A 118,884-nucleotide genomic window follows, 5' to 3' on the forward strand; every position below is an offset into this window, starting at 1 on the left:
TGATGTCACTGAAAATTTAATTGGCTAGTTGCATATGAGTACATTGCGGGACCTAAGTTCTCGTGAAAAATAGAAATTCATATTCAAAATTTACGTGAATCTAGTTTTCTTTTTCTTCCTTCCTTCCTTTTTTTTTTTTTTTTTTTTTTTCTGGAAAGGGTAGTCTAATTTTAAATGACGAATTTGATTTCTTTTCTTGAGATACAAAATTAAATTATCTTTCCTGTTCAAGAACTCCAAACTTTCTATTCTAGCACGGAGTATAAAGAGCACTTCGTGCTTTCAAAGGAGAATCTTTTACTCTTTAGTTTTGAAAAACTTTCTCCACGGACTCCGTGACTTTCTCCTTCCCAGTACTTATTTTTTAATCGGGTCAAAAGACCAAAGCTTTGCAAAAGACTAACCAAGGAGGTTTAACTTGCACGAAATGAAATACGAATTGCTTGAACGTTTTAAATACGAAATTGAATTAAATTGAGTGGTGTTAATTCTCAAGATTAGTGGTTATTGTTTCATTTTATCTATATGAATACTTAATTCAATTAATAATCTGAATTTTTGATTAATTTCTTAATTCATTCGTTTTTTATGGCTTCATTGAATATTGAGAGAGTTTTTGTTGCGCATAAAGACCGAGAGAAAGTACTAAATATTTCATACTATAGTTTATTTAACTTTTAGAAATGTATGACGAATGCGCTCGGTATTGATATAATTCATGTTATGTGTTATTTGGTTTGCGATAATTTTTTTTTCTGTTATTGAGTAATTTTTTTTCAGTTTAATTAATTGTAGTGCTTATTTATTTTATTTTAGTTCAGTTATATTATGATGTAAAAGAAGCTATATTTTTTTCAGAATTTTTTTACGTAAGTCGTCTGAAAATTCTTCCGATATTGAAGCTATATCTTATTTGGTGAAAAGTATGCTTATTAGTTAAAGTTTTGGGGAAAAGTGCAGAATCGCCCACTGCTTGGCGCGTTTTTAAGAATTGCACATACTCGGTATCCATGTACACATCGACCTATTTTCACTTAAAAAAAAAATCCCAGAATTGTACAAAAATGGCATTGTGCAATCCCATGATCCATGTACACATCGACCTATTTTCACTTAAAAAGTCAAGGAAAATTGACAAAAATCCAATTTTTCTTACTCTTGTAAAAAGCGCCAAAACAAATTAGTGGGCGATTCTGCACTTTAGCCAAGTTTTGTTGCATCCCTCTTTTATTGAAGTGTAACTTAGAAGTAGTGAAATCTTTATATTAGAAAAACATTTCAGATGAGTCAGGTTCTTCTTCAGAAAGCAAGAATATTCTGTCTAACATTTTGTTTTATATTTTTCTTTTATATTTGTTTTATATTTTTTAAGAAAGACCCATATCATATTCCCTCAGAATCCACATAGCTTCTTTCTAAAATAAACAACAATCTATGGTTATTTTTTTTCAGTCATTAAATCAAAGTTGGTATGCTTTGCTTACATCTGTTATTTCGTAATTAGTTTTATTCATCAAACTGCTTTGTCTATGATTGTGAAAATAGAAACACAATAATGCACATATAGAATCATAATGTTAGAATTATTTTAGTTGCTTAGTACAGAGGTTCTCAAACTTTTAAAATTTTATGCCATGTGATTAAGAATAAATAATATATGTATCATCACATACTAATATAGATAGCAAAAGGATTCCATTTTATATTAATTTTGAACATTCATTTAATTTTTTTGTGTAAAAATTGCACAGCCAAAAGTAATGTAATGTATCATTAGTAATACATGTACCATAGATGGAGAAACATTGGCTTAGTGTAAAATAGCTTTATGTGTAAAAAATGAGGTAAAATCCTAGTATACGGCGCAGCCTTGGCACGACTTTGAAAATTATCGCCAACACCAAAAATGATCCAAAGGTCGGCTATATATATACTATACACACATAGTATATATACTATATACATAGTATATACTATGTTTAACTATATATTTTCTTTTAATGACCCGTTAACTACTCATCGTATATGTCCCGTTTTTACTGCTCATCATAAAGTAGCCAAATCCCGTGTACACCGGATACTAGGATTAAACCAAAAAGGATGCAGCATTTTGGGAATTAAGTATGTCGACGAGAAAGGTTACTAATGCATCTATCGTTATGTATTTTTTTTTTCAAATTTAGAAGTTAAGTGATAATTTTTTAATGTATACTATATATTAAATATTAATTTGCATATAAAAAGTGGGTAGATTTTCTGAAAAATATTCCAAAGGGCAAAATGTCTTGCATTTGGACTAGTTTCATACATTTAAAGCAAATGAACAATTTCTTCATGTATAGTAAAACTAAAAGTATATTTTTTTAAATTTAATATATCACTTATCATGCCTTATTTTATTATAATTTTTAGAGTTTTTATATATATATATATATATATATATATATATATAAAAGAAGGAACTAGCTTAAGGTAAAAGGTATCTGAATTAGGATATAAATACATGGAATGATTTAGCTTTCTTTCCATTTATACAATTTTAAAATAAATTGAAAAGCTTGATAAATAAAATCAAAAACTCAAACTTGATTTAAAAATGAGTCATTATTAATCTGAAATGGGAACTGAAACTTTCCTTAGAATTTGCTTTAATGGTGTAGCATTTTTACCGGGATAAAAAACATAGTTGTTATTTGAAAGATCAGCTTTAGCTTTTTAATAGCATATTGCTTGTTTATGAAGATAACCATAGTAGATCATTTCTTCAAACTCCCTAGTTTCTGAAATGTCTGTGTTAATTAATTTAATGAATAGTGTGACTTTTCAGAAAAGCTCGTGAAGGGTTTTATTAAAACAGCATTTGTTAGCCATGTGTAATCAATTATTCACCTTAATTACTCTGTAATTTCATAGCTTTTTATTTATTAGGATATTTAGATGAGTAAAAAAACAATGTTTTAAATAACAGAATAATACAGTACAAATTCCGAGATCCAGATGTCCAATGTCTTGAATGATCTAAAATCCGGACCTCAAAGCCACCACCAACTTTTTTTTTTTTAATAATTTACTCATGCATATTTAATTCCCTTCCCCATGCACAATAAAACATGTGGAGAGTTCCGATTTGTAATTTCACTTCAGAACTAAATAAAATACCTCATTATTGAAGAAATAATGATTTTAGCATAAATTTGTATGATCGAGAATTTGGCTTCAATCTATATCTGTTTGGTATACATCTCAAACCGAAACATTCTACATAGATATATCATTGATTTTACACCTACTAATATTTTATATCCCTGATGCCAACCTGGTGAATTATTATTTATTATGTTTTGCTTTTATCACTGCATGTTTATGAACACATGGCAACCTGAGTAATGACTCATGTAGTGATGCCAGACATTTGCCTTGGCGATGATTACGGATTTAAGTTAAATGTGCTAAGAAATGTTGGCGAGGGAAGAGTTAACAAAAATTTCTTCCCATATGCTAAAAATAGATTTTCATAATGATACTCATAGGCTAAAAGATTACACTTAGTGCTATTTGAATTAAGAATAACTGATTTGTTATTCACATAAACCCAGAATCAGCACCAGGGCTCATATGGCCGCACCGGGTGGCAGAATTTAGGGAAGACAAAGGAAGGTGCTTGATAGCAGAATTTAGGACCCACAGAAAATTTAGATGATATCTAGCACCAGCCCACAATAAGCCTTAAGTATATGTGGGTATTCAGGACTGAGATAAGCCTTAAGTATGTATAAGAAACAGATACAGTCAAAAGTCGTTAATTCGGACACCCATAATTCGGAATGATCTATAATCCGGACCTCAAAACTAAAAACTTTCTGCGCATGCGCCGCGTTGACACATGCGCATAGGCGTTTACGCATCCACGTAAGACCTTTTACGACTGCGCATATGAGTGTGCGCAAGTGCAGAATACGTTTTCGTGTGCGCATTTTATGTATAATAGACGTATAAGCTAAAATTATCTAATTATCTATTTCAGTTAATGTTGATGATAGCGTTGTTCCTTAATTTTGGAATTGGATCCGGCTTATTATTTTTTGAAGACTGTAAGAGCAATTTTATAAAAGTAAGCTTAAACTTTCAATTATATCAAATAGAATTTCCGATATATATTTGTTAATATGTAAAGGATCTAAAGCGAAAGTATGTTTTGAAATCCGAAATCTGTTTATCAATTTCATGCTGCTCGGCGGGAGAACGCCGCGGCGGGCGCGTAATGAATTGGAAGTTGATTTGTCAGCACTATCCTTATCTTCAGCGCAGATGTTTTTATTTTATTTGGCTTATAATTCCTTACCAAATGTAGTATTTCATCTCGATATGCTCAGTCTTTGATATGATTTAAAACAAGTTCCTCGTCATTATAATTCGCTTCCGATAGTGAAGAAAAGTAACGGAGGTTATTGAAAACGAAAACATTTCGATTGCCAAATTAGTCGGTGTTCTTGACAGAGCAATTATAGGACTTGAACAGCGGAACTTTGTAACTGAAGAAGAAATTATGTCTGTTTAATAGAATTAAAGAGAAAGTATTATCACATGAAACGAAGCAAAACTTAAACAACTTACATTGAAAGAAATGTTTAATAAAGTAAACAAATAAATATTAAGCTTTTTCTTTTTGCAAATTTTGATACCCTTTAGATCATAATTGTTCTTTATTTCATAAATTATGGTTTCATATTTTTAATTTTAGAATTTCTGCATGCCATCTTATGAGATTTAAACTGATGATCTATAATCCGGAAAAATCGATAATCCGGAATCGCCGAAGTCCCGACGAGTCCGGATTAACGACTTTTGACTGTATAAGTATCGTAAATAACTACAGTTATCCGAATCAATTGGGATGGGACCCTATTCAGATAATCAAAAATTTGGATAAATGGATTTTTTCTGAAGAAAGGGTCTGTGTACACTTTAATTAATTACTATATGTACTTTATGTTGAAAATAAGAGCGGAAAAACTATTTTAAAGAAAAAGAGGCTTTAATTAATTAAAACGAAAAGGGAACACTTTTATGTACGTGTTATATAGCATACTGTACAGTATTTACAAGTGCCGAGTCATTGCTTGCGGAACATCTCGGTCAAAGTAAGCTGTTTGACGGACACTGTGCCTGCACTTAAATGTCTTAGCCAGCCATTACTTGCTTTTAAGGATGAACATCCAAGCTCTTGAGTTAAGATCTTAGCTTTTTCATAAAAAATCGGACCCGAAATTGGGTTTCCTATAGAACAAAAACCACTTGAAAACAACATCTCCTAAATTTTTGTATATTGCTGCATTGATTTTCTTGAAGAACTTCCATTCTTGTTTTCAAACAGTGACACGAAGTTTAAAAGTGTAAGTGCTTTTTTTCAATGTCTGAAATCACTGATTGCCCAACACTACGTTTCCAAATTAATTTTTTTTCTTAAACTCTGAAAGCATTTCGGATAATCAGGGATTCGGATAGTCTGAGTTTGGATAATTGGAGTTGTGCTGTAAACTAATACAATTCAGGCTTAATTGTCTCAGAGCGTGATAGAAGAAAGATAAAAGTGGAACAACTTTTCTTTAGTCGCCAATCTCATCATACATAGCCAAATATGTATAGTAAACGAGAGTTAAATTTTATGATGATAGCCATGAATTTTAAGGGTTTTTGGATATAGCAAACCAAAGATGAAATTTTCGAATTAAAGAATTTTGTAAGGAAATGTTGAGAAATGGTAATAAATGAAGATGATATAAAAGAAGTTTTTCATTGTGATAACAATGCTCCTCAATCATTAATCAATTAATGGACGGCAAAATTTGTAGTATGGTTCTAGATCCAGAAAATACCACTACCGATAGTGAAGAAAGTGACAGAGTATAAATTAGATTGACAAGTTAGTCGGAATTCTTGACACAGCAATTACAGGACTTCAAAAGTGTAACTAAACAAGAAATTATGTCTGTCTACGTAATTAAAGAGAAAGTATTAGGACAAAAAATGAAGGAACTTAAATAACTTACATTGAAAGAAATGTGTAATAAAGTAAACAAATAAATATTAAGCTTTTTTTGTAAATTTTGATACCCTTTTATTGTAATTTTGAAGCATTTATGATTTTGATCATAAATGCTTCATTATTTCATAAATCACAATTTCATATTTTAAATTTTATGATTTCTACATGCCATCATACTAGATTTAAACTGAGGATCTAATATCCGGAAAAATCCCATATCTGGAATCGCGGAAGTCCGGATTTCGGACTTTGTACTGTATATATCAAATGACAGTATATCCCATTATCTGTTAAAACCAGTCATACCACTCAGAGTATTTAATGCACCCAGAAAACAAAAATATGGATAATGCCCCACCACAAAAAAGCCATGTATACTGTAATGTACGAATTCTCCAAAATAAATAAATTAATCAACAGTATGTAATACACTGTTTAAAAAGACATTTATTAATTAAATGGCATTCATTAAAATAATTATAAATATGTCATATATTTTTGTAACATTAAGCAAATCAGCAACTCTTAACAAGCATAACTAAACATTTTTAATGAATGTCTATGCAACAAACACTCAACTACCAAAGAAAAATTAGATACTCCAAAGATTTCTAATTGTATAGCAATATTTTTGAAAATATAACTTATCTCTGTATTTCTCTAAAATTGCAAGCTAAGAAATGAGGAGATTAAGGGTAACATAAATTTTGATAATTTAATATGGTATTTCTAATGTACAGGGTTATCCAAATTAAACTTCCCCAACTCAGAGGCCTGTGCAGAGTGTTGTATGGGTCATAATGTGATGAAATTTTAAAAACAGACACTTCAGATCATGCGCTCGAGATTTAGTACACAAAAAAAAATTAGTACAAGACATTGCCGATAGGTGGCGCTGTAACACTAGTAATGGGCATATCGCTGCAACGTGATTTGCAGAAATAAAGCTTCTGCGCAACGTATCCAAAAGACGAGCCCTACAAAAGTGGAAGACAGGCCTTGCACAGGCAGTTGTTTCCAGCTCGTTGATGCACAATGGCGACTTTGAAAGACAAAGCTCTGTTAGTGAAACTTTTCTGCCAGAATGACGAGAACTTCTGTGCTGCGATAACAGCATTCCGTCGGCTGAAGATCATACGCCGAGTACCAATGACACCACGCGCTCTACGAGACATGATGAAGAAGTTTGAAAGAATGGGACAGCTGGGAATTTTGCCAGGTAGAGGACGACAGGTTGTGGAATCTGCACGCTAAGAAGACGTTGCTTTGGCGGTCGTGGACCCCACTAGCCAATCAGCACATGGTGTTGTCAGTATGCCAACTGTTTCTCGTGCTGTTGATATGCCCTATACGACCGTCTGGCGTGTGATGTGTCGAATCCTCGGTTATTTTCCTTACAAAATCCATAGTCGTCATCAGCTATCCGATGGGGATCCCGTAGTTCGAGAAACATTTGCGTTGCAGTTCCTTTCCAGAATGGAAGTCGATACTGCTTGGCCGTGGAACATCCTTTGAATGGATGAGGCCCATTTTCACCTGAATGGTCAAGTGAATACGCACAACTGCCGCATTTGGGCAAGTGAAAACCCGCGCGCAATCCATCAAGTGCCCTTGAAACCTCCAAAGGTTATTGTATGGTGCGGTTTCACAGCAACATTCGTCATTGGGCCTTTTTTTTTTGAAGAGGTGACTCCACCAGGGTTCAAAACCTGCTCTGTCACAGGAAGACGGTACCAGGACATGTTGACAACGTTTGTGATCCCTGAACTGCAACAACGTGGCCGCCTCCAGGACACGATATTTATGCAGGATGGTGCACCTCCCCATATTCTTCGTGGCTTCTGGTGTTACAACAACATAAGATTACAACAACGATATTCAACAGGTGTTACGGGCAACTTTTACCGATGCATGTGTGATCAGCCGCTGTTTCCCTACAGCTTGGCCTTCCTGCTCGCCTGATCTCACGCCACGCGACTTTTGGTTATGGGGAATCTTAAAGGATCGGGTCTACCGAGAACACCCAGCAACCTTGGCACATCCTGAAAGACGCAATTATTCGACATGTTCGTGGAATTAATGTGGACTTACTGCGTTCCACTGTGGAACACACTGCTTTGCGAATGAAAAGAATTGTAGAGAACCACGGCACACATATAGAACATCTGTAGAATGTCTTGTTGATCTGCAGCGCCACCAATCGGCAACTTCTTGTACTATTTTTTTTTGTTTAATAAATCTCAAGCGCATGATCCGAAGTGTCTGTTTTTAAAATTTCATCACATTATGACCCATACAACTCTCTGCACAAGCCTCTGAGTTGGGGAAGTTTAATTTGGATAACCCTGTATTTTCCTAGAAAGGGAAGGAACACAAATAATCCATGTGAGGCTAGTTAGGAGTTCAATATTATTTACATTTGCCATCTTAATGAAGAATAAGTGATATGACTAGTTAATTTTTGCTTTGAATGAAATATTAATTATAACATTATTTTGTGTTTCCTGCAGCCAACGTCTGCTTAGCACTTTTCAAAAATCAGTGGTAATATAAGATAGAAGTTTGCATATGGCATATCAAAACTAATTTTGTGATAGTTATTATCAGCAGATTATTCAAATTTCCATCGTATTTAATTTAAAGAATTGTAACAAATTATATATATATACATATTTGCTTGATGTTCAGTATCATGTACATCTGTTCTTATCAGCTGGCTGTGAAAAAAAAGGAGGATAAGAATTGGACCTTTTGACTTTTTTTTTAAAATAGATTTAAAAAAAAAAACTTTTTTTTTGTTCTCTAACTAAGCTACCATGCATCAAAAGTTTTCAAAGTAATTAAATCTCTAATTAGATGCTATTAAGAAGTGTAATACATTTTTTACAGATACAATTAATATTATAATTAATAATTAGTGACAATATAAGTGATGCATAATTTTATTTATTAGCAGCATAAAAACAATAAATTATCTTGGTAGCTTTCTGGCATTAATCATTTAAATATAAACTTATATATTTACATATACCTATTTATTTAAAAAAACACTTTTGGTATATTTTTACATAAATACAAAATAAACAATTGAAGTAAATATCACCATAGGAATGATAATTATTCTGCTATCTCCTGTTAGTTTTAAAATAAGTTAATCACATTATAGTACCTGCATTGCTGCCATTTGCATTCAGTGCTTAAAATAAAAAAATTAAAAAAAAAAAAAAAAAGTTTGGCTGTTTCTTCTATGCTAACTCATTACTCAATTTGTTGTACTCAATTTCAAACATGTAAAACATTCTTTTAATCCTTGCTGTATTTATTGTTTCAGTGATATTCAGTTCTTTTCCTTTAATGCATTCTTTCACAAGAACTATTACTGCTGCTGAAATGCAATCACTGGCTCAACTTCCTCATTTTTTGATTTTCTCAGAAAATCTTTTTAATATTTTTACTGATTCCAATGTCTTCTCCGTTTTACTTACTAGTAGGTTTCAGCTTTATATTGTGACGATAAAATATATGCCAAGAAATGCACTAATCATAATGCTTCTTCATATCATGTTTTAATTAGTTTTATATATACATTATCAAGATTTTTAAACTGTTCTTAAGATCTTTCAGACGTTAACATCTTAAGCAATGTTACAGTTATCCTTTTGTATTTTATTCAAAGTGTTTGAAATTTACTTTAAATGAAATGAGATATTGTCTATGTTGCATTTTATTAATAACTTTTAACTGAATATTCTAGTCCATTGCATCTTGATTATCTTCACAGTTTGAAAATTGCTCGTTTATTTATAATGTTTTCAAAGGAGATACATACTGATTTCCAGTGCACTTCAGATGGTATATTTAAACCAGTTCTACTGTATTCATTAAATCTGGCTCAGAAAAGCTGGTGGTTTTAAAAATACAGTCAAAAGTCGTTAATTCGGACACCCGTAATCCGGAATGATCTATAATCCGGACCTCAAAGCTAAAATCTTTCTGCGCGTGCGCCGCATTGACGCATGCGCATAGGCGTTTTACTCGTGTGCGCAAGACATTTACGACTGCGCATATGCATCTGCGCAAGTGCAGAATACGTTTTCGCGTGCGCGTTTAATGTATGACGGACGGTATAAGCTAAAATTATCTAATTATCTATTTCAGTTAATGTTGATAATTGCGTTGTTCCTTAATCTTCAAATTGGATCCGGCTTATTATTTTTTGCAGACTGTAAGAGCAATTTTCTAAAAGTAAGCTTGAACTTTCGATTATGTCAAATAGAATTTCCGATGCTGGAGCTCCCAAAGGATCTAGAAAACGAAAGTATGTTTCGATGTCCATCAAACAAAAAACGAATTGCTACAAAAAATGAATAAAAGCATATCCTTTGTTTATCTAACCGTTCCGAAATCTGTTTATCAATTTCACGTTGCTCTGCGCGGGGGGGGGGGCACGTCGCGGCGCGCAATGAACTGGAAGTTGATCTGTCAACACTATCGTTATCTTCAGGGCAGATGTTTTTATTTTAGTCGGCTTATAATTCCTTACTAAATGTAGTATTTAATTTCGATGTACTCCGTCTTTGATATGATTTAAATCAAATTCCTCGTCATTATAAATATCACGAATACAAATGACATAGTTTTCTGGTTGCAATTTTCTAATTTCGGCTATGAGTAAGGTATGCTTTACGCATCCGCGCGTTAAAAGAAATGTTTAATAAAGTAAACAAATAAATATTAGGCTTCTTTTTTGGTAAATTTGGATACCCTTTAGATCATAATTGCTCATTATTTTATAAATTACGGTTTCATATTTTTAGTTTTATAATTTCTGCATGCCATCTTACCAGATTTAAACTGATGATCTATAATCCGGAAAAATCGATAATCCGGAATCGCCGAAGTCCCGACGAGTCCGGATTAAAGACTTTTGACTGTATTTCATAACTTGAATAACATGCTCAGAAACATTTGATATATTTAAATTAGCCAACAAATTAAATATATGTACTGAACAACCATAAGATATAACTTATGGTTGAATAACCATGCTCAGTAGCATTTGATATATTTAAATCTTTAGCCAATAAACTAAATATATGTACTGAACAAACATAAGATATAAGGTGAAAATTGTTTTTTATTTGATTCTTTTCTCACTTTTGCTATATTACTGTATTCTAAGTTACAGAACTGCAAACTTTTCATTCATATTTGTTTTTATTTTTTGTTATGACATCAACTACAAAGGAGAGTACATTTTCACTTACATGCAGTGTTAATGTTATATAAATAGTTTTCATTAAATATCTGAACAAACAAATCTACTAGACAAGTATATATGTATATTATTGGTACAGTGTAGATATTAAACCAACTATCTGGCATCATACAAGCATACCGTTTGATAATATATTTATTATTATATATTAATTGTAAAAATATATTTATGGGTGAGCCTTAGCATAAATTAGCGATTTTTGGTCGTACTTGGATACTGAGTTTGTGCAATTCTTTGACTTGTTATTTTGGCTTTGCGTAACGCTGATTTTTGCACCAAAAATCAATACAACAAAAAGTCAAAATAACAAGTCAAAGAATTGCACAAACTCGGTATCCATGTTCACATCGACCTATTTTCACTTAAAAAAACATCAAAGAATTGCACAAACTTGGCATTGCACACTCCTTTGACTTTCCATATACACATCGATCAATTTTCTCTTAAAAAGTCAAAGGAGCCGCCAACAAAAAATATATAATCTTGGTAAACTACATTTTAAATCAAACAACATGAAAAAGGAAATTTATCTTAGGACTACACAAAGGAAATATCTACTTACCTTATTTAAAAATTTCTCTGTCTTCAGTCAAACAAAATTCCTTAACAGCATCCAAAAACTTCCTAAAATGATCTGAACTAGAATCTGTATACTGGTGTCACCACGTAAATTCATAAAGATAAGAGTAAAAAATATCCTCTGTAGTGTCTTATCCTCCGACGTTCGACCATATGCATTTCCTTCCAACAAACATGAAACTTATAATGGCTACTAAGTAAACCTTCATTTACACACCAGTCAATTAATGCTCTCTTCTCCTTTCGTTCCAAATCATACAGAAACTTCAAATTAATCTTACCACATTCAGCCATTTAACCATCTAAACCACAAAACATAAACATACTTCCTAACCAACACACACCACAAGCCTTTACAAATCTTTTCCCATCATTCAAATTCACTGCAATCATGCAACCAATTTTATCATAATAGGGTTTCCATAACATTCAACTACTCAGGTTACCATAAATGAAACAACAACTTGGCAAAAAATTAAATGACAGGTTCACGATAAATGAAACAGCAACTTCGTGATAATACAAGGGGCACCCTTAAATCTACTCTAACCATTTGATCAATTCAAACATTATTGTTTTCCTCTATTATGCCTCATAGATATTGTTTAATAGTTTACCATGTTAAGTCACTTTTAGATGGAGTCTTATTTGCAAGTCGCAACATCTCTGTTAATTTTATATGAAATTTTCTTTATTACAAAATAATGCATTTGTAACATAAAAAATTTACGTGCTTGGTGGTCTATTTTAGATTTCTGGAAGTATGTTTTTACAGTATATCACTTGTATCATGTACTGTGTTTTTTGAATTAGTGCACTGATTATCAGATTTCTCACATTGTACTAACAAGGCTCATAAAAAATTTTAAACAAATATACTTTTTAAAAAGCTTGTGAATTTTTATGTTCTGTAATTAAAATATCTTTAAAAGCATTACAGATTGTCCTAAGCTTTAATTTTAATGCGTGCACCATTATTTAAATGATTTTTTTAAGAAGAGAGGGAACTATTCATTTTAATCATGATTTTTTTTTAAAAAAATCTGCTGATTATAATTTGACACCTTGTCTATCACTCCGAAGACTTCTCATTGATATTGTAAGATTTTTCATCATTTAAGTGGAAATGGTTACAGGGGTTGGACAAAAATATGGAAGCACCTTTAAAAAAACATGTTTCTTTGCTTAATATTGTGTAGGAAACCTGTTGGCATCCAAAACAGCTTGCAGTCTTCTCGGAATGGATAAATACAGTTCCTGTATGTTTGCCAAGGGAATATTATACCATTCTTCCTGCAAAACGGTGGCAAGTTCAGATAACGAGAACGCACTTTCCGTTCCAATGTAGACCACAAAGGTTTGATAATATTCAGGTCTGGTGACTGTGGTGGCCAGGGGAGATGGGACAACTCATCCTCGTGCTCAGAAAACCAGTCCTGTACAATGTGAGCTGTGTGAACAGGGGCTTTGTCGTCTTGGAAGACACCATCATCATCTGGGAACAAAGTTTGTATCATGGGATGAACTTGATCGGCCAAAATGTTCACATAAGTCTTGGCAGTCATGTGCCCTGACACAGTTATCATGGGGCTAGCAGAGAACCACGATATGGCTGCCCAAACCATAACAGAACCCCCGCCATGTTTCACTCTTGGCAACAAGCAGTCTGTATTATAGGCTTGAGATGGCGTTCTCCAGACGTAAACTCGGCCAGAAGTGGGAAACAATGTGAAAGAAGACTCGTCAGATCATATTACTCGCTTCCACTGCTCTATAGTCCAGGCTTTATGACTTAAACACCACCTTTTCCTGTTACGGGCATTAGCATCACTGATGAGTGGCTTCTCAATTGCAGCACGGCCAGCAATTCCCTGTTTATGAAGCTCCCTTCTAATTGTTTTGGTACTCACAGGGTTTGGTAACACAACATTCATTTCAGCAGTAACTTTTGCAGCTGTGGTCTTCTTATTTTTCGTCATAATTGCCCTTAATGATCGTCTGTCACGATCATTCAGGACACACTTTCGTCCGTGCTGTGATTTAGCAGATTATGTTTTTCCGCTTTTCAAATGTGCGGAATAAATCTTCGATACAGTACCTCTTGAAACACTAAACACCTTGGCTACCTTGCTTACGGAAGCACCTACCATACGTGCTCCAACAATTTGCCCACGTTCGAAGTCTGTTAACTCTGACATAATGCAATGACAACCTCACATAACAGTACTCCAACAACAACTGAACTGTTTAGCACATTTACGAATTTGTATAGGTGGCGTCAGTAGTCAAAAATACCAGCGCCACCTACATATTTCATTAAAATCAATCTTTCTTTTCAAACATGCATTTCACAAGGTGTTTCCATATTTTTGTCCATCCACTGTATTTGATATGGAATAACTATATTAGGTTTTTACTTAAATCTCACATATAACACAACTGTTTGAAAGAAAACTTCTGAGTTTTAGAAAATGTCAAATAGTATATATTTTTAATTAGGTTTCCTTAGTAATGGAAAAGTTAAATAAATAAAATAAGGCACATCCTTGATAAAATGACCACCACACTTGTCATAAACAGCAAACTTAATCACCCAATTTATAATGTTTAAATTTCAAATGTCACTAATGTAATTAAAGCATTGTTGCTGCTTTAACAAGAAATTACCAAAGATAATTATTATTTGATTTTTTATGTTCAAGTATAATAAATTATGTAAAGAGATTTATTGATTTTAAATATATATTAGAAATATATATGTTAACAACAAACAGTTGTCTTTTACTTGCATGTTAGAACAATATTCTAGGCTTGTTAACTTGTTTATTTAATTATGACAAAACACATGAGGACAATCTACCTAGGATAGGGCTAGCAAGTTTCTGCCAAAGTGGTTAAAACCACAGGTTATACTTAGTTAAAAATAGCATGACAGAAAGTAATAAGTGGCAGTAATGGACAAACTCACAAAATAACTAATAGTAGTATAGGAAATAATACAGAGAAATATATTTTTAGATTAAAAACGTTTAGCCATAATTTATGTTTGCATATAAATGATGATGTTGTTTTGAGAATGATGCAGATAGATGTTGAAGCATATGTAGTAGATCTAGAATAATGAAGAAACTTTGAAGTCATAAAGATTTTTCAAATTCTGACCAAACAAACATTAAAACAAATGTAAATCTTCACACATACTCCCAAGTCAGTTTAAAAAATCAGTCATTCTACCTATTGCTAAATGTGCTAGGTTTTATGCTTTCCCCAAAGTCCATAAAATTGGAATTCCTTTTGGACCTATATTTCCTTGCTCAGGATTTATCATATTCTTTGGCCAAATATTTAGTTTCTAACAATATTCACATGGTAAAAAAAAACTTTTGAAATCATCAATAAACTTAGATATTTCTCCCCTGTGTTCCGTTATGGTTTCTTTTGATGTTAAAACACTGTTTACTAATGTTCCAGTTAAAAGAGCACTAAAATGCATTGAAACTAAGAGAATTCCATTTCATACATACTAAAATGGAAAAAACTTAATTTCTCTTAGTAAAGTCTCTTTGAAATACCCACTTCGTTTCCTAAAAGGAATATTATTGCCAAACTGAATGATTAGCTGTGGGTAATCCTCTCGTTCCTATATTTGCTGACATTTTCAGACACTATTTTGAGGTCAAGTTATTTCAAAAACTACTTTTTTGTCTCTGGATTCGCTATGTAGACAACACTTTCACACTTTTTGATGGTAGTAAAGAACATTAACCCCATAAATGCGATTGATCTAGCCATCCAGTTCACTTTTAAAACTGAATCTGACAATACCCTCCCTTGGTATTTTTATATATAATCGGTAATGAATCTTATTTCAGCACTATTATTTACCATAAATCCTTTTCTGTTTGCCTCCCTATGCTAAGTCATGTCACTTGACTAAGCAATAAATGGTCCCCTTGTTGTTTACCGTTTACTTTTCATACTCTCAAAGTTTATTCTTCAGAACCTTTGAGGGCTAATAAACTCCATTATTTAAAATCAGTTGCAATTCACGGAGGATTTTCTCCTGTGCTCATTGATAAAGCCTTTAAAATTTTTTCATATTGCTATCGGGGAAAGCATTTTGCTATAAAAATATCATTAATAACCTTATTATGCTTCCATTTTATTCTTTTGTAAGTTACAAAACTGATTGTATTCTCCAGAAGTTTAGTTTTCAAATAATTTTCTCACCCACCAATAAAATTAAGATTCTTAAAGATTCCACTAATTCTTGGAGAATTTATAGCATATCTTCTCAATGTGGTTTTGCATATATCAGCCGGACTAAAAGAACACCAAAGTTTTGCATCAAAGAACATGAATCTTTATGTCCAAAAAGACGAAATTAAGAAGTCTTCAATAGTTAATCATAGTTGGAAATTTAATCATAGTTTTGACTTTGGGCTGCAAAAATTATCCAAAATGCTTCCATTGGTGAACTTTATTTTCTTGAAGCTTTTTGCTTTCATAAATCATAAAGATTTATCTTGTTTGGTTAATGACTTTAATTCCAATCCAGTCTTTCCTAATGCTTTTAAAAATCTATTACTTTAATTTTTTAAATTTTCTTTACTATTTCTGCCAACAGGTGGTGATATCTTCTCGGTTGCATTACTCCGATTGGTATAAATACAACCATAGTTTTCTTTTCATTACAGTTTTCTTGTCTGCTGATGAATAGGGACTTTACTTGTTTACGAGGGACGAGTCTTAACTAAAATCTATGTCAAATACAGTCAAAAGTCTTTAATCCGGACTCGTCGGGACTTCGACGATTCCGGATTATCGATTTTTCCGGATTATAGATCATAAGTTTAAATCTGGTAAGATGGCATGCAGAAATTATAAAATTAAAAATATGAAACTGTAATTTATAAAATAATGACCAATTGTTATCTCTTTATTATCATTTATCAAATTTGTATCAAAATTCACAAAAAAAGAAGCTTAATATTTATTTGTTTACTTTATTAAACATTTCTTTCAACGCGCGCATGCGTAAAGCATACCCTACGCATAGCCGAAATTAGAAAATTGCAACCAGAAAACTATTTGATTTGTATTCGTGATATTTATAATGACGAGAAATTTGATTTAAATCATATCAAAGACGGAGTACATCGAGATTAAATACTACATTTAATAAGGAATTATAAGCCGAATAAAATAAAAACATCTGCCCTGAAGATAACGATAGTGCTGACAGATCAACTTCCAGTTCATAGCGCGCCGCGAAGTCTCTCCCCCCTGCGCAGAGCAGCGTGAAATTGATAAACAGATGTCGGAACGGTTAGATAAACAAAGGATATGCCTTTATCCATTTTTTATAGCAATTCGGGGTTTTTTTTTCGGGGGAGCTCCAGCATCCTAAATTCTATTTGACATCATCGAAAGTTCAAGCTTACTTTTATAAAATTGCTCTTACAGTCTGCAAAAAATAATAAGCCGGATCCAATTCGAAGATTAAGGAACAACGCAATCATCAACATTAACTGAAATAGATAATTAGATAATTTTAGCTTATACCGTTCGTTTTACATTAAACGCGCACGCGAAAACGTATTCTGCGCTTGCGCAGTCGTAAATGTCTTGCGCGCACGCCTAAAACGCCTATGCGCATGCGTCAATGCGGAAAGATTTTAGCTTTTGAGGTCCGGATTATAGATCATTCCGGATTATGGGTGTCCGAATTAACGACTTTTGACTGTACAAGGTTGCTGCTTTGTTAATTTTATGTTTTATTTTGGCTTGTATCTCTTCTGTCTTGGAAATTAACTGCATTTACACTTGTTTTGTTTATTAGAGTTATGTTTTTATTAAAGTAATATAGTATTAGAATATATCTTATTTTTATGGATTTAAGTTAATTTAAAAGGTTAGTAATTATTACTAATTAATAAAACATTTTAAATATTTTTTATTTTTATTTATTTATTTATTATTATTTTTTTTAATTTCTGCTGATAGTTACCATTTTCTGTTGGTTTTGATTGATTATAACCAGTTTCTATCACTGATGGAGGATTTTCCAAAGGAAACTGTCCATGCAGACAGCATGTCTGCTATATTTCATATCTGAGTCAAATTACCAACATTCACCTTTTTTATCTGTTACAGTGGTGGTTTCTACCTTGTGTAACATGAATATGATTCACTTTCTCTTAGAAGGGTCTCTACAAAGGCATCCCTTCTTTATGCAAAGCCCCCATAAGCTTTGCTGTACAGAAATAACCTAACTTATCCCTACAGTATTTTAGGAGTAAAAAAAAAAAAAAAAATTAATACCATTACAAGCAGTTGTGTTTTATTATTTAACAGCTAAATTAAAATTTTATATCAATTTAATGTATATTAATTGTTTTGTAATCTTTTCCATTTAATATGATTAGTGTAATTAGCATGATGCTATATTTTTATCTCTTATATGTGTTCGACAATTACAAACTCTATCATTAATGATACAAATATAATTCCTTCTGTTATTTTCTTAAATGATACTGCAGATGGTATCTTAGTCATAATTTCATTCTCAGATTCACTTGAAAATGTATAACTTTAAATTTGATGTTAAGCTAAAAGTTTTATATCAGTTATATTTTTTCAAATTAAACATTTTATATATTTACAACTTGATTTTTTTTTTAATCTTAATCTTTTGAAAATTATATGATACTACATGATAATTTTCTGTGATAAAAAAGTGTTTACAAGATTATTTATATTATATATTTTATTCCTCAACATGGGTTATTCTTTAATTTTGTATGTTTTTATATTTAGGAAGAACAGAAGAAAACTTTTAGAAGGAAAGCACTTCTTATATTAATTCACAGTTATTTGGAAGAATTCGGGTGAATGATTAACATTATTTTTAATGATAATTTTATTTTGCTATATTTTTAACTTGCTATTTTTCATGTCATAAAATTTGAAGTTATTCTTGTCACAGAATTTGGAGTTATTTTCAGTTGTAAAATTTATCAACTAGCTAAGTAAGAAAATTTACTAGCTATAAAAAAAAACTAGCTGTAATTATTGAATTGGTGTGATTGAAATATGTCTCTTTCAAATGCTATGTGGATGGAATCAAAAATATTAATCAGAGCTAATCTCCTTTGACGTTATACATTTTGGCAAGGAATCCAGCAGTGACTGGACTTCATGGCAAAAGAAGGTAAGATTCTGTGAAATGAAGAAGTTATCAACTGCATGCTATACCTCTTCGTCATCAGCAATTATTATTATTATTATTATTATTATTATTATTATTATTGTAGCAACAGGATTTGTATAGTCTTTAGAATCTTTAGGTATTTTGGTCTTAATTTCAATAAAAATTTGCATAGGAAACAGGAAATGTGATATGAAGTGAAGTAGGGAAAAGGTGGTGTTATAACTTTTTAAAGCTAAACAGGGGGAAAAATAATAATAAGGTGTTTGGTTTTATGACTGGTGCATTAGATAGCCATGAGTTACTGCAGTAACAAAATGCATTCTTGGTGAACAATGCCTTGAAGTTCCAGGAAAATGCTAAGTGGGAGCTGCAGTGATGCAAGTTAGTCTCCTGGTGCAGTCCATCTGCTAGATTCCTTTGCTCTCAAAGTAATGTACTAGCCGAATATGATGAGCATCATCGTTCATTAGGAGGAAGTTGCCATTTGTCTATTTCTTTTAGAATTCATTGCTAAATAATGGTCCTAAATGGCTAATCTGTTGTGGTGCTTTTTGGTCCTGACCTATTTGTCTGCATATGTCAACAGTGTCTTAAACCATTACCAGATTCTTAACATGACACTTTTGGCTGCTCTTAAATCCATGTAAACCTATGTCAGTGTCTGTTCCATTCTCCCAGTTGCACACTGCTGCTTGCATTCTGTTAGATGCCTTCTCAATGATATATTTAACCTTTTACATAGGAAAATTCTACCCTACTACTCATACAGTCTTTGAAATTTAGAATATGAAGCACCCTTTGCATTTCTTTTCATGTCTGCATGGGTTTGGGTACAAAATTTTTGTATATTTCAGTGTTGTGAAGATTGACTTCTAACACTGATCTTGATCTATCTATCAATCAACCGTCATTAGCCTTCACTTAATTCAATTAGCCCAAGCACCTTTTTACAGTTGTTCAGGGTTCGTAGCGGTCCTTATAAGTGCGTATAAGTCCTTATATTTGAAAATAAAATATAAATGCCCTTATAGGTGCTTATTCTTTAATGCCCTTATTTTTTTGTTTTTAGTGCTTATTTTTTGCGTTTAGTGCTTTTTTTAAAACGAACGCGCTATTTTTCCCCGTACCAAAGCCGAAACTAAATAAACAACTTTTCTTCCTAACAAAGAATGTCAGATGGTGAATCATACTCCTGGAAATAGCTTTTCCCTCTTTCTCTGCATGAACATAACCTTTGGTGTGCGCAGAGAGTACAGACAGGTGTCCGTCGTTCAGTTGGTCAAAGAATTGCGAAAGCAGTAGAAAATTCCGGTATATTTGGCATTCTTTTCCTCCTGCCTAAATACTACACACGTTTGAATTTCTATCAAGATCTTAAGATCTTAATAATTTGCATTCTCGTTCTGCTTGGTCAGTTCATATTTGTGTTTATTATGATGGTTATGCTTATATTATGAGCATATGTATGAATGTTTATAATAACATAGTTGCAGTAACTGCTGAAGTATAGTAAACTTCCAAAAATGGTTGTGTTTTAACACAGATTAGCTTTCTAAGGAATAATAGTCGGAATGGCTTAAATAAAGGGAAAATAATCGAATAGTCAAAATAATTTCATTTTTTTGGCCAATACATTATACAGTACGAAGGTTGGGAGGTTCTGCTCTTTCTCCGCAAAATCTCGAATATTGAAACTGTTACAGTTCGCTGCAAAACAAGCAACGGACTCTCTCTCTCTCTCTCTCTTTTTTTTTTTTTTTTTTTTTTTGGTCACTTTCCAATCTGGATTGAATAGGACTAAAAGTTTTGCAGTCTACCAACCCAAGCGAAGAATGATTCTATTCCGGAAATTTAACGCAGTCTGTTGAAAATTAGAATGAAAAACACCCCAGATTGGTAAGTCTCTTTCTTTTCCTTTAGACGCTGAACACTGGTAGTTCGAATCCCGTGAACGGGCTGGCTGCATGGGCGTTTTCGTGGTTTTCCCCATGTTTAACGTGTATACGAGCCAGTTTCCCTTAGAAAGCCCTCCACGAAGGCATCCCTCCCTTCAGGCAGATAGCCCTCGTGTGCTTTGCCATAACTGAATAATCCAATCCAATCCTTTCGTTTCCTTTATTTAGTTTTTTATTCTCCCAATACCGGCAGCTGTTGAATCCGATTGCGTAATATCATGTAGGGAAGAATTACGGCACACGTATTGCGCAATAACGTTTGCAATATTTTGCAGAGATAATTAATTTTGATGTTCGGTTCCGAGATTTGTTTATGAACACGTAAAAGAGTTTTATTGTGCTTGCAAAGCAGAATATTTTTATGTTTCATTGGTTTGTTTTTATATGATACACATATCGAATTGTCAAATGCATTTATTTAATGGAAAAATCTAAAGAACGGCTAGTCTATCCCCCCGTCCGCTTCTCTTTTTCAAGTTACGCTCGACTGTCCGAATATTCGCCAGTTTTCAAGTATGCGGGTAGTTAAGCTTTTACTGTTAAAGGATGACTGCATGAAGCAAATTTCTGTCTTCTGATTTCAGAAATGTTCCTCTTTTTACTTAAATTACTTTGCTTGCAATATCTGTTAAGGGAAAACTGATATACGATGAAAATTTAGAAAATGTTCAGAATTTAGATTTAAATTAGTTTAATATCAATATGAGTGAAAAAATAAATTGTATTTATTATTAAGTTCCAAGCGAATAGAATAAATATGCCTTATTATTATTTATTTTCTCTATCTTGAACTGAAATTCCATCATTAAATCTTGTAATATAGTTTAGTTCTGCATAGTTTTTTTTTTCTCTCATTGTAAACTAGTTCTGTAAATTGAACTGTTATTTAAAATTAAAAAAAAAAAAAGTAATTATTTTCTATGGTTGAGGTAATGCTTATTCTCTCTTAATAAATACTGCATTTCTCATATTTTAAATTACGAGTCTAATTTTTAAGGTTATGCAGTTGTGTATAATGTAATTAGACAGGTGCTTATTTTGTTTCTTAAAATGTGCTTGAAAAGTGCTTATAGGTGCTTATTTTTTTAACTAAAATGTGACTATGAACCCTGTTGTTCCTTTAATTTATCCTACTTGCATATTAGTGTGAAATGTAAATGTTTCAAAAAGTTATGTTTGTAATTTAATGTTAACTACTTGAAAACTTTTAGAGAGAGGGTTTTATAGTCAAACTTGTTTCTTGTATGTTAAATATTAGACTATGTTTAATAATAATGATGCATAGCACATACTTCTGTTTTATTCTAAAAGTAATATTGCAAAAGAAGGCAGTTGCATAGATAATTGCATTAATTTATTCAGTTCTATTTACTGACAGGTTTTTAAATTTTATCATTGATGGTCCTTAAAGGTCTTTAACAGTCCTTATTTTCATTTCAAGAAATGTGTACAAACCCTGGTTAAAAAGTAGTCTAGATGGGAGAACAGATGGTAATCAGTTGAAAATCAGTTTCTGGAATATGACAGGTGGTTGTGCCTTTAATACTGCTATTCTCTGAGAGTCTTTTGTACAATGTGTAAGTAAATATTATTATAGGAAATTATTGTATCCTTCAATGCATGCTCTTGCAAAATAAACCGTAACTCTTCCAGTTAGCACTTAGAATATCTGTAGTTCAAATCCCAGTGAAGACATAGTTTTTCAGGTTTCTTGATTTTAAAAATCTTAATAGCTTTATAACCTGAGGAAGCTGTGTTTTGTGATTGTGCTGTCCTGCAAAGTAAAGTGCTCACTTTGACTATTCTTGGATGCCTGAAGATAAAGTGACATTCAGCTCAGCACTGTAATGAATCACTTTAACACTAGGTTATCATAAAAGCAATGACATCTTTTGTGAGTGAGGAGAACAAAGCATCAATTTGAGTTGATTTCTTTATTGTTGTTCAGGGTCTACTCACTTTGCTGATTGTACTTGTCATTGCTGCAGCCAATTTTCATCAAATGTGGCACTTCAGTGTAGAATTGGAGCTGTAATGATATGTTGACGGCATTATGATAGCCAAACAAATCATTTTTGTTACTTTACAAAGTGACAAATGAGTTGGTGGCCTTTCATGGGGCGATAATTTTCATGATAATCTGAAGGTACTGAAAGGTGTGCCTTGTCATTATTTTGAACTCATGTGCCAAACCTTTTCACTTTATCAGTGACATGTAGATACTGAACAATAGTATTGTGATTATACCAAACTCGTTTGCATTAACATCAACATTTCACTATTGATCAGCTTTAGTAGTATTTATTCTTTAGCATTTCATCTGAAAGTGGTATTGGTCAGTGTCCAGATATCTCATTTTCCAAAGTTGTATCAGTCTTATTTTTTAATGCGTCTCATTGGAAATCCATCAGCTGAAATATAAATCAGTAAGTTTAATTGGATTTGTAGGTAATATTTTTTAATTCTAAAACAAATATTTTGCTCTGTTATTTATTATTTTTTTTCTAACTATGCAATATGAATTTTGCTTCTTTTTATAATTTTATCCCCTTTTTCTTTTTTTTTAAGCTTTATGTTGTTCAAAGATGTTTGATTTGTTTTCTTGCTGCTGATTTCAGCAATATGGTAAGTTTAGCTTTTTAGGAAGAAAACCTTTACTTATTCAATTTTCTTCCCCCTTCCCCCATAATTTGTTTTCTGAAGCTTTACTCTCAGTATAAATAAGTTTGCCATGTTTTAAAATATATAATTTTCTAAATGTGAACTGATCTGATGCAGTACAACAGCGGTGCCCAACCTTGTGGTGCTCGCCAGCCTGATTAGGATGAACAAAAAATATTTTAAAAATAACCATTCATTTGTATTTCTTAATTGTTAAAATACACTAAGTATTTATTGTCATAAAAGTTATCTTGGAAGATGTTATAAAATAATTGATTGCTGACTGATGAATTTGATAGCGAACATGAAATCTTATTGCTTCATTCCGATGTTAGATGGCTCAACAGGGGAAAAGTACTTCAACAATTTATAAAACTTCTTTCGCCAGTACAGCAGTTTTTGAAATCCGGAAATGAAAGTTATAAAGAATTGGTCGATAATAATTGGTTATCCGATTTGTATTTTCTCACGGATATAACAGCTAAACTGAACAAACTGAATGAAGATCTCTAGGGAAAAGAAAAAACCCTTTTTCAATTGACTGGGATTGTAATTGCTTTTCAGATAAAGTTAAATTTGTGGCTAAATCAGATGAAAGAAAAAAATTTCACCCATTTTCAGAATTTATCAAGCCATATTAATAACCACAAGGCAATTGAAACAGAGAAATATTCGGGAAACTTAAATGAACTGAAAAATAATTTTGAACTCCGCTTCTCTGATTTCCATAAAGTTCAAACAATATTATTATTCATCTCAAACCCATTTGCTGAAATTAATATTTCAGAAGTACCACATAAGATTGGAAATATGTTTAACAAAAATGTTGATGTTTTGGAAATGTGTTTGCGATAGGCCAAAATGTGCTAATGAGAGGCCAAAGGTTGGGCACCACTGCTGTGTAATTTTAAGTTCTAAATTTTCATGTATCATGTTTATATGTTTATAAATGTTATCTTTCAGTATATATATATATATATATATATATATATATATATATATGTAATTGAAAAGCTAATAAGTAAAGTGTGGTAAGACTTATTTGGTCTTAAAAATTTTGCGCAAAATGCTGCAAAAATATGAAATAATAGGAAGAAATATTGTAGAGAGCTCACTAAAAAGTTACCAGGAACTGTGGCTCCAAGAAATAGTTCAATGCAGTATTTTTTTAAAAATATTAACATGGAAGTAATTTTTAAAAATATTAACATGGAAAAAACAGCCTACATGTGATATAAAATACAGAACATAAAACTGTTAAAATCAATTGTTGGAAACATGTGAATGCACAAAGAAAAAGAGCAAAACCTATCGATGTGATATGTGAAAAGTTAAACTTGTTCCGTCGATCAGTTTTTTTTTATTTGTGTTAACTTTTCACATACCACATCGATAGGTTTTGCTCTTTTTTTTTGTGCATTCACATGTTTCCAACAATTGATTTTAACAGTTTTATGTTCTGTATTTTATATCGCTTGTAGGCTGTTTTTTTCATGTTAATATTTTTAAAAATTACTTCCATGTTAATATTTTTAAAAAAATACTGCATTGAACTATTTCTTGGAGCCACAGCTCCTGGTAACCTTTTTAGCGAGCTCTCTACAATATTTCTTCCTATTATATATATATATATGTATATAGTTATGCTTTATGCTTCTTCTTGAAAAACAAATATAGATACACATTTACACTGATTGCATGTAGTAGAACTTTAAAAAACTTTAAGAATTGAGTCTGATTAGTAATAATAAAATATCATAATATTCATAGATATGTAATTTAAATTTCACTATGTTTATTAGGTTTACTCAAGCTGCAGATGCCTTGAGATGTGAAATAAATTTTCCTATCCAAGATTATACGGTCTGTGATAATATTCATTTGGAATCTGTTTTGCAGGATTTTGAGTCGTATTATTTCTTGAAGTACCAAAAAGTGCCTTTAATTGTGAAAAAGTGCCTGAAGGTAATATATATATACACATATGGGTACTATTCCGTTTTGAGGACCTTAAAAATCGCCAAACTATTGTTGATGCCAGTGCTGCAAAAATAATTGCGGCAACCCTAACGCAAGAAAGGAAGTGTAATAGTAAATAACTATCTAAAGATCATTGTTTTAATTTATATGAAAATTTAATTTTCTCTGAAAAATTCTGTAGGACACTTTTCGTCACGGGCAATTCCCAAATTATTAAATCCATAGGATATCAAAAAAGGATTTAAAAATTAAACTAATATTTCAGTGGCGTCTTTCAAAATGTAGAAACTATCTAAACTTACTCATTTGAAAACAAACGTGTATGCTAGATTTGGCGTGTGTTAAATTGGCATGTTTACTAGATTTGGCACTTTCGCACATACATTTTCGCTGCAATTTTTTACGGTCCTCAAAACGGAATAGTATCCACATATGTGTTTTTGTATGTGTAAAGTTCTGTAAATATTTGATAGTTGTATAATTGTTTTGCACATTTTTATGTTATGTATTGTTTATATTTATTTGTCTGTTACATTTTAGGCAATAGTTAGTGTATATATAATTTTCATATTACAAAGATTGCAATTTCCAAGCATCAATAAAAACTCAAAAATGAAAATCTTTGTATTTGTTCCAAAAGAGTACGAAATACAAATTACTGTTTTTTGAGCCTTTGCTGTCATGAGATAAATTGCAATAATATTAAAAAGGTGTTATTTGCTTTGAAATAAGGCATTCCAACTCACTATTAAATCTCCAAGAATTGGATTGGATTACGGCAAAGAATGCAATGACCATCTGCTTATGGGGATGGATGCTTTTGTAGAAGCTTTTAAGAAAAAACTGCTGGTATTTACATTCCTGATGGAAAAATCCATGAAGTCTTCTATGTAGTTAGCCCATTCTCCATGATTTGTTTGACTTGATTTGATTCTGGAAATCTTGTTTTGCTGTTAGTAATTTTATTCTGCTCTATTTAAAAATTATATTCTCACTTTAGTATGCTTGCTGTTCATTGCTTTAAATATGCACCAGTAAAATAAATGAGCCGGCTTTATTTAATGTGTAGTCTTAGATTATGTTATCAATATTCAAACTTAATTACATGTTCTATAAATTTAAGATATTCACAGTTTGTGGAAATTTCATCTGTAGAATAAGTTGTGCATTTATGTTCAAACTAAGAGTAAAATAAAAATATTTAAATTTTCTTCTGTATGAGTTGTTCATGATATAGTAATAACTTGCTGTCTTGTAGAATCTGCAGGATTTTAGCTTGTTTCCAGTTGTAATAGCAACCCTATTGAAACTATTATTATATTCTTAGCACAAACAGCGAAGCTTTGTCAACACAAATAGTTTCTAAAGTACCAAGCTGTAGTGCAAATGAACATTGTTACATTTGCTATTCTTATATTCACTTGGTGTTTTTTGAATCTAGACTAAAGACGGGATGATTATCTTCCTGCATTATTCACCATGAGAAGATAAACAGATTTAGACGGCAATCAGAAACCTTCGTATTGCAAGATAATCCATCTTCCCATCTGCCAATATAGCTCATTAATGCCCAAGTGGTAAAATCGCCAACACTGGTAGTTCCACCCTGGTTTCAAATCCATTCAAACGGGCTGGCTGCATGGTCATTTTTTTAGTTGTTTCCATGTGTAACATGCATACAAGCTGGTTTGCCTTAAAAAGGTCCAAGAAGGCATTGCTCCCCTTAGGTAAATGGCCCTAATGTGCTTTGCCATAATCAACTACATCAAACCCACTTGTCAATAACTGCTTTGTAGAAGCATTCTATTCTGAAAATAAATATGTGGTACTTAGTCATTCAGTATGTTCTCTAGATTTCTCTCCCTATCATTATTTTCACTTCACAAAATTCAGTTTCAAAGAAAAGTATTTCCTGACATGAAAGAGATAGAAGGAATGCGACATTCTACCCTTAAAGCTGTGTTGAAACAGACTTCTATAAGTCTTCTTTAATTACCTGTCACTTTGTATTAAGTAGTTGCATTGAGGCAACTTCCTGTCCTGCCACGTTTCTTCCCATCTGCAACTCTGCAATGTTTCTGTTTTTTTACTGTGATTACTTTATTGCCATGCTGTGAATATATAATAAAATTCAATTACTTGAACATCAGTTAATCAAAATTTTTGATGGAATGATTGTCGAAATTAGAAATTTGAAATAAATTAATGTGAATATTGGAACATACTATAAGAAATTGATACTGAGTCAGAAGTGATTTTTTCAATATTTGTTTTTTGAAAGGTGTGTTCCTTCAGTTTTGGCTTGTTGAAACTTGACTGTATCTAGATTGATTTTTTGCTTTTTTCCATAAAAACAAAATTTCTTATATACATTATACCTATATTGTATATGTAGCATGTAGTTTCAAACTAAGGAAATATGAAACTATGTTTAATAGTTTGACAGTTTTGATCATATCTCATCTTTCAGTAAAAATATATCAAAAATAAATTTTATATCAACCTTCTTACAAGAAATTGATGGTTCAGTAAAACTGTCGAAACTAGTCCTGTGAAAATTTGAAAATATAACGTTGTTTTTTGTTGTTTGACTTGTAAATTATTACAGATAATTTTGAAAAGTATGCTCTTTAATATGTCATTTACTCTCAAGAATTGTTCAAATTATGTGGGTTTTGCACCCAACACTAATATTGGATTATTAAGTGGGACAGGATTCTATTCAGCAAAAATGTTTGGAAGCTGCTTTATTCCTGCATCATTTGATATAAATTATTCAGTAGGTGCAAAATCAATGTTGTTTTGGTTTGAGATGTATGCCAAGCAAAAAGACAGCTACAGCACTAAATTATAAATTATATAGATTTTTGCCAATAAATGAATGTTTTTCAATATAGAAGTATTTTTTTAGTGTCGAAGTAAAATCAAGAATATAGAATCTCCACATATTTTATTATTATGAAGCAATATCTAATTCATAAGGTAAAGCATACAAAAAATTATTAAAAAATTTTTAATTAAAAAAAGTTGTTAGTGATTCGGAGGTCTGGATTTTGGACTTTGTACTGTAAAACTTAAGCATAAATGCCACAATTTTAGCATATTTAATTTCAAAACTATCGACAGTTGTGGTCTGCTGCGTAATCTCATATGGGATTGGTGTGGATGTATTTTTCTTCTTTAAATGATTAGCTCTGGTCATGTTTCATTATTTTCCCCCCTGATCTTATAAGTGAACATTACAATGTTTAAACACAATAGTTGTCTTTAAGTATTGTCATGTTTGTTATTTAAGTGTGTTGTTTAAATCCAAACCCTCCTGTACAGACTTCTTTATTTCCTCAACTATTTTCATTTTATAGTGATAAAAATTTATGGTCACTAAATTCACCTATGAATTTTAAAAACAAAACAAAAGAAAACACACTACAGTTTGTGACATGAATGGATCAGGTAGAGTTAGTAACGTGCATGGAGGAGGGATATGGGCAATAAACATATGTAGAGGGAGGAGATATTCCAAACAGCAAGCAGAAAGTTGCTAGACTGTGAGGTATCGCACAAATCAAATAAATTATCTTTAATTATTTTCACCAATTTTCATTAAAAAATATTTTCCATTTAATTGTTAATACTGGTAAATTTTGAATTTATTGCAACTATTTTGTAAGTATGAAAATTATGTATCGCTAGTACTAATTTTAAAGTGTATTTTTATATAATTGAATTTGTGACTGTGTACTGTTTTTGTAAGTGTTTATTTTTGTTTAGAATTGTAGATTTTGTGATTAGAAATTCCACATTGTTTAAATTATGAAAATAGTTCAACTAGGCAGATACTGTTCTAATGGTCCTTGGTGACTTTCTGGAAAACACTTTTTCAAAGCCATAAAAGCGATTTTTCGAGAAGGTACAAAAAATACAGTTGAGTTATCTCAAAGTTTAGTTTAAAGAGTTAGCTGAATGAATTGAATTTTAGAGTTTACTCCATGAATAATATCAGTAATCTCTGATATTTCTTGTGTGTTTACCTCTACATTCTCTTTAAATTATTTACATCGGTTACTTTTGCAATAAATTATCAATTTCTTTGTGCTCCTCAAGAATAATTATTTGAGGGTAATCTTCACAAACCCATACCTTCAAATAATATTCTATATTTAGTCTCAGATTTCTCTCTCTCTCTCGCATATTTTTTGAGCATATGTTTGAGGATTTGATGACAGCAACAAGCAAATTATGTAGAGATAACAAAATACTATATCAGATTGAAGGAAATGTTAAGCAACTTTATTTTATTTATTTATTTAAAGTTTTCCCATCAGTTTCAGCAAAAATTTTGATTTTTTTTCATTCATGTCTGCTGAGAAGTATAAGTTAGGTGAATTTATGTGCTTATACTTAAATTATATACATAAGTGCATGCATCTTTTTGTTTAATTTCTGAAGCCATAATGAAGATTTTACTTACTATAATTTTTGCTCAAAGGGACTCTAAAACATAAGATGCTGTATTTACAAAACTGGTGCTCAGATGAGCAACTGGTATTTCGCCATGAATGGCTGAAGTTATTTTCATAAAATTCTCCATTATTTTGATAAACTCTATTGTTGCAAATAAATGTCTAAAGAAAATATACCCATGTGCAAAACTAAAAGAATTTGCACATTATGTCGAATTTCTAAAAACTAATGGACAGATTTGAATGAAATTGTGTATGAATATACATTTATAATAGAGAAAGACCATTCAAAGTCAGTTCAAAAGTACAGGGATCTCCAAAATCCTCAACCTGTTATCAAACTGAAATGAGTCTAGTATGGGGCATGCTTCTCTGTCACAGCCATATAGCTAACACAACGTGGTGGCATATTGGATAAGAGCTATTGAGGAGTCCCTGTAGCAGTCAGTCCCACTGCTGCAGCAAGCAGTTTATTTTTGTTAACTACAGGATGATTCTACTACAGGATGATTCTCAGAGAGGGAGGGAAAGATAAAATTGCCTTCCCAAGACTGCACCAGACATGCTGTATAGGTTTAAGGTCAGGAGATCTGGCTGTCCAATCCATATGTTTAATATCCTCATTTCCTCTGTAATTAATTGCCATGTTCAGTCAGCTGAACCATATGTGGACAAGCATTGTCATCCATAAACAGGAACTCAGGACCGACTCTGAGAAGTTGAACATAGGGCTGTAAGATTTCGTGTCTATACCTGACAGCAATCAAGTAGCCTTTCTGAAATGCATGCAAGGATGTGCGGCTGTCTAATGTAAAGCCTACCCAAACCACTACATCTCCACCACCATAATGATCCTTTTTCTTGAAGAGAGAGGAATGGTATCATTCTTAAAAAGGGAGGGATGATATCTCTAAATCTCAACTCATCTGTAAAAAGTATGGTGCTTTGCTGAAGTCTGGTCCAAAAATCGTCTGCACCATGCTAAATGCACCTTCTAGTGTGTGGCATTGAGTGGAACACAAACAGCAGGTCTTCTGGCATACATCCCTCTCATGAAGCCTTTGGGCAACTGTAGACCATGAAACTGATAGCATGTAGCTCATGGGATCCAGTGATAGCATACAGCTTATGAGAAAGCTGCAGAGCTGTGCCACTATGCTGAAAGTGCTAAATAACAATCCTCATTTTTCATTGTGGATCTTAGTCGATCTTTTCCAGATCTTCTGGGTGTTACATTAAGCTCTATAGTTACCTGCACTTGTGATTGGCCAGTCTTTAATCTTCCAGCAGTTCTTAAACTCATTTCGTCATCTATACTTTCGTGACCAGCGACATCTCCTCTATTTGTGCACGTGAGCCCCCAAAGAAAAATGAAGAAATAAATTTGTTAATAAATAAAATATAATAACATTAAATACATATCTAGATTTTTGTCAGTTTTCAGGAGGGATCTTCTCCTCCCCTTTTTAAATACGCTAATCAATAGCTAACGTACTGTATTGTAGATGACTAAATGCAGAGCACTTGGTTTCTCCTTGATCGCATCTGCGATCGTAGAAATGTCCTTGAAGAAGTCCTATTGTTGTAGGGACAGAAGCAGGCAAAGGAACAGGAAGGGAAAGTTACCACTGATACCATTCCATTTGCACATCTTAATTTTGCGGGACTCACGCCTTTTGCAGTTATCCCATCCTAATTCTCCCTTGGTTTGCTGTATTAGACTAATTAATTGTTTTTCCATTTTCTTATTGTTATAATTTTTTTATGTATATTTTTTACAAATTTATGTGAACAGTTAAGATGGCGCTTAGTAAAGTCAGTGCTTTGAAACTAAAGCAATAACTATTTTCAATGATTTTTTTAATATATTTAATGGAAAGGAAAACTGAAATAGAATTACTCAGGTCAACACCTTTGCTAAACCATATCCAGGGGATGAAATATAAGACTATAGACTTCAAAAGGGAATTCAGATCCACTTTATATGAAAAATGTTCCGGGATTTGGGAATGCAAAATAACTAACAGGTTGTTTTGTTTTCCATGTTTCCTGTGTACAAAACAGAATGGTGATTCAAGTTGTGTAAGTTAAGGTGTTGCTGATTTATCGTATCTAATTCAGAAAATAAAAAACATGAGTACTCACAATCTTGCATCTAATTCAGAAATTTAAAAAAAAAGCATGAATACTCACAATCACATTTAAACTCCATCTTATATTTTAATTTGCCAGGAAAAGTGGTTATTCGCCAACAACTTAGCAGTTAATTTTCAAACAATCTAAAGAAAGAAAGGAAGATAATGGACATAGTGAGAGAGGAATCATATGAAACTTCAAGAGAAAAGAAGAGACAAAATATTCATATTGCAAAGTCATTAGGTTTTTTGAAGCAGGAGACATGAAAAATGAGCAATGCCCTTGCCGGGACTGGAACCTGTGCTTTTTGAATACACACCGAGTGTGTTATTGTTTCACCTTGAAGGCATGAAGAAAGGAGAGAGAAAATACTTTATATACTCCATCTTTTAAAGAGTGACTGGGAATAAGGGGACCCAGTCGCCACATCCTGGTGGTAAAGAATCATTATCCACCATCTTTTTGTTCGGGCGTCACTGTAGAGTCACTAGGTTTTGTTTTTTGAAGCGAGAGACATAAAAAATTAGCAATGCTCTCGCCGGGGCTCGAAACTGGACCCTTCGAATACGTGCCAAGTGTGCTGCTGTTACACAACGAAGGTATGCAGAAAGGAATGAAAAAATACATTATAATATAAATTTTGCTTTTTTCCTCACTACTTTGCTGTTTCTCTCACTGAAGTTACGAAATTCCAGGAGTACGAGAAAACATTTCCAACTCAGATGGTTGACGAAGCAGCTGATGTTTATTTTATGTTTACAGAAGGCTTGTATGAAAAGTGAACTAGAAGTAATTTACAGAAGATCAAATTTCAGAAATATGACTAGTGCCATTCGTTTTCTACAATTTATTATAGAAAGCAACTTACAGTCTACGTTTTCGGAAACCTAGTAACTGTTGCTAATTATTTTAACTATTCCAGTGACCACTCCTCATGCTGAGAGATGCCTCTCAACTCTTAAAGATATTTTTAAGAAGCACAAGAGCAAGGACAAATTAAGAGTTCTAGCCATGCTCTCAATTGAAAAAAATAGTAATATGTATCTGTAAGTGCTCCATCTGGCCTCATAATCTCTTTTCTAACTTAGTTTTTGATTTCTGCCCCATCTTCTGCATTCAGTTTTTCATTGAATTTCACGTTACAAGTTTCTATAAATCTATGTTCTTCTGGTAGCCACATTCTATAAGATCTAGTTTCCTTTGCATATCCTATCATGATTCCTTCTTTTCATCTCCTTTGTAATTTATCTCTGTTTTGTTTTGGTAGGCCATCATAGGCTTTACTACCAAATACCTTAAAATAAACAACACTGGGTTTTCTGTTGAGGAACATTTCATAAGGAGTTCGGTTACTCGTATGACACACACTGTTCCATGTATGCACGAAATATCAAAGAGCTTCTGCCTACCATGCTTTTCCCATTTTATTATCATTAAACATAGCTTTAACTGCGTGTAATGACACAGTTAAATCGTTCACATGCACCATTCTCTTCTGGTGTTTTTGTATGTTCAACGCTAATTTTGCTAAGTACCTTTCGTACTTAGCCAAAAGTAAGTAAGTAAATTGCTTGTTACAGAATTCACCACCATTATCAGTCCGTTTACTAATTAATTTTTTATTTACCAATTTTTCCATTTGCCTATGATAGTTACTATTAAGTTAATGACTGATTCATTTTTATTTTTCATACAATATACTGTTACTGATCTACTACAGTACAAAGTCTTTAATCCATACTCGTCGGGACTTCGGCGAATCCGGATTAGATTTTTTCCGAACTATAAATCATCAATTTAAATCTGGTAAGATGGCATGCAGAAATTATACAATTAAAAATATGAAACCGTAATTTATGAAATAAAGAGCAATTATGATCTAAAGGGTATCAAAATTTACAAAAAAAAAAAAAAAAAGCTTAATATTTATTTGTTTACTTTATTAAACATTTCTTTCAACGTGCGCATGCGTAAAGCATACATTACGCATAGTCGAAATTGGGGGGGGAGTGTGCTTCCGATTGTGCTGCCTGCCAGTGGAGTTTCAGTTTAAATTAAAACTTGGGGAGGAGAGCAAAGTCCCTCTATTAATTACAATTTTTTAAAAATTTGTTACAAGCTCTCCCTCCGGCTCTAGGGTTGTCCTGACAAAGAACAATGGTAAGCAGTAAGTTTTCTGGGAAGTTCGGTTCTACAGAGAAGTTAAAGAAGTTGTGGAGTTCAGTCAAGGGCAAAGTCCTAAGGCAAGGAATGATATACTAATTGAATATCTGGTCCCACTGAGGTTTGAAATTTCACCTGGTGAGTTAGCAGATGAACTGGATACATATGAAAATGTGTAAAATACCTGAAAGAATTTCATAATTGGTGAGCAATGAATTATAAAACGTAGGCACTGTCTTCATGTGGCACATAAAATTAGATGCTTTTTTGTTTGGTGGATTTACTCATAGAGTGCTAGGAAAACCAAACTCAATCCCTAGGTTTAAACTGGTATCCATGTGTGTGACTTTTCTCAGCATACTGCTTTTGATAATCGTGCTTCTTTTCAACCAGTTCCTTTGATTTATAACCATTGCACTCATCACAGCTTTTTATGCTTAATATTCAATGTAGGGAGTTCCTTCATCCTTCTGTCGGAAAACAGTCTTGCATTTCAGTTAAATGCTTTTCTTCTTCTTCTTTATACAAGAAGCAAAAATTGACTTGATCACTGGTATATGTATTTTGAACATGTTTAAGACTGGCCTCATCAGCAAAATCTTAAGTAGTTTGTTATGAAAGAACCAATTATGCTCTTTAAAGTTTAGAACAGTCTCAGCTTTTTGAAGAAATCTACTCTTGAGATTGTATGGTTACCTTTAGCCTCTGGCAAAACAACTTAGTTTTGTAAACTTCTTCCTACCTCAGTATTTACAGTGGTATTAACTTCTGCGTTAGACCGATGTCCATTTGCAAGAATCATCACATCTATCTTATCAAAGTTTGGCATAAAATTTAACCTGCAATGGAATGGCTTGCTCCTTTGTGACTACATGCACTTCCCAAATTCCATTTATATTTAGTCGAGACAGCAGCTTGAGTTGTAGAAATTCAGCTGAATATTTCTGAAATCAGACAGATTCTTATTCTCAGCAGGGTTGTTGCACTTAAGCCACATTAGCATAGTAAAACAGGATTACTGCATTCATAACATGTTAACGTCAAAGATTCTTGTTTTGTCTCTGATTCTAGGGTTGGATTTCTGGATGGATTAAAAGGCTTTTTCATGAGATTAAGCTTCGAGATTACTTCCATTCCAAAGACTTCTGTGGAGCTGGTAAAATTCTTCTTTCCGGTATTTTGCATATTTTCATATGCATCCATCCCAATCAATCCAGTTATCAATAAAATGATCTTTGTATTCTGGTGGAGCTCGCTTTTTAATCTGATCAGCAATAATAACGTCTTTCAAGTTATTGAAAGTGTTCACTCCTAATTTTGAAAGCCATCCTTCAGAAAAGCTACTGATTTCAAAGCAGAAGTCTCACCAAGTATTATCAGGGTTCTTCTTATGGTGGCAAAACAATTATCTAAATTTATCAGTACTAAATTTAAACCTTTTCAGTAACATATCTTTACCATGTCGTTAATTTTGCGATTCCTATTCTGATTCTCTTATGATTAATTTTGCAACATCAGTGGGAATACCCAAATAAATACACTACCCATTTGGTTTCAGTTGTTTTTTAAAAGTGTGTCTTTCAAGTAATTTTAAATAAAGGCTCATATCATCATTTTTGGAATTGAAACAAGGGATCAATTTATTAAATTCTGATTTCAGAAGGTTAACTTTCAGCGAAGAAGTAGATTTCTCAGGAGAAGTTTGTTTCTGAGCTTCTAAGTTTAATTTAAGTGTTTCGTGTTTAAAAATTCTTTCTTTCTTTTTTTTTAGATTAGATTGTTTGTGTTAGCCTCTTTGTTTATGCTATCATCTATTAAAGTTGTTTAGAGAGTTAACAAACTTTTCCTCATAACTTTTAGAATTATTTCTTCAATTTCTGAAATTTTAAAATCTGGGTCTAAGACTACACCTAACTTCTCAGCTAAAATTCAAAGATCTTGCTTTTTACCTTTAGCCAAGAAGGACATTGTTTACTCTTAGGTAGCTATTCTAAATTACAGTACTCTTTGATCATGTGAAATTTCAAAAACAATACACAAATTTAATGTGTGCACATATCGCAATTAATTTAGCATTAAGAATATTAAAATTATTTCACAAACTAAATTAAAGCTGACCACATTTCAGAAGCTCGTATTTCAAGAATTAATATTCAGTGGAAAAAATTCCATTCACTAAACACAAAATGGCTCTTTACCTTATACTTATTCTAAACACTTAAACACTATAAATTTTTTCAGTATTTACCTTAAAACCAACCACATTTCAGAAGCTTATATTTCAAGAATTAATATTCAGTGGAAAACATTTCATTCTCAACACTAAAACACAATATGTTTCTTCAGTATTTTGCCTTAAATAATTCTTAAATAATGCATACATCATTCTTCTTTTCCATGAGGTACATTCTTGTGACCATATGTTTTTTCTGTTAAATACATGTGTCTCTTCTTTAGAGGTTATGCACTTAGAGATAACTAACTGTAAGTTTATACTATATATGTGTGTATGATATCAAGTAAATAAAGCAGTGTTTTGTGTACATATATTAACATATTAAATGTGTGTGCATATTAAGTTATTAATAGTATAAGGGGTAATTCAATAATAAATCCATTCTGGATATTTTTTTTAAACTCTTAAGTATAGTAAATAGATACAGAGAAAATACATATCTTCAAAGTATAAACATATTTGCTTTTATTTCAAATAATTAGTTCCTTCTTTATGCATTTTAGAATGTTTTAGAGTAATTTTATGTTTTCCTTTTTTTAAACTTCTGGGATAAATGTTTGGTTATTTTCATTATTTTGTTTGATATTTTATTCATAGTTGCAATTAGCTGTAATGCTGGTGTTTTGTAATTCATTATTTTCTTTGAAATCATCATTGTAGTTACTAATGTTATTAGTATCCTTTTTTAAGCCCACTATTTAAAATATACAGACAAAAGTCTTTAATCCTCACTCGTCGGAACTTCCGCGATTCCGGATTATCTGTTTTTCCGGATTACAGATCATCAGTTTAAATCTGGTAAGATGGCATGCAGAAATTATAAAATTAAAAATATGAAACCATAATTTATGAAATAAAGAGCAATTATGATCTAAACTTTATCAAAATATACAAAAAAGCGCCTAATATTTATTTGTTTACTTTATTAAACATTTCTTTCAACACACGCATGCGTAAAGCATACATTACACATAGTCGAAATTAGAATATTGCAACTAGAAAACTATTTGACGTGTATTCGTGATATTTATAATGACGAGGAATTTTATTTAAATCATATCAAAGACAGAGTACATAGAGATGAAAAGCTATATTTAGTAAGGAATTATAAGCCGAATAAAATAAAAACATCTACCCTGAAGATAAGGATAGTGCTGACAGATGAATTTCCAGTTCATTGCGCGCCGCCACCGTCCCCCCCCCCCAGAGTAGTGTGAAATTTATAAACAGATTTCGGAATGGTTAGAGAAACAAAGGATATGCCTTTATCCATTTTTTGCAGCAATTCCACTTTTTGTTTGATGGACATCAAAACATGCTTTCGTTTTGTAGATCCTTTGGCAGCTCCAGAATCAGAAACTCTTTTTGACATAATCGAAAGTTCAAGCTCACTTTTATAAAATTGCTCTAACAGTCTGCAAAAAATAATAAGCCAGATCCAATTAGAAGATTAAGGAACAACGCAATCTGCAACATTAACTGAAATAGATAATTTTAGCTTAGCTTATACCATCCGTTATACATTAAATGTGCATGCATAAATGTATTATGCACATGCATAAAATTATGCGTTCACGCATGGGCAGAAAGGTTGTAGCTTTGAGGTCCGGATTAAAGACTTTTGACTGTATGTAAATATAGTTCAGAAAACTGGCTAAATTGCTATGCCAATCCATTGCACTACATTCAGCATGTTTACTGTTTTTTAGATCCTGCTCAATCACATGCAAAAGAGCTCAAGAAATAAATCTTAGATTTTATTTATTTATTTATTTGTATGCAACCTTGCACACTTTGAATATACAGTCAAAAGTCATTAATCTGGACTCGTCGGGACTTCGGCAATTCCGGATTATAGATCATCAGTTTAAATCTGGTAAGATGGCAATGCAGAAATTATAAAATTAAAAATATGAAACCATAATTTATGAAATAAAGAACAATTATGATCTAAAGGGTATCAAAATTTACAAAAAAAAGCTTAATATTTATTTGTTTACTTTATTAAACATTTCTTTCAATGTAAGTTATTTAAGTTGCTTCGTTTTATGTGATAATACTTTCTCTTTAATTCTATAAACAGACATAATTTCTTCTTCAGTTACAATGTTCCGCTGTTCAAGTACTATAATTGCTGTGTCGAGAATACGGACTAATTTTAATTTGTCAATCGAAATTTTTTCGTTTTCAATAACCTCTGTGTCACTTTCTTCACTATAGGAAGCAAATTATAATGACGAGGAATTTGATTTAAATCATATCAAAGACAGAGTACATCGAGAGAAATACTACATTTAGTAAGGAATTATAAGCCAAATAAAATAAAAACATCTGCCCTGAAGATAAGGATAGTGATGACAGATCAACTTCCAATTCATTGCGCGCCGCGGCGTTCTCCCCTTCCGCCGCAGAGCAGCGTGAAATTGATAAACGGATTTCGGAATGGTTAGAGAAACGAAGGATGTGCCTTTATCCATTTTTTGCAGCAATGCCACTTTTTGTTTAATGGACTTCAAAACATACTTTCGCTTTGTAGATCCTTTACGTATTAGTAAATATATATCGGAAATTCTATTTGACATAATCGAAAGTTCAAGCTTACTTTTATAAAATTGCTCTAACAGTCTGCAAAAAATAATAAGCCAGATCCAATTAGAAGATTAAGGAACAACGCAATCTGTAACATTAACTGAAATAGATAATTTTAGCTTAGCTTATACCATCCGTTATACATTAAACGTGCATGCGTAAATGTATTAGGCACATGCATAAAATTATGCGTTCACGCATGGGCAGAAAGGTTGTAGCTTTGAGGTCCGGATTATGGACGTCCGAATTAAAGACTTTTGACTGTATGTAAATATAGTTCAGAAAACTGGCTAAATTACTATGCCAATCCTTTGCACTACATTCAGTATGTTTACTGTTTTTTAGATCCTGCTCAATCACATGCAGAAGAGCTCAAGAAATAAATCTTAGATTTTATTCATTTATTTATTTGTATGCAAACTTGCACACTTTGAATATACAGTCAAAAGTCATTAATCCGGACTCGTCGGGACTTCGGCGATTCTGGATTATAGATCATCAGTTTAAATCTGGTAAGATGGCATGCAGAAATTATAAAATTAAAAATATGAAACAGTAATTTATGAAATAAAGAACAATTATGATCTAAAGGGTATCAAAATTTACAAAAAAAAAAAGCTTAATATTTATTTGTTTACTTTATTAAACATTTCTTTCAATGTAAGTTGTTTAAGTTGCTTCGTTTTATGTGATAATACTTTCTCTTTAATTCTATAAACAGACATAATTTCTTCTTCAGTTACAATGTTCCGCTGTTCAAGTCCTATAATTGCTGTGTCGAGAATACGGACTAATTTTAATTTGTCAATCGAAATTTTTTCGTTTTCAATAACGTCTGTGTCACTTTCTTCACTATAGGAAGCGAATTATAATTACGAGGAATTTGATTTAAATCATATCAAAGACAGAGTACATCGAGATGAAATACTACATTTAGTAAGGAATTATAAGCCAAATAAAATAAAAACATCTGCCCTGAAGATAAGGATAGTGATGACAGATCAACTTCCAATTCATTGCGCGCCGTGGCGTTCTCCCCTTCCGCTGCAGAGCAGCGTGAAATTGATAAACAGATTTCGGAATGGTTAGAGAAACGAAGGATGCGCCTTTATCCATTTTTTGCAGCAATTCCACTTTTTGTTTAATGGACTTCAAAACATACTTTCGCTTTGTAGATCCTTTACGTATTAGTAAATATATATCAGAAATTCTATTTGACATAATTGAAAGTTCAAGCTTAATTTTAAAAAATTGCTCTAACAGTCTGCAAAAAATAATAAGCCGGATCCAATTCGAAGATTAAGGAACAACGCAATCTGCAACATTAACTGAATTAGATAATTTTAGCTTAGCTTATACCGTCTGTTATACATTAAACACGCATGCGTAAACGTATTATGGGCATGCGCACACGCATATTTGCAGCTGTGAAAGTCTTACGCGCATGCGTCAATGAGACGCATGCGCAGAACGTTTGTAGCTTTGAGGTCCGGATTATAGATCATTCCGGATTATGGGTGTCCGAATTAATGACTTTTGACTGTATCGAAGCAGGAAAAAATGTGCAATGCTGTTGCTGGGATTGGGGACTCCCAAAAATATGTTGAGCGTCTTCCAGTTACACCATGGAGGCATGCGGAAAAGAGGGAGAAAATATGTTATACACTCCCCCGTTTTAAAGGACACTGCACATGAGGGAACTCAATCACCAAATCCTGATGGTGAGGCACTATCATCCACCTTCTTTAGTTCAATTGCCACTTGTAGAGACCTTTTAGAATTTTGTGAAGCCAAGAAATTAAGGAAGTTTGCAATGCCTTCACTGGGATTTGAGCTCTGGACCTCCCAAATACGCATCAACTCCGCTTCCAGTTATATCTCAAAGGCAAGCGGAAAGGCGGAAGAAAATATCTGATACCATGTGCTTGATTTTTATTGCTAATGTTTCTGTCTGACAAGGTTTCTTGTGTATGTTAGAATTTAGTACCTTCTAAAAATGATGGCCTATGGTATTCTGCAATAATGCTTTTATTGTTTAGAAAATTAAATTGTCCACATTTTGTATAGTTTTGTGCAGATTTATAGTTTTATATAGTTTTCATAACTTCATTGCTTTTCCTTTGTTATCATAACTCCATTTATTTTTGATTAAGTTTCTGTATGAAACTGGTGAAGACTGGTTTCTTTTTCCTTCTATCATTGAAATTTTCTATGGCTGTTTGCTGAAGGATTTTTATAAATCCTCTTATTTGCAACATTCAGCTTGAAAATTTCTTTAGTTTCTTTCTAAGGAATAGAACTCAAATCATTGTAATGTTTTAAATTCAGGTGTAATATTACTTATTCTTAATTTATTTATTTTGTATTATTATTTTATGTTTCAGATAAGAAAAAGCAGGCCCAAAATGGAAAAGGAAAACATCAAAGGTAGCAATATTTATAATGTGCATTATGTATTATTTCTACCTTTACTTAAAAAAGGTAATTTTTTTGTTTTTCAACATTAGATTAAATCAGTGATTATGCCTAAACACTGGGGTTAATCAAAGACTAATTCGAAAGATCTTAATACAGTAAATATTAAAAATAACCTGCCAGGGGATGTTCTATAACAGGGGTTGCCAAGCTCCTTGATAGTCTAAGCCATTTTTCAAAATTTGAAATTTTTCGCAAGCCGCAGTTAAATACGTATTTAAAAGGTATGTAATAAAGGTATTAAAAAAATTTTTTTACAGAAATTATATTTATTAAAAACATGTAAATAAAAGTACAAAATATGTGTATTTCGGTAATTCTTTGAGATGCTGGTTAGTTAATACTGATCGATGTTTAAATTTTGCGAATTTTAAAGTGGAATAAAATGATTCACATAAGTTCGTTGTTCTGAATATTGAAATAATTCGACAAGCAGCCTTCAGGATATTTCGATTCTGGTACAAATTTCCAAAATTCAGTAATTGGTGTTGATTTATAGTTTAATTGTAGAGCTTGATCTTCCTGCATCTGTATTAATTCTAATTTTCCAGATGTGTTTTGGGTCGTAATTATCTTGGAAATGGAAAACTCACCTTGAATTATGTTAATTTCAAATGGATTCAGAAAAAAATTAAGAGGCGATGGACGGAAATGAAATTTGTTACAATGTTGCACTTAATCTTTCATATTTGTTGTCTGTAATTTAAAAGACATTTTGTAACACATATGGAGCAATAATAATTTTTTTAAATATAATAACACAAAAATGAAAAGGGAACTGGGTACATTTATCGAGAGCCACAAATAATCCTTCAAAGAGCTAGGTTTGCCATCCCTGTTCTGTAAGGTGTTAAATTAATATACTGCTTTAAACACAATAAGGATAGCATACACAGTATTTTTGCCTAAATTTCATTATGTAGATTTAAATCTGTAAAATTATTTATTTTTTAACTATCCCTTTCATCTCTTGTCAAATGTACTGCACTGCTTGTTTCTGTAGTATATTTATTGATTTCTAATTCTGTTAAAAATAATTGTGCATTGAAATAAAGGGAAAATGTTATTGTTCTAAATTTCGGTTTAAGTAAAATAAATAGGCATGTTTTATATACTATCTATTATTTCTTAAAATGATAACTGATATCATTATCATTGATAAAGTACAAATTGGTCAGAAAGATTATTTCTGAACACTCTGTTTCATAGGCATATTTAGCATTTTCTCTATTTTATTTATATCTCTGTCTTATTTTTATTTTTCGACTTCAAATCTAATTTTATAATATATAATAGTAGTCTTGAGTGAAACAGGTATGTGAATCATTTAAATAAATTACTCAAAGATGAACTTAATTTAAATTAATTATATGTAGTTTAGAGGTAATTAAAATGAATGTTAATAAAAGGAAATGTATTAATTTTTTTCTTTCAATTGTATTTAATGCAGTTTTGTTTCTCAAAAAAAAAAAAAAAAAAAGATACTGAAGTTATGCTTTAGTAGTGTTTCACAGATTAGTATAGTTTACAATCTTTTCTGAATAATTATGTCACTCTTTTTCTGTCTCTCCCTCTTCTGCTACTGAAAAATACAGAAGGTGACAAAAATGTAATACCTACACATTAATTTTTATGATTTTTCAGATTTGATTATATGTCCAATTTTCAGTACTACTGTCCTAGATCTAAATTGTCTCAAAGCTGTAAAATATCCTGTTGACCATCCAAAATGCAACACGAAGAAAAACGAGAAATATGAATTTTTTTTTCATATTTCTTGTTTTATATCTTTTTTTTCCACCAAATTTGATTTGAAATAAAGCCTTCTTTGAGGTGAGGAACATGGGAAAATCAGTAATGAGTGTTGCTTCCACATTTGTTGTTAATAGTCTCTGCTACATGATGTGGCTTTGGATGTGTTGTTGGCGAATTGCAGCCCATTCAGCCTTCACAGAGCAAAAGTTCATCTGGAGTACCCATGGATGTGGCATGCTGGGCTAAGCATTCTGCAGTCATTGACCAGATGTGTTTGTTGGGCAATATATCTGGAAAATAGGTTGGCCAGAGTAACAATGTATTATGGTGGATTAAGAAGAAAACTCTAAGAAGGATTATTTGCTCATTGTTCTGTTGAAATGTGGCCACAGGCAAGCCCTTAAAGAGTACAGAATGCAAAATCTCAGAGATATAGCATTGGCTGATAAGTATGCCAATAATGTGTACTAGGGGGATGTGGGAGTGGAATCCAATATCACCCCACACCATAACACTAGGTGCAGGACCAGTATGATGATGCATAACACAACAATCAAGCAGCCTTTTTTCATGGTGTCTTCAAACTGTGTTCTGACTGTCATGGTTTTGCAGGCAGAAGCATGATTCATCCAAAAACAGTGTCATGCCATATGGATATCTGTCTGCGCTGTACAGTGCACCATTACAAACACATGCATCTGTTTTAAGGTAAGCAAAGCAGTGGACACCTAGCAGACAGTCCATTGTACTGTAAACAACGTCAAATTGTTTGTGCTGGCATTGCTTATTAGGTTACAGACTGCATTCATTGTGATATGGGTTGAGGATGTGGCAGTATGTTCCATAAGTGCCATGTCCACAATATTCCTGTCTTCCCATGGAGTGGTGTGATGAGGTATTTGCAATTGATTGTGTCTACCAGTCATTCCCTTCTCCATGCACCGACTCCATATTCCCATAACTATTACTTGCCTCTGTCCGACATGATGACCTATTTCCTGGAAGAATAATCTGCAATCTCTGTATGCAACAATTATGCCTTGTTTGAACTTAGAAGCTTGCTCAAGTTGTGCTTGTGTTTTTCTTAAAGGCATACCGAAACTGCACACAAAAAACAAATCTCATGAGAGAGCAACTCATGTTATTTAAAATGGCAATCTTTCCTCCCTTTATATATGAGTTGTAAGGAGCGCTGCAGCATTCATGATATGCGCTAAAATTGTAATCATTTGTGTATACCAGAACAGTATACACGTGATACAAGTTTCATGTTGTTTGGATGCTTCCTTCGTGGCATTGCATTTTCGATGGCCAGCAGTTTATTATTGAAATTAAGAAGAGAAGAGCACTTTTATTTTTCTGAAAGCTTGCTTCTTTGAAAATTGGTTGAATTAAATCTTGAACATTTGAGTCAAGTATAAAAGATTTAGTTAAATGAATCTTTATCAGCCGATATTAATTAGTCTTTTTTACTAGTTAAATGAGTAACATTTATTTTAGTTATACCTTTTTTTGCTGTCATTAGCAATTACTATTCTAAGTTTATTAACTAACTTCATAATTAATGCCTATAATGCAGCTTCTTTTTTTTTTTTTTTTTTTTTTACCTTTCCTAGATCCATTCCTAGCAAAAACAGAATCTCTTAAATTCAGTTTAGTGGCCCCATGTTGGTTGCCACATAAAATTTGTGACATTTTAAAACTAAATTGAAAGTAATAAATTTGTCTACCCTTTCCTTGTAGAACATGCACTATTTCTAGGTTAAATGTTATACTGGTATTTTTTTCTTCTAAAGAATACTAATCCAGTGATGAGTATAGCATTTAATGTCAGCAATTTTTGGCATATATTACATGAAGAATTAAAAACATTACTAGATACTATTGCGTTTTACAATATTTAGTTCTTGGGAATGAAACTTTGAAAGGCACAATGCAGCATACAAAGGCTTTTTGCTTTTCAAGTGATCTGCTCAGAGTAAAAAAAAAATGTGCAGTTCTCTCGCAGTTATGTTGTAGAATCATTAGGTTATTTTTATGCAGAAGACTTAAAAAATGAGCAATGCCCTCGCTGAGACTCGAACCTCAATTCTCGAATATGTGCGGAGTGTGCTACAGTTACACCATGAAGGCATGCAGAAAGGAGGAAGGAAATACCTTATATACTACCCCTTTTAAAGGGTGACTGGGGATTAGGGGACACAATCACCAAATCCTGGTGGGGAAGAATTGTCATCCAGCACCTTTTAATTCGGGCGCCACTGTAGAGTCATTAGGTTATTTTTATGCTGGAGACTTGAAAAATGAGTATTGCCCTCACCGAGCCTCGAGCTTGGACTTCTTGAATACATGCCGACCGTGCTACCATTACACCACGAAGGCATGCAGAAAGAAGGCAGAAAATACCTTATAATGTCACAGTATATCTGGTGGTAAGGTCTCTTAAATCATGAAGTGTGCAATGTTATGACGGGGTATATGATCTTTGTTGATGATAGATTGCCTCAAACTTCACAAATGCATTATGTTTGCCAATCTCAACTATCAGAAGTGTATTCCCCATTTTAAATACCCTGACTTGGGAGTTGCAAAATATTACGTATCACAACGTGTTTTTTTTTTTTTTTTTTTTTTTACATGCTTGCCTATCCTTGAAAATTTTATTGTGATTATCATCAACTTTCTCTTTCTTGTGAATTCAAAAATGCATGTTCTAGATTTTCACTTTCAATTTTCTGTGCAGCAATCAGTACTATATTACACATACCATATAGGAAAATTATAATCATTGACATCATTTTAATAAGAATCATATGTCAAACTTTTTTCCCATTTTTATCACAAAAATAAAATTACATCCTAAAATTTTACTGTCCAAAAAACTTTCATACTCTGTTTATATTTCTTGGTCGTATAATTAGATTTTTTTAACATTTCCATAATATTAACTTATTGTGGACATGTATCATTTTATATTTGTCTGCTTGATTGAAGTAGTATATTTAACTTTTTTGTAGATTTAAGAAAGATCAGAAGAATTTGTTCACTTTTCGAAAGCATATAGGAGTAGTGGCAGAAAATAAACTAACTGATGCTATGCAAGTCTTTCCATTTTGTGCTTCTGTAGAACATGAGGTATTAAAGAGCAATGTTTTTTTTAAATTTATATATAAAATTGATATGTGTGTGTTTTCTTAATGAATAATTAAAAAATGACTCTTCATGCAAGCTTATGTAAAGTTTTAAGTGTTAAAGCAGTTACTTTTCTAATTTCTTTTGCAAATGCATTATAAAGCTTTGTTTTTTCTTGTATGTATCACGTTAGATGCTGCAAGTTATCTATTTCAATTATTTTGAATGTACTGAGGTATAAAATACAATGGTTTTCTGACAGATAATTTAGATATGAATATCTCATTTTGGATGCATTATTTATATTTAAAATTACCCCCCCCCTCCAAAAAAAACTTTAGATTGGCATATAATGTGAACAAAACATTCTGTTCGTTTCAAGGGGGATCAGTCATAGAACCCTCTCCTTCAGGGGGAAAAAAAATCCCTCCTATGACAAATAGTTCTTGCCACAATCAGTCAACCAGTTTCCATTGTTTTTCATACAGCAGAAAATATAATGTTTCCTTTGATGTTGTATGCTAAGATCATCAACATACCATGTGAACTCTCAGGTTTTCCAGTATGTAGTTTTTTAATTTCTGCTGTAGCCTACATTTCCCTTGTAATCTATCCTTCCTCTCTTCCTTCTGCAGTTTTTACTTCCAACATCTGCTTCCTTTTCTTTAGCAGTTGCTGATCTTCCTGCAGCCTTTCTTCTATGACATAAGATTCTCAATGAAACTTTCTTCATGTTTTGTATGTTCATAATTATTTTCTTTAAGGAGCATACCATTTTGATACGAGCTCTGATATCTTCTATGGCACTAAAACTCGTGTGAGATCTATTCTAAACAGTTTCTATAATATCTTTTGTTTGGAGGGAGTATGTGTATCTGATATAATTTAGATGTTGTTGACATGTAGATGCATAAATATAGTAGCAGTAATTAAGGCCAACTGAACATTTCTTTTATAATTTTTATGCAGCCATAAATAAACTGGTGCAAAAAGCATGCCTGTTCCTGAAGAATTGCATCAGTATCTTTTAGACTTTTAAACAGATTTTAATACAGATCGAGAAGCAGGTGTTAGCACGTTGACAGCAACAAAGTGATAAAGACAGTGCGACCTAAGATGAACACCTAACTCAGAATGATTAAGTTCCAATTTAGTTTTATTTTGATTAATTAATATTAAATTTCATATCCAGAATTTAAAATTATTATTGGCTGAAGCATTGTATAAGCATCTGTATCATTAGTATATGCAAGAATCATATAACATGGATTAATTTTAAAATGATGCAGTTTAGAGTGATTTATTATAAGCAGTTACTGTTTGTAGGATGGAAAGAAGAAATAACAAAATTAAAATAAGAGTTAATGGACTATTGAAAATTAAAGTTAAAATTTTGATTTATATATTTTTTTATCTTACATATCCCCACCCTTCAAAGAGGGGGAGGAAAGCTTTGCAGATAAACAACTGAAACTCATATATTAAGAATTTTTTCTTTAACACAAAATCGTTATGTATTAAACATAATCATATAAATACATTTATATTTAAAATATTTCTTTTATATTTTTGGAATGTCATTTGCTTTAACATGTTTCTCTTCATTATTCCTGAAATTTATGTATTATCATTATTTCCTAGTGTGTAACAAAATTTTATTCATGGAAAGTTTAAATACTGTTGACCTAATGCCAAACACTCATCGAAAGTAATTTTTGCTTCCTCATTATCAGACTTAGTATCTGAATTTTCATCAACTGAGTTTCATGCATATGAAATAATTCCGTTATCAGTCAATTGCTGTGTAATAGAAGCCTGAACTTCAAAAGTCATCCTAATTCTAAAAATAAATAATAATATAATAATAAATTCTAATAATAAATAAAGAAATTCTAAAATATTTTCTTCTTTTAAAAGTTCAGGCAAATTGGTAATTCCATTATTTGGCAAACAAGTGCAATTCTAGTGATTTTGCTTATAATACAGGGTAAGTCAAAATGAAAATAGCGGTTACAAACAACTATAACTATTTAATAGAAAAGAGTTTATCGATAAAAGTAACACAGAATGTAGACAGAACTACAAAATATGATAAAAATTAATTTACTAAAGAAATAATAATTATTATAATAAACACATTTGTAACGTGCTTGTTTCGGTGACTGAAGAAATGCTTCAGAATGTATGGCGTGAAATGGACTACCACCTAAATGTTGTCCATGTGACCAAAGAAAGTCACATAGAACATCTATGACGTATGTATGCAAAATTTTGAAGTTCCCTCTACATGTGTTAATCTTAGCGGTAATTAAGTCAATTAGGATACAATCACACCACTCACCCGAAAATATAGAAAATCAAGAGTTCAATTCCTCAATTCTAATGAGAATGCACTAGCGAAGTAAAGCACTGCGGTTTTATATAATTTCTGAGTAAGCTGTTCGTACGACTTGAACTAATTCTTGCATTTAAACTTGTATTCCAAATTCAGATTTAACTTGAAATTAATGTAGATAATTACTGAGAGAGTTAGCTTCTTGTAACGTAGTTTACGTGAGATGAGATCACTTGGGGTCACGTGATATAAACCGGCGAATCAGGATGCTGAACCATGAAAGCATAGTAAATTCTTAAATTAATGTCTTTATTTATTCTCTTTTTACAAAATTTTAAACGATATTAAAATGTTTATACCTTCAAAATAAAAAATTCTTAGAACCATTCAAATGTTAATTTGTTAACATTTTTTATGTGTATATTGTATGTTGTTGGCAATAAAGTTTGCTTGGCAAGATTTGCGCCGGCGAAACGGAAAAGTACCAATAGTACTTTACCTACCACCTATGTATTTCTCTCGCCTTCTTAGCATGCCTTCATAGTGTAGTGGTTTGCACGCAGGGCGCGTGTTCCAGAGGTCGATGGTTTGACTCCCGGCAAGCGTGTTGCTCATTTTTCATCTCTCCTGCTTCCAAAATACCTAATGACTCTACAATGGCGCCCGAACTAAATAAAGTGGTGGATGAGGATTCTCCATTACTCCTTCGTAGTGTAGTGGTTTGCCCGCTGAGCGCGTATTCCAGAGGTCCGTGGTTCGATTTCCGGCGAGGGCGTTGCTCATTTTTCGTCACTCCCGTTTCCAAAATACCTAATGTCTCTATACATTGTTCTCCTGAAACTCTATAAAAGATAAATTCGTTTTCAATAAATAGTTATAGCCATTTATAGTCGTTATATTCATTTTGACTTGCCCTGTAATTTCTTCTTATTCCTTTTAGTATCATGAATAGTTCTACTGCTGATTGCAAATGTATAAGTTAATCATTTCATTGATGATCTATTTTGCAGTTTCTGAATGATCTTAATTTTCTTCCAGAATCGCTTTGTTCAGAACTACCAGTAAATTTACCCTGCAGTTGTTTACAAGCCACTTTCAAGATATTAAGGAATAAAATAATTCAATAGCTACTAAATCATAAAAGTGCATTCTCTTATTGATGTAAAGTTTCCCTAAAATTAATCCCTGCACTACTTCTTCAGTATGTTCAATGCATATGCATTTTAAGTAATTAAGAAAATCCCTAAAATTGAAATTTTGGATTTGGTTTTCGCCTGTTTGTCTGCGAAGAAAATCTCGTCAATTGCTCTTTTTAAGTATCTGTTTTTATTTGCATTGCACTGATTATAAAGAAACAGTTCTGATAAGGCTTAACACTGCATTATTATTATTTATAATAATAATAACAAGTTTAAAGATTAAAAAAAAGAAGGAACAAATAAATTCTTTATGCATATTTACCATAGAAGTTCAAATTTAATTTTAAAAGACAGCATAATATGCATCCAAAAGTAGAATTGTTTCCTAAGCAAAAGATTAAAGGAAATTCATTACCTCATCATTGTGCAATAATAACAGTAACAATAAAAAGTGTCACTGTGCATTAATTTTAATGCAATATACATTTGTTAAAAAATTCATTTGCATATATGTATGACTAAAACTGCAGATAAATTTTCACCCAGTGTTGAATTTGCAAATTGAAATCTTGGTTGTTTACAATATAAAATGTGCAGGTTACAGGCATTTTACTGGAATTCTATTGTATGCTGAGTTTTTTTGGTTCACTTGACTGTTATTCATTTTCAGATAATTAAATCCTGGAAGACTGATAACAATTTGCTGCATAATCACATGTATTTAATACTTCTGTTTTTAATGTATAAAAGAAAATTCTCTTTCAAAATACTTCAAAATATCTTTGCAGTCTTATCTATCTTTATAAATCTTTGCTAAAACTGTTACCTTTTGACTGTTTCAAGTAAAATATTTATATTATACTACCTTTACTTTTATTCATAAAATATAAATATTTCAATTTAATCTGCTTTAGTGTCAATTGAAATAAAAATTAATATAGTTTTGATACAATGTTATCATGAAACAAGTTCTTTGGCTCCTGGTCTTATAGCTAAAATGGCACTAGAATTTATGCATTAACTTAATACAGAATTAATTAACCAATGAAGTACAGATCTTATTTTGTGTCATTAAGATTTACAACAATTTAAATAACTAATAATAATGCTTTACTATTTCAAATATACATTTATAAAAGAAATCTTTTTTTTAACTATATATATATATATATGCAGCTTAAGTGTTTGTCGCCGATAGTTTATAGTTGCTTGCGTAACTGTAAATTGTTTTATTCTCCGTGCAGCGCAGCGTGGGATGAATATTATGAGAAAGCTAAGCCAGAAAAATTTAAAATACAAGAGCACATGCATTCAACATTTAATAAATAAATTTAAGATCTATATATAATAGAATTTGAAAATATGCAACCGGCAATGATGAAAAAACAAATAAAATGAAATAAATAAATATCTTTATTATATGCGGCTTAAGTGTCTGTTTGTCACCGATAGTTTATGGGTTGCTTACGTAATTGTATTAGCCAGTGGGGTGAAGTTGCCATGGCACAGGGTTGCCGTTTCAGTTGAGACGTAGACAATTTCCTGTAAAACTTGCCTTTGCTATGACCGTCAATAAGTGCCAAACGCTTAAGCGTGTTAGCATTTTTTTACCTGAACCTGCATTTGGACACGGCCAAATTTATGTTGCCTATTCAAGAGTTCGTGAAAGAACAGACGTAAAATTAAAAATAATGGATGGTCCTCTGCAAAGCGAGCTTAAAAATGATGGAAAGATCTACACAAGAAATGCTATGTACAAAGAGATCTTTGATATGTGAATTAACATTTTATGATTTAAATCACCTTTATTTATTGAGCTAGTGGTGGCTATTAAGAAATGTACCGCCAGTGGTTTCCTTCATTGCACTCTACTTTAAGCAATTAAGCAAGTAGAAGGGGAAATCCAGTGGGGCAGTAAACAAAGGGATGTCCTCGCCGCCTGCCTTGGGTAATTCAGTTTGAATTAGCAGACACCTTTGCACAAATCATTTTAATTACAATTTATAATATCTAGAACAGCGGTCATTTCGTATGACCACCGGGCTTTCTAGTATTATATAATTTGGCTGTTTAGTTGTTCATGCTATATAATGCTAAACTCTTAAAAAATTAATTACGATGTAAAAAAAAAGTTTTTATATGCTATGAAATTTTAATTAATATTTTAGTTTTTTAACCTTTTATTTTTGTTATTTATATTAAAATTTTGTATTTTTAATATTTTGATCTACAAATTGAATATTGCCCATATATACCACATATGTATAGTGTTACATTTGTAAAAATTGCAATTATATTTGTGCATTTTAAAAGTAATTAAATTTGTTGTGCATCTAATTATCAATTTATTATTTTTATTCACAGAACTTCTGTAGTGATGTAGTGACTGAAGCTGATTCACAAATTTTAGAACCTCTAGTAGCATTTGAAAATTTTTCTGACGAATGGAAGTCCATGGCAAATCTTATAATGCAGGTGCTTTGCTTTTCAAAATGTTTTGCAGAAATTTATAAAATGATTTTCCTTTTTGAATTGCTTGTAATTATTTTGACCATTTTTAATACTTTCATACTACAGGGTTCGTAGCGGTCCTTATAAGTGCTCATAAGTCCTTATATTTGAAAATAAAATTAAAAGTCCTTATAGGTACTTACTTTTTCTTTAAAGCCCTTATTTTTTTGTTTTTAGTGCTTATTTTTTGCTTTTAGTGCTTTTTTTTAATGAACGTGCTATTTTTCCCCTTTCCAAAGCCGAAACTAAATAAACAACTTTTCTTCCTAATATGAAATGTCAGATGGTGAATCATACTCCCAGCCCAGAAATAGCTTTTCCCCCTTTCTCTGCATTAACATAACCTTTCGTGTGCACGAAGAGTACAGACAGGTGCCTGTCGTTCTATTGTCAAAGAATTGCGAAAGCAGTAGAAAATTCCGGTACATTCAGCATTCTTTTCCTCTCAGCCAAATACTACACACGTTTGAATTTTTATCAAGATATTAATAATTTGCATTCTTGTTCCACTTGGTCAGTTCATATTCGTGTTTATTATGATCATTATGCTTATAATATGAACATATGTATGAATGTTTATAATAACATAGTTGCAGTAACTGCTGAAGTAAAGTAAACTTCCAAAAAAGGTTGTGTTTTGACACAGATTAGCTTTCTAAGGAATAATATTCAGAATGGATTGAATAAAGGGAAAGTAATCGAATAGTCAAAATAATTTAATTTTTTTTTTTTTTTTTTTTTTTTTTTTGTCAATACATAGATTGGGAGGTTCTCCCCTTTCTCCACAAAATCTCGAATATTGAAACTGTTACACTCGAATGTTGAAATCGAATGTTGAATGATGAATCTCGAATGTTGAAACTGTTGTTGCTTGTTTTGCAGCAAACTGTTACAGTTCGCTGCAAAACAAGCAACAGACTTTTTTTTTTTTTTGGTCACATTCCAATCTGGATTGAATAGGACTAAAAGTTCTGCAGTCTACCAACCCAAGCGAAGAATGATTATTCCGGAAATGTAACGCCGTCTGTTGAAAATTAGAATGAAAAACACCCCAGTTATTTAGTTCTTTATTCTCCCAATACCGGCAGCTGTTGATTCCGATTGCATAATATCACATAGGGAAGAATTACGGCACACGTATTGCGCAATAACATTTGCGATATTTTGCAGAGATAATTAATTTTTATGTTCTGTCCCAGATTTGTTTATGAAAACTTAAAATAGTTTTACTGTGCTTGCTAAGCACAATATTTTTCAGTTCCATTGGTTTATTTTTATATGATGCACATATCGAAATGTCAAAAGTATTTATTTAGCGGAAAAATCTAAAGAGCGGCTACTGTGAACCCCCCTCCTCTTTTTCAAGTTATGCTCGACTGTCCGAATATTCGCCACTTTCCAAGTATGCGGGTTAGTTAAGCTTTTACTGTTAAAGGATGACTGCATGAAGCAAATTTCTGTCTTCTGATTTCAGAAATGTTCCTCTTTTTTACTAAAATTACTTTGCTTGCAATATCTGTTAAGGGAAAACTGATATACAATGAAAATTTAGAAAATGTTCAGAACTTAGATTTAAATTATTTAAATATATGAGTAGGAAAATAAATTGTATTTATTATTAGGTTCCAAGCGAACACAATAAATATGCCTTATTAATATTTATTTTCTCTATTTTGAACTGAAATTTCATCATTAAATCTTGTGATATAGTTTACTTCTGCGTAGTTTTTTTTTTTTTTTTTTTCCCTCTCAGTGTAAACTAGTTCTGTAAATTGAACTGTTATTTAAAATTTAAAAAAAAAGTAATTATTTTCCATGGTTGAGGTAATGCTTATTCTCTCTTAATAAATACTGCATTTCTCATATTTTAAATTACAAGTGTAATTTTTAAGGTTATGCAGTTGTGTATAATGTGCAGACAGGTGCTTATTTTTTTTTCTTAAAATGTGCTTGAAAAATGCTTATAGGTGCTTATTTGTTTTAACTAAAATGTGGCTATGAACCCTGTACTAGCTATAGCGCCTTCATTTCTAAAGTAATATGAATAAAAGAATTTTTAGTTTCCTAGTACATTCATGAACAAATCTTGTACATTAATTTTAATCATAATACACAGTTCAGTCATTAATTTCCAGGACTGATGTAACTGTATGAAAACCATAAATCATCAGAACACAGTATTGCTTCTTTTTAAAACATCGTTTATCTGTGCATGTCAAATGAAGTTGGCACCAATCGGGAACAAGTGGTTATCTTTGAAACGCGTTAAAATGCAGCAGTGAAATTTTTGTTCTCAAAGTTGATATGAACAAGAGAATTAATATTAAATTGTGCTTCAGATTGGGCAAAACTGCCATAGAAATCCATGGAATGTTGAAACAAATGTACAGAGAGAATGCAATATCCCATTCACACACATTTGGATGATTATCTGTTTTGGGGATAGCCACAAAAGTGTCAAAGATGAAATGCACACTTGGATGACTGCATTCCATGCGCATGCCATAAACAGAGAAAGCTCATGAGCTTATGACTTCAGATCGCCAATTAACTGTTCAAATATTCACCAATGAACTAAACATTTCCAAAGATGTGGTTCGGTATATTTTGACAAAAGACCTAGGAAAACATAAGGTTTGTTCCAGATTTGTTCCTCGCTGTTGATCGTAGGAATAAAAGCAATTCAGAATGGACTTGTGGTGAAATCATCGACAACGCTGATGCTGCCTCCGTGTTCCTTGATTTGATAGTAACAAGTGACAAATTTTGGTGCTACCAGTATGACCCTGAAAGCGAACAACATAGCTCCAAATAGCAGCTTCGAAGGTCACCATAACCGAAAAAAATTTGATTCCAAAAGTCCAAAAATCACAATAATGTAATTGCTGTGTTTGATTACAAAGGACTAATTCACCTTAAATTTGTTTCCCCTGACGACTGGACAGTGGGCAGTTTTATGCAGAAATTCTTGCCAGACTTCAACAAAGAGTTTGCAGAATAAGGCCTCATTTTCAACAGAATTTGAATTGGCAGCTTTTGCATAAGAATGCTCGGCCTCTCATTGCATTACCTGTGAAGTATTTTTGTCCCAATATGAGGTGTCATGCATTCAATATGACATTCCACATCCTCCATACACTCTGCAGTTAGCACTGGAGACTTTTTCTTATTTCCAAAATTGAAAAACTTGCTGATGGGAACAAGATTTGAGTAAGTTGAAGCGATCAAGAAAATAGTTGTAGAGTCACTATATTATTTTGAAGCTGGAGTTATGAAAAATGTGCAATGCTGTCACCGGGACCCAAACCTGGACCTCTCAAATATGCACTGGGTGTGCTACCATTACAGCACGAAGGCATGCTTAGTTAGTTATTAGATCAGTCCTAGAAATTAATGGCCACACCTTGTAGTATTGCCAACACTCGGGAACAATTCGTAGCACAATTTCTGTGGAACTTAATTTTTGAGCTGTTTTAGAGTTAAAATAGGCATGCTGATTTCAAAACTGTAGTTAGTTTCTTTCTACCATGCCAAGTTTTTTTTCTCTACAACTTATATGAATGTGACCATTCTCCATGGCATCGAGCTTGAATCGTAGGAAGTACTGTTGCTTTCCTGTTGGCTGACATAAACCCTCCAATTGGTGCTGGGTGAATGATGCCATAGGAGACCAGCAACAGGTGCATACTTGTCTAGACTAGTTCAGTATGCCTGAGATACTGTAGTGAGACGTTGTGTGAAAATTGGTGATCGAGGTAAATCATGGGCCCCTCACAAATTGTGCGAGCAGTGTTTTGATATTTAATAGATGCGGATAAAGGGAACACATTCTAAATTTCTGTTTGTTATATTTATGATTTGGCGAGAGCCCTGAGATCACACAAATGATTGTTACTTTTGTATAATAAAAATGTTAGGATGTAACAAAAAAAAAATTTTTTTAAATGGAGTATCCTCTTTTACCATCAGCTATACATGCAGTGCCAGTTTTTAAAGAATTACCCTCTTTGGAAGCACAGGAATATTATTCTGGTGAATATCGAATAGACCCCCAATGATGAAGATTTTTAAACTGAAGAGGATTTCATTCATAAGGGATTTGACCAGTATGAATTGAATGATTTGGCCTGAGATTTGGGACTATCCAAAAAAGCTTTAGAGCTGTTAGCATCAAGACTGCATGAGAAAAATTTGCTCAAAAGGGAGCTAAGCTATCCTATTTTCAATCACGAGAAAGTGCATTTTTGCAATACTTTCTCTAAATGATGATGGATTTGGGCATTGCCATAATGTACATGATTTTGAAGAGTTGGAAATTACAGCATGTGATGCCACTCAATGGTGATTATTCATTAATAGCTTAAAGCAGATCTTTAAATGTGTCCTCCTCCACAATGAAAATTTATTTTATGCTCTCTCAACAGGCCAGTTTGTGTGAAGAGTATGAAGACGTAATTGTTGATTATTTGAAGTATCACATAGACCATCTGTGTTGACCTTAAAATGGTCTGCTTTCGCCTTAGCCAGCAACATGGATATACCAAGCATTCCTATAATATGTGGGACAGCAGAATTTGTGAGAAACATTGGGTGCAGGCGTACTAGCTGCCAAGATCTGACATGAAATATGGTAACTCAAACATTCTACATCAGCAACTTGTTGAGTGAAAGAACATTATACCTCTGTAGTATAAAACTGGGTCTTATGAAGCAATTGGTTAAAGCTTTGCTAATTGGAGGATACTATTTCAAGTATTGCATTTTAACATTTCCTATCCTGCCATTTGAAAAGGTAAAGGCTGGTGTGTTTGATAATCCATAGATATTTTACAGCTACTTAAAGATGAACATTTCATCAGAACAATGATAGAATTTCAAAGGAATTCTTGGTTGGCATTCAAAAATATTGTCAAAGATTTTCTTTGAAATACACAAGCGCAGAATTACAGCGAAATTGTCCAGCAACTTTTGGAGAGCTTCAGAATGCTTCTTTGCAACATGATTAACAAATTGCATTTTTTATATAGCCATCTTGCTAACGCCCTGAAAAATCTTTGTGCAGTCAGGGATGAGTGGTTCACTAAGATTTGAAGGTCATAGAGACACGTTACGAAGGTGGATGGGATGTGCACCTTGCACACAAAAGAATGGGACAGTTCGATATCTCCCGTTTGATTGGACCAATTGTCTAAATTTAACTTGTGTTTTCCATGTTCGAAAGTATGACTTAGGATATAGGATATATATTAGATTTATATATAGCATTATTCTAATATAGGGCTTTTTCTGAAATAACATACCATTTGTTTTTCATATTTCGATTCTACGACTCAAATTATACCTAGATGTTAAATTTTGTAATTTTTGGTGAAAAATTTATGGAGAAATTAAAAAATTTATCTTGGCACATTTTTTTCAGTTTGCGCCAAGTATAATTCACTCGGCAAACTTCTTCATTTATAGCAACCTATTTTCCTTTCCTTTTTTACATTGTACAGAAGTGGCAAAAAGGTCTTGAATAAAAAACGCTAATTTTTTGCATGTATGCTTAGAAATACATCTACTTTTTTAAGATGATGGTAAAAATTGTATAGCTTATAATTCAAAACTTTTTCAAAAATTTATAAAAAAATTATTTCAAAATACAAATTTTAAGAATAAATCATAAAAAATGAGCACTTTTATTTGGAATGAACCTAAATTTTGAAATGTGAAAGGAAGAATCTAACAAATTCAATTAACATAGATGAACTAAAATTTTGAGAGCTAATTTTTTTTAAATTACTCGTGGTACTTTGGTGTAATTTGAATCGCAGAATTGAAATATAGAAAAAAAAAAAAAAAAAAAAGGTACGTTATTTCAGAAAAATTCCAATTTTGTGTCATAATACGTATCTTAGAAAAATGCTACGTATAAATGTAATATATATCGTAAGTCATGGTTTCAAGACAAGAAAAACGCAAGTTAGATTCTGACAATCAATCCAGTAGAATGAGAGATACAAAACTTTACCCTTTTTTGTGTGCAAGGTGTACATTTGATGGCTGACTGTTATCGTAACATCAACTGAGAATGTCCAGTGAATAAACACCCTAGAAAAAGCCATAAGCAAACATTTTTATCTGAACATATATGTTTACCATTATTATTTGTATGAGCAAAATTTAACTTGCAGTAGCTATGTTATAGCCTTTGTACGAATAAAACTGTCCTTTGTAAACAGTACATTTGTTAAATTTTCTCTTTATTTTCCATTATATGCATATTTTGTATGACTTTTAAGACTAATAGGGGGTTTCCTGTAATTTAAAAATTTGACATGATAGACCAAAAACTAAGGCTATTTTTGGAAGCCAAAGGTTTGTCAAAAACAAGTACAAGTTCTTAGGCAGTGAAACTGCTCTGTCTCAGTGCAATGTGAGAGTTAAACGTGTTATACATACCTTGGATGTTCTTAATGAAAATTGGGTTAGGTTAGATTACTTGAATATGGCAAAGCCACTAAGGATATTTACCTACGTGGAGGATGCCTTCGTGGAATACTTCCTAAGACAGCAGACTCATATTCACATTATATTGGTGAAAAACCAAGTATGCAACTAGCCCATTCACTTAGGTTTGAACCCAAACTAGGTCGAACTACTAGAATTGAGTAGTCTTACCCACTTAGCCACTGATGGTTACATGAAAATTTGGGCCTGGTCTCCCCTTTCTCATGAGCATAACGTGTAGTGTTTTAGGTCAACGATTCTAATTTTTTTTTTTCCTTTTGTGTGCCCCTTAAAATGAGATGGACGGTAATTATAGAGTACCTTTAACCTTTCCCTTAAGAACTTATAACTCCTTGACCTTCATTAAGTATTCTCATGGTATATGTAGCAGTGCTTTTATTTTAATACAGTCAAAAGTCGTTAATTCGGACACCCATAATCCAGAATGATCTATAATCTGGAACTCAAAGCTACAAACTTTCTGCGCATGTGTCGGGTTGACGCATGGACACAAGCGCATAGGCGTTTAGGCGTGCACATAAGACCTTTACGGCTGCGAATATGCGTGTGCGCATGTGCATAACACGTTTACACTTGTGCGTTTAATGTATAACGGACGGTATAAGCTAAGCTAAAATTATCTAATTCTGTTAATGTTGCAGATTGTGTTGTTCTTTAATCTTCGAATTGGATCCGTCTTATTATTTTTTGCAGACTGTTAGAGCAATTTTATAAAAGTTAGCTTGAACTTTCAATTATGTCAAATAGAATTTCCGATATATATTTGCTAACATGTAAAGAATCTGCAACGCGAAAGTATGTTTCGAAGTCCATTAAGCAGAAAGTGGAATTGCTGCAAAAAATGGATAAAAGTATATCCTTTGATTATCTAATCATTCCGAAATATGTTTATCAATTTCACGCTGCTCTGCGGGGGAGGGAAACAACATGGCGCGCAATGAATTGGAAGTTGATCTGTCAGCACTATCCTTATCTTCAAGGCAGATGTTTTTATTTTATTTGGCTTATAATTCCTTACTAAATGTAGTATTTCATCTTGATGTACTCCGTCTTTGATGTGATATAAATCAAGTTCCTCGTCATTATAATTCGCTTCCAATTGTGAAGAACAGCAATTATAGGACTTGAACAGCGAAACTTTGTAACTAAACAAGAAATTATGTCTGTTTAATAGAATTAAAGAGAAAGTATTATCACATGAAACAAAGCAACTTACATTGAAAGAAATGTTTAATAAAGTAAACAAATAAATATTAAGCTTTTACTTTTTGTAAATTTTGATACCCTTTAGATCATAATTGTTCTTTATTTCATAAATTACGGTTTCATATTTTTAATTTTAGAATTTCTGCATGCCATCTTACCAGATTTAAACTGATGATAGATAATCCGGAATCGCCGAAGTCCCGACGAGTCCGGATTAACGACTTTTGACTGTACTGTAAAATTTATAATCTGCAGTAAGTAAAGTCAGAAAAGTATATGTTTCTCTTATCGTAGAATGTTAAATTTGAGGCTGCTGTAAAGGCATTTTCATTGATATGATCTGGCGAGTAATGATTGAACAATTCTCGGAGGCATTTTAATTAAATTCTTATGTTGTCTTTGTAAACTGAAGTTAATTTTTCTGACAAGAATTTGTAAAGTGGCTCGAAAATTGTGGTGTAATTTATTTTCAATGCGTGATTCTCAGAAGTCAAAACTTTTATACCGTACTGAGCATAGAATCAGTTTCTTCAGCCACTTTAAGAACTATTATGAAATTGTTCAGTGAACCTAAGCACAGTTTATTTACTTCTGCAAAAATATTGTATAATGCAAGTCCTTGAAGCCATTCATTCATCATTGTGCATTATTTTCTGCCATTACTGATAATTGTTTCCCGTACCCCTGGCTATGCTGCTATGTACCGTCAGGGGTATATGCACAACAAGTTGCGAGCTGCTGTTCTAGGTGATGAAATGGCTAAAGAGCCCATACATATTGGCCAAAATACATTAAGTTCCATGTGTCTGGCTAAAAATCAAAACAATATATATTTTTGTTAGTACCTATTTAAGTAATTAATTCTTATTTTTCAATACCAATCATAAGATTGTACTTTTTACCGTTTATGTAGTTTTAAAATTATACTAAGCAGCTATTTTTTAGCATTTTTATAAAATTTATTTTAAAATCTTACTGTAGTTTAAATTCAAAGTAATGCAATGTATTGAAACTAAATTTTAGTCTAAGATTTTTATAATTTAGATTTGTCTACATCAGTGGTTTTCAGCATTTTTTGTCTTATACTCCTCTTAACCATTACTAGATGGTCTCCACCCCTCCTTTTCAAAACCTAAAAAATACATATACATTTATTTAAATTTGTATTATTTTTAATGTATTTTATAAATTAAACAAGAAAAGTGTAAAAAATGTTGATAAATATTAAAACTTGAATAAAAGTAGTAGTTTTTAATATATATGTGATGTACCAGCTTTTGTCCGGAATAAATAGATTGGTGAAGAATCATAGATGTAGTTGTAGCTTAAATTATCAGACGATAAGTTTAAAAAACAGGATCCATTTATTATTATTCAGGAGAAATAGCAATTACAAAAATCTGATCTCCAGAGTAAATAAAAAAGAATTACTAATAACTTTTTGTATGAAGTTTACTGCATCTTTACATTAAAGAAAAAGGACCCCAATATTCCTTTGCGAATCCTTTATAGCCTCTAGAAAGGCGGAGCTTCCAAGAAATGACGTCAGCCTCATCAGCCATTCCAGTTCGCTTTAAATATTTCCAGAACATTCTATATAACTGTATGTGTAGAAAAGGCGGGAAAAACAACTTGACTACGGGGCTGTGGATTTAATTCCACGTACTTTCAAATAAGAGACCGTCGCCATTAAAAATGAAAAGAACATACAGTTAGAACTTTAAGTGTATTCTTGACTATGGAATTTTATTATTACATTTATATATATATTCATAAACTAAAACTAATAAATAATAAGTAAATAAATAAATAAAATAAGTAAATAAAAGTCTCCAGTAAATAAAAGCATAATAAGTAAATAAAAGCTTACCACATTCCCTCTGAAACTATGAAATCCTTCCCGAGGGAGGAATTTCCCCTTAGTTGAGAAACTGTGGTCTACATGTTTCCAAAGTTATCATTATTTCTGTTTTATTCTTGAAAAGAAAAAATAATGAAAATTTGGCAAAAATGGTATTTTTAATGTATTCAGAGTACAGTAGAAAGTCCAAAATATAAATTAAACAAGAAAAAGTATAGAAAATGTTGATAAATACTAAAACTTGAATAAAAGTAGTTTTTTATATTCATAAACTAAAACTAAATACATAATAAGTAAATAAATAAAAGGCTGAAACTATGAAATCCCTTCCCAAGAAGGAATCCTCATTAGTTGAGAAGCTCTGGTCTACATGTTTCCAAAGGCATCATTATTTTTGTTTTAATCTTGAAAAGAAACGTAATAAAAATTAGACAAAATTGGATTTTTTTTTAAAAAATTTATTCAGAGTACAGTAGAAAGTCCAAAATTTTCATCCAGTATCCAGACCTTTAAACCATTAGAACTTTTTTAATTATTTTTTCACCTTACAAAGTCTATGAATGGAGAGTATAATACTCAGAAAAGACAAATATGCAATTTTTCTCCTAACTAACTGAAATTCCTGCCTGTCACCTGCAAACACCTGCTAGCTGGAGAAACTAACCTGCTAGCTGCAAACACTGTGGCCAGTGACAATACATTGATTGACGTTCACTGTGACCACACTTTCAGATTTTGAATGCTCATGAAGGGGTAGTATATTTTGATCAGACCTAAACATAAGTAAAGATGTAAGACATTACTGGTTTACTTTTGTTGGAACAGCAGCAGCGAAGAACAAAAGAATTAGACTCCAAAAAACTTAAATAAACATACCAAACTGCATTCTTCCTTTCTGGTTTGATCTAGTTTATTAATTTTGCAAGCTATTATTATTACAATTATCTTATAAAAAATTAAAATTAAAATTTTTGTATTAAAAATTTTTCAATTCTAGAGCTGCAGCAGGATCTGCAAAATGAAAGCATCTTTTGATGTCAATCAAGCAAAAAGTGGAATTGCTAAAAAAATAGTTAAAAGGATATCTGTCTCATAATTATATGATGAGTGTAGCACAGCAAATTCAGTGGTATTTGACAGAAAAAAAAATGTTTTAAATCTGTGGATTTTGACTCATAATAATAAATAATGGGAAAATAATTCATTGTGCTAAAAATGACGATTATGATAAAGTGATTGAATGAATGAGACTGCATGGCAGAGAGGTCATGCCACTGAAGGAATCAATGCTAATGCCTCAAACCAAAGTGTTTTGTGAGGAAATAAGCTTAAAAACCTTGTGCACATATTTGTCAGGTTGGTTAACCAAATTTAAAAATCACTTTTGCATGAAATACTTAAAAATTTCAGGTTAAAAAGCTTCAGCTGATAGTTTTCGGATAAATTCTTCAAACTCATTAACAATGAAGAGTTAGATCTAGAGCAATTTATAATGCTGATAAAACTAGTCTTTTCTGGCAATATTTATCCCAAAGTATCTTGAGGACTTCAGCAGGAAAAACCCTACTTGATCTCAAGGATTCCAAAGCAAGATCATCATCCATCATGTTATCATCAACTGATCAGCATCCGTCATTCCGTCATCTTATCATTCAACTAAAAAACATGAAAGACAAACATTAGTTAATTATTGGTTTGAAAAATCATTTCATACTGAAAGCTTGGCAACACTAGAAAATATTGTAAAATTTGTCATAATTATGGGCAATTTTGAGCTCACACTCAAGTTTTGTAAATGATAATGCCATGTTCTTATTCTTTACTCTGATCTGTACATCCATTATTCAGCTAATGGATATAAGATTCTATGCCATCTGAAATGCAGATATGAAGACTCTTTCTTAAAAATTTATGAACAGTTGCAAAATGATTCGAGAATTCTTTTTAATATTTTAACATAAAATCTTTTGTGTGAAGCATTGCATAGTAATGGGAAGACATTCTGCAGATATCTTTTAAAATGATCAGTATAATTTATTGCCAGTTAGCATATTTCATGATGATTATGATGATGATAGCCATGAATTTGAAGATTTTAGGATTTCACAAATAAAAGGCAAAATTTTTTATTGGTAGAATTTGTGAAAAGATGCAAAGAAATAATAATAAAAAAATAAGATAATGTAACATTAGTTTTCCATTGCAATGACAATGCTGTAATCATGAATCAACTAACTTACAGCTGAAGTAATTGTTTTTATATTGTGCTTTATAAATCCAGAAAATATTCCTAACAATCAGAGACAGCAATAGACAATTTGCTGCCCACAGCAATTTCTGCTCTTCCTAAATTCTGCCAGCCTGTATCTCTTTAGATTGTAAAAAATGTTCTGCTCCTAAATTCGGCCATGGATTACACTGGCTCTGGCGCTGATGGAAAGTGATGAAGAGGTTGTTAAAAATGAAAAGATTTCGATTGACCACTTAAATGGGAATTCTTGACGCAGCAGTTACAGACATTGAACACTGGAACTTTTTAACTGAGTAAAAAATTATATCTACTTCTAAAAATTATATCTTCTAAATTAAGGAGAAAGTGTTAGCACATACTTACAGAAAAAAATGAAACAGCTTATATATAAACAATTGTTTAATAAAACAAATAAATAAATATTGAGGGGTGAGGGTAAATTTTAATTTCCCTAAGGTTATAAATGCTTCTTTATTTCATACACAACTATTTAATCTTTTTTATTTTATATTTTCTATATATCATCTTACTAAATTTAAACTGGTAATCTAAAATGCAGAATCATTGAAGTCCTGATGATTCTAGATCTCAGACTTTGTATTGTATTTATAGAAGTTTAGTAATTAGTTTGGAATATATGATAGCTTAGTATAAATAATTATATTTATCACACAACCTTCTCGAAATTGTATCCATCATTATGTTGCTGAAGTCCCAATTTTAATGATGTGAAAAGTTTGTATATAAAAAGTTTGTTTGACCTTTTTCATTTTGTATTAGGATATAAAATGCCAGAATTATTCTGCTAATTGGCACGATATCATTGGCCATGAAAGGGCTAAAGAACTGTTAAAGGAAGCCATTGTTTATCCTGTGAAAGTAAGATGATTTTTTATAAAATAAGCATCTTCTTTCAGTTTGTTTATAATGTATAATTTTATAGCTTGCTGTTGTTATATGAAACCTCCTCTGCTTGCAGTATGGTCAACTTTTTACATCAGTCATGTCAACTTGGAAAGGGATTTTGCTGTATGGGCCACCTGGTATGTTTACTCCATGTGTAACGTGAATACAAGTCAGTTTTTCTTAAAAAGGTCCTGTCCAGTGTTCCCTCTAATTTTTGATTATTGATGTACAATTTTATTTTGATCTGTGCAACTTTTTTTATCACAAGAAATGTGTGTATGGCTTTTATTTTTTCTCCCACTTTAATATTTAAATTAATTTTATTTTAATAACATTCATTATTTTCAAAAACATGCATATTTTAAAAACTGTTTATTAATTATAAAAATTAATGCATTAATATGCATGTAAACATAAAAATTATTTGCTGAAATAAAGTTTAACTATAGTAATAATGTTCAGATTTATTAAAAATAAATAAATAAATACTGCATTTATATAAGTATACATGAGATCTTTTCTCTTCTATCTTTAAAATTTAACCATTAACCATATATCTGATCCAAATTAATATTGTTTCCACTACTTAAATATGATTTTGCATAAACATAAAATGATCTTTCAAATGATTCCTTTTTGTTTATTTTTTATTAATTCACTAAACTGAAAACTTATTCACAATTACTACTAGATAACAATATTGATTAATTTTAAGTTTGGAAAATGATTCAGCTAATCTTTGGAATATGGTAACAGGTAGTTTCGCGACATTTTGGTAAGGCGATAAAGGTTACTAGCTAGGACTTTAGCAGTGTACATGGATAAAGTCAAGAGTGTGCACAATGCCATTTTTGTTCAATTCTGGGATGTTTTTGTAAGTGAAAATAGGTCGACGTGTACATGGATACTGTGTGTATGCAATTCTTAAAAACGCGATAAGCAGTGGGCGATTCTACACTTTCTCCCAATTTCGAACCTAATCTTTGTCATGATTAAGCACTTTTGTTCCATGGAAAAAAAAAAAAAAAACTAGCAGGTTGCTGTAGCAGGGTTGGTCGCCAAAAAATCGCCAAGTTACCATAATCCGAAGATTCACCAATGATTCATTGTGTAATGAAAACATTACCATACCGAAAAAAATTTATAATCAGTTTTAATTTTTTTGGACGCATGTAAGTGTATCAGTGGTTCTAAGTGGTTTTATCATTGGATTCTAAGTGGATTCTAAAAGGCATGTATCTTAAGGGAAAAAAGTCATTACATTATATCTGTTAATGTGTTACTATATTTTATGCATAATTTTTCATCTAGTTCTGTGCCATTATTGAAATCATATGCACTTAACGCTGTCTAATCAAACTGCTCATTCCTACACTTCACGGCATTACTCCAACTAATGTTGTTGTGATTAATATATTGTTTCTTAAATTCATTAATTTTACCATGAACAAACTGATGTGCATAAAGTGATCTGCACTATTGAAAAATTTTGCACAATGTTGCAAGTTTTTCAAAAATATCATTCATAACATGCAAATATATTTGAAATATAGTAATTTCCCATTTCTGTAAATAGTATTTTGAAACAGGATTACTTGCTTCATCTTTAAAATATTTAATTAATGTTTCCTAACTTTTAATTACTACATTCAGTACAAAATGTCTAGGTAACCATCTAACTTCATTTAATGATTTAAATGTAATAGTATCACTTTCTAAAGCAATAGCAAAATCTTTGAATCTCACTTTTTTGCAGATTTAAGAAATATGATATGTATAATTCTCATCAACTTTCAGTATCTTTCATTAATTTAATTTCTTTTGAAACATAGCAAATACCAAAATCTTCGAGATGTGCAACACAGTGTTGTCAAACAAAATATGGTGTTTTTTTTTTTAGTACTGCTGTTACCCCATTTATCTGACCTAGCAAAGCAGCTGTCCCATCAGAAGTAAACATAACTATGTTTTGTAAATAATAATAATAATAATAATTATTATTATTATTATTTATTTATTTATTTTATTTTATTTTATTTTATTTTTTTTTTTGTGTGTGTGTGTGTGTGTAAAATTCTTTTATTGCAGAAGCAACTGAAAAAAGATTCAATCATAAGATTTTAATTGAATTATTCCAGCAAAAGTAATTTTATACTGGTTATTATGTTGGCATCTAAATTTTAAGTGTAATATTAAACATTTGGTGGTAGAAATGACAGCACTTTTGTCAACAATTAATGTGGAAGATTATATTCCTTGAGTTCTTTTAAAGATGTGAAAGCACAGTCCTTTGCCATTTTTCTGGGAAATTTAGCGTATTTTGCCATATGATCATTTACATCCTGGAGAGCAAAATGTTCATTTTGATTGCTAGTAATGCATTATCAATTAATATTTTCACTTTTTCTCTCATAGTCTTGTTAGGGCCCTATTCCTCAAAAGCCAGTGCACCTCTGTATGTAAAACAAATTGCTTTTGTTTACTGCCCATTTCTCTGCATACAAACTATGGTTTTGTACAGACTGAAAAATACTTCAGTTGCTTCTGCTCCCTTGAACAAAGAAATTCTTTTGTTCAAGGGAGGCACCTTTATAAAATTTATTATTTTAACTCCATTATCTAAGACAGACTTAAAAATCAATTGCATGTTTTTCCGTACAAGCATATCTCTGTGAATCATACAGTGAACCCATGTTACATTGACAGATACTTTTTTAACTCAGACCAGAAGTCTGCTGTATTTTCCTACTATGGCAAGTGCTTCAGCACTGCACATCCCCACACAGTTTTCCCAAAAAGCATTGTTTCCTGTGACATAAAAATTTACCAGTTTAAAGATTTCTTCTTCCATAGTCCTTTCTAGTTCCTTGGGGAGTGTTCAGTGACTTCGTTTTTGTACTTATATTTTGCAAAACAAATTAATTGTGCAGCATTTTGGCAGTCAGTGGATTCATCCAACTAAAAACTGAAAAACTTACTTTTTTGTATTCCAAACTTATTATAAATTCACTTTCTACTTTATCTACCATTTGTGTATTATGTGACCATTTTTTGTGTCCAGAGAATGGTATTTGATATATCTGTTGCTTTTCCTTTTAACCAAACATAATGCCTATTGTATCCTTGATTGTTGGAACAATTAACTCCTCAGCAATTGCAAATGGTTTGCTAGTTTTAGCTATACAATAGCTCACTGTATAAAAAATATTTTTTTTTTGTTTTGTTTTTTGTTAATACTGTAAAAGTAGTTATAAAGTTTTGATTATATCTCAAATGGCATATTTTTTCCTGAAAAATTCAGTGGTTTTATCATTGGATTCTAAGTGGTGTCTAGATGCTTCTGTAGTTTATTTGCAGACTCATTTAATAGTACTGACAGAATGCATCCAGCCCTTGGTTTATCATCTTCAGTCTGTACAAAATCATAGTTTATAAACTCGTTGTCAAATTTATGAACTCATTTATTTGCTTTTACTTCTTTATATCTCTTCTCTTCTTTTTACTCTGTAGAGGCAGAAGCCTCTAAAAGTATTTGGTCAGTATTCAAAGTTAAAGCAACTGAAATCAAAGTGTTTTTCTTCATGGTCTGTTCTCCCCCCCCCCAATTATCCTAACAATTTTTGAGTAAACGTAAAATTTTTAATTTAAAAGTGGTCCATTTAACACAACTGCTAAGTTAAATATAAATTTTACACCAAAATAATAATTAAACTCACAAATGGGCTAAATTGATGATAAGCAGAATTTGCGATCTTATCTTCACGTGCATCTTCTTGGGGAAAAGTGATGTTACTGTCTGTCTACCAGGAGAATTGTTCTTGCCATTATATCTGGTGCTAATTGGTGGTAGTCACTTTAGAAATTGGGCTAATATATTTCAAGTGGGTATGAGCCAAATGAATGTTTTATCATTATTTTGTTTTTGCAGAACATTGGCTAGATAGAGAAAGCCAGTTTGTTGTTAAATCTGTTAAGATAGCAAACTGAAAAGCAATTCTCCAAGACACCCCTATAAAATGTATTAAACTTGATTTCTACAGAACAGACAGTATGTGATGATGTCCGAGGCATATCTGGATGCATTTCAGAACAACATTTTTAAAGATAGAGGTCTCTTTAAATTTGTTGTTCTAAAAACAGAATAATCTGTTTGGAATTTAATAAAACTTCACAATTTTAAAAATAAAATTTTTTTCTCAAAAAGTTTATCAATGATGTATTTATAGTCAATTAAATTTATTTGCAATTTTTTCATCTACTATGCAGCTCCAATGCAATTTTTCATGACCCCTATTGTGGAAACAGTTTGAATACCACAGTTCTAAACTATGTTTATCTAAGTTAAATATGAAGAAGATTATATTTTTTCTTCATTGATTGTTAAGTTAAACATTTTTAGTGAAATATTTTTAGGTTCTGGTAAAACTATTCTTGCACATGCTGCTGCATCAGAATCCAGAGCAGTGTTTTTAAAAGTATCTGCATCTACATTGTTAAGTAAATGGAGGGGAGAATCTGAGAAATTAGTAAAGGTATATCAATAAATCAATTTATTGTTATTATAAAATTCAGTTTAATAAAAAAAAGTAAAAAAAAAAATTCTGTTTAATTTTTTATTGTGTCTTTAAAATGTGATATGCATGTATTATATCTGTTTTTCAGTTACGGGGGATATATATATAAATTTCTCTGCCAGTTATTAAAATTAATGCTTGCAAATTATTAGCTGTTAATATTACAAGTTTATATTAATATTTCAGGCTTTACTACTCCAGTTCTAATATATTTCTTAGTTTTGATATTTTTTAGTTGGTTACTCTTAATCCATACCTACTACAAGGAAATTTTACCTTATACCATTTTTTCAAGTATATAAATTAATTTTGAATTATTTCCTATAGGAGGTAACTATAAAAGTGGGCGTACTTGAACTAAGATATCATTAACTAATGTTACATTTATATGCAAGTAAAATGATTGCAGCTAGGGATGTATCAAGATAAATAGAGATGTTTTGCAATGGGGGTTTCTAGCAATTCTTTCTCCCTTTGCCTCAACTTATTGCCATATTGTGGTTAACATTATAATATAGCAGCTATCAGAGTCAACTTTTGATGGTAGATTCCTTGACAAGCTCAATTTATGGCATGGCTCATTATAGTAAGCATGCATGTTTTCAATTAAGTAGAAAGTGTTATTGAGAAAATCAATATCAGACTACTGGTCATTCAGAGTTATGCGCTAGGATTTAATATGTGATATTAATACTAGATATCTACATCTAGCTATAAAGTTTCTTCAATATAAAGTAAGACAATTTTATGAAACAGATTCAGCACTGGGAATAGAATGGTTCTGCAATTACAAAATTTAATCTTTATATGATTCACATGATGCAGAAGTCTGGTTTATAAAATATTTATCTTTCTTTCATATGTTAAGTAGGAAATTAGACTTCATAAATTAAACATGATAGTTCCAAGTAATCGTATGTGTGAAGTTTTACCATCAGTTTCAGTAAAAATTATAGATTTTTTTTTCATTCATGTATGTTGAAAAGTTCCATAAGTCAGGTAAACTTATATGCTGTAATGAAGTTTAAAAGAAATCTTGCCGTTTTTGAATGAAAAACCAACTTCATTAGTCAAAACTTACAGAATAATTGAAAAATGTTTTTAAGCGCGTTCATCGTCTGCGGATAATCATCTGTGGTACTTTACATTTCTTAGTGGAATTCTTTTGGTAGCGTAGCAACTTTACAGTCTTAAATTCCTTCCCTCATGAGGAACTTTTTGAAGAAAAGTTTTTTCTTTCAAATTGATGGATCTTTCAAGAAAAATTTCAGTTTAAATACATTATTTTTTTTTACAAGAGAAAGATGTTCAAGCATATCTGTAACAAATACAATTAGATACCTGACCAAATGAGTACAAATACTTTAAAAGAAGCATTTTAAATAAACATATAAAATGTAATATTCTAATATTAAAAAAATTTAAACAATGAAGTTTTAAACTTCCTAGAATGTACTTTTTTAGGTGTGAGATGTTTGGATACAACGACTTAAACTGTCAGCATTTTGATGGTGCTTCCCCTTTCTATGCGCAACTTCATAGTTAAAAGGTTGTAAGATCAAAGCCCATCATAATAGTCTAGAATTAGTCCCAGTGTTTTTATCCAACCATACTAGAGTATTATGATTAGTCTGAATAATGAACTTATGAGGTCCATCTAGGTAGAATTTTAACCTTTGTACTGCAAAGACAATGGCAGCAGACTCCCTTTCTATTTTACTGTACTTCTGTTCAGTAGGTGAAAACTTTTTGCTAAGAAATATTGTTGGATGTTCTTTACCTTTAACATTTATCTGTGATAATATAATGCCAATACCAATATTTGAAGCTTCACACTGAACGATAAATGGCTGAGAAAAGATCGGACTGTTTAAGACTGGATTTTGTGTTAACCGTTTCTTGAATTTATCAAAAGCGTTTTGGCAGTCATCAGTCCAATTTATGGTTGATTTGCAAAATTTTCCTTTTAACAAATCTGTCAGTGGTTCAGAAATCACAGAAAATTCAGGAATATACCTTCAATAATTCCTCACAAGTCCTAAAAATGACCGGACCTGTGTTTTCGTGGTAATGTTCAGGGAAGTCCTTTGTGGCTTGGATTTTTATTTCTGCTAGTCTTCTTTGACCTTGTCCTACTACATGACCTAGATATTTGATGGTCACAAACTGGCATTTCGAAGGCTTAATATCCAGTTTAGCAGTTTTCATCTTCTCCAAAATAATTTCTAAGTGCTTCAGATATTCTTCCCAGGTTTGTGAAAACACTGCAACATTGTCAATATAGGGTACAGCAAATTCTTCACAGTTTCTTAATAATTCTGCCATCAAGCGCAAGCGGTGCACTTTTTAACCAGAAAGGTAAGCTTAAGGGTTTAAATGTTTCAAAACTTGTCACAAAAGCTGCGTAACGCTGGGCTTGTTTAGTTAGTGGGATTTGCCAGTAACCTCGAGTAAAATCTAAAACAGTTATATATCTGGCAGATGACACTTTTTCCACTAAATGTTCAATGTTTGGCAAAGGAAAATATTGTGTCCTAGTTGCCTTATTCAAGTGATGGTAATCAATGTATGGTCTTGCCTCTTTTCCAGGAACTTCAACCAGTATGAGTGGAGAGGTAAAATCCGATTCACTTGGTTCTACAACTTTAAGTTTTATCATCTTTTCTACTTCCATTTTTAAAATCTTGGTTTGCCTGGCAGATGTCCAATAAGGTTTTGCGCATATTGGCCTTTCTGCTTCTAATTCTATATCATGTTTGGTACGATTTGTACATCCTGGTTCATTAGAGATAATATAGGAATACTTGTATATCAACTGCTTTAAATCTTTTTGTTGGTCTTCAGATAATAGTGAATTCAACTGGATGCCTTGCAAAACTTCAGACATTTTAGTGTCTGCGCTATAATTTAGACTCGGTATTTCATCTTCATACCCATTTATCCTGTCTTCTAAACATAGCAAGTTTATATTTTCTGCTCATTGAAAATACGTTTTCAGTATATTAATGTGGTACACCTGAGTTTTATTTTTCTCAGGAAACTCGACTACATAATTTGTCTCTGATAATTATTGAACTATTTTTCCAAGACCTACCCATTTAACTGATAGTTTGTTTGGCTTCGTGGGAGCTACATCTACAATTAAGTCTCCTTCTTGAAATTTACGTTCTACCGCTGTGCAATCATACCAGAGTTTTTACCTTTCTCTGGCTTCTTCCATATGCTAGACAGCTAGTTCTTGACATTTCCTCATTCGATTCGTTAGTTCTAAAATATAGTCCACTACTGTATTTTCTTCCTCTTCTTTACCAGATAATTTTTCGTACTAATTTTTTGTACAATAGCATAATTGGAGTTCTTAAGTTTCTGCCATGAACTAATTCTGCGGGCGAGAAACCGGTACTGTCGTGAATAGTGGTTCGAAGAGCAAATAAAGCCTGAGATAAGGTTTTATCCCAGTCCAGACCAGATTCTAGACATAGGACTCATAAAGAATTCTGTTCAAAGTTCTATGCATCCTCTCTACAAAATTGCTTTGTGGGTGGTAAACAGAACTTTGTGCAACTTTAATTCTAAATTTTTCTAGGAAATTCGATGTCAGCACATTCGTAAAAGGTGTAGCTTGGTCAATTTGGACCTCCTTTGGAAATCCCATTCTCCCATTCAAATTTGAAGTAAAGCATCAACGATCGTGGTTGAACAAAGATTTGCGACAGGAACTGCATTCGGATATTTTGAAGACATGCAGATTGCAGTTATAAAATATTTATTTCCTGAAGGTGTCACGAACAGAGGCCCACAAGCTTCAACGTTTATTTCTGAAAATATTTCTGTGATAACAGGGACAATTTTCAAAGATGCTTTCATTTTATCTTGCAGCTTTTCGATTCTTTGACATTTGTCACAAGTTTTAACAAAATTCTCGACATCTTTTTAACAATTTGGCCAATACAAATTTTTGAATAATCCATCTTTGGTCTTTGTTGCACCAAGATGGGCTGCTGTTTCTTAATGTGAAATAGTCATCAAGTATTTCCGATATTTTTCAGGAACAACAATCAATAGTCTTTGTGTTCCATCATAATCTTCTTCTTCTTTTTTTTTTTTTTTTTTTGAAAAAGAGCATTTGTCCTTTCAACATAGACTTCATACTCTTAGAAGACTTTATTTTAGCTTCTTCATAAATCGGCTTCAATTTGACGCTCTCCTTCTGTTCTTGTATAAATATTTCTGGAGAGACTTTTATCAGATCTAATTCTGAACGTTCATATTTCACAGGAGGCAAACTTTCATTTTCAGTCAATGTGTCTTTGTTATTAAGTTCAATTTCAGAATTTAACTCATTTTTGAGACCAGATTTTCCATTTCTTTTAGTTGTCGCTGTTGAGCACAAGTTTGTATGACATTTATCATATGAATTTGAACTTCATCTAGTTTTGTTTCTTCAAATAATGTGGCGGTTTTGTTACCTAGAAGATACCTTCCTTGATCTAATGAATCTCTTAAGACTGTAGCCTTTGTTATTATGTGACCAAGATCACATTTAAGCTCTACATCAACCAAAGGTAAGCACACTGGATGTTCTTCCAGATGTTTTCGTATCCACATGGTCTCACCCATATACGTGGAAGGCTGAGCATACTTTTGGCAAATAAAATCCAAAGTAGCACCGGTATCTCTAAGTATGGGCATTTTATAGCAATTTACTGTACCTAGGCTGGTATATGGAGTCATAATATCCTTAAAACTATTTTTGGAAAAATCATTTGAGGGTACAGTTTCATTGCATGCAACAGTTTCTAAATTCTTCTTTATCACACTGAGGTCGAAGATGCAAGTACTATCTGCATTCATAACAACGAGGTTGTCTCCTTTTCTCAAATTCCCTCTCATGAATTTTATTAGTACATTCTGTCCTAATTCTAGGTTTAGGGTCAAAATCTTTTGAGATTTCTTTAGGATTATGTCTATTTTGATAACCACTTTGCATTTTGTTCACATTTTGATGACTTTCTTGAAGTTTCAAACCTTGTTTTCTAGGATTTTCCCCCTTAAAGCTCTGTTTAATACTCTCCTATTCTTCTATTTTTTCTGCTAGCTCATGTGGAGATTTTAAATTCATCCATTGGTCGAGAAAATGATCCTTTACTTCCATGGAAACCCTATATTTAAATTGCTCGGTAACAATAAAATCTTTCAGATTTTCAAATGTCTGAATTTCTAAATCCGCAATCCACTCCAAAAAATAACTATAAAGTTCATGAGCATAATTTCTCCAAGATTTTTCAGGAGTTTTTTTATGTCTATAAAAGCATTGTTTCAGCTTTTCACTGTGAAGTTTATATCTTCTTAAGATTAGATTTTTCACATATTCGTACTTATTCAGATGGTTCTCTGGCTAACATATTGGAGATTTTGGTGGGTAAAACACCCAAGTGATAAGCCACCCAATCTTTCTTAGGAACCTGAGCAATTTCAGCTTTTCTCTCAAAATTGATCAAATATAGTCCCATTTCATCCCTTTTTTCATCAAACTTTGGAGTAATTTGTGACAACTGGATTTTGTTGCTTGACTCTACTATATTCACTGTTTATTCTCTATCTCGTATTACTTGATTTTCAATTTCAAGCCGCTTTATTTCCAATTCATATGCCCTTGCTTCTCGAGCCAGACTTTCTTCTCTCGCTTTCTGAGCCAGGCGTTCTCTCACTTCCTGAGCTAGCCATACTTCTCTCGCTTCTCGAGCCAAGCGTTGAGCAATTATTCAGTCTAGAATTAATTTAACTTCTTCCTCATCGTAAAACTCACTTTCAGTGATTATTTTTTTTAATTTCTGGGACCTTACTAGTTAGCAGCACTTCCTCGCCTAATTCTTCGGCTACTTCTATTAAATCTTGCATTCTACCATTGGCAAGAAATGATATGTTTGGAAATAGAAAAACTCTTCGACAATATTTTGAAAATTAATTTTAAAAGGCTTTTAGTCCATATTCAAAAATTCAAATCAACTTGCTCAATCTAACCTTTTTTTATTAGAAATTCACAATGTATTTTTTAAAATACATTGTGTAAAAAATGACACAATGTATTTTTTTCCCTAAAACACTTAATGCAATAAAACGTATGTGCTTTCCGATAAACAAAAATCTGCGAAGTTTGCTCTTAATAAATTATACTAGAGTAAATAAATAAATAAAAAAAAAAAAAAATTCAAGCCTCTAACTTGATTCACACAGCAAAATCCTTGAGATTTGCGACTCTAATGCAAAAGCTCAAATTTCATAATAGAAATATTCTTATATTAATGTAATAAATTTGCCACTTTAATACGAAAGCTCAAATTTTATAATAGCAATATTCTAATATTAATGTAATAAATTTGTGACTCTAATACAAGAGCTCAAATTTCATAATAGAAATATACTAATATCAACGTAATAAATTTGCCACTCTAATAAAAGAGCTCAAATTTCATAATAGAAATATTCTAATATCAACGTAATAAATTTGTCGCTCTAATACAAGAGCTCAAATTTTATAATATAAATATTCTAATATTAATGTAATAAATTTGCCACTCTGATACAAGAGCTCAAATTTTAAAAGAACATTAAATATTTTGACACTTTAATCCAAAAGCTTAAATACATAATATAGTTCTATTAGTTTAATTCAATAATAAGATGCAACATTTTCATACAAAATGGCACAATATTCATTAAAACGTATACTCACAAGTACTGTATTTTCTTTTCTTTTAAATAAACACTGGTTTCACCTTTCGATCCCAGCGACTACCACCAGATATTTATTCTTGTATACATCTGTAATGAAGTTTTAAACAAATCTTGCCATTTTTGAATGAAAAACCAACTTTATTAGTAAAAACTTGCAGAATAACTGAAAAACATTTTTAAGCATGAGCATCATCTGCAGTAATTTACATTTCTTAGTGGATTTACGTTGGTAGTGTAGCAACACAAATACGTTACAATGCTTATACTTAAATTTTATACCTAAATGTATGCATCTTATTGTTTAATTTCTGAAACCATAATGGACATTTTACTTACTGTACTTTCTGCCCAAAGGAACTCTGAAAAGTTAGATGTTGTATTTACAAAACTAGTGCTCAAATGAGCAACTGGTGCTTTACCACTAATGCTGAAGTTATTTTAATAAAATTCTCCATTATTTTGATAAACCCTGTTATTGCAAATAAATGTCTAAAGAAAATATATACACTATGTGCAAAACTAAGAAAATTTGCATATTATGTCGAATTTCTAAAAACTAATGGACATATTTCAATGAAATTTTGTATGAATTTTGGCATTTATAAGAGAGAAAGAGATGTAACATTAAAAACTTTATTTATGCATACATAAAATGTATGCATGATTACCAGTAAAGCTCATAATGCAAGGTTGTCCAAAATCTACATTTTGATATTGAACTGGAAATGAGTCTAATATGGGGCATGGTTCCATCTTACAGCCAGACATATCATGCAGCATGATGACATACTGTACAAGAGGCAGTTGAGGAGTCTCTGTGGTAATCATTTCCACTCCTGTAGCAAGGCAGTTTTTAACTCTAAGATGGTTCTTGGACAGAGATGGTGAGATGAAATTGCCCTTCCAAGACTGCTCTAGCCATGTGGCAAATATCCTCACTTTCTAGGTAATCATCAACAAGCTGAGTTCCAGGTAGATCAGGGTTGTCATCCATTAACAGGAAAACCCAGGACCAACTGTGCCCCTGAAATGTCGAACATAGGACTCTTAAGATATCTTCTCTATACCTCAGGAAGCCATTGTCAAATACATGCAGGGGTGTGAAGCTGTCGAACGTAGTGCCTCCCCAAAACATTGTGATGGTATCGTGTTAAGGCTGTCTCAAGATACAGATACACTGAGAGTCTCTTCGTACTGAATCTTGACTATTCTGCAAAAAACATAGTACTGCTGTGAAGTTTGGTCCAAGATGCATGTTGTCTACACCACACTAAATGCACTCTTCTTTGTGCTGCAATGAGCAGGACAGAAACAGCAGATCTTCTGGCATATAACCCTATCTTCTGAAGTCTTTGGGCAACTGTAGACTTTGAAATTGGGTTCCATTGGCAGCATACAGCTCATGAGAGCAGTGAAGCTGTAGCAGTCCTTTGTTACTGCGCTGAAATTGCCAAATAACGATCCTCATTTGCCATTGTGGATCTTGGTTGAGATTGCCCAGATCTTCTTGATATGGGTCCAGTGTTCTGAAACTGTTTCTGCAAATTCAAGATGGCACTGAGCGTTATATTGAACTCTGTAGCCACCTGCACGTGACTGACTGCTTCCAATCTACCAACAATTCCCCATCTCATTCATACATTCATGACTACTCTTATTTACCTGATACTTTATAAAATTTACCCAGCTCTTGCAAGAAATGGCTAATGTCATGAAGGTGTACAAGCACAAAAATCGCCAAAAAACCTGTCTTGCACTTATATCCCCTCTACAATCATAGCTCCACAGACATGGGTGTGCTTGCTTATATTTTCAAATCTGAATATTTTTATAATTCTTCTATAGGATAATTAGTACATTTGATTCAATATTCATAAAAATAGGCATAATTTAAAATCTGTTTATCTTTTTTAGCAATATTTTAATGTTTGAATAGCTTGTATATTTATTTTGATACTGTGTCTTAAACACAGTTGTTTCTTTCTTCAAATTCTTTTCGTTATGAGTTAATTGTTTTTGTCTTTGATCATGAATAATTAGAAGATTTTAAACATTTAATCGAAGTATATTTTAGTTACTGGTTTTGTTTGTTCACTTCCTCAGAATACTCAGAAAATTTCAGATTAAATAATGCAAAATTGTTAAACAGGTCAAGTTTCATGATTTTCTTTTGTAGAAAAGGCAAAATTTCTAGAGAAATTGGCAAGAATAAATAAAAAAAAAGCAATGCATAATGCACTTCCTATTCAAAATGCATAATAAGTAACAAATCCCCCTCCCGTATTGCTTAATTTAAATATGGTTTTGTTACTGTTATTGAATATTTTGAGCCAAAAATTTAATGACTTATGAGATAAATATTAAAAATATGATGAGTATATTTCTCTGAAAATATTTACTAATTCATTGCTACAGAAAAAAATGTACTCTTATAATAATATACATTTGCAGAATTCCCCCCTAACTAAAAGAAATTTTTCATTTTAAGGTATTGTTTGATTTGGCTAAATATTATGCTCCATCAGTGATATTTGTAGATGAAATTGATTCTCTGATTAGTCATAGATGTGGGTAAGTAATTTTGAAAATAATCTGCTTTAATCTGTTGTAATTATAAGAAAGCCAACAATATACTGTAATACCTCCTGTAAGGGACACCTCTATTAAAAAGACAATTCTGTTGGTTTTGGTCCCTTTGGATAGGGGACCTTAATGTATTTACCTCTTATTAAGGTAAGAAATAAATAAAAATAGAAATAGTCTTTGTTAGTATTCTTTTGAGGTTTCAAAGATGAGTTTGTGCTCAGTGAAAGGTACTTTTGTGACAAGGAAACAATGAAGTGAAAAGCTAATCCCTCTCTTTTGAAAACTGCTTTTCAGTCGGGAAAAGGAGAACAATACATTTGGAAAAAGCAAGTTAAGGTAAAATTAAAAGGAAATCTCTTATTCACAGACTTCAATGCCCAGATATTTTTGCTACAGTTCTCAGTAGGAGAAAGAAAAGAGTGTTAGCAAGTTGTATATCAATCAAAGACAGAAGCTAATGAGAAAGAAATGGTGGTAAGGCAATTGGACCACCTGTCAAGAACAGAAATCTCACAATGTGAACAGTGTGAAAACTTCTGTCATTTTTTGTTTTTGCTAGTGCAGAGAAGTGAAAGAAGTATAGTTTTGTTCTTGTGTGTTATTTTTATATCTTATTTATCATGGCTTCAAAGAGAAAAAGATTAACCTTAAAACAAGAAGTCACTTTAATTCATGTAGCAGAAACTGAAAAGCTTAGTTTGAGAGATTTAGAGCAGAAATTTAGAATAAGTAAAAACCAAGTAAGTCAAGTGCTAAAGGATAGAGAAGAAGTAAAATTACTATGGATTGCTAATTCAAATGAACATTACAAGACTAAAATTTAGAAAAACTGAAGCAAGTGAAATTGATACATTAGTGTTCAACTGGTTTTGTTCTGTAAGAGCAAACAATATTCCTGTAAGTGGGGTATTATTGCAAAAAAAAAAAGCAAAAGAAGTTGCAGAAAGTCTGGGACTACGGAACCTTAAAGTATCAAGTGGCTGATTAGACAAATTAAGCAAAGACATAACATTACTTTTAAGACTATTTGTGGTGAAGAAAAATCAGTAGACGTGCAACATGTAACAGACTGGATAAGAAAGCTAAATGAAATTTGTGAAGGATATGAGGCTAAAAACATCTACAATGCAGATGAAACTGGATTATTTTTATCAAATTTTGCTGAATAAAACTTTATGCTTCAAAGGCGAAAAGTGCTCTGGTGGTAAAAGCTCCAAGGAATGTCTTACTGTGTTACTTTGTTGTATCATGGAAAGAGAGTTTGAGCAACTACTTGTAATTGGAAAAGCTAAAAATCCAAGATGCTTCAAACACATCAATCCAAAATCTTTACTGGTACATTGGCATCACAATAAAAAATCAAGGATGAAGCAAAGCATAATTTTAATTGATTGCTCGTGGTCTAAAACAAATTAGAAGATTCTCTTATTTCATGACAATTGGCCAGCTCACCCACCAAATGCAAAACTGAAATCAATAAAATTAATGTTTTTCTCGTTTAATGCAACGTCAATATTACAGCCTTTGGACCAAGGTAGAGTTGGAAGCTTTAAGGTTGATTATGGCATGGTTTTTGACAAGCTGCTTACAGAAAAAGCGATTACCTTGCAAAATGTGTCAGTGTATTAATTATCATTCTGTGGATAACAAAAGCTATTAAATTCATGTCAAAAAGGTATGCCCTGCACTGTTTTAAGAAACACAGGCTTCCAATTGAAATTTCAATTTTGAGTGCCCTTAGTGAAAATACTATTGAGGAAAATGACTTGTTAAAATCAGTGGCAATGCTCAAATTCAAGAGTATTTAGGAATCTATTAACACTTGTGTACTATAGACATCATTTATGACATAAAATCTTTTATTTCAACTCTAGTTGATCATACCCGTTTAATGTATTATTTTCAATAAATTTATGTAAGTACAAAACTCTGTTGTTCATTTCATACATTTTTAACTAAGCATTTTCATTTTTCATTAATTTCAAATTCAAATCAATACCTGTGACTGTGTTACTTACTTGTATATCATTTATTTAAAACTTGATACAACCTGAATTTCTAATTAAATTGTATATTATTAGTATGTACCTTCTGGAGAAGAGACGCCTCTATTCAAAGGACAAAATATCTGGTCTGGTGGGTGTCCCTTATTGGGAGGTGCTACTGTATAACAAAGAAGGAAGGGCTAAAATGAAATCAAAATGCTTACAAAGGATAATTTTTTTCCAGGGATCATGAAGCTAGTAGAAGAATGAAGACAGAATTCTTTTTACAAATGGATTGTTTGGCATCGTATGACAAATTTGTGTTGTTTATGGGGGCTTCAAATATGCCATGGTAAGTTAATTGTAGTTGAGTAAATTTTATAATCTTAATTTTTAACTTATTCAATTTCATATTATTAGAAGATTTATTCTGTAACATTCTGTCCTGATTGTCATTGTGTTAACTAAAAGATAGTAAAACAAAACTTTAATAATACAAACCTCTTGCTAGTGCATAATGACAGAGCCATGATCCATTATAATGGAGTGTTCACTAAATGGGAGGGCACTAGTCTTCAGCTTTAAGGGTCTTCATAATGGACAGTATCCACAAACTGTCCATTATGAAGGTTCAGATATGTAAAGATATGGGAATGAAAATCTGAACATCAAATTAGTTATGGTGTGAGCTTTTTAAATTTTTACACATTTTGTTAAAATTTTTTATTTATTTATTGTTGAAAATATTTTTGTTCATATCATCATTTAAATTAACAAACTAAAAATCTCAGAATTTTGCTGTTTACACTGTCAAATAAAGTGAACAAAAATAATCTTTTAAATAAGGATTTTTAAGAGAATTTCTGATTTTTGGGGTGGGTTTTTGAATATCGCTCCTTTTTTGACTATTTGATTATCATTATTTTAAAATTTTGACATCTAAAAAAGCATCTGTTATAAAATTTTAAATACTTCACAAATTCTTAGCCCTCATTTAAAACAGCAGTGAAAAAGGTATTAATTGGGGGGATGGTTTTCTACAATTTTTAGAAAGTATTATGCAGACTTTTAAGCAGAAAGGAAAGCTGCAGTATTTTCTTTGGTGTCACATGATTTGCTTGGAGTTTTAAAGTATTGCTGGTTTTATTTGTTTAATTAGCAATTTCCCTCTCTTTGCTAGAAAGAATCATTTTTGATGAAATTGAGTTTGCTATAGAAACTATAGAAATTAAGTTTGCTTTTTGCCATTTTATAAATGTTTCTCTTCCCCCTTTTCTCTATAGATAGATTTTGTATTTACTATTTATTTTCTTTTGTTAATCTCAGAAACAAAAAAAGTTTAACAGTTGATTAGAGTTTAAATTTATTTGCAATAAATTGTGCTCTGCCATTTTTAAATTTTCCCATTTTATAATTTTATGAGTTAATATACTTTCCTCAGCATTTCATTTTAAAAGCTGATTTCCTTAATTTTATTGTGAAACATAATATTATATTACTTTTATAGAACTTTAAAATTATACCATCCAAAAACGTATATGTTATAAAAATTTGAATTTTCTTAGATTATAAAACAAACCCTTCACTCTCTTAAAAAAAAGGATAATAAAAAAAATATTAATTGGGCAGCTTTCTTGATTTTTTTAACTAGCTGCTTGTGTAGCCAGCCATTGAGCTGCCATGTGTAACTTGCCAAACAGCACTTGCATGGCAGATACAATAATCTAGCTTTTTAAAAAAAAAAAAAAATCAGAAATCAGGCATACATTTATCTTGAATTAAGTTTCAATAAGGTCTTAAAAAATTTGCAAATATAACACTGATTTTTGTTGTTTGACTTCTAAATTAATAAGGTCTTAAAAGTCAGTAGCTCAGTAGCACAAAGCTAACTGGAAAAACATCCTAAGAAATAGAGAGAATGCAAGCATTACACCATACAAAATAGTCAAAGTCTAGTGTATCCGTGGATTTTTTAGTGACAGTTGATATACGCTACCCGACATTGAAAATGCAACACCAAGAAGGAGTGGATTGAAAATTATGCAAATTTCAGAATAGATACACATCATTAAGTTATGCGAGTGATGTGAAATGCACAGCTCTCCAGCGTACGTTGAATAAGATATAAGGACAGGAACCAGCAGATTGTTCAATTTTCGTGCCATAATTTCTGCTAGGGAAATCATTGTAGAAAATTTGTTCTTGTCTCCGAGGGCATGTGTAACAGCAGAGAATGCCAGGCTGTTGTCAACGGAGGCAGTTCCATGAGACAGACAATTTTTATGAGGGGCATGATGATCGAACTCAGAAGGGCAGGTTTCTCGATACGGCAAAACTCAGCTGACACACCCCTGGACTTATCCACAGTTCACCAGCTGTGTCAACAATTGTTGGAATAAGAAAATGTGGCAAATTCAAGGGGTGCTACTGCAGCCACAGTGATGTCAGCACTCGTGGATTGAAGCGGTGGCACACCCACAAGCCACTTTTACCTCTATTTGGGAGCATGTTCAAGACACCCTAGATGTTCCCATACTGACCAGAAGCCGCCAATGTCTGTAATGGTACTTGGCTCGAGCAATATGCTCGACAGAATGACACAAGGTCGTTTTCTGTTTCTCCAGTGATAGTCGTCATGTATGAGTGTGGCATCGATGTGGAGGCAGGTCCAATCCGGCAGCATTCTGAAATGCCTCACTGCATGACAGCGTGGCATCATGATTTGGAGCCCAATTGTGTATGATTCCAGGTCACCTGTAGTTTGTATTCAGGGCACAATGATGGCACAACGATACATGAATGATGTGCTGCAGCCAGTGACAACCCCTACCTTTAGAGAGTGCCCAATGCCCTTTATTAACAGGATAACACCTGACCACACACTGCTTGCAATTACTGTGCAGGGTGTACAGGTGCTTTTCTGACCACTGTTCTTTCTTGATTTCTCACTAATTAAACACTTTTGGGCTGTGATTAGATGCCATTTGCAGACCTTGCCATTGCTATGTAAGAAGCCAAACTGTGGCAAATGGTTGACAGGGAATGGAGAGCCATTCCTTATCCATCCATAGTCTCATTGATTCTGTACCTAGATGTGTCTTTGTGTATTGCTGTCCAAGGTGACAACCAGTGCCAGATTAATTTATAAGTTGAACAAGCTTCAGTTTTGGGCCTTTACTTTCCTGGGCCCCCTTCAAAAAATTGTAGCATATCCCATATAAAAAAAAAATTGACTCGTATCCCTCATAAAGGGCCCTATATCTCAAATAGCTTAGGATCTCCTCAAATCTAAATCCGGTCCTGCCTATAAGTAAAAGTAAGCTTGAACTTTCGATTATGTCAAATAGAATTTCCGATGCAGGAGCTGCCAAAGGATCTGCAAAGCGAAAGCATGTTTCGATGTCCATTAAACAAAAAGTGGAACTGCTGAAAAAAATGGATAAAGGCATGAAGAAAGTGACAGAGAAGTGATTTATTTCTCTAACCATTCCGAAATCTGTTTATCAATTTCACACTGCTCTGCAGAAGGGAGGGGCAAATGTCGCGACGCGCAATGAACTGGAAGTTGATCTGTCAGCACTATCCTCATCTTCAGGGCAGATGTTTTTATTTTATTCGGCTTATAATTCCTCAATAAATGAAGTGTTTCATCTCGATGTACTCTGATATAATTTAAATCAATTTCCTCGTCATTATAAATATCACAAATACACATCAAATAGTTTTCTGGTTGCAATTTTATAATTTCGACTATGCGTAATGTATGCTTTACGCATGCGCGCATTGAAAGAAATGTTTAATAAAGTAAACAAATAAATATTAAGCTTTTTTTTTTTTTTTTGTAAATTTTGATACCCTTTAGATCATAATTGCTCTTATTTCATAAATTACGGTTTCATATTTTTAATTTTATAATTTCTGTATGCCATCTTACCAGATTTAAACTGATCTATAATCCGGAATCGCCGAAGTCCCGACAAGTCCGGATTAAAGATTTTGACTGTAATAGGAACACCTGTGAAATAATTGAAAATATTTGTGACGTGGGATAGATGCATAAAGGTCATGGATAGTATTTAAAGGAATATTAAGCCATTCCTCCTGCAGAGTGGTCTCTAATTCCGAAAGTCCGGATGGAGGTGGAAATGGGAATGAAGTTTGGACTCCAAATATGCCCATAAATGTTCAATAATATTCAAGTACAGAGATTGAGGGGGGTCAAGCGAGATGTTCAATTGCATCATCATGCTCTTCGAACCATTCTTGAATACACCTAGCAGTGTGGATGGAGGCATTGTCGTCTTGAAAAAAGCAGTCGCTTCCCAGGGAATACAGTCTGGACAAAAGAATGCACATGATCCCCTAGAATGCTTAGATAGTGATTGAATGTGATCTTCCCATGCAGAATAACAAGTGCCCCAAGACCATGCCAAGATATCACATCCTATACCATAGGTGGGGAACCTGCGGCCTCCGCGAGGTTCTTGTGCGGCCCTTTGCCATCTAGTACAAAATGGTAGAGTTCGTTTCAAACAACTATTGGACATCAACGCCATGACAGTTGCGCGAAAAATCCCACCAAAGACAGTCATATTGTAACATGACGTCAGAATACTAGTCTGAAACGGACTCTAACACGCATGAGCGAGGCTCTGGCCCACAGCTAGCAGCGCCAACTACCTTGTCTAAGAAGTAAAAAAAACTCAATTTCAGATCTCCCATTTGAGTGTCACACCTTGCTTTGGCTTCTCTGACTCGCATCTCTCAACGCTTCCCTGTTTCGATCTTCAGCTAACTGTAGTTAACAGTGCGGGCTTCCGAGGCTCCTGTAGAACTACAAATGGAGTTAATTGATTTAGGGGAAGATAGTATCATCAAATCCCTTTTTAACGCTAAAAAAGATTCCATAGAAATCTGGAAAAATGCTGTTGAATATCCATGCCTTCGAGAACATGCTCGCCGTTTACTTTCCTGCTTCGGAAGTACCTACTGTTGCGAGACAACATTTTCTCTCATGTCAAAAATAAAAACAAATTTAAGAACGCAAATTACAGATGCACATTTAGAGGATCAATTAAAGCTGTGTGTTACGAAGCTTGATCCAAATATACAATTACTGTCAAACAAAAAACAAAGCCAAATAAGTCACTATCTTAGTGAATAAAAAATATTTTTTATTGTATTTTTTATAATATTTTTATATTATTTTATATGTATATTATATTTAAAATTTTGTAGCATTATATTTTATTTTTTTCTATATAATGCAATAAATTGTTAAATCTATAGAAAAACTATAATAATTTCACAAAAGTCACTTTCTTAGGTCAATCAGCTTATGCGGCCTCTCTTATTGCTGCCTAATTTAAATGTAGCCTCTAATGGTAAAAAGGTTCCCCACCTCTGTCCTATACCATAATGGCGCGGCCCCATGCTTCACAGTCGGCAAGAGGCAGTCAGGATGAAACGCTTCTTTGGGCGTTCTCCAGACATAAAAGCATCCGGTCGTCTGAAATAGGGTGAATGACGATTCATCTGACCATATTACCTGTTGCCACTGGTGTGGGGACCAGCCTTTGTGATTTCTGCACAATTAGCGTCACTTGAAAGCATTAGTTGTTCTCACCAAGGGTTTACGAATTGCCACTCGGCCATAAATGTTTACAGCATGAAGTTCCCTTTTGACAGTTTTTGTTGAAGCGGAGTCCTGGAGATGACTTTTCATTTCGGATGTTATCTCAGATTACGATTGCTTGTGCTTTCGGGCTACTATGTGCTTCGAAACCCGTCTATCCCTATCAGCCAGCTTTTACTTTCGACCACTATTGTGCTTTGAAGACGTCGTCTTACCCTCTTTCATGCACGCTGTCATAACGGCTGATACCCTACTCCTTGTACACCTCACAAGGTTTGCTGTTTCCATAACTGATGCTCCACTTAAACGCGCTCCAACTATCATTCCTCTTTGGAACTCTGACAGGTCTGACATGTCAACTTCTCACAGGCAGTTCGATCGAAGCATGCAACGCAGGTGACTGCTTTTGAGAGACTGATACCTTCCTCTTCATGCTCAACTAGGTGTCAGACTTCTGTTGCAGGTGGCGTAGCTGTACTGCAGGTGGGAAATACATCATACTTTTTCACAGGTGTTTGCATTATTTTGTCCTCCATCTGTATATGGCACAATACATGCATGTTTACATGCTTCTATTCAACATTAAGGCAACTACAGCAGTTATTTATTGTACCACCATTTCACATATGAAATCGATTTTCTCATATATACTTTAACCTGGGACCTTGAAACATTTATCAAATAAATATGTTACTTAAACTGCTTTGCATACATTTCATTCATCTATGCTGATATTTTCTTGGTGTTAGGATTTCATTTTCTGTCACTGTATTTACTGCTTGATTTCTGTTATTGAAGTTTAATATAATATTAATGAAAAAGAATTCATTAATTCATTGCATTTTTTTTTCCCCAGGGAACTGGATTGTGCTCTAATAAGAAGAATGGAAAAGCGTATTCTTATTTCACAACCTGATGCTGAAAATAGAACTCTTTTATTTAAGAAATTCTTACCACCATGCCTTGATATTGCTAAAAATGTGAAAATGCAGATAAATTTAAATTATGAGGAACTTTCAAAAGTATGTGTAGTTTAGCGGTTGTCTTTTTTTGTATTAAAAGATGTTGAATATAAATCATACATTCAAGGAATTATTATTTTTATGTGTATAAAATTCAGAAAAGTAATAGATATCCATTAATGTTTTTAAAATGTTTAAGTAATTTGTACTTTTTTTTAATGAATAGGTATCTATTATGTGTGTAAGAGAGAGAGTTTACTTTAATTTGCAGTAGCTCCTTAACTTTTCATTTTTATTTCTTTATTTCCCCTTTCTGTCCTGATAATAGTAATTGCTTATAATAGATCACTTTGAACTGGGTCATTAAAAAATTATCCATGTCACATGATTCTTGTGTGGTTATCATTTTAAATGTTGAGAGTTTAAGATTGAATGACCAATTAAAATAAAGGAGCCAAAACCACTTAATTCTGAATTGATATGTCTTCTTGAACATGTTGCATTCACTTTCTGCTTCTGTGTTTTTCTAAACTGCTGTTGCTGCTTTTCTTACTGCAACATTTTAAAAAATGTAAAAATTCATTCAAGAATGAACATGTTTAGCATCAGTTTATCAATTAATCATGCCTTTTCCATTTGTAATATGGATCAACCTATTGATAGAAATTTCCTCATGATATCATTCTTCCCAAAGTGTATGTCTTTTAAATGAATCATCATAATAAGTTATTTACGTAACATAGATTGTGTGACATATTCTGTATAAGAAAAAAAAAGGGGGATGAAATCTTAATGCAGATATAAGAAGTCTAATTGTAAGCTTGCTAAAATTGCTTGTGTGTATGTGGGAGCACATGCAAAAGAGAGAGATTATAAAAGAAAACTACTAGCTTTATTTTGCCTACATCTCCGTCCTGTCTGAATCATCTCAAAATTAGTCTATCATGCCTTATGTAATCATAGCAGTGCTGATATTTTTTCTCCAAAATTGCTTTATCCAGCATAAAATTATGAATTCATAAAGACCAAATTCAATACAAACTTTTTGAAGTAAATTTTGTGCAAAACAAATTACAATTTTACACAATACTTGTTCCTTTGTAGTTAACACATTATTAAGTTTCTTATACTTAAGGTTACAAATGTTATCCAAATTTTGATGATCTTCAATTTCTTTTAATGATAATAAATTAGTTTGTACACATGAATGTTGGCAAATAGGATTTCTTGTTAATGTATCGGCTTCAACTTTAGTAGAACCATTTTTATATCGTACGTTGAAATCATATATACATAATCATAAAGACCATTGAAATAATCTACTTGTAGGATGTTTTATATTCTTAACCTTTAAAAGACGGGGCAGTTTGGAAAGGTTTCACTTAAAAGGACAGGAAATCCAAATGCATTTCCACCCCCCTTTTAGCTGCCATTGTAAAGGGAAACTACTACTCTTTTGCAACTTTTCCTGTAGGTCGCCTTTGGGGGTTGCTTTTGTTAATTTTCAGATAAGAGACTAGGGAATAATATAAAAGAATTTGTTGAATTTGTTCTCTTTTCTGCTGTTTCTTTTCCCTAAACTAGGGAAACATATTATGGTGAGATTTGGTAGCTAAATAATTGTCGTATGTTGGAATATTAACTTTTGACATTGCATCATAATGAAAATACGCCGTAGCAGCAAATGCACGCCTATAATCAGTTCATAGTTTATTCAGTTTTTATTTGTTTTCAAACTGAATTTAGAATTACATGTACTAATTAACATTTTTAATTTATACTCGAAAATGATGTTTAACTATTTGTTTCTCATATAAATCGGCAGTTCGCTTTTATTTGTTTCCAAGCATTGTGTAACAACTTATATTTATATATCAAACAAATCCCATTGTATTTTTCTTATATTAGTTTCGTTTACCTTTTTCATTAGTATTCTTATTCAGTTTTAATTTATTGATTTTCCCCCATTGTATCGTAAGTTATTTCATCTTTCAACTACATTATTGTTCATTGATCTTTCTTGCAGTTTTGTGATAAAAGCTTTTTTTATCCTTTAACTTTTTTTTTTTTTTTTAAATTGTTTTCCTTTACTTTAAAAACAGATTTTATTGATTATATTTTCATTGCATTGTACTCCATTGCATTTTGTATGTTTCAAAAAGCAATATTAAATACAAAAATTAGAATAAAAAGGGGAAATATAAAGAAAAAATACATTTTTAATGATACTGAAAAGTTGGTGAAATTAATACTAATGTAACATTGATAGGATTTCACTGCTGAGGGAAACAAAAGGGAACTTACGAAACCCCATAGTTGGGAGGCGCGAAGGTCATCTCACATAAGTGGCAAGGGAGGTTATTCGGACAATGACTATCTCCGCAACCTGAAGGGTAGGAGGGAAGGGAAGTTGCTGGCCGATATTTCGGCCACAGTTGAGACACTGCAGCTCTGGCCGATTCTTAGGCCACCCGTCTTTTAAAGGTTCCAAACTGCAGCAGCATGTACAGTACAGTAAAGTAATTTCAATGCAAATGATATCCATGCTATAGTAATAAAACTTATCTATAGCATATACCAGGGATGGGCAAACTTTTTCGGTCGCGGGCCACAAATCGATAAAAAAAAGTTTGGCGGGCCAACATAAATTTTTCTAAAATTTTAAAAACAATATACAAGTATTACAATTTAAATATGTTAACAAGATGAATGAAATTGCGATTTAATTTTTAAAAGTTCCTTATATTGAACTTCGAAGTGAGATGTACTGATTCTAAGGAACGAGGCTAAATGCTCATCAGTCTGTCTACTTCTGAAATAATTCTTTTCCAAGGTTTATACTTTAAACACTTGTTCACATATATAAGATGAAGCAAGCATAGCACTGATTTTCTGGGCGTGAGATATTAAATTTGGGAAACTTACGTTCGATAATGATTTGTAAAACTCTAACTTTGGCATATTTAGAAACAACTGCTTGAGATGATTGTTAGATTGTTAATCTTCTTATAAATATTTTGTCAGCCAAATAATTTTTTACAAAGACTTTCTGCATTTTGTTTGCTTTCATATTCTTCGTAACTGGAATTCTTATGCTTAGGTGTGAAATGATGGGAAATGTTATATTCCTTGAAGACTGCTTCAGCTTCATTGCACGAGACACACTGGTTTATCTTTTACAACTGTAAAAAATATTTCCAGGTCCATTCATCATTAAAAGCACGGCACTCTGAATCAACTTTACGTTTATTAGTAGCCATTTCGGGGTTTAAATATTTTACGAATAACCCAAACAAGCACTAGCTACGCTATACTTTTAATAATTTCACCACTATTCACAATGATGCTATATGTCCGCAATCTTTCCATATGCAATGAATAACATTGGATCTCGCGCCAAAAGAAAAGGCCGCTGGCTGGAGCTTAAAATGCGCAGTCTGCCACATGTGAAATCTAATTCACCTACACTAGATTCCCATATGTCTGCTCCCTGAGAAAGCGATAACGCTTGTTGGCGCCAATCTGCAGCTATAACTAACAAAGAACTTTCCACTTTTAACACTTTACCGATTGAAAGCTGTCTGTGCTTGCTATTTCCGTCAATTTATGTGTTGTAGAACAAAAATATAGAAAATAAAAAGATCATCAGTCTTTTGGGAAAGAAGAAAAAAATAATATTTAAACGAAGTAGAAAAGGAGATGAATATATAATATATAAATATGTATTTCTTTTAATTTGCCTCGGACCGGCAAATTAAAATTCTACCGGCGGGCCGGATAGAATCTTCAGGCGGGCCGGTTTTGGCCCGCGGGCTGTAGTTTGCCCATCCCTGGCATATACAATGGCTAAACATTCCAATGCAGTAATAGCATAATTTCTTTCTAAAGGTCTTTATTTTCAAGAATGAAAAGCTCTAGGGTGTTAATTACTATTTGGATGCTCTTATTTTAAAACTGCATTAACAGCTTCTGTAGATGCAGCTACAAATACATGGTAGGGATAATTTAGATTAAATAGTGTTAAAAAATGGGTCTAGAAATTAAAGCATCTTTTAAATTTTGAAAGGCTGTTTGACATTTAGTTGTCCTTTTATATGGAGTACCTCTTTTTGAGTAAATTTGTTAGAGGGGCTCTAAATTTGCATAATTTGGAATAAATTTATGAGATATGTATAATGTACAAAATATGAACTGCTAACTTTAATTTGACAGTGGTCCTTTTAATTCCTCATTTTAATTTGGGTTACATCTCCTTCCTATACTGATGAATCTAAAGTACGTCATCTCAATCAAAATTAATCTGGCATGCCATCTTCTGTAAGCATAGTAATGTGGATGTTATTAAAGTTTTTGACCTTATCTGCATTTATAATTTGGTTAAAGAACCATTAATTTCTTAATTTAAACATATAAAAGCAATATTAAAAACATTACATATAAATTATGAAATAGCATTAAAATTATTCAAGAAACTTATAATTTCAAAATTTTTTTTAAAGCAGATACTGAATAATCTTCTCGCACTTTTCTCTCTCTCTCTTTTATTTTTATTAGTCCAAAGGGGCAATTTGCCCAGAAGGGCTATTAATTTCATTTTGACATTTTGCTATAAATGGTAAATTACTTTTTAAATTGTTGCCACCAAGTATTATAGCCTTGTATTATATTTAAAGTAATTAAATAAGGAAGAATCTGCATAAATGTATGTATATTTCTCGCATTGTGATAAAATAACTGTACCTCGAGACATCAAATTTTGAATAACGTACATCTCCACACGAATATGGGCATCTGGAAGCCCAAATTTGGAATTTGTTTTATTATCTATTTCATATTTTGGAAAGCATTTATGAGTTTTTAATTAAGAAACTCAGTGATTTCCAAGCGAACAATGGCAACACTGTATGGGGGGGGGGGCATTTTTATGTCCAGCTCGCGAGACTGTGTATCGGAAATTCTAATGTCATGCTGTTTTAAATATTTTGTTATGCTGCTGTTGAATTCAATTTTATGGTTTAATTGCAGAGAACATAATATTTAATAAATACAGGTAACATACAAAACATAAAAAAAAATAGTAAGCCCTTTGGGTGTAATATAAAAATCTGAACGCTTTCAGGTTTTTTTTAATTTTTAGCCCTAAAGGGCTATTAATTTCGTTTTGGCATTTTACACTAAAAACTTAAAATGTCGATTCACTTTTCAAATTGTTGCCACAAAATATTATTGCCCTGTGTTATAGTTAAAGAAACTAAATAATGGAGAATCTGCATAAATATATGTATGTTTCTTGCATTGTGATAAAACAATGGTACCTAGAGCCATCAAATTTTGAATAATGTAATACTCCACCGAATATGGGCATCTGGAAGCCCTAATTTCGAATTTACTTTATTATCGATTTCATATTTTATAATACTTTAACGAATTTTTTATTAACAAACTTGACTATTTCAAAATGAGCAATGGCAACACTGTACGGAAAGAAAAACATTTTTATCTGCAATGTGCGAGACTGTGTATCGAAAATTCTAAAGATATGCTCATTTTAAAATTACTTTGGGATATTGCTGTTGAATATGTGTTTTATTTACATGATATAGTTGTTAAATAATTTTATGTTATAAGTGTGAAGAACATGATAGTTAATAAATAATGGTAACACACAAAACATTAAAAAAAAAAATGCTGCTTTAGGTTTAATGTAAAATCCGAAGACTTTCAGATTAAAAAAAATTTTTTAGTCCAAAGTGGCGATTTGCTCAGAAAGACTATTAATTTTGTTTTGGCATTTTGCGTCGATTCACTTTTTAAATTGTTTCTACCAAATATTAGAGCCCTCTGTTATATTTAAAGAAATTAAATTATGAAGAATCTGCATAAATGCAGATTTACCTTGACCTAATATGAAAGCACTTTTTCCTCCCCAAAGTGAATTAGTTTCAAGTTGCAGTCATAATGCCATATTTTGTTTCACTCTTTAGAGCTTTCAAACTTGTATGTACTTGCCACTGGGATCGAGACTGGTGAAAAATCCTGTCCTGACTAAATAAATTGTCTGCATGATTAAGAAATAGCTGAATGCATAAGATGACATTCACAGACAGATGTGGCTGAATTCAGCATAATTTTACTGCTGAAAGCAATTCTACAGATGCAATATTGATTCATACATAATATTGGGTGTGATATGCACCCCAAAATTTTCTATAGCATATCACATCCTTAGACAATGTACAAAAGAGAGTGGCATATGACACGTGCAGTCAAGGCAGGGTGAAAGTAGTTGTGTATTCAGAAAGTGTGAGATATATAGTCAAGAATTTCTTTAATGTGATCAGAGAAAAAATGTCTGCATTGTTAAGCTTAGATAAGATGCCATGGTAGATTAATTTTAAGATGATTCACTTTAGATTTTTTCAAGACAGGACAGGACATAACCAAATTAAAAAGGACTATTGCAAAATTTAAGTTAAGAGTTTTCTTACCATATTAAAGTTGGTAATTAGTAGTAAAGTGATATATATGAGGCGTATTCGGAAACTAAGTACCGTTTAAAAAAAAAAAAAATTAGTAAAACAATTTTTTCGAATCCAATTTTATTTTTACATAAAAATACATGTCTTAAACTATTTTTCAACATAGTTTCCACCAATGATCAAACACTTGTCATAGCGGGTGACCAGTTTTTGTATACCATCGTCAAAGAAACTTCCCACCAGTTTCGATAACCATGACTCCACAGCATTTTTCGTGTCATCGTCAGATCCAAAGCGCTTACCACCAAGCTCGCGTTTCATGTGCAGAAACAAGTGATAGTCGGACGGCGCCAAGTCCGTGCAAGAAATGTCCGCATGAGAAATGTCAGGGCACTACCAAGTCGCTTTGTTTTGTGAACATCAGTGAGCATTTTTGGAACCCATCGGGAACACAGTTTGCGATAATTCAAGCGGTCAGACACAATTTCAAACAAAACAGTACGTGAAATTTGTGGAAATGCCTCTGAAAGAGTTGTCATTGTGAAGCGTCTGTTCTCATGAATTGCTTCATCAACTTTCCTTACCAAATCATCGGTGAAAACAGAAGCCTCGGCGTGGACATTTCTTCAACCTGCATTAAACATTCTTACCCACTTTCTCACCATTCCATCACTTATCGCGTATTCGCCGTAAACTTCTGTCGCTTGACGATAAATTTCGGCCGGTTTAACATTCCTCGCGTTCAAAAATTTAATCACGGCACGAATCTCACAGTCAGCGGGAGAACTAATTATCTTAAACATTAGTGACCTGAACAGCAAACTGAAAACACAACATAGAGCAACCAAAATGGCAACAATTGAAAATCAGTGAACAAGAAAGACTAATTCAGAAGTCAAACAACAAAAATCAGCGTTAATTTACAAAATTTTCACAGGACTAGTTTCGATGGTTTTACCGAACCATCATCTTCAGCTGCAAAACCGCAAATGAACAAGATAGGAAATAATGTTTAGATAAGATAAGAAAGCCTGGACAAGAATAAGCAAGTGGCGCCATCTGTTGGCGAAACCAGAACTAAAACATAATTTCTCTAAAAGCCGAAGGCAAATTTGGATTGGAATTAGGATCGTTAACTAGAACAGAAAGATTTTTTTGAATGTGAAATGCCTCTAGAAAATCCAGTTCTCCAATGGAAGATGTTTTTTGAATAATTTTGGCAGCAGAAAAATTGAAAGTGTGATTTTTGGACCAACAATGTTGAGCAACAGAAGACTTCTGTGTTTTCTTTTTTCTAACATATGCTTCATGTTCCTTGACGCGAAATTTTAAGGCTTTCTTAGTTTGGCTAATGTAAATTAAGCCACACTGGCAAGGAATCTTATAAATACCCCAGGAATTCATATCCAGAATGGGGTTCTTGAGTATGGAACTCGGAATTTTATTGATGGGAGAATAAACTATCTGAAAGTTAAATTTCTGCAAAACATGTGCAATATGTTTTTACATTGGACAAAGTACTCAAAGAAATCACAAAGAAATTTTAATAACTTCATATTATTGCTATACCTTTCTTACTCCATTGAAACTTTTGAAGGAAAAATATGAGTATCAATTAGATTATGACCTTAATGACATAAATAAGGAGGAGTTCCTCACTAAAAGAGGTATACTTTGGAGTGTCATTATTGTTATTGCTTGAGAAGCAAAACAGAAATGTAGATGTATGATCACTTTCAATTTTTGCAGTTTATTAAAAAATATAGTCTGCAGAATGGAGTTCCAAATATTGTAGCACTACTACTGTGCATTTTCTTGATAATTGTTCTGAGTATTACTTTGTGTGAGAGTGAATTTTCTAACTAAAAATTGATTAAGAAGCTCTTAACACCTAAAAATGACTAACTTGTGTTTTAAAAGTTTCATTGAACTGTGTGCAGAGCAACAACTGTCTTTTGGCAAATAAGCTTTTGGAATTTCGTCCATGATTTCGCTAACAGAAAAAAAAGCTAAACAGCAGTTTAGACTTCAGGAATTTTATTTCTGAAATATATGAAAAAAACTTACTGAAATATGGCATTTGAAATGTATAAAACTGGAACATATCAGCTAATTTTCTGTTTCTGTTTCAGACATTTAAAAATATTTGTGTTTACTTGTTCGTTACCTAGGTGTAGAATACTATCTAGGTGTACTCGATTATTATCTAGGTACCTAATACTTGTTTATTCCATAAGTGTAGAATATTTTTTTTAACTGTGTTTCATATTGTATGAAAACTTAGAGAGATCCATAATGCTCTGTTAAGTTTTCAAAAGTTTACAGTAAAGTAATAAAAAATTTTAAAAAACAAATCCGAAAGTTTTCAGATTTTATATTGGGGGATGGGCTTTTTTTTTTTTTAACGTTTTGTGTGTTACCTTTATTAAATATTGTGTTTTTCACACTTAAACCATAAAATTCAATTCAGCAATATCACAAAATAATTTAAAAAGAGCATATCTTCAGAATTTCTGATACACAGTCTTGTGCACTGGAGATATTTTTTTTTTTTTTTTTCCATACAGTGTTGTCATTGTATGTTTTGAAATCATCGAGTTTCTTAATAAAAAATTCATGAATGCTTTACAAAACATAAAATGGGTAATAAAACAAATTCCAAATTTGGGCTTCTGGATGCCATCTTTGGGTAGAGAAATACGTTATTCAAAATTTGATGGCTGTAGGTACCGTTGTTTTATCATATTGCGAGAAACATACATACATACATTTATGAAGATTGTTCATTTATTTCTTTAAATATATATTTTTATATATGTTTACACAATAAATATATATCTCCATATCTTTAAATATATATTCTATCGCCCTGTAAAGAAAGAAAATATACTTTATAATATTTTTTTCCTTTGCAGGGCGATAATATTTGATGGCAACAATATGAAAAGTGAAAAGCCATTTATATTTAAATACTACAAAATGCCAAAACGAAATTAATAGCCCTTCAAGGCTAACACCCTTTGTGCTAATAAAGGAAAAAAGTGCATATATTTACAGATATTGGAGAATATATAGTGTAGATTTAGCCACTAAGCGACAGGATAATGTAAGCATTGTATATACTGGTGAACACAAAGCTCATTGCATTATAAAATTTGTTTGATGGAAGTTTGTTGTGATAGTTCAATAGATTCCAAATGAAATATCAAACAAAAGTACCTATAGGTAAGACAGTTTTTACAAAGTGCAAAAGCTCACAGCCTAGCTGCTTGTACAGTGCAAAACCAATAGGGTCACCAGAATTGTCAGCTCAAATCAAAGTCTGCCGGATCACCTAGGATGCAAATAGCAAACACTTGCAAAGTACGTTCAAAATGGGGAGGGTGCTTTATTATGGTTTCAGGACTCTTAAATTTTCAAAACTTGAAGATGGTATTAAGAATCATCTTGTATATTTATGCTATTCTGAATATATCATAATTTATTTTGTAGATTTAACATATACTATTCATGTGGTAATTTCTTTTCTTTTTTCCCAAGGCTACAAATTGTTATTCTGCTGCAGACATTGAACTTATCTGTAAAGAAGCAAAAATGAACTGTATACGTCAAGCATTTAAAGCTCTAGAGAACAGTAAAGATGGTGCTTTTTCAATTTCTTATTCTAACATGATATTTTTTAATTTTGCACTGTTTCGCTATATAACATTAAATCTTTATTTTATATATTTAATATATTTCTTTATTTATTTAATATATTTCTTTATTTATTTAATATATTTCTTTATTTATTGTATTATTATTAGCCCGAAAGAGCTATTAGTCTCAAAACACGATTTTGTATTTCACTTTTCTTTCATGTTTGTTGCCATTTGGCAAAATGCATGATATTTATATTTAAAATTTAATCTGTCTGTTATTCATTGACAAACTAAGCTATTTAAAAGCAATAGACGCTGTTTTTAAGAAAATTAGTGTTCCTGCCGAAGATAGCTCCAAATTAGTTAATGAAACTTAACTTCAGTAAGTGGACTGTAAAATTAACAATAACAAATTTATTTTAACAAAAACAACATTATTGAATACTAGCACACGCATGTGCTTATAGTTACCTATGTAACCTAGCTAAAAGCGAGCAACCATATGCTCTTACATCAAGTCAGAAATCATACATACTGATAAGGCAAAAATGAAATAACTTTAGGGTTATACTAAAGCCAAACTCTGCTTGGCGTAAAACAATGCTGCCAAGCAATACTCTTTCAGACACCGAACAATTAGTATTACTTTTTAATCTGATTCATTTAAATATAAATGTTAAATATTTTTGTAGAATTACATTATGTATTTTTTCACTTAAAGAAATATAATGTTCCCATGTTAGAGTAATGTAAATTTGCCTATAAAATCTTTTACTATTCCACTTGGGCCATCTCTGTTGATAATCTCTCCTGATAAACCATATTATACTTTAAAAGAGTTCATGTGGGTGACCTAAAAGTCTAAATCCTTTCACATTTTTTATTTTTAGCCCAGAAGGGCTATTAATTTAGTTTTTGGCATTTTGCGTTGATTCACTATAAATGGCGAATCACTTTTTAAATTGTTGCCACCAGATATTAGAGTCTAGTATTATATTTAAAGAAATGAAATAATGAAGAATCTGCATAAATGTATGTATGTTTCTCTCATTGTGATAAAACAACAGTACCTGCAGCCGTCAAATTTTGAATCACATACGTCTCCACCCGAATATGGGCATCTGGAAGCCCAAATCTGGAATTTGTCTTATTATCTATTTCATATCTTGTAAAGCATTTATGAGTTTTTGATTAAGAAACTCAATCATTTTAAAGCAAGCAATGACAACACTGTACGGGGGGACAATTTTATGTCCAGCATGCGATACTGTGTATCAGAAATTCTAAAGGTATCATCTTTTAAATATTTTTTTATATTGCTGTTGAATTGAATTTTATGGTTTAAGTGCAAAAAACATGATATTTAATAAATAAAAGTAAGACACAAAACGTTAAAAAAACGCCCCTTTAGGCATAATATAAAATCTGAAAGCTTTCGAAATTTTTTTATTTTATTTATTATTGTAAAATTATTCTTAAATATTGCAAGATATTTTTTATTTTTGTCTTGTGGTTTTGTTACATTTAGTCCGCATTCTTTATAACCTTCTTTCAGCAATACAGAAAAACTCATTGTAATGAGGGATTGTTATAATGAAAATGACTGTAGTATAGTCTCATCCTGTGCAATATTGTTCACTTTTAAAGTATAATATGGTTTATCAGGATAATAACTTTAAAAGAGTTCATATGGGTGACCTTTAAAGGCTGAACCCTTTTACATTTTTTATTTTTAGCCCAAAGGGGCAATTTGCCCAGAAGGGCTATTAATTTAGTTTTTGGCATTTTGTGTTTTTATCATATGACCTTTGTTGAAATAAAATGCATTAAATAAAGGGGGGAAAATACCCTTACTTGCATTGCAGTAAATAATGTACTTGGTTTGCAGAGGGGAAATTCTAATCATTTAACATTTTTAATTATTCATGCTGAGTGTGATGATTCCAGTTAATCTGGATATCTGGAGTCCTGTACTTTTTTTATGTTGATAATACAGTACAATGTTCAAAATACAGATGTCCAGTAACCGTAATGATATTCACACAGTGTAGTAACAGAGAATACAATGCTAAAGAAAAAGTAAGTATGCCTTAAATCAATTTTTCTCCTGATTGGCTGAAATTTCTATTATTCGGAAATATCACTATATACAATAGTACTGAATAATCTTGCATGTTGTTTTGTATTAAAAACTTGTATTTAAAACTTTTCATTTTTGACCCTTGAATGGTTTAGGGGATATGCATGAAATCTAAATACCCATGTTTGTTTGAAGTGGAATATCAGCAGGGCTGTATTAACCATTAAGCTAAATAAGTACATGCTTAGGCCATCAAAGAAAACGGGCATCGTAAAAATTTCTCATTGCCGTTCTTTTAATATAATGTATGGGACAGCTAAACCAAGACCTGGAGAAAGGCATTATACTTACTGTAAATATATGTGGGGATACCAAAGGTCTTTCAGGTGTTTAGGGTCTCTAAAGGCCTTAATCTCGTCTGAATGTCAGCATAGCTGGAAGGAAGGAAGAAAGAATTAGAGTGATGAACTTAAGTTCAGTATTGCAGATTGTGCTATTTCTTAATTTTTTGATTTGATCCAGCTTGTTAATTTTGCTCTTTCCTTGAAAATGCTCATCCATCATTTAGTCAATGCATATTAAAATTTTGCACACCTTTAAAAGCAATTATAAAGCACTATATTTAAAATCAATACAACAGTAAGACCATCTAGAAATTCTTGAAATGTTTTGATATAAAATCTGCTGTGTGAAGCATTGCAAGATCATGAGAGGATATGTCTGTATATTTCTTTAAAAATGTGTGGCATAATTATAGCCAACTATCATATTTCATGATGATGATAATAGGTGCAAATCTGAAACTTTTTGAATATCACTAGTAAAAAATGAAATTTTCAGGTTAATGGAATATGGGAAGAAATGCTAAATGAAAATGATATAACTGAAGGCTTCCATTGTGATGACAATATTCATGTTCTTAATTAATTAACAGACAACAAGAACTGTAGTATGATCTGAAATCCATAAAACATCACCATTTCAGCTTCAAATCATATTTTAATTTAATTGTTATTCAAACCCAGTCTTTCTTTTTGCAGAATAACTCCTTCTTGGAGAAATATGACAACTGCTTGTCCATCTGTTGGCAAATCCCAAATCATTAAAATCCATTTCAGTTTTAAAAAAAAAGAAAAAAAATAATAATGTCAACTATGATTACACAAGAAGCATGGTTATGTCGAGAAAGAAACCAAAGTGAAGCCTGACAACAAAGAAATATGCAACAAATAAAGCATAAAGTGGTATGGCTGTAATGGAAAACAACCGTGAAATTTTATTATTAGTAGAATATGTGAGGAAATACAAAATGAAGACACTATAACTGAAGTCCTTATTGCCATGACTGTGCCCAATCATGACTCAGTTAACAGATACTGAAAAACTGGAGTATGATTTTTAAATCCAGAAAATATTGTCACCAATAGTGAATAAAGTAATAAAGAGGTTGATGGAATAGAAAAATTTTAGTTGCCTATTTAGTAGGATTCTCAGTCTGGCAGTTACTGGGCTTGAACAATGGAATTTTGTAACTGAATAAGAATTTGTGTCTGTATAAAATTAATGTAAAGTGGTGAAATCTCCTAGACAATTTTGTTGAAAGACTTATTTAATCAAGCAAAATAAAGGTTGACCTCTCATTGGAGTAGGTTCTGGCAACCATTGTTCCATATAATATGGACAAGACCAACAACAAATTACTACAACAACAAACAAGGTTAATATTGAGCTATTATTATCATCATTATTATTATTACTATTATTATTATTGTTAGAGATGGTGGTGTAGTTGTTCTTTTTCCCGAAAAGATATAAATACTTCATTATGTCACTCTTTCATATTTTTATAATTTCTACATGCCATTTACTAGATTTAAATCAATGATGTAAAATTCTGAAGCTTGGAACCGCCAAAATCCTGAAGATTTTAAATCTTGAACTGTGTTTTATATTACACTGTGCATGATTTATCATTTAAAATTTATAACATTATTTGCATCACATGAATACCATGTTTTGTATAGCATATAATATTATATGTATCTGCTGTAAGTTTTCAAATGTATTCTCTAAAGATGTATGGTGGTAGTACTGCATAAACTTTATTAAAATTAATAAATGTTATTTATATGAAATTGGCAGTTTTGAGTAAATAATACTTCTGATGTCAGTCTAATAATAAAAGACATTTCTAATAACCTATGAAATAGTCGCTGAGCATTCTACAATGGCAGGCATTTCTCAAAGCATCACTGCATCATATTAAAAGATTATGTAATAATACTTTCAAATATTTTCTTGAACTTATTATTTTCAGGTATTAAAAATTAAAAAATTATTTTTCTAAACTTAATGCTTTGTGATGTAAGTATAAAAATAGGCAATTGAAATTAGTAGCATGTTCTTTATTATTATTTTAAGATTGTTATATAAAAACTGTATTTTTTATATTTCACATGTTATTATATTGTATAATAAATTAGTTATGTTTTAATACATATTTGTTTCATTGAAAGTATAAATTTTACTTTTAGGCAAAATTCCTTCAGGAAGAATTTTCATTGAGCCTCTAAAAATTTCTGATGTCTTCCTTGCTATAAAAAGAACGAAACCAGCTACATCAGAGTTATTAGAAAAATACATGAAATGGAGAGATGAGCATGGGTCTGAGTGAAAATTAGTGTAATGAAATATTATGTTCAAAAGTGGCATTTGTTTATATTCAATTATTTACTGATAAAATTGTTTTTATCAAGCTTTCCTATAAAATATAAGAAAAATTTTACGTTAAATTAAAATTTGTTGAAATATTATAACTGTGTCATTATTTTAATAAAAGATCTTGATTATTATTATATGATACCTCTTGTTTTATACTAATGTTTCTGAATAATTCATTAGAAATGAAATACGAGTACAAATGAACTTTTGTTTAAATTTGTCATAGGATTGCATAATCAGACTATTAGTGTTGTATTCTGTTTTCATTTATTTGCATTGACATTTTAGTGTAGTTGCATGCACTTTTCAGTCATACAGTGTTTTAATTTTGTAGATTTCTCTAGCTGCAGCTTAAATATTTATTTATTAAGTTTCTTACTTACATTTTGCAAACAAATTACCTAAAAAGAAAAGGGATGAAAAAGATTAAATTCTTTAAAAAAATTCGATAAATTTTAAAGTAATGTCTGTGATGTTCAAATTAAGTTTAACTTACTTTGTGTTTGTCAATGGTCAAACTCATCAAACTGAGCATTAGTTTAAATGCATAAAGGAATGAGCCGGTCAGCTTGAAATGATAATAGAAATAATTTTAATTGAATCCTAGGACTGCATTAAGGAAATTGCTTACAATTTATTCAAATACTTTTCATGAGATACTGAAAGCTCACCATCTATTCTGAAAAATTGAAAATGCTTATTTACCTGTAATATGATATCTGAAAAAACTCCTTTTGCAGTTAAAGAAAATAAGATTATTTTGATATTTACGTATTGGCTGGTAGGGACATTTTAAGACTTCTTGAGGCCCTGGGCCCCTAAGCAAAAGTAAGCCCCACCTGCTTCCCTTTTATTTCATTAAATGTAAGGTTTAATAAAAACAATTTATAATAAAATGAAGTTTTCTTAGAAATTTTGTTTTCTACATTTTAAATTTGCAAAATCATTAATTATCTCTTCAAAATCAACTGTTAATCATATTTCATTTTCAGTACTCGTCAAACTTAAATTATTCAAACAAAATTGAATCATACAGTTTCTCAATTCATTTTTGACCAGTTTGAATTTTGAAAGTTAATGCTTACGACTCGCATTAATAATCATCATCGACAAGAAAATTCTTATTAATATTTCAGTATTAGTGAATACTGTGAATAGTATTTCATTATACATGTATGTATAGAGTGTGTTGATACCAATCCCAATATCCTCATCCAACAACTATTCTTCATCTTCACCCGCATTTGTAAACTTGTATTTCTTATGAATCTTCCTTTTTCCATGGCTTCTCTTTGGTTTTCCTTCAGTTTTTTCCACCATCAATGATTAGATATGACTTGAAATGTTGACATTCCAAATTCAGTTCTTCTCCATGAACATTGTTATAAAAAAATTTGATATTTTCTCACATGCTGTTTTAATTTTGCTCTCATCCAAGTTGCAGATATTTTCAAAGAAACCAAAACAGTTCAAATACTTCCATGTATTTTTACTGCATTTTTGTGTGTTGTAAATTAGACAGGCAGTCTAATTGTCAGTCAACATTGTAACCAATGTTAGTTGGTTGGCATGAATGGCATCTGGGGTAAAATCAACAGTGACAGAGTAATACTTAGCTTTCTAGTATTTCAGTGATGATAGTTGCCAGGACTTTTGATGCCATAACTTCTAGAAATGCTGTACGTTTTGATATTTTCATCCAAAAATGGATCAAACTTACTTAGGAGTTCCAAAATACCTAAATGTTTTCCATTTTTCACTGAACCAATAGTTTCATTTTCTCCTCTGAAAGGCAGTGTTCTTGATGCTAAGAACTTTATAACAGCACTTCTTTCCAGTAATTCCAACACGTTCATCATTGAATTGTATGATAATTTGGCTATCTACATGATTAGATAATTGTAAATGACTGTCGTAGCTCATCATACATTTTCTGTGTTTAGGTGAGTTTTCATGTTGTGAGGTACTTCCAGTCATTGAATCTGTTAGTGTTGAATGCAGAACTGGTAGATGAAAACAATTTACATATGAAAAATTATACTTTTCTTTGTGATGGAGAATATATTAGCCATACATGGTCTACAGCCTCACCATTACATAACTCTTTATTGATCAGCAAGTTTATTGATCAACAAGGTATCTTGTTTTAGTTTTATCATTTCGTTTGTTGTGTATATACATGCTGATTTTTCAGAATTGTTATGTTTGTTAGAACAAACTGTCACAACCTAGTATGACTGTAAATTCTTGTCGATATATGAAGGTCACAACCCTGGATCTATACTTTCAAGAAAAATATTTGAAACATCCTTAACCTCAGCAGTTATTGTAATTATGTAAGTAAGTCATATTGTTTCTTCTTGAATATGTAAATAGTTGTTTTCTCAATGTCCCTGTCCTTCAACATCAAATGTATTGTGGGATATAATTGTAGAAGTAATAGATGCAGAATTTCTATTAATAAAAAAATAATTCGGGTCATCTTCGGTAATTTATTAATAGATTTCTTTTTCATCGATTTTTTTACGTTTTGCAGCTCCATTTTCAAAACATTTCATTCTGACATGTCCTGAATCTGGAATAATTAAAATAATGTTGAAAGTAATTGTGATGGTTTAAATTACGTACTTACAATGTACCTTGTTCTTACCTACAGATTTTCAGTAGATAATATTATAGGCTGTCAAATACTAACCCATATTAAATGTGCATCACTCATATTCTTACAAACCTTGGCACAAACTGACTTTGCTGACTGCCACTTTTCAACTAAATGAGTAATGATGGTGTATGGCAGTGGAACTAGGCCTAGATGTAGGTGACAAATGACATAATAATGCAGTCTTGCCACTGTTGCCAATTTAGCATATATTTGGAATTTTCTAACTTTTTGGATAAAATGCCAAGTATAACATTTGCTGATTAAAATTATTCACATCATGATCATCATCTGAGTCAAGAACAAGACAAGGCCTCTCTGAGGTGAGGTCCTGGGCCCGGACCTAATTGGCCCGTGCTTTAAAATGCTCTTGTTAACTAGGTACAAATGATTTGTGTCTAGCAGCATTGGTGCAATCCAAAAGTCACAAATATAGTTACTCTGTTGATAATGTAAACAAAATAGTACCTGCAGTGTCAAAATGCAGCATATTGCTACTTAATAATTGTGTTAAAATCATCAAAGATGAGCTTGAAATGTCAGATTGAGTGCTATATATGCTTGTAATTTCTGTTTCACTATTAAAAAAACATACAAAGAGAAAAACTGAAATTTAAAAGGTTATAATACTGGTCAGATTCTAATCTATCATTCAACTACTTACCATTAAAAAAGTCTTTTATTAAAAAATATCTTGTTAAAAAAATTTATCTAATTTTTATCTTTAGTTTCTACTAACCAATAACATGACGGGTGTCAACATGTAGGCTACGGATGCAATATTGCACAATAAATTGCCAAGGAACATATTTTTCTTTTTAAATTGTTCAAGATGTTGAGCAATCACAGACTAATTAAAAGATCATTTGCTTTGTTAAATAGTAGTTATGTAAGAAAGCAAATGAATCAGATAATGCAGCACTTGAAAAATACTATCCAAGTCTCGTGGAGAATAAATATGACAACATGGTAATACAATAAATATAACAAAATCATTCTACTAAGAACATTTTTTACATCAAAGTTAAACTGGGCAACAACGGTACTTAACATTTGGTCACCTATGAACTATTAAGTTGATAATCAAAAGGAATCTACCTGTGAATCACTTTTGTGCTGCAAGGTAGTAAATTGGTAAAAATTATTAAAATAAATTTAAAACCAATAATAATTGTCAAGGCCACTGGCCATCAGTGACCTGTGGATTTTTTAGAAATTTTTAGTACAATATTTTAATTTAGCTTTTATAAAATGAGTAGAATTTTACTGTTATGAAATTAATTCATATAAATTATCACTATTAATGGGTTTTGATTATGTAGAGTAGGGCTACCAATATTTTTCATTTTATAGTATCCATTGTTTTCTATAGGCACTGTTACAGTTTACCAGTGCACATAAAAAATATATAATAATCTAAAGATGCAAATAAATTGATAGCCATGCAGATGATTGTACTTTTCATGTGAGATGAAATCTTTCCTCATGTTAAAAGAGATATGAACAAATTAAATAAATTAATTATAAAGAAAATAGATGAGCATAAGAGCGATACATGAAAGGAAAATATTCAGAACCTTAGTCCGAATGATGGCACTCTCTGGACATTCATGCGAAACTTGAAAAGGCGTACATGCAATGATAAAGACAAATCGATATATAAATAATAATAAAAACAAATCGGTGGACCATTAAGAGGAGCAGTTCAGACCTAACAGGATGCCCAGGGACATGAATTTTGTCTATGAGGCATGCTACTTTGTTAGGCATTGGCTTAATGCCCACGCTGCTGAGAGATACATGGCCACTGCTACTGCCAGTGATATCAAAGAAATCACAAAGAAGCTTAAAGTCAAAAAGCCCCCTGGCATAAACGGTATTAATAATCACGCACTTAGAAATCTGCCCTGCAATGTTGTGACACAATTCACGAGCATTAATGCGTGTCTTAGTCAATGCTATTTTCCCACAAAGTGGAAAATCGCAAAAGTTATTTTATTGCCTAAGCTCGGCAAGGATAGCACTAAGCCAGATGGGTACAGACCCATTAGCTTGCTTCCATTACTAGGAAAGATCTTTGAGAGAATAATCTACAGCAGATTGAAGAACTATATTGAATTACTGCCTCCGGAACAATTTGGTTTCCGGGAAAAGCTTTCAACTACAAAGCAGCTGGTTCGGCTCATTGAGTTTTGTGCGGATGCACTCCACAAGAAACAAAATGTCGCCTTACTCTTGCTAGACATGGCGAAGGCATTCGACCGCATCTGGCATGAGGGGCTTATTTATGAACTTATAAATCTCCCTATGGATAGAGAGCTGATTCAGCTAATTATGTCTTTCATCACTAATAGGAAATTCACTGTGGCTATTGGAAAGGACTTCTCCAGTTTATGCACCATGAATACAGACGTCCCACAAGGGTCCATTTTAGGGCCCATCCTGTATTTATTTTATGTTCATGACTTCCCTAGGGCTCACAATGACAGAAATCACTTTCTTGGGATGATACGGTATTAGCCTTAAAGGCCGCAAACGCACACCATGCAATCAAGAAGTTACAGGAGCTTCTGCCAAAGGTAGAAAAGTGGTGTATGACGGGGAGGATTGCTAGCAAGTCGCAATTATTAATGATAAGGAGGGAAAATACACAGTTGAATATTAATAGCTACCTCTTCTTATTCTCTGAAGAGATTCCAGTCAGTAAGGCGAAATATTTAGGAGTAATGCTAAATGAAAGATTAAAACGGGGAGATCATATTACAGAGGTCAGAAGAAATGTTTTCTCTGTTGTAAATAGTCTCATCCCTATATTGGGCAATTATTCTAGCTTAGACCTCAGGAAAAAGTGGCTAGTATATGTCACGGCAATTAGGCCGTTGATGACTTATGTGTCGCTGGCCTGGTGCACGGCTACCAAGGAGGATATAAAAAGACTTCAAATTATGCAAAACAGGCTTAAGGCTTATCACTCACGCACACTTTTTGTGAGCAATGCTACACTGCACTGTGATTTAAAACTGGACACTCTAGAAGAGCACCTGAATAAGATTAATAGAAAATTCTTCACGGAAGCTCTGAACCGTGACCATATGAGTAATTTTGATATCTTTACCTACGAAATATTGAATGAGGACTCCAAACTACGTCCACTTGAGGCCCACCTTATCAGGGACCCGAACTTTTCCACCTAGTGCCCACTTGTAAATAATGTACATAGTGTGTTTATTAGCATTCTTAATTTTGTATCTTACTCATTTATTGTACTGTGTATTTCTTAATTTCACTAGTTTTATTCAGATCTGTTACTCTCATTTTATGACTCCCACTTAGTCACGCCTTTACTGGGCCTGTTACTTGTTAGTGAGCTCTTGCGTTGCTGGTCTTCCTTTATCCGTCTTTGCTCCTCCTTACGGCGGACATTATGTGAAGATAGTTCTATGTTTTTGCGCCTATCTGGCATAAAGAAGATTGAGCCAGATAAACTACTGATCTCAGTGGTATTCTGGCTATAAGTTATCAGTCAGTCAGTCAGTCAGAAGCCTACTGAAAGGAGCTCCCCACGGATGTTGAAAAGCTCTTATCTTGCTTTTTCGGACTGCTCATCAGGAACAATGGAAATCCTGTTCTTGTAGTAGCAAGTGGCGGATGTCAAAGATTTAAAAAGCACTTTTGTGTACGCCATGAAATTCGAGCTAGCCCAGCAAACAACCCATAGATACTGCCACCCAATCTTAGCTGCTCATGTCCAAGAACCAGTGGATCATGTGATTGCTCGTCTAGACGATTTAACTTGGCAATCACCTTAAAGAGGAATATGAGTGGAAACACGCTGACCCTAAAGTGCGGGAACTACGGTGGTGAATGAAGGAACTGCAGAACACCCCAGGTCGCGGAATTTGAGAGCGTTTCCGAGCAAGGAGGCAGAAAACAAATTAATGGCATTCTCGCAGAGCGGAGGTTGCCAGATATTGAGAAGCTCTATTTTAAAGCATTTCATATATCTGCAATGAGTGGTGGCGATAATGAACTCTTCATTATGAGACATATAAATGAAGTTCCTTGCAATCTGACCATCGATACAGGAGCCGATGTTGGCATCATCTAAAAAGTTTGGCTCAACAATTGGAAGGTAACTCATCTGGCGCCGCCTTGTGTTACCCTCCTTGCGTCCGGTGCCAAATCGACATCAATGAAAAGATAGACGTTAACATCACGTTTCAAAGTGCCACTTACAATCACACTGCATATGTGGCTAAACTTACAAGCCCTTGCATACTCGGATTAGACTTTCTAAGAAAATATAAAATCGCCTTGTACTTTTAAACTTTCGCACCGACCGTCACGCATAAAGCTGGCAAGAAACGCACTTATTTCCCGGCTGGAGTGCCAGAGCCTTTTCTTGTTCATATCCGGACCCTGAATGCTTTATATGTAGCATTCACGTTCAGTGAGCAACGGCGTACTTTTGTAGCTTATTAAGAGGCGACATCTTCGTGTGAAATAATATTTGATAAGGGTTAATCCTGTGGATCGTTCAGGCAGATGAAAAACAATAAGATTCTGAAATGCCCTACAAAATTAATTTAAGATAAAATGTATATTTTTCTGTAGATCAGGTATCCAAAGAAATTGCCACGAGATTTCAACAGCTACTGATACGCACACTGATACCATTTTTATTCCTTCAAAATTTGAAAGTTGCGTGTATCACCTAAATTATGATCTTGGTTACATTAAGCCTTCGGGTTTCCAAAATTAAGAAATTCTTTCTTTACAAATATGCGCGATAACTGTCAGTCGTAAGCGGCGTTCATTTGCACCCATCGCGATGCGTAACTGGAATGGAAGCTGAGCTCATTGAGGATCATTAAAAGCTTAATAAGAAAGAAATCCTTGGTAAGGAGAAAAGTATTTAAAAGTTTTATTACCGTTATTATTGCTAAAGAAAACTAATCAGGAATGTGAAAGGGCGGTTCTGTTGACGTTTTGCTATTTATTTTAAAATACAGTTCTTCGGACCAAAGTTCCAAATAATGTAATACTGCTGGTAACTTTTCTCAGCTTTCACTTTAAGTATTTCTTGTTGTGATAAGAGTTTTTTACGGATCACGGGTTATAAAAAAGTTTATACTGCCTGTGATATATATATATGTAATAATAAAATTCCATAGTCAAGAATACACTTAAAATTCTAACTGTATGTTCTTTTCTTTTTTAATGGCGACGGTCTCTTATTTGAAAGTACGTGGAATTAAATCCACAGCCCTGTAGTCAAGTTGTTTTTCCCGCTTTTTCTACACGTGCAGTTATAGAATGTTCTGAAAATATTTAAAGCGAACTGGATTGGCTGACGTCATTTCTTGGAAGCTCCGCCTTTCCAGAGGCTATAAAAGGACTCGCAAAGGAATATCGGGGGCCTTTTCTTAAATGTCACGATGCAGTAAATTTCATACAAACAGTTATTAGTAATTCTTTTTATTTACTCCGGATATCTGATTTTGTAACTGCTATTTCTCCTGAATAACAATAAATGGATCCTGTTTTTTTTTTTTTTTTTTTTTTTAAACTTATCGTCTGATAATTTAAGCTACGACTAAAGCTGGTACATCACATATATATATATATTTTAACGTTAGAATAATAAAAATATCAACTTCAATATCTGATTTATCATTTAAGTTTCATTTTTTACGGAGACGATTGTTTAAAGGAAATTATCAATGTTTTTCTGTTTTCAGAAAGACTGGTTATTTTCTGAGGTGGTCGTCTTAAAGATATCATACAAGAAGGTTGACTGTAATATGATTGAGCTATATTTTTATTCTACCACTCCTATCACGTTTTCTTAATGTGGTAAAAATATGATAGTGTGCGATGGTGAAGAGATCAAAATTCCTAAATAAGACAAGAATAAAAATATTACCAATGTAACGCTAGGAAAACAAAAGATAGCTTCGATTATTAATTGTTGTTACCGTAACGTTTATAATCCTATCGAAAAGCGAATCATCACCTTTAAACATTGTAACTGAAATTTACTAAATCTGCAAAAGTCAATGAATGAACAGAAAATATTAATCCATTACAGAGCTCTACACTGCACAAGACGATCAGCGAATGTAATTTTTTTCTGCTTTGAAAAAAGCCCGGAGAATCGCTACAGAAGTCTTATTCCAGATGGTTTTCAAAGTTTAAGGCGTAGCGTTATTTGTTGCGCCTTAAGTGGTTATCCTAGTGTGGTATTAGTTACCCCAGACATTAGCTTCAACTCTGTTTGGCAAAAAATTTCATTTTGGCCTTGGCGAGAATCCTCTCAAAGGTAGAAAAGGGTAATACTGACGTCAGAAATCCAGTGCAACTATCAGTGCTATCTATTGACTACAGCCCCGTTCACATGCAACGCTCCTTCGCACAGCTGCCGTTAGCAAGAGGAGAAAAAGGAGACATGAAAGAGTTTTGTCTTTAGGACCCGTTCAGAAGACCACCGTCTTCCTACCCTTTACACCTAAGCCTCCGTGAACAATCATGTCTCCGAATTGGCAGATTTCTAATACTGTTTACATATTTTTAACGTTGTTTACTGTTGTTACTTTTGTAATCTGTACTTTCGCAACTGGTACCTGAACTTTAGATTTTTTTCAAATTTAAAGTTGAAACGATTTTTTGCAAATATTAACAAATAAACTGAGAATCTCAGAATATTATACTTTGCACCATAACACACTGTGGAGGGAAAAAAATTAAATGAAATTTTTAGCGTAATTTTTTTAAAAAATATTTTGGGAGAATTTTTGAAAATCGTTCATATTTTTAGACTTTTGACGCCCATTAATTTTAAAATTTTATATCTAAAAATATATCGGTTACAAACTTCCGACATTTTCACAGCTTATAAAACAAACTTTTCGCATTTAAAAAAATGATAAAGGAAATTAATTGGAGGAATTTTTTACTTTTTTGAAAGATATGCAATGAAGCAGAATGGGAAATATTGGTTCTTCTTGGGTATCAATTCGAAACATCAGTTTCAAAGTATTAATCTCATTATACCACACTATTTTTATGACATTATTTATGCTATATAAGTTGTTACTGTTGCCAGTTGTTAGTTCAGCGTGAGATTGGAGATATTTCTGAGTTAACTTTCTCTTAAGATGCGTTTTGCATTCCGTTGTGTTTAACGTTCTTATTAGATTGAAGCATAACTACTGATTATACTTAGTGATATTCTACACACTTGTACGAGTATTTCTGTGGAAAATTTCAGAGTTTTGAAGTGTTTCTGTTTATAAAATAAATTTAATTAAGCTATCATCGGATTTGAGTCCAATGACAATCATTTACGAACTATTATCAATCTATTACAAACCTATACACACGCAACAATATTATAATTAATCAATGTATTAAAATTGTTTTGAACGTGTTTTACAAAACAAAAGCAGTAAAGGAAAATTCTGCTTGCGTTTTATGAGTTTGCAATTTTTCTGGCCACATAAGGTTTTAAAAAAAGGTTTGTAATTTATGTTTATATTTACCAATTGAATAAATAGCCCTAGGTTTGATTTATATATATATATATGTTTATTGAAATTCAGTAATAAAATTTTAAAGATTTGAAATGATTAATTGTCTGTTTAGACAGTTTGTATTCTTTAAACTGCAAATGCAAACTGAGAAACCTTTTGCATTTTTTTCAATAAATCCTTTTACTTAAACTCCTAAAACATATACAGGTATGGACTAAATTTTTTATTATTTTTACTGCTTATTTAAAATCATAAACTTTATAGAAACAAGGATGGGTTTTGCAAAATACTGAAAGGAAAAATTATTTGAAATGAAAATGTTACTGAGATCATATTTGTTTTAAAGATTTTAGATAAAATTGTATTTTTATTTTTTTCTCAGAAACTAATTCATTAATTGCAAAATCATTCCTTGACGTTATTAAGAACACTCTAATAAATACAATAAAAAAACTTGGGGGGGGGAGACATTGAAAATTGTAGGAGAAGAAAGACATTTTAATTGTAAAATTTTTCTTCAAAAATTTAAATTAAAAACATTACTAGCAAAAACTTTTTTTCATCTCAAAATTTTTTTGTCTCGCAAAACCATTTAATAATATTCATAAAAAGTAGATGAAAATGCTTAAATTTTTTTTAAAAAATCATTCATAAGGTACCCAGTCCCTTGTCGCGTTGAAGCCGACAAGCATTTGTCTTAACTTTAGTTTTAATTTGAACGATATTTCTGGAACACCTAGCATCAGATAACCTTGTCTGTATTTGTCTATAATTTCCGTATCTATCTAATTTTTGGGAGGATGCTATCACATCCCCAGACATCTATCAGCGCGATTGTTTCGCTGACAGTCCAGCGAACAGTAACTAAAATTAAGTGAACCGCGCAGTATAGTACGGGAAATCTCCCCATTTGCCCTGCTCCCGAGAGGTAAGGAACATTCAACCAAGTTCTACCTCCAATTCGGCGAGGCAATTAATGCTTGTCCCATGTGAACGGGACACGTTGGAAGAACCGGTTTTCGCTACCGGTCGAATCTGCTCTTGTGAACGGGGCTAAAAAGTGGCATTCACTTTTCTCGAAACTTACTCTTGAGAAACGAAATGAATTCGTAAACCGAGGTTTCGCTGTAATGGCATTTCAAGCCCGTTCAAGATTTTCGAGCATCCTTCTTTGCTCTGGAAAATCTCGTCATGTTTGTGTTATCACAGGTCTCGTTTTTATCTCGTGAATCTGCTTTCAACAGTGAGCTTTAATTTTCACTTTAATTTTTAAGAAGCTCACACACAGTACAATCCCACAATAATAGCGTTATTAGTACTCTCAGATGCTGTCCGCACCTAAGAGAAAAACATCGATACCACTGTAACATCCTACTCACATAACGGCGGCGTCCCGAATGCGGTCAGGAAGGGGACTTTGACGTTAATTGCGAAGGGGAAAATAAACAGGTCCTTTAGGGATCATAAGGGGGGATATATTGTAAAAGAAAAGTGTTTTTAGGTCTCATTCAGTATCAGTATATCAGGAATAAAAACTTGAATGAAGTACAGAGTTCTCCTCTATTCTTCATTGTAAGTCCGTAATGTGTACAAGGATGTACATGGTACATTGGTACTAGAATGGAGACAAATTATATAGGATGCGAAAAGTTTTGAAGTGTTCTCTTATGTATTTATTAAACAGTTTAATAATATTAGTGTGGACTTTTGGGGATTATAAATAACATGCATCTCCTTATAACTGCAAATTAAATTATAATTATCAAAGGAATTTAATGATTATATTTATTTGCTTATTAACATTTCATTATTACATTATTTTCGTCTAGGAATTTCCTTTCCCCCCCCCTGAACATTACATACATGTAAGTCACGAGGCTGAAAAGCACTGCTATACGCCAGGGCTGTGGAGTCGGCAGGGAGAATGACCGACTCCGACTCCTGGAATTTTAATAACTCCGACTCCGACGTTTTTTTAATATAAAAGAAGTAATAGATGCTACAGAAAAAAAATTGATGGCATAGCAAATTATTTATATTAATTAGCATTTATTATATAGAAAAACTGGCATTAGTTATTTCTTATTTCTAAGAGAAATAGAAAAACTGGCATTAGTTATTTCTTATTTCTAAGAGGCAAGATCTTTGTTGGAGCCCTATAGATCCGATTTGATAAACTTCAGAGCTGAGAAGATTCTTTCCACACTAACTTGAGTAGGAGGTAGCTGTTACTCTTAGGGCTATTTCTTTTAACTTTTCAGGATAAATTTTCATAAGTTCTAAAAGAGATGTCTTGCAAGCGCAATCATATTTTTCTATTTCTTCTATCTTGTTTGTATCTGTTATCTTGTTTGTATTTTTTCATTTTTATATCTAAAGGCTCTTTGTTCTTTATTTTCATTCGCTTTGCCTTAGCCTTTTCAATATTATCCAAAAATATTTCTTAAAATCTAATTCATCACTAGAAAAGGATGATAGAGACTCAGTTGCAATGTCTGCAGTTTGACTCTCCTGATTCGAATTATCCAATTGTTCTGAGAATAATTTCATTCTTAATGAAAGTTCATAGATGACTTTCTTTGCCTTTTTAATTTGCTCGTCATCCAAGAAAATTTGGTGTTTCGGATCTACATATATTGAACCCAGCAAGATCTCATTGTCTAGCAAACTAGTTTCTTTTTCTTTATTGAAGAAATAATTCCTTCTGCAATAAACCCTCCATTTCAGAAAGAACAAGCATCACATTCTTCCATTCTCGCCTCCTGTCAATTCTTCAGATTGCAGCTTTTTTGCTTCAGATTGCAGCTTCTATATACGGTGTAGACTAAAGAGTTTCCAGTTCTGCAAGATCATTCCACAGTCTTTCTGTTAGTGAAACATTAGGACTACCCATGTCTTCTAAAAAAGTTCTTAATTCTAAAAACTCTTTGTTTGTCATCCAACAAAATTCAGTGTTTTGAAGCTACATATATTGAACCCAGCAAGATCTCGTTGTCTAGCAGACTAGTTTCTCTTCTCAGAAGAACAAACATCACATTCTTCCATTCTCGCCTCCTGTTAATTCTTTAGATTGTAGCTTCTTTTTTTTTCGGGGGGGGGAGAAGAATTAGAAAAGGAAAAGAAAAAAGAAGAGTTTCCAATTCTGCAAGATCATTCCACAGTCTTTCTGTTAGTGAAACATTAGGGTTATCGATATCTTCTAAAAACGTTCTTAATTCTAACAACCTCTGTATCATCAAATATGTACTTCCTTATCGCGTTGCATGATCAATAATTGCTCCTTTTCCTGCTCGCTTCCTAAGAATGGCATCAACTTTAGGAGTTCTTAACTAAATTTGCTGCTTAACTAAATTTGCCAGTGAGATTTGTAACTAAATGAATCAGTTTAATTGCTAATAGCAAATATCACATCCATCCTTATATTTATTTATTAATATGTCAATAAAATAGAAAATAACTATTTATTAATGTATACAGTTCGTAAATAAAAATAATAACACAGCTTGTCATTAATTTTTTTCAATTCATTTTAATTTCATTTCAAATTCAAACTGTCCACCAAAAACTGGAATCGGAGTCGACCTGTTTTTAGCGACTCCAGCTCCAACTCCTTTTACCCCAAAATCTGCCCGACTCCGATTCCAACTTCATAACTCCGACTCCACAGCCCTGCTATAAACAAATAACCCGATCCAATTCCAGTTGAACAGCACTAATTAGCACTAATTGTTTACGGAAAGTATCCTAGTTTTGATTTTGTGTGCTTATTTAATTGAATATGGCAAAGCATACAAGAGTTGGCTAGGCATGATTCTATGGAGAATTTTCTAAGGAAATGGCTCATATTTATATACCTTAAGGAAATCTACGAAACTCCTTACACATAGTGGTAGACTGTAGGAGGGATCGTTCAATCCATTTGTTAACTTTGCATCTAATTTTCAAGTGCCCCCCCCCCCTTTTTTTTGGCTAGTTTATTCATTCAAAGGAAAATACATGCTACTCACTGAACTTCGCACTTTAGTCTGAATAACCGTTAAACCTGATGAACAAACAGTATATTTCTGTGACAAGGAGAGCTTTCTGACTGTACAATCTATTTTACATTTAGCGAGCTTGTGACGAATAAGTTTATTCGCTATTTAGTTTAATTTCTGCAATATTTTGTAATTCTTATATTTATGTAAATTTAAATTTAAATTTTCTTTTTATTCACAAATATTTATATTTTCTATTTTTCTAAGAAGTAAAACATTTAATTAGATTCTGATACTTTGTTTTCATAAGATAAAATACGAAACCTTCGTTAAAATTTTCATAGCTAACTTTAGTTCCGTGACCGTATTTTAACGTGTCATTTTTTTGCGAGTCCATTCATCCGATTTGAAACTAGGAATGAATTAAAAAATCGATCTCTCCATTCCATCATTCCAAATTGCACTCGATTATACTTTATAAACGACATTAAATATAATTTAATGTATATGCGTGTGTGTGTGTGTGTGGCTCACCAGCGGCTGAGCGGTAATGTCGTAGTTCGACCCGGGGTTCGAATCCCGATGAACGTAATAGCTGTATTGGCGTATTTCGTGGTTTTCCCCATGTGTAACGTGCATACGCGTCAGTTTTGCTTAAAAAGTTCTTCACGAGGCATCCTCAAACAAATAGCCGTCAAATGCTTTGCTAAAATCAAACAAACCAGACCAAACAATAGATATATAAATATGTAGCTTAAAAAACTGCTATATTTTATGAATACTTATAAAATAGTGTATTATATATATATAATTATTAAAAGAAAGGAAAAGTCGGATCTTAATTGATTGTATATAATTTAATCCCTATACAGGCCCTAACAATTCTTTCTCACTTAAAGTCGTAACCCAAAAGGAGAACAAGTAAAATTAAACTTCAGATACGTATACAATACTGATTATAATACAAAAAGTACCACATATAAAAATAAATTATACATTTACGAAACCTAACTAACCATTTATATAGATATTGCATAAATGTACGTATGTATGGTAATGAACATTGTATATTCAAGATATTTTTCACCTTGTTCTATATTTTGTTCCATTTATGCATACCTATACATAGGTATATATAATTTAAGGATTCCATATTAACTATTACATATAAAACCAAAAAGTGCATCAATAATGTATTTTTTAGTATTATTAACTTCATTCTGAAGAATTTTCTGCAGTCTAGTTTGCGTTATTTTATACATAAATCTCCATGAAAAACAATTTAATGTTTATATGTCATTAGAAATTTAACCAAAAAGCAGCGACCACAATGTAATTGAAAAACAGTTCTTAAGCGTGATAAAGTTGAAAGCAATTTGAGTTAAGACTAATTTCCCAGATACTTCGCATACATGTAACATAGCATTCGAAATGCAAAACTCAATATTTACTACGATTCATTGATGTAACAAATAAGTGTCTTTCTATTCCTATGGCTTTAGAAAAAAGACGTTATTTGCCTTTCAGTTTATCATTCAAGAATACATTTTCATTGTACAAAATTGCATTCATTCGAAGAATTAAATTTGTATTTTCCTTTGTATAAAACTGAATGCAGAGAAGTTAGATGTTTAAACGGCCCCCACATTTTCTCACTACCCCGAGCAAGATTATCCCCTCCTTTTCAAATCCCCCCTCGTGAAACATGGAGGTAGGAAGTTAGATGGAGAGGCCCTAAACCGGTTTCGCCATACCCTGCTTTGAAGCACTGGCAATCCCTTCTTTGGTGAAACTCAATGGTAAATTACCCGATGTTTTGGTCACCACGTAGGGATCGCCAGTGCTTTAGAGCAGGGTACGGGAGAAACCTGTTTAGGGCTACTCCATCTTACTTCCTACCTCCATGATTTTGAGGAGGGGGAAGTAATCGTT

General features: G+C 32.2%; 1 protein-coding gene across 1 annotated transcript; it reads left to right on the forward strand.

Moving 5' to 3' along the window:
- Positions 1–384: 384 nt before the first annotated feature.
- On the forward strand, positions 385–102,920 carry LOC118188008 (katanin p60 ATPase-containing subunit A-like 2). Its single transcript, XM_085817809.1, has 15 exons — positions 385–642; positions 18,723–18,793; positions 25,535–25,697; positions 41,684–41,780; positions 46,547–46,591; positions 46,633–46,664; positions 52,500–52,610; positions 65,258–65,356; positions 65,457–65,520; positions 69,797–69,915; positions 79,184–79,266; positions 81,511–81,618; positions 87,758–87,923; positions 97,883–97,985; positions 102,598–102,920. Exons 1-15 carry the CDS (start codon positions 589–591, stop codon positions 102,735–102,737), a joined length of 1,455 nt encoding a protein of 484 aa, XP_085673935.1. The 5' UTR covers positions 385–588; the 3' UTR covers positions 102,738–102,920.
- The last annotated feature ends 15,964 nt before the right edge of the window (positions 102,921–118,884 follow it).

Source organism: Stegodyphus dumicola, chromosome 5 (assembly GCF_044657685.1).
Source record: "Stegodyphus dumicola isolate Sdum_Otavi_A_Nest chromosome 5, ASM4465768v1".
NCBI classification, from domain to species: Eukaryota; Metazoa; Arthropoda; class Arachnida; order Araneae; family Eresidae; genus Stegodyphus; species Stegodyphus dumicola.

Bases quoted from the DNA above. Each gene is read 5' to 3' on its own strand.
- LOC118188008 (XM_085817809.1), top strand. From the start codon at position 589: ATGGCTTCATTGAATATTGAGAGAGTTTTTGTTGCGCATAAAGACCGA. The intron at 643-18,722 runs GTACTAAATATT...TTTTATATTTAG, and splicing joins CGCATAAAGACCGAGAGAAA to GAAGAACAGAAGAAAACTTT. The intron at 79,267-81,510 runs GTAAGTAATTTT...ATTTTTTTCCAG, and splicing joins CTGATTAGTCATAGATGTGG to GGATCATGAAGCTAGTAGAA.